Here is a 144,179-nt window from a genome sequence, read left to right on the forward strand (position 1 = left end):
TCCCCTCACCTCCCAGTCTGTACAGTGAAATTTGTGCTTGATTATCATGAAATATTATTGTTCCAGAAAGCGTTCAGAGATCTGCCTGCTTTTGGACAGTATGTTGTCCACTCTTCGAAGAGATCACATATGATCTCTTCAGACATGCCATTCTTTACATTTTCTTCAATGTTGTCAAACAAGATAAACAGATCTGTTTTTATCACATAGCGCTTTTGGGAACTAGTGCAGACATGATGGATCAAATGGTGGTCTCTGTAGTGTAAAATTCACTGATTTTTGACAGATGCTGATCACAGTTCCTTGGGGAATGAACAGTCAGTGGACCTGAAATCTTAACATCTCCCTTGTAATACAGGAAACTTAAAACCATGCCCCTTTTCCATGCAGTTAATTGACATATTCTGAGGTTTGAAAATTCGACAACCACTTTGACAGCTCATGTGAAAGGGTATGTATGGTGCCAAGTGTATAGGATGTCAGGTGGGTAGGTGCCAGGCAAGAAATGGAGTGTTTAGTGGATCTTGGGATGACAAAGTCTACTATATCCGTTAGCAGATATTGTGTACTGTTGGGTCTGAAGATTAGGAGAGGGTTGGGTTGTGGGTGTCGGGTTTAGAAGTGGGAGAAAGGGGTGTGGTGCCCCAGTGAGGAGGGGAGAGGAAATGTCAGATCACATTGATGGGAAGGGATATCAGTTTCAGTGGCACAGAACATTTTATCTTGGGAGGGAATGGGAAGGTGTCTGGACTAATGGGGGCATGGGATGGTGTCAGGTCGTTGGGGGAGGAAGTTGATTGTTCTGGGTGAGAAGTGGCTGTCAGGGCCAGAGGCAGGGGGGAGGCGTTGGGTCCAGTGCCAGGGGTTTTGCAGATCTGGTGACAGAGATGGAGTTTAGGGCCTGGGAAAGGAGAGGCATCATTGTGCTCAAGGGCTGAGGGCTGTGAGGCCATAGTGAACAGGGGATTTTCCTATCATGTGCAAAGGTGGAAAGTTGTCAGGTCACAGTTGGACATAACAATTCTGACAGAGCTGTAGACTGGGGAATGAATGGTGGTCAGTGATGGAGTCAGTTTAACAGTAATCTCGGAGTTTGACTAGGTTTTTAATCCTTTAACATTTTCTGGATAACTGTTAAGTGCGGTCAAACCTCTGATTTCTGGGATTTAAATGGATACTTTTGGAATTGGCCATTGGAATCTACAAATCTGTTCCTTCAGAGTTTCTACAGGGGCACTCCCATCTATGGAAATAATTGTCCATCTATCAGAAAATCTAGGCCAATGATTCAAGGACTCTTTCCTAAGCATTAGGAAGAAAAAGTAGACACCCAATTTTTTGAAGGAAGTAACAACTGAAGGTCATTATTGCTCACTTAATCCACACATACTAAAGAGAACCTTGTTTGGAGCTGAAGGAGAGTTGGAATGTTGGTACGTAGAAGATCATGATTGTTTCCTGGAGCAAAGTGTAATTCATCAGAGCAATTCCCTCTCTGTCTACCTTTATCATCTGCCTATGAAGATCAGGCAGGAAAGTGGAATTAAAAGCCACAGTCAGATCAGACGTGACCTTGTTGAATGGTGATGAAGGCTGAAAAGGAAAACTTACCTAATCCTGCTCCTATTTCTGATGTTCAAATGTCAGCTATAATGTTCGGTATTCCATATAGACTACAATACAGACAACTATTCCTCCAAGGATATACAAATCTGGGCAATGAACTAGATCTTGCAATGTGTTTTCTATGTACAAGAAAATGCATTAGTACACAACATGACCATGCGATTGCTCTGAAAAAAAAATTCAAATGGCAACAGGCTCCTGTTTAAAAATTGAGAATCAGAGGTATGAATAGAAGTCAGGTGAAACTTTATTACTGAAGGGGGATTGGAAGTGCCAATTAAAGAGGCATCATAAACGGATTCTTGAGGAATTGGCTACATCTTGAAAGAACTGTCCAGTACTATGAGATGGCAGACTAGATATAGAGTTTCAGACTCACAGCTTGGAAGTTGACCGTTTGGTCCAACTTGTCCATCCTGACCAGGATTCACTATTCCCATTTTCCTGTATTTGGCCCGTATCCCTTCAGAGTTTTCCTGTATCTGTCCAATTGTGTTTTTAATGGTAAGTTGTAACAGATAGCAATTCACATGTTGGGCCAGACATTCCTCGTTACTGCATGGTAACAATTCATTCTCTGAGCAGCATTTGATATAGGAAAACATAAGCAGAGAGAACTGTATGCATTTAATAGGATTTTCCACTTCGTTCTCTGTCTGATCAATGCTTTATGTTCAAAAACTATGAGGGCAGCCTGCCCTGTTGATGCATTCTTTTCCTAAACATTTTGATTTTGTCATATATGATAAGATAGACCTCAATAGCCTGAAGCTCAAGTTAATTAATACTTTGTCATTCAATTTACTACTGGAATAATATTTGTTCATAACATCCTCCCAACACATTTTTCTTTTGTGATTCTCTTTGTTTTTATTTATGTACAAAAGTGTTGCATGGTCATTCTCAAAAATGTTGTAACTCATACTTTTTTTATTTGCAATTGATAAATCTCTTGCTGTTCTTTCTCTCATCCCAGAACATTTGTCAACCATTATTTTTAGATGTTGGCTTGTGACCCTTCAATTTCGCAGTCATGGCACAAAACAATGTTCTGTATTTTTATTGTTGATTTGTAAATAATTCTCAATTAATTGGAATCTATCTTTACCCTTACCCATAATTTGATTTGACAATAACCAACAAGAAGACATACATAGTATTTATTTTTAATTTTTATATGCTGTCCTTCATCATGAGTGCAACTGCTTACATTCTGTCCAGACACTTCGCATGCAGCTTCCGGCAATAGCAGACAGTGTTGAAAAATCGGCAGTGGCAGAAGGCACAAGGATTGCAACATGGTGGAGATGGTGGAAGACACATTCCCCAGAGTTGCACACAATGACCGTTCTCTGGTTTTAGCTTCTTCACCTTATGAGGCGTTGCAATCCCATTGTTCTGTATTTAAGGAGACAAAAATTAAAGATGAGAAGATTATAGTACAATTACTGTAACAAATATCCTTAAAATTTTATCAAATCTATAACCCATTACTGATATGCATTGTCTTCATAAAGAATGGTAGAACCAAGGTGAAAGGACAAAGGTCCCAAATTCAAGATAACATCAAAGTGTAAAGAGGATGGGATAAAAAAATTAAAGGAAATCAAAACACAGGGAGGTTGGTAGCATCAAGCTTGTGTTTTAAATAATTATACAATTATGAAAATGAAGATTGAAGAAGGAAAAGAGTTCTATGTCTCCTAGGAAGGAATGCATACAATTTAGAGACTGTGAAGAATTTCAATTAGACAAAGACTAGAGGAAGAAAGACTATATAGAACTGTGTATCTGGGTGTTTGGGGAAGAGGAGTAAACTAGTATTGATAAATAGAGGAAGAAGCAATTAATATTTCAATGGAATTCATTACTATTTTCTTGCTCCTTTTTCTTCACTACTTTGAACATCATAAGCTATTAATTTGGTCTACAGGGAAAATGACATGCATAATAATGCACTGTGAATACCAACTTCATGTGTGTCAGTTGGGAAATTAGCTGACATTAACTCTAAAAGGTGATTCTCACTTCTGTAGTCCTAATCTGTGTAAAACTGCTTCTTCCCATAGGAACAAAACGGAGATCAGAATCAAAGACACTGTTCCTTCTTGCCACTCTGTAGCAGAACTGTTTGGTATTCCAAAGTGCTGAAATGCAGAAGGTGGGGAAAAGCTTTGATACCAAGATACATGAAAACATTCTCGGTGATGATCTTCACTATTCTTTGCCTTTACTGTCATTCTTAAGGAATAGCATTCATGATCAGAAAGTACTGTTGGAGAACACACCCCCATCTACGTCTAAGGTTGAGAGATTGCCCACCAGTTAATTAAACCTGTCCTGGACTTCCTACGTGGATGCAACAGTCAAGAAGGCACAAAAGCCTCTTCTTCCTCAGGCATTCAGGAAATTTGCCATGTCCATAGATCCCTCACCAACTTTTTCATATATGCCATTGAAAGCATACTGTCCGCATGCATATGGCCTGGTAGGCAACAGATGTTGTGCACAGCCCAGACCATCAGGGAAGGCAACATCCTATCCATGGACTCCATTTACACGGCTTTCTGCTGGAGAAAGGCTGCCAGCATCGTCAAAAACCCATTGGACCCCGGTAATGATCTCCTACAACCTCTTCCATCAGGCAGAAGATACAGAAGTCTGAACACATGCATAAGCAGATTCAGGAACAGCTTCTTCTTGGCCATTATTGGACTAATGAAAGATTTCTTTAGCCTCAAGTAATGCTGATTTTGCTAACATTGATCTCACCTAGCCCACACCCTATGTAATGTAACCTGTATGCCTCTAAGTCTTTTTGATCTGTATATCCTTTGCTTACTATAATCTGCCTGTGCCATTCATAAACGAAGCTTTTCACTGTATTTCAGCACACAAGACAGTAAATCAATCAGTCAATCACTGATTGAGGCACTAAATGTTTGCTTTGAGTCCTTACTGATTTTCAGTAAGATAGTGCTTGTTTAAAGTTATCCAGTCAAATGCTTCCTCCAAGGTACTTAGGAACTCTTAATTCTTACTTTTAAGAATTTGTTTGGTTCTTTGATGGGACAGACATTCTGTTTGTCACAAAGACAGTCAATTTTCTGCGTAGGTGTACTGCACTGAATCATGGAATGTGGAGACAGTAAACACGCAGTAGATCCCCGAGACTATGTCAGGCTGTCTCTGGAGTAGTCAAGAAGAACAAAAATCTTTAGGAATAGTTTTAAATCATGGCAATTTATTCCAAGAGACCAGAAGATCTGTTCAATAGCTGTTCGGGGATTTCAGTTGCAGCTTTGCAACAAAATAGTTTGGACCAGAAACAGGTGTGCATAATATACAGCATTACTACTATGTAAGTGAGAGGAATAAACTTGCTGATATTTTCTCATTCTATTTGTGTGTGTGTAATTGTCCTATCCTCTTGTAGGCTTGTCTGAGTTCTAGCCACTCTGGTATTGTTTTTACAGTTGGTTTGTGAATATATTTTTCAAGATGGCAGCCAGTGACTAGTGGACTGCCACAGAAGTCAATGTTGGGACCACAACTCTTCAGGTTATGCATCATCAATCTGAACAAAGGAACTGAAGGCATTGTTAGATTGCAGATGACACAATGATTGGAAGAGGGACAGGTAATGATGAGAAAGCGGGGAAAACATAAAATCATAGAATCCGAACAGTGCAGAAGGAGCCTGTTCAGCCCATCAAGTTGCACTGAGCCTCTGAAGAGCATTCCCCCAAAATCTAGCCTCAACACTGTCCCTGTAATCTGCATTTATAATGACTAATCCATCTAGCCTGCTCATCACAGGGAAATTTAGCGTAGCCAATCCACCTGACTAGCACATGTTTGTACTATGTGAAGAAAATGGAACACAAAGAACAAAAAATAATACAGCGCAGGAACAGGCCCTTCGGCCCTCCAAGCCTGCCCCGACACATTTTGCCCTTCCATACTAAAACTGTTTTCACTTACAGGATCTGTATTCCTCTAGCCCCTGCCTATTCATGTGTTAGTCCAGGTGCATCTTGGATGCTGCTATTCTGGCTGCTATTTCCACCTCCTCTAGCAAAACATTACAGGTACTGACCACCCTTTATGTGAAAAACATGCCTTGCACATCCCTTTAAAACATGCCCCCACTACCCCCCACCCCTCACACCTTGAACCTGTGTACCCTAGATTCCTCCACCCTGAGAAAAGTATCATATTTTCCCACTCTATCCATGCCATTCACAATCTTATAAACTTCTTTATAAGTAGGTTACCCCTCAACCTCCTGTGTCCCAGTGAAAACAAACCCAGTCTATTCAATCTATCTTCATAGGTAAAATCCCCCTCAGCAGGCAACATCCTGTCAAACCTCCAAAGCATCCACATCCTTCCGGCAGTGTGGTGATCAGAACTGTATGCAGTATTCCAAGTGTGGACTCACTAAAGTTCCATAGAGCTGCAGCATAACTCACCTATTCTTACACTCAGTGCCCCTTCCAATGAAGGCAAGCATGCCATAAACCTTTTATACTATCTTATCTACCTGTGCTGCCATCTTCAGTGATCTGTGGACCTGCACATCTAAATCTGTCTGCGTATCAATGCTCCTAAGGGTTCTGCCATTCACTGTATAATTTCTATCTGTGCTCGATCTTGTAAATCATAGAATCCCTACACTGTGGCAACAGGCCATTTGGCCCAACAAGTCCACACCAACACTCCGAAGAACATCCCACCAAAACTCACCCCACTATCCTGTTTTTCCCATGGCTAATCCTCCTAACCTACACATCCCTGGACACTATGGGCAATTTTCCATGGCCAAATCACTAACCTGCACATCTTTGGACTGTGGGAGGAAGCCAGAGCACCCAAAGGAAACCCATGCAACCATGGGTACTGTATGCAAACTCTATACAGACAGTCACCTGACCTTCCTAAATGTATCACCTCACATTTGTCTGGATTAAACTCCATCTGCCATTTTTCTGCCCATGCCTCCAACTGATCTAAATCCTGCTGTATCCTTCAACTATCCTCAACTCCACCAATCTTTGTATCATCCACAAACTTACTAATTAGACCAACTATATTTCTCCAAATCATTTATGTAGACTATGAACGGCAGAGGTTCCTGCACTGATCCCTGTGGAACACCACTAATCACAACTCCATTCTGAAAAGCATCTTTCCACCACTACCCCCTGTCTCCTATGTCTAAGCCAGTTCTGTATCCATCTTGCCAGCTCATTCCTGATAACATGTTACTTCACCTTTTGTACCAGTCTGCCATGGCTTTACTGAAGTCATGTAGACGACCTCAGCTGCTTTTCCCTCAGCAATCATAGAACACTACAGGGCCTTCAGCCCTTGATGTCGTACTGACCTGTTATCCTACTAACATCAAACTACCCTCCATACCCTACATTATACTATCATCCATAAATCATCTTAGTTACTTCCTCAAAAAACTTGATCAAGTTAGTGAGGCACGATCTTAACCTCACAAAGCCATGCTGTATATCGCTAATAACACCCAGAGGAAACCCACACAAACCCATAAAGAACGTGACAGATGGCCACCAAGGCTGGAATCAAACCCCAGACCCTAGTGCTCTGAGGCAGAAGGACTTGAACAGGCAAACAGAGTGGGCAAAAAAATGGCAGATGCAATACAAAGTGGGAAAGTGTGAGGTTATGCACTTTGGTAGGAAGGGTGGAGTCACGGATTATTTTCTAAATGGGAAAGGCTTCAGAAATCTGAACAACAGGGGGACTTGCAAGACCTAGTTAAGCATTCTCTTAGGGTTAATATGCAGGGTCATTTGGCAGTTGGGAAGGCAAAGGTAATGTTAGAATTCATTCTGAGAGGACTAGAATATGAGGACCATGTAAGATTCTGATCAGACTGCATTTGGAATATTGTGAGCAGTTTTTGGCTCCGTATCTAAGGAAGGATATGCTGTCATTGGAGGAGGTCTAGTGGAGGTTTCCAAGAATGATCCTGGGATTGAAAGGCTTGTCATGTTTGGATTGGTTGAGGACTCTGCATCTGTATTCAATGGTGTTTAGAAGGGTGAGGGGGGATTGATTGAAATTTACAGAATATTGAGAAGCCTAGATAGAGTGGACATGGAGAAGATGTTTCCACTGGCAGGAGAGACTAGGACCAGAGAGCACAGCCTCAGAGTGAAGGTACAACCGTTCAGAACTTAGATGAGGAATTTCTTCGGCCACAGGGTGGTGAATCTGTAGAACTCATTGCCACAGAATGCTGTGGAGGCCAAGATGTTGAGTGTTTTTAAGGGAGAGATGTGATCAGGGGTTATGGGGACAAGGTAGGAGAATGGAGCTGAGAATCCTATCAGATGGAGCAGATTCGATAAGCCAAGCAGTCTAATCCTGCTCCTATATCTGATGGTTTAAGCCAAATGCAAAAAGTGCAGGTAGAATGGTAACATTGGTTCCTGTTGTTATTATTATTAATGTAAATACAGATCTCGGAAATGTGAAAGGGGTGGGTATTCTAGTATGTATGTGCTGGATGTGTGGGAGCAATTTCCCTGCAAGCTGTGCCATGTGGCACTGCCTCATCCAACAAGCCGTATACCAGTTGGAAACTGACTGCAGAAACTCTGCTGTGGAAAGAGGCAAAAAGGAAAGAAAGCGAGAAGAACCCTAGCTTGATACTCCCTTTCTCAGGGTATCCTCTGCTAAAGGTCAGTGGTTCCACAATTAACCTGGCAGTTAACCGAGGACATACAAACCACAAAGCCTGGCAAATGTCATCCTCATGTTGGGGGACCAATGACTGATTGGCGAGAATAGGCCTGCCTCTGTCATGAGCACACTCCTCAAAAGGTAGGGGCAAAGATTTTAGGACAGTTAGCAGACAGAAGGATGAATCTGATGTGTGCTATACTGCTGAATCTATTAGTATGTCTGGGTTACTCCTGACCAGCTGTTAGTTGTTGTGTCTTGTAAGTAATCTGGATGCCCTTATAGCTTCAAACACTTACAGAAAGGTCCTATTCCCTCACCTTTGGGAACTCAGTTAATCTCTGATTTACTTAAAAGTAACAATTTATGTTAAATCATAGTTCTGATATCACCTATTTACCAGTATCTTGCTTAACCAGATATAAACGTTCTCGAAAGCAAAATAAAAAATATCATTATCTGAACTCTGTTTCTGTCCACAAATGTTACCTGAAATGCTGAGTATTTTTAACATTTTCTGTTTTCATTACAAATATTAATAGGGAATTCAACCATAGGTCATGTTTTCTGGCACTGTCAAATTCTACCCTCGACTGACATATATATTTGCATTCCGACAGGAATTGCAATGGCAATCAGAAGTCAGAACCCAGGTAGCCTGAATTTTACCTCTTTAGTCCAAGGACCCCATTGTCAGAGATTATGGATATTCATCTGTAGTTCCAGTGAAATATTTCAGGTCAATAATTAAAATTGTGAATTCTATAGATGTGCGACTCCTTGTCACATTGGTAAATTTACTGCCTAATCTAGTTACTTGGAAGGCAAAAATGCTTTAAATCTGATGGACGTAACTGCAAAGACAAATTTATAAAAAGCTGCCTGATATTACTTACTTTTTTAGGTGCACTGGGGCTCATTCTTCTACCATCTCTTCTGAAATTTATTTTTCTACTATTTGGCAGTTCTGTAAGGAAAATGTGAGAGGTTGGGAAACTGAGGAGTCAAATCTGAAGTGCAGTGTTAACTGCTGTGGTAGACCAGGAACTAAAACTTCGGAAATGTAACAATAACTTAATTGTACTGAGGAGTCTAATCATGTTGTTTCCTTGACGATCTCATCTACCGAGTTTCTGTTATAAACATAGGTTGTAAACAATGTTGGGTAAGTTTTCATGAACTCCAGACTTACAGTGACGTCACGAAGACCATTAGAGCTGAAGAGCATTCAGGTGTCAACAATCCTGCACTTGCAATATCTGCTCACCTTCATGCAGTACTCTTTCTTGTATGGTAGTTGAATTCAGTCAACAGACATTTAAACACTCCCATTTAAACTGAGGTAAGTGCTGCTATCTGTTTTTGGACAGAAAGACATCTTTCAGAGTGCAATATCAGCTTGGTTAGCTGGATGAACTTTAGGCACCATAACTCACTGCAAGCATAGGTAAGGATAGAACATTAAGAGGTTCAGTACAATTTCTGGTTTTCCAAATAGGAGCACACAGATTTGAGCTCATATAACGGACTGTTTAGGCCATATCTATGAAAACTATTTTCAGTGCTGTACTATAGCAAAGTACACTAAATGTAAAGAGTATGTGTTGAGTAGCTGTTTAGATGGACTTAAAATATATTCATAAGGCCAAGGATCTCTACATGCCTTCTTTTTATATGCAGCTTTATCAAATTGTCCTACTATGTTCAATGTTCTGTGAATGATATGGTGTGGTTTGTATTCTTAAATCCAAAATGAATCACATCATGCTTTGTTGCATTAAATTTCACCAGCCATGTGTCTCCCTGTTTTAATTGTCTGTCCACACCCTCTTGATCTTTTACGCTCCTCACTGTTGTTCAGTACATTTCCAATTTTGTGTTATCTTTAAAACTATGTTCCCATACTCAAGTCTAGTTTATCAATAAATATCAAAAGAAGTAGTTGTCTATTACCAATTCCCAATGGACCACAGCATGTACTTCCTTTCCAATTTGAAAAAAAAACAACCATTACTTTTTGCATTCTGTCACAGCTAATTTTAAGTAAGCTTATTTGGGCACATTATTATGTACAAGTACCCTACTTGGTCATCACATCATACGGTTTGACTTGAACCTAGACTGTTGAACTCAGAGGCACAGACACTGCCACTACGCCGCAAGATGTCATTCTCAATTATATTTTTTGCACTACCGCTGCCCCATAAGTACAATGAGTTTCTGTTTTCTGACAAGCCCATAACACAGCCTGTTTTAAAATTCTGTCTGAAAGTTTGTACATGCATCTCCCGATTTATCTTCATTAACCCTTTCGGCTATTTAAAAGAATTCTGCAAATTTAGTCCAATATGATTTACGTTTTAAAACTTGTTTACTTTTATTTTATTCTTTCATGGATGAGGACATTGATGGCTATTGCTGGCATTTATTGCCCATCGCAGAGGGCAATTCTGAGTCAATCACATTGCTATAGGTCTGGAGTCACATGCTGGCCAGACCAGTTCAGGATGGTAGTTTCCTTCCCAAAAGGACGTTAGTGAACCAGGTGGGTTTTTCCAACTTTTGAAAGTGGATTTGTGATCATTAAAATCTTAATTCCAGATTTTTATTAAATTCAGATTCCATCATCTGCCATGGCAGGATTCAAACCCACGTCCTCAGAACGTTATCTGGGTCTTTGAATTAACAGTCCAGCGATAATATTGCGAGGCCATCTGTTCCCCTATTGCCAATTATTAACCTCTGATTAATTTCATTATCCAAATGCTCCCTATTTTTAATTATCGATATGAAGAGATCAAAGTTTCTGGGGTCAGAGTGGGTGGAGAATGAGCATTTCAACAACAGGTGGGATTATTAAAATCGAGTAAAAACCTGAGTGATCATTTAACTCTAAGAATGTACTTTGTACTTTATAAGAATTTTTAATAACTGACAGAATCATACTCTCCATCTGTTCATATGTTCTTGGCCACTAGTCATACAGTTGCAGACTTTACAACTAATCCAGCCTTACAGGTGACCACTCAAACTATTTAAATAATCCTGTACATTTAGCTTACAGTACACAAGGGCTGATGGGAATGTTACTCTGTTGTACTTTACTGCCTCGAATGAAGCTTCCCAGAAATTGTCTCCTAAGTCTTGCGAATAACTGATATTAGAATGATTTATGCTCTTAAAGCTAAATATTCAGAGTTGAAATTTAATTCGACAATATGTGAAGCAAATTGGAATAATTGTTTGAACATCAAGCTAGCAGTATGCATGCTAGCGCAGGAATAGCATATCAGTTAATTTCAATAATCAGGCCAAAAACTTAATTTTTCTTAACTGAAGTGATTTTCAATACTTTTCTCTTGACCCTCAGTATTGATGCAAAACAACTAATTTAAAGTGCAAGATAATAGGAACTGCAGATGCTGGAGAATCTGAGATAACAAGGTGTAGAGCTGGATGAACATAGCAGGCCAAGCAGCATCATAGGATCAGGAAGGCTGACATTTCAAGCCTAGACCCTTCATCAGATTTCCGGTGAAGGGTCTATGCCTGAAATGTCAGCCTTCCTGATCCTATGATGCTGCTTGGCCTGCTGTGTTCATCCAGCTCTACACCTTGTTATCTCTTATAACTAATTTAAAGTACTTTCTTCTCGCTTCCACTTACCACCATCTACTCAGGTATTATCCCCAAAAATCTCATGACTAACCTACAATGGAGATGCCAGTATACTTCGATTCTTGCTCAGGTTGGAGACCAGAAATAATCTTGTTTTGTGGAGTTTCTGGGTCTTTTTCTTCAATCGCCAGATGTGAATACACAAGGAGGCAGCAGGTATATTGGAGAATCCAGCAAAAGTACACAGTACGAGCCATCTTGAATGTTGGAGAACTAAAGTCTAGGCAAAATAAATAGATGATTACTTTTGCATTTACAAGGATAATATCATCATTTTCTATGATAATAAATAACTTGTAGTTATATAGTGGTTTTTAGATCCTGAATGTAGCCGTAACCACTTTACAGCTGATAATATATTTTGACATGTAATCACTTTTGATATGTAGGTGAATGTTCCAGTTGATTTGGGCAGGGGTAGATATTATAACTACAGATGAATAAATGGTAAGTTTAGCTTTTGCATTGGTAATGTCTGCAGCTGGTCAAAGATGAAATGTCCCAGCCACTGGCACTCAGAGGATTGCTGGAGACCTGGCACCTATTTACCTCCAAGTCGGAAAGGACCTCATGGTATGAGAATCTGGGAGTTTATAAACACTGTAAGCAGCCATGGAAGCAACAGGTTTGTTAGGTATACTGGTCAGTTGTACACAATGAATGAGTAAGTGCAGCAACACCATAAGGACTCTGCTGTCTCAGCTTGTGATCATCTGGCTGCCTCCATGGACTTGTTTGCATCTTTGTGTAGTAGCAAATGCAACCACCTACCTGTATGCCTAGACAGTGTCCTATGGACCAAGGTGTGAAGTCAGCAATTGTCCTCCATCTGCATGCACTGTGAATTGCAGGTGCCTGTGACTTTGGCAACCAAGCTCCTCCTTCCCAGGTACACTGACATTGCTGTTGCATCACAGTTTTAGAGATGGTTCAACTGTTAGCCTGCATGCAAAGGCCATGAGTACTAAGTGAAAAAGTTGGACTGCACACAGCAGACTAATGACAAGGGTTACAAGGAATCATGAGATCGCATGTACATTTCATCCTCACAGCATGGGTGTGTGTCTACTGAAGTTCCCTTTGAAGGGTTCAACATATCTAAATCATGCAGAGCCCTCTCTCATTGAATGAAGCAAATACCCCACCCATTCCAGGTGAAGCCCCAACCCTTTTCATTTCCCTTGAACACTTGTGATTAATGAAAGGCAACGGCCATTCCTCAAACCATGAGATGTCAGCTCAGCCTCTCCATATAGAGGAACACTGACACATCAAAATCCCCTATCTGATAGCTGAACCCATCAACTTAATATAGGTATCACTTAGCAACCTGTCTGAGCCTGGATCCGCCCATCTTACCCCACCAGTCTTGACTATATGAGTGAATTTCCCAGATTTTGTAATTTAATGTTCCTATCCTGGCAGGCAGGAGGCTGCTTACAATTGACAACCTTCCTTCCCTCTTGCTTTCCCTTCTATACTCTAATCTTTCCTCCCACCCTTATATATAGAGTGTTCCCCTTGACTTCTGTAAACTCATCTCCATCCAAGCATTCTGCTTGCCCTCCAGTAAATTCCCAACCACCCTCCCATGTGCCAGCACCCTGAAATCCCGTCCCCTCCTTGATGTTTCATAGATGAATACTGCACTGACTATGACCCATTCCCAGAAGCAACTTAGCCCCAAACAATGATTGACCACCCCCCTGACTGATACTTGTATGACTTAACAACTGTGTTCTCATAACTTCTCAGATTGCTGCATAGGCCCATGAAGCTGACAGTGACCACTTCCTATACTATACTTCTATCGAACCCCTTACCAGATGCCTGACTGTTCTCAAGTCCCTGGACTGATGTTGGAAACTGCCCTTGACTTACTGTGCCAGGAAGCTCTGACTCACAAGTGCTCCCCACCCCAGTGGACGTCGGCATGAACCATGGCTGACACATTGAAATGAAGTAGAAATGAAGTGTACTGCATGATGTTCACTTCCTTGACTGATGACAGCTAACAGCCATAACAAGCTCCCTTTCTTTTTATTCACATGTGGGACATGAGCATCACTGCCTGCCCTGCATTTATCACTCTTTCCTAGTTACCCTTGTGAAGGTGGTGGTGAGCTGTCTTCTAGAAATGCTGCAATGTTGCAATGTGCTTTGGGTAACCCACAATGCCATTAGGGAGGGAATTCCAGGATTTTGATCCAGTGACAGTGAAAGAACAGCAATATAATTCCAAGTCAGGATGGTGAGTGGCTTGGAGGGGAACTTGTAGGTCGTGGTCTTCCCATGTATTTACTGCCCTTGTCTTTCTAGATGGAAATGGTCATGGGTTTGCAAGGTGCTGTTTGATGATCTTTGGTGAACTTCTGTGGTGCATTTTGTACACAGAGAGCAGCACTACGTTGGTGCTGGAGGGATTGGATGCTTGTGGATGTGGTGAGTAGCCCAGCTCGTCCCTGCCTCCCTAACCTGTCCTTCCTCCCACCTATCCCCTCCTCCCACCTCAAGTCCCACCCCCATTTCCTACCTACTAACCTCATCCTGCCTGCTTGACCTGTCCGTCCTCCCTAGACTGACCTATCTCCTCCCTACCTCCCCACCTACACTCACCTTTACTGGCTCCATCCCCGCCTCTTTGATCTGTCTGTCTCCTCTCCACCTATCTTCTCCTCTATCCATCTTCTATCCGCCTCTCTTTTTATTTATTTCAAAACCCCATTCCTCTCCCCGATTTCTGAAGAAGGGTCTACGCCTGAAATGTCAGCTTTCCTGCTACTCTGCTGCTTGGCCTGCTGTGTTCATCCAGCTGTACACCTTATCTCATTTCCAACTGTAAATGGCCAATCCACCTAACCTGCACATCTTTGGCCTGTGGGAGGAAACCTGCACAGACACGGGGAGAACGTACAAACTCCACACAGATGGTCGCCCTAGGGTGGAATCAAATCTGGGACCCTGGCACTGTGAAGGCTCAGTGTTGCCTCAGTGAAGGTCATGTTTTATTGTGGGTTCATCTGTCTGTTCTTTAGATAAACTCAGGCCAAAGCTCAAGATTTGTATGCACACAGGATGGCATGCAGGAGGGATTTCTTTACTAATAATCTCACAGCATCTTATTTGAAACACCTTTTTGAAAAACTGTAGTTAAGATTATGGGTTACGTTTGAAGAATTTGAATGGAAGTATTCAGTAATGTCTTCTTGACTGGAGGCACCAGATGTCTCCAGTCTAGTGAAACCACAGTTTTAAGCTTTTTGTCAATACTATGTTAATTCCAGTTTCTACAAACTAAACTAGTCTTAGGTTGAGCTGTATAGGATTTTAGTCATACCTGAGGCACTGAGGCATTATTCATGAATAGTACCAGTGGACTCAATGAGCAAGAGATGAAGAACATCTCATTTGACTTTGTAGGAGTAGGAAAGGGAAAACGCACAACATAAAACAATGGTGTATTCATTTCCCTGTCATGTGCCCTCGTTTACTTTCAAAAATCAGTGTCCTGAAGTCTGTTCAGAGCTAATGGGAACTGCAGATGCTGGAGAATCCAAGATAACAAAGTGTGAAGCTGGATGAACACAGCAGGCCAAGCAGCATCTCAGGAGCACAAAAGCTGATGTTTCGGACCTTGGCCCTTCATCAGAGGGCTTTGCAGTGAGGTTAAAATTATGATCAGAGATAATGGGAACTGCAGATGCTGGAGAATCCAAGATAACAAAGTGTGAAGCTGGATGAACACAGCGGGCCAAGCAGCATCTCAGGAGCTCTGATGAAGGGTCTAGGCCCAAAACGTCAGCTTTTGTGCTTCTGAGATGCTGCTTGGCCTGCTGTGTTCATCCAGCTTTACACTTTGTTATCCTGAAGTCTGTTTACCATTTCACTACTATGATTCAGATTGTCAGCTTGAAAAGGATAAATTCAGAAGTTGTTATCATTTCTTTCCTGTATAAATTGTGGGTTCCCATTATTATTCTGTTGGTAATGTAAGAAAGCAGAGAGTGGTGGTCCCACTGTAAACGTGGAATCATTTTGAAACCATAATTTAACAAGTTAGAGCATTAAAGTGAAAGAAAGAATTTTAAAAATTACGAGAAATAAAAACATACTTGAAACAGAAATTACTGTAAAGCAGTCTGGATTTAGACCTGGATTAGGAACAAGAAAGAGTACAATGTTTAAAAATGAAACAACCTCCAATACATAATTGGAAGTAATGAAGAACATTCACATATGCTTCATAAGTTTGAAAGAAACTCGAATTGCATTTAATCACTAAAGGTTAATAGACATGTTGCTGAAATGTGACATTGATAATAAAAGATGTGATATTTATCCAGACCCTACATGGGGATGATAAAATGAACACCAGGCTGGAAAAGGGACAATCTAAATTGTTTTAAGTGAAGAGAATAGTCAGCCAAGACTGTGTACTGTTGTTACCAAATTATTCTGTCTGTACACAGAACAAATGAGGGTTAAATGTACTTCAGCACATGAATTTGCAGCATACTAACAAAACAGCATTATGTCAGAATTAGAAGAGGTCCTACAAAATATGTAAGTAAGTGAAATCAAGAAGTATAGACTATCATTCAAGAATGAGCCTCAAGAAGACAAAAACAAATTGCAGTTTGAAGTACTAAGACAGGAGAAGCTAGCATGAAAACTGAAGTAGATGGTGTCACACTAAAACAGTAAGATAAATGTGCCTATTCAGTGCAAACAATAACTGAAAATGACGGAATGGGATGCAAAATTAGGAGGAGGATAGAGATAGCCAGAAGTAATTTTACGAAGGTGAAGAATATTGACAAGAGAAAAGCTCAGGCTTGAAAATGGAAGAAAACTCATAAGATGCTGCATACTTTCCAATTTCCTTGACTGCCTCAGAAACCTAGAATGACCGGTTGATGCTGAGGTGTAAACTGAAGAAAGAAAAACACATGAAACGGAGAGTTGGGCAGATAAATGGCAGATGGAGTTCAATCCAGGCAAATGTGAGGTGATGCATTTTGGAAGATCAAATTCAAGGCCGAACTATACAGCAAATGGAAAAGCCCTAGGGAAAATTGATGAACAGAGAGATCTGGGTGTTCAGGTCCATTGTTCCCTGAAGGTGACAATGCAGGTCAATAGGGTGGTCAAAAAGGTATATGGCATGCTTTCCTTCATTGGGTGGGCTATTGAGTACGAGAGTTGGCAGGTCATGTTGCAGTTGTATAGGACTTTGGTTTGGCCACATTTGGAGTACTGTGTGCAGTTCTGGTCGCCACATTACCAAAAGGATGTGGATGCTTTGGAGAGGGTGCAGAGGAGACTCACCAGCATGTTGCCTGGTATCGAGGGTGCAAGCTATGAAGAGAGGTTGAGTTGATTAGGATTATTTTCATTAGAAAGATGGAGATTGAGGGGGGACCTGATTGAGGTCTACAAAATCATGAGGGGTATAGACAGGGTGGATAGCAAAAAGCTTTTTCCCAGAGTTGGGGACTCAATTACCAGGGGTCATGAGTTCAAAGTGAGAGGAGGAAAGTTCTTTACACAGAGGGTGGTGGGTGCCTGGAACGCATTGCCAGCGGAGCTGGTAGACGCAGACATGTTAGCGTCTTTTAAGATATATTGGAGAGATACATGGATGGGCAGGGAGCAAATGGACACAGACTGTTAGAAAATAGATGACAGGTTAGACAGAGGATCTTGATCGGCGCAGGCTTGGAGGGCCGAAGGGCCTGCTCCTGTGCTGTAGATTTCTTTGTTCTCTGAAAAGGCTAAAAAGTGCTTTAACAAAAAAGACATTCCAAAATATGTCATTTGATCTGAAGCTGAAAGCTGCACAGATCTCTTCAAGAGGATAACATGGAAAGTAACAGAAAGAGGGTTGACCTAAGTGTGGATGGATGATGGAGATCATGGAGCTGTTGCAGACAGGCTACAGCTGATGTGTAAGGATGGCACGATACAGATAAGAATGGTATACCATGACACAGATCTCCTGGCAGGAAGAATGAAAAGGAATAGTAGCATAATTTTTAATTCCTTTAATAATGCAATAGTTTAATCCACATTTGTGACTTAACCAAATTGCTTTTGCATGAAAATTGTTTAACACATCCAGCATAGTGAGGTAAACAAATTGTTCTCCGAGATGGGAGCAACATTGCAAATACTAACCTTCTGGTTTTTAATGCAAATGTTCTTAATGTGTAACTTTGATATTTTTGGATGTTTATCATTCTCTTCTGCAGCCTTGTCTAATTTTTAACTACCTGTGTTGTATCTTCTTAGTTGTATGCATAATATATTAAATTACTCAAGCTTGCTGAGATGTTAAAGCACCATGACCTGCACAATGAAAGTAAGTTAAATTTGCAAGTTGGTCTTTGTAATTTGGAACAGGAAAGTTAAATTTTAAAAACATCCTTGTTACTTTTCTTTGAGCCTTCTGCAAATGAACAAGATACTTTTGAAGGCTGAATGCAGAAAGGTGCACATAGTATTTGAATATGGCATAACTCAATAAAATGCCTTGGTTTTGCTTAAAGTAACTTGGCATTACCTGAAACTGAATAATTAGATTAACCTTTTTCAATCACAGCTTCATATTGATATGAAACTTCAGTGAAGAATCAATAGTTATATTTGGATCTGCTTCAGCTTTAAATTTATATTTTCTACTCACTAACAACTTGTATTTACATAATTCCTTTAATATTGTTAATCATCCTAAATTTCACAATAAAAGCGTTGTTTCGGACCTCTGATTGACTGACTCAAGTTTTGTTCCACATTCTGCGATTTGCCAAGACGCCATTGTTCTAAGGTTTTGAAAACTTACCAAAAAGTACTTGAATTTATACCAGCTATTTTAGAAAACAACAGCAATTTTTCATACATTTGGTATCAATTTAATATCTAGGCACAGAGAGTCATGGAACACATGCAGCATAAATAATCAACACCTCATCATTGATCCCAGCCTCCAACTCTTGAAAATGGTGGCTACTGCTGAACTAAATCTGCAATGGGCATGGATGATACTGCCAGTTGTTCCATGTGTGAAAGATGACAGACAACCCGAAGGGTTGTTGTGATTGTGGAACACATCACATTATTCTGCGCACTGAGATCTGCTGTAGGTAGTGAGATAATTCCACAGAGGCCAGAATCCGTCAGCAAGTCACCCTTTATTTACACATGTACAGTGCTTGGCTTAGGTACCTCACTCTGAATGAGGCATTACTAAATGTGAGTATCTCTGACACTTGTGTTTTTATATTGTCAGCTAGGGCTCCTTGATTGGACCAGATTAACAGCCCCAATGAGGGAACTCATATTCCATGATGTCTTCATTACAGTGTCTACAGGTGGCACCTCATTTCACTGCTTGTATCTTTAGAGGCCATGAAATGGATATTCAGACTGGATGGCTAATCATACACTTACTCTGTCATACAGAAATTCACAGAACAGTTACTTGAGAACAGTAAAAATGTGAAGTTAGCACTGTGAATTTGAGAAAGACAGAATCATTTTTATGAAAGACTAATACCTGTGGAAAGAAGCAGAGCGTCCATGTATGAAGAATACCAACAGCTTTTGGATAAGTAGAAAAACTAATAAAAAGACTAATGGAGTTTTGGCCTTTTCTTTAGTAGGATCACATCATTAAATTAGGGAAGTCATGTGTCATTTGTAGAGAGCTTTGAATTGGCTACCCTTGGAGCATTCTATCTTTGGCCAAACTTGATCACAATGATACAGAGACTCCCCAAAATTTTACAGGCATTCAAAGAATTCAAGCTTGAAAAATACCATAAACTTGGTTTGTAATCCCTTGAGTTTAGCTAACTGAAGGATGAATTGAGGTATTTGAAATGATAGAGCTATGGGTAAGGAGGTATATAGAATCAAAGAATGGTTACGTCAGCCATATTGAATGCATTAATTTGGTGCAGACTAGCTGTAGAAGCATTTTAGCTAATCCCACTATGTAACCTCTCACATTGTAAAGTAGATTTTCCTTGTGTTGTTGATAACAAAGTGTGGGGCTGGATGAACACAGGCCAAGCAGCATCTCAGGAGCACAAAAGCTGACGTTTCGGGCCTAGACCCTTCATCAGAAAAGGGGGATGGGGAGAGGATTCTGAAATAAATAAGGAGGGGGGAGGCGGACTGAAGATAGATAGAGGAGAAGACAGATGCAGAGGAGAGTATGGGAGGGGAGGTAGGGAGGGGATAGGTCAGTCCGGGGAGGATGAACCTCCATTTCCTACCTACTAAACTCATCCTGTCCCCTTGACCTGTCCGTCCTCCCTGGACTGACCTATCCCCTCCCTACCTCCCCACCCATACTCCCCTCTGCACCTATCTTCTCTATCTATGTTCAGTCCGTCTCCCGCTCTCTCCCTATTTATTTCAGAATCCTCTCCCCATCCCCCTTTTCTGGTGAAGGGTCTAGGCCCGAAACGTCAGCTTTTGTGCTCCTGAGATGCTGCTTGGCCTGCTGTGTTCATCCAACCCTACACTTTGTTATCTTGGATTCTCTAGCATCTGCAGTTCCCATTATTTCTTTTCCATGTGTTGTTTTTGCCAAGCAGTTTGATTCTGTATTCTCTGCTTTTCAATCTTCCTGCCAATGGGCATATATTTTCTCTATCTACTTTGACTACACCACTCATGATTTTGAACAGGTCTGTAACATTTCCTCTCAACGTTCACTTGTTTGAGGAAGAAACACGGGCCTTTTTCTAATTAGCAGAATGTGACAAGTGGATCCCACAGGAGTCTATGGTGAGCACTCAACTTCTTATAATTTATGTGAATGACTTTCCTGAGGAGATTGAAAGCGTGGTGGCTAGATTTGCCAATGACACAATGATAGGTTGGAACGTGAAAACGGCATAACAAGGATACAGAGTGATGTAGATAGGTTAAGTAAGTGGGCAAAGATCTGGTAGAACATAGAACATTACAGCATAGTACAGGCCCTTCGGCCCTGGATGTTGTGCCGACCTGTCATAGGCCATCTAACTTACACTATTCCACGTACGTCCATATGCTTTCCAATGACAATTTAAATGCACATAAAGTTGGTGAATCTACTACCATTGCAGGCAAAGCGTTCCATTCCTTTACTACTCTCTGAGTAAAGAAACCACCTCTGACATCTGTCCTATATCTTTCACCCCTCAATTTAAAGCTATGCCCCCTCGTGCTCGCCGTCACCATCCTGGGAAAAAGGCTCTCCCTATGCACCCTATCTAACCGTCTGATTATTTTATATGTTTCAATCAAGTCACCTCTCAACCTTCTTCTCTCTAATGAAAACAGGCTCAAGTCCCTCAGCCTTTCCTCGTAAGACCTTCCCTCCATACCAGGCAACATCCTAGTAAATCTCCTCTGCACCCTTTCCAAAGCTTCCACATCTTCCTTATAATGCGGTGACCAGAACTGTACGCATTACTCCAAGTGCAGCCGCACCAGCGTTTTGTACAGCTGCAGCACAACCTCTTGGCTCCGGAATTCAATCCCTTATTAGTAAAAGCTAAGACACTGTATGCCTTCTTAACAGCCCTGTCAACCTGGGTGGCAACTTTCAAGGATGAAGGTAGGTGAAATAATATGTGGGGAAATGTGAACTTGTTGAATAAAAATGCAGAGTATTACATAAATGGTGAATGAGTGCAGAGTTCTGAGATGCAGAGGAATCTAGGTATTCTAATGCATGAGTCATGAATGGTTATCATGCAGGTATAGCGCATAATCAGGAAAGCCAATGGGACAGAATCTCATAGTTGTGAGAGAAAATTAACACATAAGTAAGAAAATTATGCTTTAATTATACAGGACAATTATACAGACCACATCTAAAATACTGTGTATAGTTTTGATCTCCTTAGTCATAGAGGAATGTGACCATAGAAAGGATTTTTACTCTTTCGGTGAGACCAGAAATAAGGACACTGATTTACAGTCAGGAGTTACCCTTTTAAGGCAGAGATGAGATTTTGTTTTGTTAAGAGGGCTATGTGACTTTGGCACATTATGTCTCAAAAGGCAGTGGAGACACTGAACACTTTAAAGGCATAAGTAGATAAATTCCTGTTGGGAAAGGGTATCAGAAACTATTGGGGAAAGACGGGAATGTGGAATTTGAAACACAAACAGAGCAGCTATGATCTGATTGAATGGCAGAACATGCTTTAAAGGTGGTATGTTCCACTTCTGTTCCTAATTTGTATGTTTGCATATAACACTACCTTCTAAGCCTTCTCGCATGACCAAAGTTCCTCATCCTTGGAATAATTATTGTAACTGTTTACTGCTCAATCTTTAATACTTTAACATCTTTGTGAAGTGTGGTGCAGAGAATTGGACAGCTAAGGATCAGTCATTGTGTTATAAATATCATCATAATAATTCTTCACTCCAGTGGTTGTGAAATCACTTTTGGATTGATGCCCCTTTAAGAGGCTCAGCTGGCAAATGAGCGAAGTACCTGGATATTGTCATATGACTGCAGGCTATGAACTCTTCATACTCAAGATAAATCGGTGTTTGGAAGTTACTCTGTACTACAAGAATTAGTTTAGCTGTAAAGAAACCTACTAGAGATCTTTAAGTAAATAGACTCCATATGCCTCATTTATGTCACATTTAGATACCACATGACAATATCATTACATTCTCTGGAACTGGCATTTTTTGGAAAATTTCTCTTAAAAAACATAATAAGGAAGAAGCAAGCCTTACAAGGGCAAGGGTAGAAACAACAGTCAAGAAGTCCAGTTATAGAGAAAACAGAACAGAAAAAAAGATTGAAACAAAAACAAAGTTGCTGGCAAAGCTCAGCAGATCTGGCAGCATCTGTGAAGCAAAAAACAGAGTAATGTTTCGGATCTGGTGACCCTTCCTCAGAACAGTTCTGAGTTCTGAGGAAGGGTCACCGAACTCAAAACGTTAACTCTGTTTTTTCCTTCACAGTTGCTGCCAGACCTGCTGAGCTTTTTCGGCAACCTAGTTTTTGTTCCTGATTTACAGCATCCACAGTTCTTCCAGTTTTTATAGAAAAAAGATTATTTTGCAAGCCATGAACACCTTAAAAGCTAACCAGCTCTGTGGTGGTATCTAGCTTATTCATGCCAAAGGCTATTTCAAATTTGAAAGGAGTCAGCCCTGCACTGTACTAAGAAAACATATTCCTACATTCAAACAACAAAAAACGTGGCCCCTATTCAAGTACAGTGCTGAAAGCAGATGGATGGATTCCACATTCCCCACAATGCACTAGATAATAGAGGGTCTCCTGAGTCCAAACTCCTCAAAGAATGTAGTTAAATTTCATAGATCAAGCTGTTTCAGAACTGCTTGAATAAGCCATCTTATACTGATAGTAGTTGATAATGGCGCTTTCACTGAGACATACCTCAGGCTTATTTGAATAGAATTTGAAAAATTCTGTAAAGATTCATGGAAAATCCTGCAGATAACTGTTCCCCTTGTAGTGTGTGAGACTCTGATGTTTTGTTCTACTTATAGATAAGCAAATTCCATACCTGCATATTAATTGTATACTATCTTCAACCTGCCTTTTTGTCAAGAACCATATTCTGCATCATAGAAAATTTGAATATCAGTGGCTTGACAAGATCATGTTCGGTTGCCTTCTGACCATGATCCTTGCTGGTGTTGGCCATCCATATCCAGAGGTATGGCTTTGAAGTTTAACATGGCGACAGGAAAGACCTGTTTTGTCTTACATTTCAGGATAAGTGATTTGAAGGTGTTAGCCACTTGCTTGGCAAGGCTGCTTGATTTGGGGTAGTGTGGTGAGTATGTCACATGGTTCATGTCCCATTTAAAGCATATATCTTTTAAAAGATTTGCTTAAATACTAGTTCCCATTGTTGGAAATGATTTCCTGAGATGCAGTAAACAGACTGAATTTGGTACTTAATATTTATCTCACTGTCATGTTTTAAGCATTCTTTACCTGTCTGACAATTGGAAATTTCAAGAAATAATCAGTGACTAAGATGGTATCATCTCCGTTCACTGTAAAAAAATCAGTAGCATCTCATGTAGGTGTAGAGGGTTTTCTGTCGCTGTGGTAGCTCTGGAAAACTCACTGACTTTTCACAGTCACTGTTTAGCCTTGACTAACAAATGTAATACGGGCTAGTCATCTTATCTGTCATTTTGGTGTAGTTGTGACAGTACATCATGTTGGAAAGCTTCAGCATAAGCAATTGTTTTCATTTGAAGATACCAAAGATACACTTGAGATACTAAACTCATCTCTGTAAGGCTAAAAGCACCTGAGTTATCTGGTACCTTTTTTTAAACACCAGGCCACCTTTAATTATAATTTTCCACAGTGACTTCTGCTGTGGATCATTTGCTGTTTCCAGTTGAAGGCAGTCATGCTTATGCTGACCAAAATACAGTAGAGAAAACTTAAGCACATCTTCCACCTCGGTGTCCCTATTTGTCAATTTGTATTTCCAGTGGAAGTTTGTATCTTTAATCAAATTTGGTAGTCTGATCAGTGCATTTGAGGTGACTATTTTGGTACCAGTTTTGTAGTCAACACCAAATTCTTGCTCCAAATGCATTGTACCAGAAATCGTCTAGGTGGTTCATTTGGTATAGTGGTTTATTTAGAACAGTGGTTTGTCACAAGTCATTTTCAATGGTTTCTACTGCGATTTACAGGTGCATATCTTTCTTTAGGAGCTCTCTGAATGATGTTACTTTGTGGAAAATACATAATGTCAAGAAGTTGAAGAATTCAAGGTATCTCTGTAGATCTGCTTTGACTTGTGATGTAGGCATTTGTTTTACATCTTTGACTTGGACATGGTTTGGACAGATATAGAGCCAAAAAAATGTATTTGGACTTGCATTCACCTGGCACGTCTTGTTTTTAGAAGTGAACCCTTTGTGGTGACCCTACATTCTGATTATGCCCTTCTTTCACTTTGCCCGTGACAGCAATATCACCAGCAGTGTATATGCATTCAGGCACGCTTTCTGTACTCCTGTCCGTATGTTGTGGAACAGATTTTGACTGGCAGATAAAAATAAAATGAGTGTTGGGAACAATATCTTCCAAATGGGGCTCTGAATGTGTAGTGATTTCTGAGATTCTTGGTCAAGTGCACTGACTAATGATTGCGTATTTCTTTAGCATACATGTAATTGAACTACACACGCCTGTATGGTTGTCCACAAGGCAGACGATGTCATTTGTATTCCACGTAATCCTGCTCAAGCTTAAGCTTTCCTCATATGTGAACATTGCCCTTTCAGGGAGGGTCAATGACAGAGTTGCATCTTCGGTAATACGATACAGCATTGGCTTTGAAACTTTCCCTGGAACCAAATCTGCCCAGGTACGATGGTAGCACATTCTGGACTGATTCAGTCAAGAAGAGCATTCTTGGTCTCTTCTGCCATCATAAGTGCCTAAGTGATCTCATGTGACAGTCACACCTACTGGCCGTTCTGCCACTGTTCGTCCGTTTGTATCTACCAGGTGAAATATCTGTGGTTTTTATGCCAAATTCCCACAGCTGCATTGCATGTGCAACTGCTACAGCATTAATACATAGATTTAGTGACCCACTGAATGCAGTTCATTTATCAGTTATCGGTTGTACTATTGAATTCCAACTAGTAAATTTCTTCTGAAAGTATAGAGTAGAGGGAATGGAAGCTAGGGCAGTTGCATACTCCTTTTGCACCATGCGGGAGGTAAGTGTCACTGCTGAAGTGTCGGCACAACATTGTGGGCTGAAGGGCCTGGCCTGTTCTGTGCTGTACTGTTCTATGTTCTATGTTCCCTCTGACCTCACCCTCAAGAAGTGCACCTAACTCTAGCTCCTCACAAACCACGTTAGGGAACTGGAGCTGGAGCTGGATGAACTCTGGATCATTCGGGAAACTGAGGGGGTGATAGAGAGGAGTTATAAGGAGGTGGTTACACCCAAATACAGGAAAAATGTAGCTGGGTGACTGTCGGGAAGGGGAAAGGGAATAGGCAGTCAGTGCAGGGATCCCCTGTGGCTGTTCCCCTCAATAATAAGTATACCGTTTTGGATACTGTTGGGGCGACCACCTACCAGTGGAAGGCCATAGCAGACGGGTTCCTGACACTGAGCCTGACCCTGTGGCACACAAGGCAAGTGGGGAGAATAGGAAAGCAATTGTAGTGGGGGATTCAATAGTAAGAGGCACAGACAGGTGGTTCTGTAGATGCAAACGAGATGAACGGATGGTATGTTGCCTCCCGGGTGCCAGGGTCCATGATGTCTCGGATCATGTCTTCTAGATCCTTAAGGCAGGGGGGGTGAGCAACCAGCAGTCATGGTACGCATCGGTACCAATGACATAGGTAAAAAAAAGGGCTGAGAATGTGTAAAACTGGCACAGGGAGTTAGGTTGGAAGCTGAAGCCAAGGACAAACAGGGCCATTATCTCTGGATTACTACCAGTACCTCATGAAAACGAGGTAAGAAATAGGGAGAGAGTGCAGCTAAACACGTGGCTACAGGCCTGGTGTAGGAGGGAGGGCTTCCATTATGTGGACAATTGGAGCACATTCTGGGGAAGGTGGGACCTGTACAGTAAGGACGGGTTGCACCTGAACCGGAAGGGCACAAATATCCTGGGAAGGAGGTTTGCCCAAGCTATACGGGATGGTTTAAATGAGATTGGGAAGGGGTGGGGAACTGGATTTGAAATTTAGAGGACGAGGTATTCAGTCTTCCAACAGACACAACAGGGAGTGAGGTTGTTAATAAAGAATTGCGGTCGATGGGGTGTAATTGTGGACACACAGATGGTTTGTGCTGTGTATACTTCAATGCTAGAAGTATCAGAAATAAGGCGGATGAGCTTAGAACATCGGTCAGTACTTGAAACTACGATTTGTGGCCATTACAGAAACTTGGGTAACTCAGGGACAGGAATGGTTGTTGGAAGTTCTGGGATTTAGATGCTTTAAAGGAAATAGGGAGGGTGGAAAAAGAGGTGGGGGAGTGGCATTGCTAGTCAGGGCTAGTATAGCAGCTACAGAAAGGCAGTTTGAGAATGAAATGTCTACAGAATCAGTTTGGGTTGAGGTCAGGAACAAGAATGGAGCAGTCACTTTTTGGGTTTTTTTTTACGGACCCCGCAATAGTTGCAGAGAAGTGGAGGAGTGGATTGGGAGGCATATACTGGAAAGGTACAGAAGTCACAGGGTTGTAGTCATGGGTGACTTCAACTTTCCAAATATCGATCGGAAACTTTTTAGTTGCATTAGTTTAGATGGAGCAGATTTTGTCCTGTGTGTTCAGGAAGGATTCCTGACCACAGTAGGTAGATAGACCAACACGAGGAGACTACTTTGGATTTGTGCTTGGCAATGAACCGGGCCAAGTGTTAGACCTGTTGGTAGAATCTTGGTGGTAGTGATCATAACTCTGTTTCTTTTACAATAGTCATGGAAAAGGATAGGTACATACAGCAGAGTAAGGTTTATTATTGGGGGAAGGGTAATTACAATTCTCCTAGGCAAGAACTGGGTAACATAAAATGGGAACAAATGCTGTCAGGGAAGAGCACTATTGAAATGTGGAAATTGTTTAAAGAATGCATATTGCGTGCGCTGTTTATGTTTGTCCCTAGCAGGCAGGGAAGATGCGGTCGAGTGAGAGAGCCTTGGTTCTCAAGAGAGGTCGAACCACTGGTTAAGAAGAAGAAGGATGCCTTTCAGGTTTCGGAAACAAGGAACAGAAAAGGCTCTAGAAGGATACAAGTTATCCAGGAATGAGCTGAAGAAAGGGCTTAGGAGAGCTGGAAGGGGCCATGACAAATCTTTGGCAGATAGGATCAAGGAAAACTCCAAGGCTTTTCATATGTATGTGAGGAATAAGAGACTAACCAGAGAAAGGGTAGGGCCAGTCAAGGATTGTAAAGAGAATTTGTGCACGGAGCCTAAAGAGATAGGAGAGGCCCTGAATGAATACTTTTCTTTGGTATTCACAACTGAGAGGGACCTGGTTGTAGAGGAGGACAGTGTAAAACAGGCTGGTAGGCTAGAGAAGGCCAATGTTGGTAAGGAAAATGTACTAGGAATTTTGAGAAACTTGAAGATAGATAAATCCCCTGGGCCTGATGGGATTTATCCAAGGATTCTATGGGAAATGAGGAAAGAGATCGCAGGGCCTTTGGCGATGATCTTTTCATCCTCATTGTTCACAGCTATAGTGCTGAAAGATTGAAGAGAGGCAAACATCATTCCCTTGTTCAAAACAGGGAATAGGGATAACCAAGGAAATTACAGGCCAGTCTGTCTTATGTCAGTGGCGGGAAAATTTATTGGAAAGGGCTCTGACAGATAGGATTTATGATCACTTGGAAAGGCACAGGTTGATTCGTGATAGTCAGCATGGATTTGTGAGGGGTAGATCATGCTTCACAAACCTTATTGAATTCTTTGAAGAGATGATCAAACGTGGATGAAGGTAGAGCAGTGGATGTGGTTAACGTGGATTTAAGTAAGGCACTCGAAAAGGTTCCCCATGGGAGGCTCATGCAGAAGGTAAGGATAGGGGGAAATGCGGCAAATTGGATTCAGTGATAATGGGAATTGCAGATGCTGGAGAATCCAAGACAATAAAGTGTGAAGCTGGATGAACACAGCAGGCCAAGCAGCATCTCAGGAGCACAAAAGCTGACGTTTCGGGCCTAGACCCTTTATCAGAGAGGGGGATGGGGTGAGGGTTCTGGAATAAACAGGGAGAGATGGGAGAGGCGGACTGAAGATGGAGACGAGAAAAGATAGGTGGAGAGGAGAGTATAGGTGGGGAGGTAGGGAGGGGATAGGTCAGTCCAGGGAAGACGGACAGGTCAAGGAGGTGGGATGAGGTTAGTAGGTAGGAAATGGAGGTGCGGCATGGTGTGGGAGGAAGGGATGGGTGAGAGGAAGAACAGGTTAGGGAAGCAGAGACAGGCTGGGCTGGTTTTGGGATGCAGTGGGTGGAGGGGAAGAGCTGGGCTGGTTGTGTGGTGCAGTGGGGGGAGGGGATGAACTGGGCTGGTTTTGGGATGCGGTGGGGGAAGGGGAGATTTTAAAGCTGGTGAAGTCCACATTGATTCCATTAGGCTGCAGGGTTCGCAAACTGCTGAGTTGCTGTTCCTGCAACCTTCGGGTGGCATCATTGTGGCACTGCAGGAGGCCCATGATGGACATGTCATCTAAAGAATGGGAGGGGGAGTTGAAATGGTTTGCGACTGGGAGGTGCAGTTGTTTATTGCGAACCGAGCGGAGGTGTTCTGCAAAGCGGTCCCCAAGCCTCCGCTTGGTTTCCCCAATGTGGAGGAGGCCACACCGGGTACAAGGGATACAGTATACCACATTGGCAGATGTGCAGTTGAACCTCTGCTTAATATGGAAAGTCATCTTGGGGCCTGGGATAGGGGTGAGGGAGGAGGTGTGGGGGCAAGTGTAGCATTTCCTGTAGTTGCAGGGGAAGGTGCCGGGTGCGGTGGGGTTGGAGGGCAGTGTGGAGCCAACAAGGAGTCACGGAGAGAGTGGTCTCTCCGGAAAGCAGACAAGGGTAGGGATGGAAAAATGTCTTGGGTGGTGGGGTCGGATTGTAGGTGGCGGAAGTGTTGGAGGATGATGCGTTGTATCCGGAGGTTGGTGGGGTGGTGTATGAGAACGAGGGGGATCCTCTTTGGGCGGTTGTGGTGGGGGCGGGGTGTGAGGGATGTGTTGCGGGAAATGCGGGAGACGCGGTCAAGGGTGTTCTCGACCACTGCGGGGGGAAAGTTGCGGTCCTTGAAGAACTTGGACATCTGGGATGTGCGGGAGTGGAATGCCTCATCGTGGGAGCAGATGCAGCGGAGGTGGAGGAATTGGGAATAGGGGATGGAATTTTTGCAGGAAGGTGGGTGGGAGGAGGTGTATTGTAGGTAGCTGTGGGGGTCAGTGGGCTTGAAATGGACATCCGTTACAAGCTGGTTGCCTGTGGCGGAGACTGAGAGGTCCAGGAAGGGGAGGGATGTGCTGGAGATGGCCCAGGTGAACTGAAGGTTGGGGTGGAAGATGTTGGTGAAGTGGATGAACTGTTCGAGCTCCTCTGGGGAGCAAGAGGCGGCGCTGATACAGTCGTCAATGTAACGGAGGAAGAGGTGGCGTTTGGGGCCTGTGTAGGTGCGGAAGAGGGACTGTTCCACGTAACCTACAAAGAGGCAGGCATAGCAGAATTGGCTGACCCTTAGAAGACAAAGGGTGGCAGTGGATGGAAAATATTCAACATGGTGCTCAGTTACAAGTGGTGTACCACAAGGATCTGTTCTGGGTTCTCTTCAATTTGTGATTTTTGTAAATGATTTGAATGAAGGAGTGGAAGGGTGGATTAGTAAGTTTGTGATACGAAGGTGGGTCAAGTTGTGGATAGTGAGGAGGGCTGTTCTAGGTTACAAAGGGACATTGGTAGGATGCAGAGCTGGGCTGAGAAGTGGGAGATGGATTTTAACCCTGAAAAGTGTGCGGTGATTCATTCTGAAAAGACAAACGTGAAAGCAGAATACAAGGTTAACAGAAAGATTCTTGGCAGTGTGGAGGAGCAGAGGGGTCTTGGGGTTCATGTCCACATTTCCCTGAAAGCTGCCACCCAGGTTGGTAGAGTTGTTAAGAAGGCGTATGGTGTTTTAGCTTTATTGAATAGAGGGATTGAGTTCAAGAGCCATGAATTTCTGCTCCAGCTATACAAAAGCCTGGTTTGGTTATATCTCGAGTATTGTGTCCAGCTCTGGCCGCCTCATTACAGGAAGTTGTGGAAGTGTTGGAAGAGGTGCAGAGGAGATTTATCAGGATGTTGCCTGGAATGGAGGCAAGGTCTTACAAGGCAAGGTTGAGAGAGCTAGGGCTTTTCTCTTTAGAATGATGAAGGATGAAAGGTGACTTGACAGATGTGTACATAGAACACTACAGCACAGTACAGGCCCTTCAGCCCTCGATGTTGTGCCGACCTGTCATACCAATCTCAAGCCTATCTAACCTACACTATTCCATGTACGTCCATATGCTTATCCAATGACGACTTAAATGTACCTATAGTTGGCGAATCTACTACCATTGCAGGCAAAGCGTTCCATTCCCTTACTACTCTCTGAGTAAAGAAACCACCTCTGACATCTGTCCTATATCTTTCACCCCTCAATTTAAAGCTATGCCCCCTCGTGCTCGCTGTTACCATCCTAGGAAAAAGGCTCTCCCTATCCACCCTATCTAACCCTCTGATTATTTTATATGTTTCAATTAAGTCACCTCTCAACCTTCTTCTCTCTAATGAAAACAGGCTCAAGTCCCTCAGCCTTTCCTCGTAAGACCTTCCCTCCATACCAGGCAACATCCTAGTAAATCTCCTCTACACCCTTTCCAAAGCTTCCACATCCTTCTTATAATGCGGTGACCAGAACTGTATACAATACTCTAAGTGCGGCCACACCAGAGTTTTGTACAGCTTCACCATAACCTCTTGGTTCTGGAACTCGATCCCTCTATTAATAAAAGCTAAGACACTGTATGCCTTCTTAACAGCCCTGTCAACCTGGGTGGCAACTTTCAAGGATCTGTGTACATGGACACCGAGATCTCTCTGCTCATCTACGCTACTAAGAATCTTACCATTAGCCCAGTACTTTGCCTTCCGGTTACTCCTACCAAAGTGCATCACCTCACACTTGTCTGCATTAAACTCCATTTGCCACCTCTCAGCCCAGCTCTGCAGCTTATCTATGTCTCTCTGCAACCTATAGCATCCTTCGTCACTATCCACAACTCCACCAACCTTAGTGTTGTCTGCAAATTTACTAACCCATCCTTCTACGCCCTCATCCAGGTCATTTATAAAAATGACAAACAGCAGTGGACCCAACACCGACCCTTGCAGTACACCGCGAGTTAACTGATCTCCAGGATGAAATTTCCCATGAACTACCACCCTCTGTCTTCTTTCAGCAAGCCAATTTCCGATCCAAACTGCTATATCTCCCACAATCCCATTCCTCCGCATTTTGTACAATAGCCTACTGTGGGGATCCTTATCGAACGCCTTGCTGAAATCCATATACACCACATCAACCGGTTTACTCTCATCTACCTGTTTGGTTACCTTCTGAAAGAACTCAATAAGGTTTGTAAGGCACGACCTTTCCTTCACAAAACTGTGCTGACTATCCCTAAGCAATTTATTCTTTTCTAGATGATTATAAATCCTATCCCTTATAACCTTTTCCAACACTTTACCAACAACTGAGGTAAGGCTCACTGGTCTATAATTACCAGGTTTGTCTCTACTCCCCTTCTTGAACAGGGGAACCACATTTGCTGTCCTCCAGTCATCTGGCACTATTCCTGTAGACAATGACGAGCTAAAGATCAATGCCAAAGGCTCGGCAATCTCCTCCCTGGCTTCCCTGGGGATCCTAAGATAAATCCTATCCGGCCGAGGGGACTTATCTATCTTCACCCTCTGTAGGATTTCTAATACCTCTTCCTTGTAAACCTCAATCCCACCTAGTCTAGTAGCCTGTATCTCAGTATTCTCCTCGACAACATTGTCGTTTTCTAGGGTGAATACTGTTGAGAAATATTCATTTAGTGCTTCCCCTATCTCATCTGACTCCACACACAACTTCCCACTACTATCCTTGATTGGGCCTAATCTTACTTTTGTCATTCTTTTATTCCTTAAATACCTATAGAAGGCCTTAGGGTTTACCCTGATCCTATCCGCCAACAACTTCTCATGTCTCCTCCTGGCTCTTCTGAGCTCTCTCTTTAGTTCTTTCCTGGCTACCTCGTAGCCCTTAAGCACCCTAACTGAGCCTTCACATCTCATCCTAACATAAGCCTTATTGTTCCTCTTGACCATAGATTCCACCTCCTTTGCAAACCACGGCTCCCGCGCTCTGCAGCTTCTTCCCTGCCTGACAGGCATGTACTTATCTAGGACACACAGGAGCTTTTCCTTGAATAAGCTCCACATTTCTAATGTGCCCATCCCCTGCAGTTTCCTTCCCCATCCTATGCGCCCTAAATCTTGCCTAATCTCATCATAATTGCCTTTTCCCCAGCTATAACTCTTGCCCAGTGGTATACACCTATCCCTTTCCATCACTAATGTAAACATAACAGAATTGTGATCGCTATCACCAAAGTGCTCACCTACTTCCAAATCTAACACCTGGCTGGGCTCATTACCCAGTACCAAATCCAATGTGGTTTCGCCCCTTGTTGGCCTATCTACATACTGTGTCAGGAAGCCCTCCTGCACATATTGGACAAAAACTGACCCATCTATAGTACTCGAACTATAGTGTTCCCAGTCAATATTTGGAAAGTTGAAGTCCCCCATGACAACTACCCTGTCTCTCCCTCCTGTCGAGAATCATCTTTGCTATCCTTTCCTCTACATCTCTGGAACTATTCGGAGACCTACAGAAAACTCCCAACAGGGTGACCTCCTTTCCTGTTTCTAACCTCAGCCCATACTACCTCAGTTGACGAGTCCCCAAACATCCTTTCTGCAACTGTAATACTGTCCTTGACCAACAATACCACACCTCCCCCACTTTTACCATCTTCTCTGTTCTTACTGAAACATCTAAATCCTGGAACCTGCAACAACCATTCCTGTCCCTGCTCTATCCATGTCTCCGAAATGGCCACAATATTGAAGTCCCAGGTACTAACCCATGCTGCAAGATCACCCACCTTATTCCGGACGCTCCTTGCATTGAAGTAGACACACTTCAAACCAACTTGTTGCTTGCCGGTGCCATCTTGTGTCCCTGAAACTTTATTTCGGACCACCCTACTCTCAACCTTTTCTATACTCGAACAACAATTTTGGTTCCCATCCCCCTGCTGAATTAGTTTAAACCCACCCGAATAGCCTTAGGATGTACAAAATGATCAGACTTATAGATAGAGTGGACAGCCAGAGACTTTTTCCTGGGGTGAAGGTAGCGATTGCGAGGGGGCATAGCTTTAAAGTGAGTGGAGATAGATATAGGTGAGAGATAATAGGTAGGTTCTTTACTCAGAGGGTGGTTGGGACGTGGAATGCATTGCTGGAGAGGGTAGTGGAGTTGGCCTCATTAGGGGCATTTAAGCAGCAATTAGGTAGGCATATGGATGATAATATAAAGGTAGGAGTGGAGGTTAGATTGACTTTAGGATTAGGGTAAAAGTTTGGCACAATATTGTGGGCTGAAGGGCCTGTACTGTGCTGTACTGTTCTGTGTTCTAAATACTTTTCTCTCTTGTTGAAGATGGCCGTTGCTGGATATGTGTGTAGTGTGAATTTTACATGCCGTCATTAGCTCAAGCCTCAATTCGTCCAGGATGTGCTGCCTTTTGACATGGACTCCTTCAGTATCTGAGTGGTGATAAATAGTGCTGAAATCATTGGCAAACATCCCAGCTCTGACCAGTGGTGGACGCAAAGTCATTGGTGTAGCACGTGAAGAAACGGATGGACCTAAGTCACTACTCTGAGAAAATTTCTGCAGTTGTATCTTGTGGTTAAAACAACTGACCTCCAACAACTGTGTAAGGTTGCATCTCCATAATCTGGTCCTTGTTGGCCCACCCACCTCTGTAGTCTGGCAGGTTCTGCAGGCACTATCTGCAAGTATTCCAGTTTTTTGAAGATCTCTTAATCTTTCTGTTAGTACTGACTGATTAAGAGATTGCCTATAGTCTGTAAAATAACTGCTTTGCATTTCATTGTATGTTGCACAGCATTACTTAAGTTTAACAACTCCCACACTGACCCTGACAGGTGGTCTTCTGTAGCATGGCAAATTCTATGGTCTACCAAAGGCCCAGTCTTGAATATTAAGAAGATACCATCTTCTTTGTGCCAAATGTGACTTCAGTTCGAGTAGAGTCTACCAATTAATTCTAGTTTTTTTCAGGCTCCTTGGTGCCACATCAGTCAAAGGTAGCCTTGATGTCAGAAGGTGTCACCTTCATTCACCTCCCTTCTTCAGTTCAGCTCTTTTGCTTGTGTCTTATTTTACTTATGCTCTTTTTTATTTTAGTTCCATCCATGACTTAGATACATCAGTATCCCTTGAACCACTATCTAACTATACCCTAAATCCACATCAACAGTAAGTGCTATGAAGATATGCATACTGTCTTCAGCAGGATCAATTCACTCTATCTCAATGGTCGTTTTATAGTTTTACTTCATTCTTTACTTCATTCCAAGTTTTAAGACTTTTTAAAGTATGAAGGATTACAAGCTGGAGCAACTCATCAGATTCAACAGTCCTCTGAATACCTTCTCCTTCACTTCCCTCTGACCCATCCCTTCTTTGAATCTTAACCTCTGTCATCTGTTCATAAAACCTTATGACTGTCCCCTCTCTGATTCTAAACAATTTGTCTTTAGTGTAGACCTCAACTTCATCCCATCAGGACGAAGCTCATGGAAGCGATGATGAACAATGCTGAGCATTCTGCTCAGTGATAATGGGAACTGCAGATGCTGGAGAATCCAAGATAATGAAATGTGAGGCTGGATGAACACAGCAGGCCCAGCAGCATCTCAGGAGCACAAAAGCTGACGTTTCGGGCCTAGACCCTTCATCAGAGAGGATGAGCATTCTGCTGTTGCCTTCTGCAAGTTTACTTCCTTGTCCAGGACCCCTTCCATCACTCAGCAAGCTCTTTTACCTACCTCCAGTACTTTCCCTCCATCTAGACATCTCCTTCTGATCACTTACTATCTGAAAATCTTTTATTTGAGAACGGCTGGTATGACATCAACCATCTCATTTACAATGGTCTCATAGCTTATCTTCCGCCAGCTCTCTTAAGTCTATGATTTTTACCAGCATATTTGATGACAGTGTCACTATTATTGCCAAACGTACTGATCTCTAACTAGCAGAAATTGAAAGCCATTCACTTGACACTTTCTCTTATGCCTCACTGGGCCATATTACTGTCACCAAAAATCACATCAAATCTGGGACCATCATTAACCTCATTTCTTCTTGATCACTTTTTGTCAGCGTCCAATTTATTAATCCTTTAACCCAACAGCCTGCTTTTACCTTAAATAAAACCAGATATGCTGGACCAACAGAACAAGTCAAAGAACAAGGAACAAAGAAAATTACAGCACAGGAACAGGCCCTTCAGCCTTCCAAGCCTGCACTGATCCAGATCTTCTATCTAAACCTGTTGCCTATTTTCAAGGACAGTAGGAGCTGCAGATGCTGGAGAATCAGAGGTAACAAGGTGTAGAGCTGGACGAACACAGCAGGCCAAGCAGCATCAGAATAGCTGGAAAGCTGACGTTTCAGGCCTAGACCATTCTGCAGAAATGGGGGAGGGGAAGGGAATTCTGAAATAAACAGAGGGGGGAGGCGGAGAGAAGATGGATAAAGGAGAAGATAGGTGGAGAGGAGACAAGTCAAACAGGTGGGGATGGAGCCAGTAAAGGTGAGTGTAGGTGGGGAGTTAGGGAGGAGATAGGTCAGTCCAGGGAGGATGGACAGGTCAAGGGGGCGAGTTGAAGCTAGTAGGTAGGAAATGGGGGTGGGGCTTGAGGTGAGAGGAGGGGATAGGTGGGAGGTTAGGGAGGCAGGGACAAGCTGGGCTAGTTTTGGGATGCGGTAGGGGGAGGGGAGACTTTAAAACTTATGAAGACCACATTGATACCATTGGGCTGCAGGGTTCCCAAGCGGAATATGAGGTGCTGTTCCTGCAAACTTCGGGTCACGTCGTTGTGGCACTGCAGGAGGCCCAGGATGGACATGTCATCTGAGGAATGGGCTGGGGGAGGTCAGTTGAAATAGTTTGCAACTGGGAGGTATACTTGTTTGTTGTGAACTGAGCGTGGGTGTTACTGGGCACTTTTCCCTGCAACTGCAGGAAGTGCTACACCTGCCCCTACACCTCCCCCCCTCACCCCCTTCCCAGGCCCCAGGAAGACTTCCCACATCAAGCAGATGTTCACCTGCTAATGTGGTATGCTGTATCTGTTGTTCCCATTGTGGCCTCCTCTACATCAGGGAAACCAAGCGGAAGCATGGGGACTGCTCTGCACAACACCTACGCTCGGTTCGCTCAGAACCCTGCAGCCCAATGGTATCAATGTGGACTTCACAAGTTTCAAAGTCTCCCCTCCCCCTACCGCATCCCAAAACTAGCACAGCTTGTGCCCGCCTCCCTAACCTGTCCCTCCTCACACCTATCCTCTCCTCCCACCTCAAGCCCCACTCCCATCTCCTACCTACTAACCTCATCCCGCCCCCTTGACCTGTCCATCCATGCTGGACTGACCTAACTCCTCTCTAACTCCCCACCTACACTCACCTTTATTGGCTCCATCCCTGCTTCTTTGACCTGTCTGTCTCCTCTCCACCTATCTTCTCTATCCATCTTCTATCTGCCTCCCCCTCTCTCCCTATTTATTTCGTACCCTCTTACCCTCCCCCATTTCTGAAGAAGGGTGTAGGCCCGAAATGCCAGCTTTCCTGCTCCTGTGATGCTGCTTGGCCTGTTGTGTTCATCCAGCTATACACCTTGTTATCTCTGTTGCCTATTTTGCAAGGATCTGTATCCCTCTGCTCCCTGCCCATTCATGTATCTGTTTACATACACCTTAAATGACGCTATCATGCCCGCCTCTACCAGCTCCACTGGCAACGTGTTCCAGGCACCCACCACCCTCTGCATAAAGAACCTTCCACGCATATCTTCCTTAAGCTTTTCCCCTCTCACCTTGAAATCGTGACCCCTAGTAATTGTGTACCCCACTCTGGGAAAAAGCTTCTTGTTATCCACCCTGTCGATACCTCATAATTTTGCCGACCTCATTCAGGTCCCCCCTCAACCTCAGTCTTTCTAATGTAAATAATCCTAATCTAGTCAACCTCTCTTCATAGCAGGCAACATCCTGGAGAATCTCTTCTGCACCCTCTCCAAAGCATCCACATCCTTTCGGTAATTTGGTGACCAGAACTGTACGCAGTATCCCAATGTGATCGAACCAAAGTTCTATACAACTGTAACATGACCTGCCATCTCTTGTACTGTATACTCCGTCCGATGAATGAAAGCGTTCTGTCTGCCTTCTTGACCATTCTATCAACCTGCGTTGCCACCTTCAGGGTACAATAGACCTGAACACCCAGATCTCTCTGTGCATCAATTTTCCCCAGGGCTTTTCCATTTACCGTATTGTTCGCTCTTGAATTGGATCATCCAAAATGCATTACCTCGCATTTGCCTAGTTGGAACTCCATCTGCCATTTCTCGACACAACTCTCCAATCCATCTATATTATGCTACATTCCCCGACAGTCCCCTTCACTATCTGCTACTACACCAATCTTAGTGTCACCTGCAAACTTGCTAATCAGACCATCTATGCCTTCTTCCAGATCATTTATGTTTATGACAAACAACAGTGCCCCCAACACAGGTCCCTGTGGAACACCATTGGTCACAGTTCTCCATTTTGAGAAACTCCCTCCCACTACAACTCTCTGTCTCCTGTTGCCCAGCCAGTTCTGTATCCATCTAGCTCGTACATCCTGGACCCCATGCGACTTCACCTTCTCCATCAGCCTACCATGGAGAACCTTATCAAACCTCTTACTGAAGTCCATGTATTTGACATCTTACAGCCCTTCCCTCATCTGTCAACTTTGTCACTTCCTCAAAGAATTAGGTCTGGCAATACCTCAGAGAGAAAGCAGACTTAATGTGTTGCATCTATCAACCATTTTTAAAAATGTTTCTTTTCTCCACAGATGCTGCCAGATGTCCGGAGTTTCTCCAGCAATTTCTGGTTTTGTTTCAGATTTCCACAATTTTTAAAATTTTTGTTTAGCCTGTTTTTACTACTTCCTGCAGTCCACAAACTGAACTTCCTGCCTTTTGTTTCAGTCTGGTTAACTTAATTTTTTTTTCTACCCTATGTCTCTTCCTACTGCCATCTGTGACTTTTAAGATTCCATCTGTTAGTTTGCAGTTTCCTATTTCCTGGCCCTAGCCATCTTCATTAATTGGGAACCCACTGCACCCTCATTTCCAACCAGGATAATCACAGAATCACAAAATTGTTATGATGCAGAACAAGTCTTTTCGGCCTGTTGCGTCCCCATAGGCTTTCTGAGAATTTTTTCCCTGAGACCCTGCATGTTGTTTCTATTTAAATAATCAACGAATGCCCTCTTGAATGCCTCAAATGAACCTGAAATGACCATGTTTCTAGGCAATGCATTCTAAACCCCTGTAACTCACTGTATCAAAAAGTTTTTTTCACCTTGCATTTGCTTCTTTTGCTGACCACCTTCAAATGGGTGGTCTCGGTTATGAGTGAAAATAGTTTCTCCCTATCCATTTTGTTCAGAACCTTTGTGATTTTTCAAATCTTCTATCAAATTTCCTCTTCTTCTGTTTAAGAGAAATAGTACCAATGTCTCTAATGTTTCCTCATAATGAAAGTGTCTCATCCCTGGAACTGTTCCTACAAACCTCATATATGATATTCCGGTATATTCGTATCCTTCCAATAGCCACACATGATACTCCGGCTGAGTCCTGATGAAGGGTCCAAACTTGAAATGTTGACTTTCCTGCTCCTCTGATGCTGCCTGATCTGTTGAGTTCCTTCAGCTCCACACTGTATCAACTCTGGCTCCAGCATCTGCAGTACTTGTTATCTCTAAGGTCTAACCAATCTTGTATATAACTTCATCATAACCTCCCTGCTGTTGTATTCTGTGCTTCTATTCATGAAACCTAGAATACTGTATGCTTTATTAACTGCTCTGTTTACTTGTTCCATTATCATTAATGACTTACGCACACATACACACTGGTTCCTCTGCAACTGCACCCATTGGAATAGTATCCTTTTATTTTAAAGCATCCCTGCCTTCGTGCCAAAGTGCATCACTTCACACTTCTCAGCCCTGATTTTCATCTGCCACCTATTTGCCCAATTTGCCAACTTGACAATGTCCTCTTTGAAGTTCTACACTGTCCTCCTCACAGTTTATAGTTCTTCCAAGTTTTGGGTCATTCACAAAAATTGAAATTGTCACCTACATATGAGAGGAGCTACGGACATGGTTGTCAAGGACATTTGACTTCTTTCTGAACTCTCACATGTCAAAAGGAGGAGCATACCACTGCACTAACTGCCATTACTACCACTCTAGTAACTGTTGGGTTAAAAGTAAAGGAAAAACCTTACCTTGCTGCTCACCCTCTTCAGTAAAGACTGACAATCACCAAAGCCCGCATTTTGACCTATCAGGCTACTCTCCAGAATGGCTGTTCCTGCTAGATCTTACCTCACTTTTATATTCTGCTGGTAAAAAGGAATAGCTTAATTTCCTGGATAATAAAATGTGAGGCTGGATGAACACAGCAGGCCAAGCAGCATCTCAGGAGCACAAAAGCTAAATTTCCTACCTGGTCCCTGCCTTTTTAAATAAAACACTTCTTCCTGTTAAGCATATGTTTATCAGTTTCAAGTAGCCCACACACTCTTTATCAACTTCTTTATTCCAACATTATTCTGGAAATGATTTGTGCTGATTTTGATATCAGTAGTGAGTATCTTTCCTTATTTCTTTTTTGTGTTATTACATGCATCTTACCTTTTCCCATTGTCAGGATATGCACTGTTTTTATATTTTTTCATGCATTTTCTTTTTCAGTTTCACACTGTCTTCATTTCATCCCTAATCCTAACCCATATCTGACATTTTTGATAAATACAGAGCTTGCCCCAAGGAATTAACTAGTTCTATGTCATATCAAGATACCTCCCACTGAACTTCTGTCATGTTGCCCATTAACGAATTTGCCTGGTTTGTAATCTCCTTTTGTAATCTCCTTCTCAGCTGTGATGAGCGATCAAACTTCTCCTAGAATTCCCCTCAGTCCTTTCAGTCCTTTCTCACTACTGCTGTCTGTTACTGAGTAATGAATATGAGCCACGATTAATTAGACTGCAAAATTGTGCATGATTCAATAGTGATCAAAAGATAATTTTATTTCAAAGAGTGTTTGAAAAGTAGAAACGTGAAACATTCTGCTTTGCAGTCAGGCTGACTTCAACAGAATAGGAAAAATTTGTTCGTAGTAAATGGGGCAGGTTTGTTAATGGGCAACATGACAGAAGCTCATTGGGAGGTATTTTGATATGACACAGAACTAGTTAATTCCTTGGGGCAAGCTCTGTATTTATCAAAAAATGTCAGATATGGGTTAGGATTAGGGATGAAGTGAAGGCAGTGTGAAACTGAAAAAGAAAATGCATGAAAAAACATACAAACAGTGCACATCCTGACAATGGGAAAAGGTACAATATACATAATAACTTAAAAAAGAAATAAGGAAAGATACTTACTACTGATATCAAAATCAGCACAAATCATTCCCAGAATTATGTTGGAATAAAGAAGTTGATAAAGAGTGTGTGGGCTACTTGAAAACTGATAAACATATGTTATTAATAACAAGAAAATAACAGACATGCTGTGTGATATCCCTTATATTTGCTACTTGTAGTGGCTGTATTTTTGTGTTCAATAATAAACAGTGCTCCTCTCCCGTTGAGCTTCCTGAGGCATTACATGCTGAACAATTACTTTCCATCACTGATGACAGATGTTAATTGGACAATGAGGACAATATTCAAAACATCCCAAGAAAACTAATATTGAATCAGAGTTAATGACTCTCCAAAATTAGCATAAGCAAAATATCATTAATAAAGGAAAAAATGGCACTTCAGAAGGAGCCAGCTGTCACCTTTCACCATGATATCACCTCCCCAGGACCTGATGGATCCTACAATTTTATAGGAAGAATATTGCAAACAGCTTCACTATAACCTTCCAAATCTGACTTCATTTAGAAACTTATTTTGGAAAACTCCTCATGTCACATTGTTATTTAAGAAGGAGGAAAGAGAAAACCAGGGAATTATAGGCCAGTTAGTTTAATGTATGTTTTTCGGAAATTGAAGTCTATAATTGAAGAAAGCATAACAATGCACTTTGAAAACTTCCAAATGATCAAACACCAGCAACTGTTTGTAAACAGCAGATCATGCCTGACAAACCTGATGTAACTTCTTGACAAAGTGGCTAAAGTAAGAGTTAGAAGAATGTCCAGGATATTTGACATTCAAGGAATTGTTGGCAAATTATTGATTTGTTTTAGAAATTTGGTGAGCAGCAGGAGACAAGAATAGGGAGAATCCACAGAATGTGATTAGTTTTGTAACACAGATATCTGCTTTGGAGGCTCAGTTATTCATCATATTTAGAAAAGGTTCAGGTAATGGAATAGAAAGTTCCAGACTCACGCGTGGATGAAAAAAGAAGTGTTTTAGGCAATGTAAGTGAAAGTTTAATTTTATGAAGTAACTAAGTTAAACTAAATGAATGGACAAGCTGGAAAATGGATTTCAGTGTAGTCAATGTGAGGTCATTTGCTTGGACTCAAAAAGGACGGAACAGGATGTGCTCTAAATAACGTAAAGCTCAAAAACAATGGTGGGCCAATAAGTCACAGATGTCCAGGTGCATAGAGCATGAAAATGCCATGGGTAGAAAATAAAGAAAAGCAAATAGAATACTGATGCTTATTTCTGTACGAGTACAGTGCAAAAGGGTAAAATCATGGAATAGAAATTATTTGGGGAGGGGTTTGAGAACAGCTTGTTCTGTACCTACCCAGAAGAAAAATCCCTCAGCCACAAAGCACTGTGGACAGGCTCAACAAGTCCTAGTGGGACTTCTGGCTCTCGCTGGAAGGATATGTCATCCTCTGGACCTGGCGGCTAATCTGATTGGGGTGGATGAGAGGATTGTGGGCCACCCGCCCAAAGCGTATCTGGTTGGGGCATATAATCTCCAGCTCAGTGTGTCAGCTGCACAGTGCCTTGGTTAGAACAACTAGGGTAGACAATGGCCTAGTGGTATTATTGCTAGACTAGTAATCCAGTGGCCCCTCATAATGTTTTGGGGATCTGGGTTCAATTTGAAATTAATAAGAAGAGTCTAATGTTGACCATGAAACAACTGCTGATGGTTATGAAAGTCTCAGCTGGTTCACTAATGTCCCCTAGAGAAGGAAACTGCAATCCTTACCTGGTCTGACCTACATGTGACTCCAGAGGCACAGCAACATGGTTGACTCTTAACTGTTCTCTTGGCAATAAATCCTAGTCCAGCCTGTGATGTCCACATCCCATGAATGAATTTTAAAACAAGTTCTGGCATACAGCGAGCACATCTTTGGTGCTGGATCTAAGCAAGGGTATGGTAGCTAAGTAGGCTTGTTACCAGAATGATATACAGACTCTCAGAATTAAATGATCAGGAGGACTTGTACGATCTGTGAATTTTATTTCCTGGAATTAGAAGGTGGCTTGACTGAATTTTGAAAAATATTGAGGGGAGCAGATAGGTTGGATTGATATTGTTTTGCTTGTTGGTGAATCTCAGAACTGAAGACGGTTTGAATTAGAGCAACAATTATGCTCAACTATCTTCAGCTGTTTCATCAATGACCTTCCCTCCATCATAAGGTCAGAAGTGGGGATGTTCGCCGATGATTTCACAACGTTCAGCACCATTCATGCACAACTAGGGTAGACAATGGCCTTCAGATAGTGAAGCAGTCCGTGTGTAAATGCAACTGAATCTGGAGAATATCCAGGCTCAGGCTGACAAGTGGTAAGTAACATTTGTGCCACAAAAATGCCAAGCAAAGACCATCTTCAGTAAGACACGATCTAACTACTGCCCCTTCACATTCAATGGCATTATCAACACAATCTCCCACTGCCGATATCCTGTCGTTACCATTGACAAGAAACTTAACAGGACTGCCATACAAGTACAGCGGCCTCAAGAGCAGGTCAAAGGCTAGGAATCCTGCAGCAAGTAACTCACCACCTGACCCTCCAAAGACTGTCGACCATCTACAAGCACAAGTCAGGAGTATGATTGAATACACCCCACTTGCCTGGATGTGTGCAGCTCCAACAACACTCAATAAGCTTGACAACATCCAGGATAAAGCAGCCTACTTGATTGGCACCCCTTACTACTGGTTATGTCACTGGACTGTTAATCAGAGATTCAGGTAATGTTCTGGAGACCTGGGTTCAAATCCCGCCACGGCAGATGGTGAAATTTGAATTCAATAAAAATATCTGGAATAAAGAATCTTAACGATGACCATGAATCCATTGCCGATTGTGGGAAAAACCCATCTGATTCAATAATGTCCTTGAGGGAAGGAAACTGCCATCCTTACCTGGTCTGGACTACATGTGACTCCAGACCCACAGCAATGTGGCTGACTCTGAACTGCCCTCTGGGCAATTAGGGATGGGCAGGAAATGTTGCCTAACCAGTGATGCCCTCATCCCATTAATAAATGTTTAAAAATCTGTAAGCATCCACTTGTTTCACTAACCGATGATCAGTAGCATCAGTGAGTACTATCTACATTGTGTACTGCAGGAATTCAAAGATTCTTAGACAGAACTTCCAAACCTATAAATCACTTCTATCTAGAAGGACAAGAGCAGCACATAGATGGGAATATTACTACCTGCAAGTTACCCTCCAAGCCACTCACCACCCTGACTTGAAAACATATTGCGTGTCCTTCACGGTCACAGAGTCAAAGTCCTGGAATTCCCTTTCTAACAGCATTATAGGTCAACTTATTGCACATGGACTGCGGCGGTTCAAGAAGGCAGCTCACCACTTACTTCAGCAGTATTTATTGGACATTGTTAATTGCCTTTGACAAGTGGTAGTGAGCTATCTTCTCGACCCATCACAAGAAATCAAGGTGTCTCTGGCTTTGAAGGCACCTGCTTCTAGGAATGTTGGGAGAGGATGTGGGTTTGGTAAGTTCTATCAAAGGAGGTTTGGTGAGCTGTTGTCATGTCATTTGTAAATGGTACTTACTCCTGCAATTGTGTACCAGTGGTGGAGAGAGTAAATGTTTAAGCAGTGGATGCAGTGTCAGTTAAGGGAGATGCTTTGATCTGGATGGTGTCAACTTAGTACATGTGTCATTGAACTGTTATTTGATCTGCAATCAGCCAAGTGGAGAGCATTCTAACATTACTTGTGACTTGTGCCACACAGAGGGTAGACAGGCTTTGGAGAATCGGATGGTGAGCTACTTTCTGCAGAATAGCACACGTAGACACAGAAATTAAACAGAAATTGCTGGAGAAACTTAGCAGGTCTGGCAGCATAAATGGAGAGAAAAACAGAGTTAACATTTCGGCTAATAAAGTGTGAAGCTGGATGAACACAGCAGGCCAAGCAGCATCTCAGGAGCACAAAAGCTGAAATTTCGGGCCTAGACCCTTCATCAGAGAGGGAGATGGGGAGAGGGTTCTGGAATAAATAGGGAGAGAGGGGGAGGCGGACCGAAGATGGAGAGAAAAGAAGATAGGTGGAGAGGAGAGTATAGGTGGGGAGGTAGGGAGGGGATAGGTCAGTCCAGGGAAGACGGATAGGTCAAGGAGGTGCGATGAGGTTAGTAGGTAGGAAATGGAGGTGCACTTGAGGTGGGAGGAAGGGATGGGTGAGAGGAAGAACAGGTTAGGGAGGTGGAGACAGGCTGGGCTGGTTTTGGGATGCAGTGGGGGGAGGGGAAGAGCTGGGCTGGTTGTGTGATGCAGTGAGGGGAGGGGACGAACTGGGCTGGTTTTGGGATGCGGTGGGGGAAGGGGAGATTTTGAAGTTGGTGAAGTCCACATTGATACCATTGGGCTGCAGGGTTCCCAAGCGGAATATGAGTTGCTGTTCCTGCAACCTTCGGGTGGCATCATTGTGGCACTGCAGGAGGCCCATGATGGACATGTCGTCTAAAGAATGGGAGGGGGGAGTTAAAATGGTTCGCGACTGGGAGGTACAGTTGTTTATTGCAACCGAGTGGAGGTGTTCTGCAAAGCGGTCCTCAAGCCTCCGCTTGGTTTCCCCAATGTAGAGGAAGCCACACCGGGTACAATGGATACAGTATACCACATTGGCAGATGTGCAGGTGAACATCTGCTTAATATGGAAAGTCATCTTGGGGCCTGGGATAGGGGTGAGGGAGGAGGTGTGGGGGCAACTGTAGCACTTCCTGCGGTTGCAGGGGAAGGTGCCGGGTGTGGTGGAATTGGAGGGGAGTGTGGAGCGAACAAGGGAGTCACGGCGAGAGTGGTCGCTCCAGAAGGCAGATAAGGGTGGGGATGGAAAAATCTCTTGGGTGGTGGGGTCGGATTGTAGATGGCGGAAGTGTCGGAGGATGATGCGTTGTATCTGGAGGTTGGTGGGGTGGTGTGTGAGAATGAGGGGGATCCTCTTGGGGCGGTTGTGGCAGGAGTGGGGTGTGAGGGATGTGTTGCGGGAAATGTGGGAGATGCGGTCAAGGGCGTTCTCGACCACTGTGGGGGGAAAGTTGCGGTCCTTGAAAACCTTGGACATCTGGGATGTGCGGGAGTGGAATGCCTCATTGTGGGATCAGATGCAGCAGAGGCGGAGGAATTGGGAATAGGGGATGGAATTTTTGCAGGAAGGTGGGTGGGAGGAGATGTATTCCATGTAGCTGTGGGATTCGGTGGGCTTAAAATGGACATCAGTTTGTAAGTGGTTGCCTGAGATGGAGACAGAAAGGTCCAGGAAGGTGAGGGATGTGTTGGGGATGGTCCAAGTGAACTTGAGGTTGGGGTGAAAGGTATTGGTGAAATGGATGAACTGTTCGAGCTCCTCTTGGGATCATGAGGCGGCACCGATACAGTCAGCAATGTAACGGAGGAAGAGGTGGGGTTTGGGGCCTGTGTAGGTGTGGAAGAGGGACTGTTCCACGTAACCTACAAAGAGGCAGACATAGCTTGGGCCCGTGCGGGTACCCATGGCCACCCCCTTTGTCTGTAGGAAGTGGGAGGAATCGAAAGAGAAGTTGTTGAGGGTGAGGACGAGTTTGGCTAGGCTGATGAGGGTGTCGGTGGAGGTGGACTGGTTGGGCCTGCGGGACAGGAAGAAGCGGAGGGCCTTGAGGCCATCTGCATGAGGAATGCAGGTGTACAGGGACTGGACGACCATGGTGAAAATGAGGTGCTGGGGGCCAGGGAATTTGATGTTCTGGAGGTGGTGGTGTCACGGACATAGGTAGGGAGTTCCTGGAGCAAAGGGGAGAAAATGGAGTCCAGATAGGTGGAGATGAGTTCAGTGGGGCAGGAACAGGCTGAGACGATGGGTCGGCCAGGGCAGGCAGGTTTGTGGATTTTGGGAAGGAGATAGAAGCGGGCCGTGCGGGGTTGGGGAATAATGACGCTGGAGGCTGTGGGCGGGAGTTTCCCTGAGGTCATGAGGTCATGGATGGTATTGGAGATGATGGTTTGATGCTCGGGGATAGGGTCATGATCAAGGGGGCGGTAGGAGGAGGTGTCGGAGAGGTGGTGTTTAGCTTCGGCGATGTAGAGGTCAGTGCGCTATACTACCACTATGCCTCTCTTGTCTGCGGGTTTCCCTCACACCCCGCCCCTGCCACAACAACCCCAAGAGGATCCCCCTCGTTCTCACACACCACCCCACCAACCTCTGGATACAACGCATCATCCTCCAACACTTCCGCCATCTGCAATCCGACCCCACCACCCAAGACATTTTTCCATCCCCACCCTTGTCTGCCTTCCGGAGAGACCACTCTCGCCGTCACTCCCTTGTTCGCTCCACACTGCCCTCCAACCCCACCACACCCGGCACCTTCCCCTGCAACCGCAGGAAGTGCTACACTTGCCCCCACACCTCCTCCGTCACCCCCATCCCAGGCCCCAAGATGACTTTTCATATTAAGCAGAGGTTCACCTGCACATCTGCCAATGTGATATACTGTATCCATTGTACCCGGTGTGGCTTCCTCTACATTGGGGAAACCAAGTGGAGGCTTGGGGACCGCTTTGCAGAACACCTCCACTTGGTTTGCAATAAACAACAGCACCTCCCAGTCGCGAACCATTTCCACTCCCCCTCCCATTCTTTCAACGACATGTCCATCATGGGCCTCCTGTAGTGCCACAATGATGCCATCCGAAGGTTGCAGGAACAGCAACTCATATTCGACTTGGGAACCCTGCAGCCCAATGGTATCAATGTGGACTTCACCAGCTTCAAAATTTCCTCTTCCCCCACCACATCCCAAAACCAGCCCAGCTCATCCCCTCCCCCCACTGCATCCCACAACCAGCCCAGCTCATCCCCACCCCCACTGCATCCCAAAACCAGCCCACCCTGTCTCTGCCTCCCTAACCTGTTCTCACCCATCCCTTCCTCCCACCTCAAGCGCACCTCCATTTCCTACCTACTACCCTCATCCCACCTCCTTGACCTGTCCGTCTTCCCTGGACTGACCTATCCCCTTCCTACCTCCCCACCTATACTCTCCTCTCTATCTATCATCTTTTCTCCATCTTCGGTCCGCCTCCCCCTCTCTCCCTATATTTTCCAGAACCCTCCCCCCGTCCCCCTCTCGGATGAAGGGTCTAGGCCCGAAACGTCAGCTTTTGTGCTCCTGAGATGCTGCTTGGCCTGCTGTGTTCATCCAGCTTCACACTTTATTATCTTGGATTCTCCACCATCTGCAGTTCCCATTATCTCTTAACATTTCGGCTGTCATGACCCTTCTGCAGATCTCTGCCTTTTCTCTGCAGATTCTGCTAGAACTGCCAAAGTTTCTCTGGCAATTTCTTATTTTGTTTCAGACTTCCAGCATCTTTGTTTTATTATAGCCACAGAATGTATATGGTTAGTGGAGTCGAGCTTCTGACCAATGGTACTCCTCAGAATGTTGATGCTGGGAAAGGGTTCTGTGGTAGTAATGCTGGTGTCAAGAAGAGATAGTTAAATACTCTCTTGTTGAAAATTGTTAACCTCTTGTGTGGCATGAATGCTACTTGTCACATACAGCCCAAGACTGAGATGTTCAGGTCTTTTTATGTACGACATGGCCCGCTTCTATATCAAGAGGTTGTGAAAGGCACTGAACATAGCAATGTTTATCAAACATCCCCATTTGTATGATGGAGGACACGGCATTGATGAAGCAGCTGTAGGTAGTTGCACCTATCCCTGTATCCCGAGATGAATGGTCTACCCCAGACACAACACGCTCTCCTGTGCTAGCTGTGATTCCATAATGAAGTCTGATGCTCGTGATTTCAGCTTTGCTGGAGTTCTTTGATGCCACAATAAGTCAGATCCTGCTGTTGTAGAGCTGAGTGCTCCTGGTATAACCCAAACTGAGCAGTTAATTGACCACTGCTACATTGCCATCACAGACGCCTACCACTCTATAACCCATTTGCACTTTGGAAAATCAGATCACAGTGCGGCATTCCTCCTCCCAGCTTACAAGCAGAAATTGAAACAAGAGGAACCTTCACAGAAAGTAGTGCAATGCTGATTTGACGCAGCTGAAGAACTTCTCCGGCACTGCTTGAAATTGGTTGACTGGACCATATTCAGGAATTAAGCAGCCAATCTATACGAGTACACCACCTCCATCACGGACTTCATAGGTAAGTGCATACAGGACTGCTTGCCAAAGGAGTCAATCTGTGCATTCCCCAACCGGAAATCTCAGATGAATGGAAAATCCACTGCCTGTGAAAAACCAGGCATGTGGCATTCAACGAAACAATCCAGACCTATACAGGAAATCCAGACATGACCTTTGCAAAACCATTAGAGATACCAAGAGGTTGTATCAGACCAAATTAGAGGCCTAAACTAATCACATAGACACTCGCCACCTGTGGCAATGCCTACACAACACAACAGGATGCAAAATGAAGCTGAACAAAATAGCAGATAAAAACACATCCCTCCCTGATGCACTTAATGCATTCCATGCTCAGTTCGAACAGAATGCTGGTGGCATGTTGACACCTGCCCTGACAACACCAGACACACCTGTTCCCTCTGTAAATGCTGCTGATGTCAGATCAGTCTTCCTGAGACTAAACACAAGGAAAGCAACGGGCCCAGATAGAGTCCCTGGCTGTGCACTTAAATCTTGTGTGGACAGCTGGCGGAGATATTGACACTCATCTTCAACCTTTCCTTGCTACAATCTGAAGTCCCCACTTGCTTCAAGAACATCGCTCTCACCCCAGTCCCAGAGAAAACACATGCAATGAGCCTTAATGACTATCACCCAGTGGCTCTGACTTCCATAATCATGAAGTGCTTTGAGAGCTTGGTCATGGTTCATATGAAGTCTGGCCTCCCAGCCTCCTTCAATCCCCTGCAATTTGCTTACTGGCAAAACAGGTCTACAGTGGATTGCATTTCCCTATCCCTACACTCATCCCTGGAACATCTGGATAACAAGGACAGAGTAAATCAAATCAAAATAAAATCCCAAAACGAGCTGCATTTGGAAATCTTCCCTTTTTCATAGGAAAAGCATAGGTTTTTTTTCAAAGTGCACAGGAACATAGGAGCAGTGGTAGGTCACTTAGCCCCTCAAGTATACTGCACCATTCTAGATCTTATCTGACCATCTGCTTTAGTAACATTTTCCTGTGCTATCCCCATATCCCTGATATCATTACAATAAACAAATTTATTGATCTGTACTCAATAACTGTTTCCACATCCCTCTGGTGTAGCGAGTTCCAAAAATTCACTACAGTTTGAGTAAATAAGTTCCTCTTATCAGTCGTTCAGTCTTAAATTGCTTGCCCTTATTCTGTGGCAGGAGAAATATCCTTTATGTATCCATGAACATCTCTTTATACTTTAATGAGATCATCCTTCATTTTTCTAAACTTTGGAGAACACAAGTTCAGTGTATTAAATTTCTCCTCAGAGGACAAGCCTGCCTTCCCAAGAATGAGATTGGGGAACCCTTACTGAATTCTCTCCATGAGCAGTATATCCTTCCTAAAGTAAGGGAACCAAAACTACATACAATAATTAGCAGAAATTGCCGGAAAAGCTCAGCAAGTCTGGCAGCATCTATGGACAGAAATTATAGTTAACATTTCAGGTCAAGTGACCCTTCCTCAGTTGGGTCTGTGCTTTTCCTATGCTTAAGGGATCTTTACTTTTCTTAGGGAAAGTACAGACTTATGTATGCAGCTATTTTGGGGATTTGACTTGGATGTGATTCATTGTAGTCACATGTAGCTAGGTACAGTGAAAAGTTTTGTTTTGCCAGCAGTACAGGCATATCATAACAAACAAGGACAGACAGATCACAGGGTGCTTAGATGGAATAAGGCATAAAAGATTAAAAGATGGTAGTCCCTGAAATTGAGTAACTAACTGTAGGAAGAAGAGGCTTCATCTTGTCCACCTCCTGATGTCCCCAGTAGCACAGCTCCCAGTTTTCAGCTAATTTGATTCACACTGGGAAAGAGCTGAAGGTGCTAGAAAATTCACTACTCTGATAACATTCCATCTCTAATCATGACAACATATGTTGTAGAACCAGCAGTGCCTTTACCGTTTTATGGTGTATTTGCAATACTGGCCTCTAGTCAACAATGTGGATAATTGCCAAACTTGAATGAGAAGGTGATAAAGTTGATTGATTAGGGCAGGGTGGTTGTCTATGTTGACTTTAACAAGACCTTTGACATAGCAGGCTGATACAAAAGGTGAAGTCACAGGGGTTCCATGGTGAGCAGGTTAGATGGGATATAGATCTGGCTTTGTTACAGGAGGCAGAGAATAGAGGTGGAAAGGTGTTTTTCTAACTAGAGATCTGTGACCAGTGGTGTTACTCTGAGGAACGGTTATTCAACCTGAAATGTTAACTTTGATTTCTCTTCAAGGAGGGACCTGCTGAGCTTTTCCAGCAATTTCTGAATTGTTCAGTTTTTGTTTCTGATTTACAGCTTCCACAGTTCTTTTGACTTTTATACTGTACTTGAGGTTCTATACAACTAAAGCAACACATTTCAAGTTAGCAGCAGAGTAGGACTCTTAAGCTCCTCATGCTCCATACGTTTCTTTCCTTTTTATTTCTCTTTCTTCTTGGTAATGTCTTGAACTCCCAGCCTCAGCTTGGACTCCCGGTTTCAGTGTGGACCTGGTGTTGTGGTCTTTCAGTGGCTTGGCATGGTGATCTTTCGGCCTGGTGTGGCCTCAGCATGGACTTCTGGTCTCACGATGATTTCACAGCAGTACCCCAGCCTCAGGAGCCTCAAGGTGAAACCTGACGCAGCCTGGCGTCAAGTCCCAGTATGGCCTAGAAGCTTGGTGCTGGTGTGGACTGGCTTGATAGGGTAGTTGTTCTGAACTTCTTATTTATTTATTTTTCTAATTTATTTCTGTGATCTGTAATGCTGAACTTTTTATTTCTTTATATTGCTCATCTTTCCTCTAAAGAATTAGTACTGAAGAAGGTGTACCTAGGCATCTTTGTACCTAAGATGATACCATAAGTTATGACTTGTAAACTTTTCACTGTGCTCATTTGAGTATGTGACAATAAAGCTAATTCCAAATTAATTCTATAGTTTTAATCCTGTACTCAAATCTCTTGTGATAAAGCATATCATTTGCCTTCCTAATTATTTGCTGGTGGTACATGGTAGTTTTGAGTGACCCCTTGTAGGAAAGGAAAGGAAACCTAGGTTCCTTTGGGAATTTCTGATGTCCAGTCTCTCACTATTTAACATTCCGCACATCCATTCTTCCTACCAGAATGGACAGTCTCAAGCTTATCCACATTATATTCAATTTGTCATGTTCTTGCCCAGTCATTAGCCTTTGCAAATTCTATGAAACCTCTTTGTATCTTCCTCACAACTTCTGTTACCACCTAATTTTATGTCATCCAAACACTTGAAAATGTTATATCTGTTCCCCATGTCTAAATCATTGATATTGAGTTTGGCAATAGCTGGAGTGATCCTTGTAGTACCTGAACTGAAATAATCCATTTATTTCTACTGTGTTTACTTTCCGATAAACTATTCTCAATCCATGCCAGTATATTACCCCCATCCCAGGTGCTCTAATTCTTCAGGTAAAGACGCTCTCACTGTGCCATAAGAGCCCCATAAACTTCAAATTTATCACCCTACTAATCAGCCACAATTACAGGCCTTATGTACAGGTGTATTCATAAGTTAACCAACCACATAACCTCAGAATCTTTAACGTAATCATCCATTTCCATATCTTGAAAGTGGATCAAACATTGTTAAACTCATTAAACCATTGGTTTACGATTAAAGCCCTATTATCCAATTAGAAAGATGCCACAAGCAATGTCTTAATTCATTTAGGTTCCAGGCTTATAACCACCTAACATCATTAATTATTTGGACCACTGACCCCTTAACGGCGCAGCAGTTGTTGTGCCAAAAAAAGATGCAGTGCAGTGAAAATAGTGCATCAGCAAACATCCCTATTTCCTATGATAACAAAAAGATCTGCTGTGAAATGGGTAACGATGGCTTGCCCAAGTATACTACCCCGAGGAACTCCTTAGCAATGTCCCTGGACTGGATTGATTAACTGCACCAATCACAGCCATATTTCTTTGTGTTCAATATGACTCCAACCAGTGGGGACCCTTGCCCCAATTCCCATTGACTTCCGTTTTGCTCACACAACTTGAGAAGCCAGACTTAGTTAAATGCTGCCTTGATGTCAAGGCTAGCTACTCTCACCTTACCTCTGAAGCCTTTGGCTTCCTGAGGAAAAAGGTGTTTGAGGACAACATCAGATCTGACACCAAACTCATGGTTACAGAGCTGTGGTACTTCCTGCCCTCCTGTATGGCTGTGAGATATGAACTGTCCAAAGCAGACACCGCAAGGCACTGGAGCAGTATCACCAGCGCTGCCTGTCTAAGATCCTGCGAATCTGCTGGGAAGAAAGACATACCAACACCAGCTTCCTCAAACAGGCCAACATCCCCAGCATCAAGGACCTGGCTACCCTTGATTGAGCTGAGCACCCCTCCCGAATGATTGACCCAAGATACCCGAGCAAGTGCTCAATTCCCATCTTTGAAATGGCAGGTGAGCCCCAGGTGGACAGAATAAATGCATCAGTGATATCCTCAAGGTCTCACTGGTGAAGTGCAGCATTCCCACTAACACCTGGGAATCACTGGCCCAAGACCATCCAAAGAGAAGGAGGAACATCTGGGAAGGCATCGAGCATCTCAAGACTTGCCATCAGGATAAAGTAGAAACCAGGCGAAAACAGCAAAAGGAGTGTGCTGCCACACCAATGCCCCACCTACTCCTTCCTGTGATTACCACCTGCCCAAGTATGACAGAGCCTGTGGTGGATGCTTTGGTCTGTACAGCCACATACAGACTCACTATGAGAGTAGAAGAAAGTCATCCTCGTCTCTGAGGAACTGCTAATCAATGATTAAATGAACTCCGAAGCTCAACTCTTCTTTCCATGTTTGGATCAAGAGCTGAATGGCCCGGGCAGAATTCAAACTGAGCATCAGTGGGCGGTATATGCTGTTCGCACAGATACCTGCTAGAGATTAGTCATGTGCAATATAACTTCTCAGATCATAATTGTTCTTAACAGCCTTGCACCTATGCCTCCTTACACAGCCAGCAATTCATGTAGTAAATGTATGAAATTTCTGCACACTCATATTGTGCATTGAAACTGAAACCAGCGTTAAATGATGATTCACAATAATCTATTATACAAATGCAAAGTTTGTATTTCGTTTCCAATCTTATAAATTTATGAAATGTGACTCATGTTAAATGCAAGGTTTTTCCACTGGCAGTTTAGTAATTTAATAGTACAGAATTTGAATATTGCTAAAAGACTTACAATCAAAGCTTTTCAAGAACAAAATAAAACACAAAACACAAAGAGAATAGCAATTTATACTGCAAAAGAAAAGGGTCCTGATTGATTGGTTAGTAGACTGTAATTGGTAAAAGCAATTCCATGCTGAATGAACCAGGAATCAGTTCACTGCCAAGCTTTTATTTAAATTGCAACTGCATAAGTTGATTTTGATCAGTTAAGGTTTACCGCAGAAAATGCGCCAGGTAATAGTTGGCACCTAAACTTTTGTATATTTTGAGAAAAGATGTAAATTGTGGACACTTTTTCTCTGTCTGCAAAGTACAGGACCCTGCATTTGAATATATCTAGCATGTGTATGTGAGCCACACCGTGATAACCTTAAATCCATTTCTAGTCCATTTCCTAGCACAAACGGGATTGGTTCGCGAATGTTATCCAATCATGGAAATGCATATAATGTTGAACAATGTGGTAAGTCAATTTTTAAAAATTCACTCATGGGATGAGGATATCACTGGCTAGGCCAGCATTTATTGCCCATCCCTATCTGCCCAGAGGGCAATTCAAAGTCTACCACATTGCTGTGGGTCTGGACTCGCATGTAGGCCAGACCGGGCAAGGATGGCAGTTTCCTTCCCTAAAAAGACATTATTGAACCAGTTGGGTTTTTTCCTGATAATCAGCAATGGATTCATGGTCATCATTAGACTCTTAATTCCACATATTTATTGAATTCACATTCCACATCTGCATTGGCAGTATTCAAACCCAGGTGCCCGGAACATTACCTGGGTCTCTGGATTAACAATCCAGCAATAATACCACTAGGCCATTGCCCAAGCTCGTGAATAATTGAAAATTACCCAATATCTCTAATATATATCATTGGCCATAATATTTCAGTCTTCCCTGGACTCTGAGGGAGTGCTAGAAGATTGGAGAATTGCCAATATTATGGCTTTGCTCAAGAAATGTTGTAAAGCTAATCCTGGCAATTAGTAGGAAAACTTTTGAAACATTTATTCAGGATAGAATTAGTCCTCACATGGAAAAAGGTAAGTTGATTAGGAAGAGTCAGCACGAGTTTCTAAAGAGGAATCTTTCAACTAAATTGTTGGAGCTTTTTGAAGTGGTAATGGAAAGGATTAATTGGGGTAATGCTTTTGGCCAGTCCATAGGACCAGCAGTAGGTTTAAGACTTTTTGTCATCCTTCTAATATTCTAATAAATGTCCCTGGGCAGCTATGTCAGTCTACATTCCATATACAAGACAGTTACCTCATCTAATACACCATTATCTATCTCCTGACTGTTTTGAGCCTGGAGGAGCTGAGTTTTCCTCCAAGGACAAGAGATCAGGAAAACTGGCCCCTTAGTCTGATAATATACTAGTCCCATTTTTTTTTTTGTAATTGTATTGTCCATTGTACAATCCAACCACACAAACCAGGGTAGGCTCTGGGTTTGCTCTAAACCATTTCATCGGTAGGAGCTCGGGAATTAGTTTCTGTTCCCCTTTGACTAGTTGGAGAATGATCAAAGAGGACTCACTCCCATTTGAAATCCATTAACCACAGCTGATAGATATTGGGTGTACAGATGTTGGGAGTGGATAAGGTCACCTGGGGTTATGAATTTTCTTTAAATCATGAGCATTAAAGCTCATCTCTGATGCATGTTGGTTGGGCAAACTGCTGGAGAATGGCTGGCCGTAATGAAGTCCCACATTCAGCAAGCATTAGGAACAAAAAATACTGGGACAATATTTTCATATTTAAAATCTGTGTTTTTCTATAAATACATGTTTTTGATTTTCTCCACTGACCGTTCCTTTTCTGGAGAGGAATTTGTCCTGTAATACTTTGTCCAAGTGTCCATGAGTCACACAGAACCATGGAATGATGCAGAATAAGGGAAGGCATTTCAATCTTTTGGTTGAGCTATTCAATAAGTCCCACTCTCCTGGACTTTCCCAAAGTCCTATACTTTTAAAATTTAATTATTACCTAAATTCCTTTAGATATCACTGTTGAATATGTTTCCACTCCTTTCAGATACCACATTCCAGATTTCAACAATTTGCCAATTATAAAAGCGTTTCCTCATGACTCCACTGGTTCTGTTGCTAATCATCTTAAATGCCATAAGTTTGATTTATAAACATAAACTCAAAGGGTTTATAAAATCATTTTGGGCTATTATAAAGTGAATGGCAAAGGTGTTTTTGCTAAGGTGGGGGAAGTTCAAAAATGGGGGGGCATATTTTTAAGGTGAAATGAAAAAATTTTTGAAAGGACATGAGGGGCAACTTTTTTTTACATAGAGTGGTTCATGTGTGGAATGAACTGCCAGAGGAGTGGTGGATGCAGGCACAGTTACAAGGTTTAAAAGACATTTGAATAAGTTCATGAATAGGAAAGGTTTGGAAGGATATGAGCCAAATGCAGGCAGGTTGGACTAGCTTAGTTTGGGTACATGGTCAGCGTGGACTAGCTTAACCAAAAGGCCTGTTTCTATGCTGTATGACTGAATGAATCTATTACCCTATCAAGGTCATAAGCTCTGAAATTTCATTTCACGCTTTCCCCTTTTAAGATGTTTCTTAAAAACTATGTCTTTGACAAAGCTTTTATGTATCTGCGCACATATGCTTTCTGTAGCTTGACATTGAAATTTGTTTCATTACACTTCTGTGAAATTCCTGGCTGTATAAATAGTTAAATACTCCCACATTTTTCATTTTAGAAAGGAAACGGTTGCATTCATTCCCTGCTTCCTTCAGCTAGTTCCATAGATAATTGGTCTAAACATGCCTCACCAAAGGTAAGTCTTGAACTATTTTGATGGATCTGGGGAAGCACAAAAATAGTCTTGGCTGTAGTCACCCTAGGATCACCAGACTTCAGATTCATAATCTCCTGTCCTGCCCTGCGAATAAGGATGTAACAATGGACAACTTTGAAAATAATTAATTGGCTATAAAGTGCTTTGAGAGATTGTTCATAAATAGGTGGTAGCAAATAGCTCCATTAGATCGGAAAATTGAACATCACAATTTTAAAAACCTGAGTTAGGGAAACCAGGGAATGATCAACATTTTAGCATCTGATGTTGGGTAATTCCTGGAACCAATAATTAAAGGTAGGTAACTAATATCTGAAAACTGTTCATTGATCAGGAAGAGAGAGCATAAAGAATTGTAATAATTGGCCACTCCTGATGAAGCTGATAAAAGTTTTTTTGAAGAAGTGATTAATGTACAGTGGCATGTCTATGTAATTTGTATTGAATTTCAGAATGTATTATGTAAGGATGTGTAATCTAATGTTTATCATTACCAAACTAAAGTTGAAGCTCACTGAATTGAAAAATTGTCTAAGTGACAGGAGACAGAATAATACACTCTAGTTTACTGGATATGCCCAGCACCATCCCATAAGTATCTTAGTTGGGCTCTCAAATATTGATCATATTCACCAATAACACACATGAGAATGCAGAAAACCTGAAATCCAAGTTTGCTGATGTGCTGAAAGTGAGGTAGATTGTAAGCAGTGCACATGGAAGCCTAAATCATAGTTAAAACTGCCAAATAGATTTCAACATGGACAAATCAGGTCATCCACTTGGAACATTTCAGGATACACTCTCAATTGTGAAATGCCAGAAGCAGTGAAGGTCTAAAGAGGCCAGGCAGGGGGTGGAGAGGTCTATATACATCAGTTATCATAAATGGGTACGGAAAATACTGGTTGTTGACTTGCTCACTGAGCTGGCTTGTTTTCAGAAATTTCGTCACTATGCTAGGGAACGTCATCAACGAGGCTTCTGATGAAGTAACCAAGTGTGGAGCTGGATGAACACAGCAGGCCGAGCAGCATCTTAGGAGCACAAAAGCAGATGTTTCGGGCCTAGCCCCTTCGTCAGAAAGGGGGATGGGGAGAGGATTCTGAAATAAATAGGGAGAGAGGGGGAGGTGGACCGAAGATGGATAGAGGAGAAGATAGGTGGAGAGGAGAGTATAGGTGGGGAGGTAGTGAGGGGATAGCTCAGTCCGGGGAGGACAGACAGGTCAAGGGGGGGGATGAAGTTAGTAGGTAGGAAATGAAGGTTCAGCTTGAGGTGGGAGGAGGGGATAGGTGAGAGGAAGAACAGATTAGGGAGGCAGGGACGAGCTGGGCTGGTTTTGGGATGCGGTGGGGGGAGGGGATGAGCTGGGCTGGTTTTGGGATGCAGTGGGGGGAGGGGAAATTTTGAAGCTTGTGAAGTCCGCATTGATACCATTGGGCTGCAGGGTTCCCAAGCGGAATATGAGTTGCTGTTCCTGCAGCCGGTGGGTGGCATCATTATGACACTGCAGGAGGCCCAGGAGGGACAACTCTCCTCTCCCCTATCTTCTCCTCAATCTATCTTCGGTCCACCTCCCCCTCTCTCTCTATTTATTTCAGAATCCTCTCCCCATCCCCCTCTCTGATGAAGAGACTAGGCCCGAAACGTCAGCTTTTGTGCTCCTAAGATGCTGCTCGGCTTGGAATTTAATTTGTTCGGTCCATTATGGTGAGTTGTGTCATTTCCGATTTTGTTGTGTATGGTTTTGTATATGGGGTCCAATTCTATATGTTTGAAAATACTCCAAAAGCTAATGGAATGCTTGGCTTTATGCCTCAGGGTTAAATCTCTCCTGTAATATTTAGAGACATTCTGGGCTCCAAACTTTGAGAAGGATATATTGGCCTTTGACGAATTGCAGCATGGATTTATCAGTGATACCAGGACTCCAAGACAGAATCTTCCTATATTTTCACTAAGCTATAGGGAGAGGCTGAATAGGCTGGGGCTGAGGGGTGAGCTAGTGGAGCTTTATAAAATCGTGAAGGGCATGGAAAGGGTGAACTGCCAAGGTCTTCTCCCAGTTGAGGGAGCCCAAAATAGATGGCATTGGTTTAACGTGAGAGGGGGAAAATATTAAGAGACCTAAGGAGCAACTTTTTCACACACAGGCAGTGCATGTATGGAATAGCTGGCAGAAGAAGTAGGAGCTGGTACAATTACAATATTTAAAAAGCATCTGGGTGGGTATATGAATAGGAGGGGTTTGGACGGATATGGGCCAAATGCTGGCAAAAGGGATTAGACTACTTTAGGATGTCTGGTCAGCATGGATGAGTTGGACTGAAGGGTCTGTTCCTGTGCTGTACTTTTCTTTGATTCCATGTGTCATTTTCAGGGTGTTTTATGAGGAGTATCCCACAGTGGCTCATGGTAATTTTCTCATGCAGTCTCTGATCCTCACTGCGCTAATTATGCAACCAGGCTCCCTAGTGCCTTTCTCCTTGAATCATATGGTCATAGGAACCATAAGTGTTTGCCTCCATCAGGCCCGCACACAGTGCCAGCACACAAGATGCAACACCAGCCTGTTTACCATTGGCCTTCCCATCATTCAGGGCCCTAATGGGCAATGGTTTAGTGGTATTACACAGGACTGTTAATCAGGAGACCCAGATAACTTTCTCGGGACTTGGGTTTGAATTTACGTTTCGAGTTCGGTGACCCTTCCTCAGCACTCGGAACTGTACTGAGGAAGGGTCACCGGACCTGAAACATTAACTCTGTTTCTTCCTTCACAGATGCTGCCAGACCTGCTGAGCTTTTCCAGCAACTTTGTTTTTGTTCCTGGTTTTGGAACAATTTCGAAGCATAAGTGTCCATTTAAGCCTGTGTATCGGGAATATTGTGGTGGTGATTTCTGCACAATATTTACGAGGCGGAATAAATCACAAACACAGTTGTGCATCTGTGGGTGCGCTGAGCACTTTTACGGAAAGCCATCTTAAATACCACCTACATTCAACACAGATACCCAGTTCAAAATTAAACCACGTTCTTCCTACAAAACACGAGTCGATATTGGAGTTTCCATCCCTCCAGCTGAATGGCACACACGTATCCGTGTTTGTTTCCAAGTTACTTTGCTCCTAGTATTTTCTTTCTCCTTGTCCGCAACATTTAAAAACTGTTTTCCCCTAATGTCGGTCGTTCAACCCCACAGATTTTAAATGGAATATAATTTAAAATGTGAGTTTGATTTCGCCATTCTTAACATATTGAGCGTTCTCTCTGATGTGAAATCATGAGCTGCAGTTCCGCCAAAGCCGGGAGTGCAAGTTCCGAGTTAAACATCACTTGCCATGGAGACATCACAGGGAAGAATAACCGCCATACCCTACACAACACAATTCTTACCGCCAACAGAACTATGGATGCTGGAAGTCAGTATCAAAAATCAGAAATTGATGGGAAAACTCAACATTTGTTGAGAGAAAGCAGAGTTAACGTTCTGAGCCTAGTGATCCTTCTTCAGAACGTACCGTTTTGTTTCTGATTTCCAACATGTGGAGTTTTTTGGTTTTTATAGGAGAGATCATCAGTTGAGCAGAGAGTGTAATGGGTAAAGGTCAGCCTGGGAGAATGCATGCTGTTAATGGGCAGCATTTGTGGCTGTTAATCGGCCATTTATTGTAGCAGCCCATGTGATGACAAGGCCTGACGTGTGGGTGCCTGCCATTTCAACACATCCCTATGTTTCCTGGCCAACATCTCTGTCTCGGGTTAGCTGCAATGTGTCAGCGAAACTCAGCACAATCTGGAAGAGCACCTTATTTTCCGCTTGGGAACTCTGCAGCCTTCTGGACCCAAAAATTTTGAAGAATTAGCATCTTTTCCCATGTCCTTACCCTAGCCTCCACACACTCGTACCACCACAACCCATTGTCAGCCACTAACGGTCTCCATTAGCAGCTATTCAATCTCCCAGGCTAATATTTATCCTCAAAAAAAAGAACTGCGGATGCTGTAAATCAGGAACAAAAACAAAGTGCTGGGAAAGCTCAGCAGGTCTGGCAACATCTGTGGAGGAGAAAACAGAGTTAACATTTCTGGTCCACTGACCCATCCTCAGAAGAGTCCGTTCCTTTGTTCAAATCTTGTTTTCTCTCTCTCTACCAAACGTTTACTCCCCACTCAATCCCATCTTCAGCATAAACACAAATCTTCTCCCCGCTACAATCAGTTCTCAAGAAGAGTCCCTGGACCCGAAATACTAACTCTGCTTTCTCCCCACAAATGCTGCCAGACCTGCTGACGTTTCCAGAAATTGTTGTTTTTGATCCAGTCTTACCTTTTGGCTCAAACAGGGATATCGCTGTCTGGTCTGAAGATCGGTATATACTACTATACATACATATTACATGAAGAGAGCTTTGCACTCTGATATAACTGCTGTTTTATGAATGCATTTATAACCGAAATAATGTCTATGACAGTCAAATACAACGGGCTATTTAAGTCTCGAGCATGGTATTTAATTTTGCTAAGTTGTGACAGAGTTTGAAACCGGGTTTCCAAAATATAAACGTACAAGATCTTCAACAGAAGTTGATTCCACAATGAGCTGCTTTTAAGCAGCTATCGGTGTGAAAATGTTACACAAACGAACTGACTCACAACGCTTTGCTTGGCGCCGTCTGCAGTATAACAGCCATGAGTTTCATAAATTGGATTTTCTTCTAACTCCTCAAATGTTAGATGGCTTAAATGTTGAAAGAGAAAGCAAAAGCAAGAGGGGTCCTCTCTGGAACTATCCGAACCTATTCATTTTTATCGCCACGACCGGAGCTCTGTACCTATAATGCATGCGCCTTTAGGCCACAGGCTTATTCATCGTGTCAAAAACCTAGGGAATGTAAGAGTTCCTCATCCTTACGAGTACAGCTGCAACCTGACAGAGCGGAAAGAAAGGTTTGCACGCTGTGGCTGAGAATCAGTTGCATTTTCTGCGATTTTGTCTCTACATTCGTCACTTCATCCTCGACTAGGGTTGTTGGGGGAGGAGGGGAGGATTGAACGGCTCCATTGCACACTGTACATATTTCAATACTATAATTACCTCGGCATTATTATTTAACAAAAAAAAATCCTGCCTGTCATCAATCGCAGGCTAGTAAAACATTCGAAGCTGTGACAATGCAATTGTGTAAACTATGAAGAAACGTACCTGGTCTTTCTCTATTTATAGATTAAAAAACAGTTTCACATTCAGGTTTTGCAAATGGATGAATGTAATTATTTCCATATACATTACTCGGCCAGAATCGCCCTCGATTTCTCAGACATGTTCCCAAACATCAGTCTGGTTGTTTTCCAGTGTCACTTCGCTCAGTTAGAAGTCTGTGCGAATTTATTGCTAGGATATGTAAATTGCACACCTTTTCCTGAAGCCGGTACAGTTCCGGTGTTAGGATTCTCGTCACATTTTAATACAGTGTGATCACTGGGTCTCAGCGACTTCAGCTGCAATCTCTGGTGAAGATATGCAGATCCCATTACCCATTTATAGAATGCAATCCCCAAAGTCCCTCGAAAATGGCTCAAATCGCCTGAGCTGTAATCTTCCCCGGCTCTGCAATCTCCTCATTCTCTGCCTCTTTGATATACAGGCCTTGAATCGCTCCACTATTTGTGGTCCTGCCTTCAGATGGCGGAGCGTAGACTTCGGGCTCCCTCCTTAAACCTTCCCCCTTTCAAACTCTTTTTTTACAACCTACCTCTGAAAATAACTGTTGTTTATCTAAAATTGCAAGTGGCTGTCTGTCGAATGGAACATTCGAATATTTCTCCCTTGAAGTATTCGGAGCTAGCCTACCTGTGTTAAGGGCGCTGTCTAAATTCAACTTTGTGGCTAATTCCATTTAGCTTGCCGTGATTGTTGACAATGAGGTAGAAAACCAGCAGGCATTTTGTGAACAGACAATTTCCGCAAAAAGCAGCCGTCAATGGAGTGCTCTTTGAAGCTTTGGAAGAGGAAAATATGTCCCTGAATTTCTTACTTACCCGGAGTCATCAAGCAATACCAGGTCCTGATTTAACGTTGTATTTAGTCTGTGACATACACAATGCTGCAGCGTCCTCAAAATCGCAGAGATCCCGAAATACTTGCCTAGACGTTAGTTATTACACTTAAGTTATCGACTAATTTTACCAACTTCTGAGGGAGAACGGTCCAAACAGGACAAAAAGGAAAACACGGACCTCATTCTGTGCAAACGCTTGCTATAGAGGCAAAGGACTAAGAAGGGCGGATGGCGCCCACTCAAAAACTAGACTAGCCTCTGTAACGTTGGCCCATTCTCAACTCCAAACCCAGGATATTTCTTCATCACCGGCCGCACGCTTCACTTTGTCGCGTGTTCTCCAAAACGGAGTGAACACTCCACTTTTCATAGTGACCGCTTGTCCAGCTTAAAATTTCGCTGTGGTTACAACTGGGTCAGGGTAATGATCCCTCCAAAATAACTACTTACTTTTAAAGTTCACATTGTATTTAGTGCCAAAATATTTACTTTATGTCCCACATTAAAGGCAATTTTAATGTATTTCACACCTTGTAGTATCTCGGACTTTTTAACGAGGGATATCTGGCAGGTCGTAAGTTAAACAAGATGGAATGCAAAGTTTCGGTTATCCAAATTGGGTAGTTGTACGCACGGTTCAAGGGAAGGGGTTAAAATGCGTTAATGGAATTAGTAGCGTAACATTGACAAAGCAACAGGATCACATGCTAAAATGAAAGCTCTTCTGCAACGAAGCGAATTTGTATTAAAATTTATTATTTTAGACTGTTCGCCAGAATTGAGGATAACTTTCTTTTACTCCAGTGTTGTGGGGACTGATCAATCCAATGCTACCTCCGCAAATGCAGTCCCCAAAACATAAAGATGTGTATTTCCGGCTGCTACGTATTCTTATTTTTTAAAATCTTTTCGCTGGCTAAAGACCGCAGCTGACCTGTATAGTCCTAAAAACTCAATGTTGAACGAGTTTAAGAAAACAGTAAACGTGTGGCCATTATTTCACTCAAATCACATATACCACCGAACTAGTTCCTTGTTTTGAAACTGCGATTTTGACGTTTTCATGTCCGGACGAATTCGCTAAAATAAAGTCAATCGGGACGGACCCCATTCTGTTCGCCCCACCGCCCACTAAAATATTTTCGTTTCACGACCTTTGCATGAAATCATAAGGTTTTTGCGAGGAGCACCGGGGGGGGGGGGGAAGCCTCTGCAAATTAGGATTTAAAAGTTCAGAAAGCTGTTAACATAGGAATCAAAACCACTCATGGGAACCACCAGATCACACACATTCACACATATACCCTATCAGTCCATTCTTACGTAGAAAGAAGCTAACCATTGTTTTAAAGAACAATGTTTTGTCGAATTTAACTCACGTCCCCAGTGGCAAATTAAAGTGGAAACAAATCAGACGCTTGTATGGTGAGTGAAGGCGTTCACCTACCGGTTCACACTGCCTCGCTGTTCAGTCTTTCTGCAAGTGTACAACTCAGCCATCTGGGAACGACTTAAATAAACACTTTTTTCTCTCTCTCTCAGTCTCTCCCCTCCCGCCCTGAAAATAACCTGGAGGCAGTAAATTGTTTCCCTTCATTCCCTGCCTTCTTCCACCCCCTCCTTCAGGGTCTCGGGGCGGGGGAAGGGAAAATGACACATCTCGTGTCACATAAGACAAACATTTGGGAACAGGCCGGTTAAAGATTTGGAGTCAAAGATAGTTTTCCCTTTAAAGATAAACTAGTCACTGAAATGGAGAAAACAAATGTTAGTGTTTAGAGTTCACAATGGCGTAAATTTAAACAATTTCAAAAATATTTGGGTTTGTTTTGTAAACACAAATAATTATTGAAGGAGGTGGCCATTTAACAATTCATGACTGATCTGTTAGAAGGTGTATTGGAGATCGCCAGTATTCTTTCTAACTGACTTGGGTAGTTCATCAAGTAAATGAATCAATATAGGTTTGTTTTAAAAGACTCGTGTAGTGTTTTGTAAACATACGGTGAGTTCATTTTACAAGCGTCCAGAAACCATGCGGTTGTTCGAGATCTGCTAATGATCTACTTGATGTTCTTCTCTCCCACTTTACGCTACAATGTTTCATTTGACACTACCTTTCAATAACCCTCCGACCTGTGCAATTATATATGTACAACCAGGACACGGACGCGCACCACGAACAGTCGCCATGTACACATTGATTTGACGTGATATTAGAAGCTATGCTTACATTAAACGAACGCGCCTTTGCTTTGATTATTTCTGTTGGATTCCACGACTATAAACAGATCCCAGTGAGAAATGGAATTAAATGCTGCATTTTTTTATCGAATGCAACGCAAAATGTAAGCTTGGACAGATAGACTATAAATTGATTTGAATTCAATACGTCGCAATTTTCATTTAGAAAACAAAATCGAGAAAATTCAGCAATGCTCTCCGCAAAAAGTGAGTCAAAGTTTGCGCAACAACTTTAAAAATAAAACGGCTGCAAATATGTCCTTAAATTTACAAATTGTAATTTAAATGATGAAAATATTAGCAGTTACTGAAATAGTCAACGCTTTACCCGTTGAAAACATTAAGCGTCCTTTCAAAACCAAAGTAAAACATTAAACATAAATTTAAATAAATCTCCGATTTTTCTCCCTTTTTCATACAGCTGAACCACAACTGTTGTTCAAGCGGTTCCACTCCCAAAGGTTTCTTCCAATTAACGAAGTAGACTTTCACTAGTTGGGAAAGGTTTTACGCCAATATTTTATTTATATTTAACTAACACTCTAAACAGGATTTCCGTGCAGTATTTGAGAAACAGGATTGTGAACACGCATGTCTGTGTGTCATGAATATGTTTTATTTTTTTTCAGATTTATATTCGTTTTAAGCTAATTTAGTACTAGACTGCTTCCTGAACAAGATTAAAACCATTTTGAGCCTGAACTTTATCGTCTATAAATAAATAACCACGAAAGACAAAGTAATTCATTATGTATTGTTTTTAACCACTTCTGCTTTGTTATATCAAAAAAGGTTGCTTTTTAAGAAAACATACGATTACAAACGAAAACGTCGCCGCAATTTTAAAACTAATTCGATATTCACATCCCTCATTGAGGTGAATTAGAAAGGGTTGGACATTTGCAGCAGATTTATTTTGAAATAACCGAAATTAAAAAGTTTGGCTGAAGTTCATACTCTTTAAATTTTTCAGCTGCAATTTTTCGAAATGCATTTAAGCCAATTACTTCGAAAAAGAAATTACTCAATACGGAGCTGACCAAGAACGTGTTAATTTTTAACAGGGGGGAAAAAAACATTTGTTTGAGGATTTGTAGGTCGAAGAATTTATTTTATACTCGACAAAATAAAGTTCGATACAGTTTTAGATAAACTTGGAAAACGGACGTAGAGTGAGATATCTTAAACTTCAGTCGTTAACTAGGGACATAGAATCATAGTCGTGTAGCATGGATACAGACGCTTCGGTCCAGCATGCCAAACATAATTCCAAACTAAGCTAGTCCCACCTGCTTGCACCTGGCCCAAATCCCTCCAAACCTTTCCTATTCATATAGCCATCCAAATGTTGTTTTTAAATGTTGTAATTCTCCAGGAAGTTCATTCCACAAGGGAACCAGCCTCTGTGTAAGAGAGATAATCGGAACTGCAGATGTTGGAGAATCCGAGAGAACAAAGTGTAGAGCTGGATGAACGCAGCAGGCCAAGGAGCATCTGAGGAGCACAAAAGCTATTTCGGGCCTAGACCCTTCATCAGAAATTCTGTCAACTACTGTGGGGTAAAGAACAGACTAATTTATACCTGCACTGCCATGGGCTGCAATTCGTTGCCAAAGAGTGTAATGGGGACATGTTCCCCTGAGCCATTCAGTAAGGAAGGACAATGCAGCCAGAATGCAGGGGCAGGCGAATGCACCTTCAGAGAATCAGCAATGACATGAAGGGCCAAAGGGAGATAGAACATAGAACATAGAACATAGAACAGTACAGCACAGAACAGGCCCTTCAGCCCACAATGTTGTGCCGACCATTGATCCTCATGGATGCACCCTCAAATTTCTGTGACTATATGCATGTCCAGCAGTCTCTTAAATGACCCCAATGACCTTGCTTCCACAACTGCTGCTGGCAACGCATTCCATGCTCTCACAACTCTCTGCGTAAAGAACCTGCCTCTGACATCCCCTCTATACTTTCCACCAACCAGCTTAAAACTATGACCCCTCGTGCTAGCCATTTCTGCCCTGGGAAATAGTCTCTGGCTATCGACTCTATCTATGCCTCTCATTATCTTGTATACCTCAATTAGGTCCCCTCTCCTCCTCCTTTTCTCCAATGAAAAGAGACCGAGCTCAGTCAACCTCTCTTCATAAGATAAGCCCTCCAGTCCAGGCAGCATCCTGGTAAACCTCCTCTGAACCCTCTCCAAAGCATCCACATCTTTCCTATAATAGGGCGCCCAGAACTGGACGCAGTATTCCAAGTGCGGTCTAACCAAAGTTTTATAGAGCTGCAACAAGATCTCACGACTCTTAAACTCAATCCCCCTGTTAATGAAAGCCAAAACACCATATGCTTTCTTAACAACCCTGTCCACTTGGGTGGCCATTTTAAGGGATCTATGTATCTGCACACCAAGATCCCTCTGTTCCTCCACGCTGCCAAGAATCCTATCCTTAATCCTGTACTCAGCTTTCAAATTCGACCTTCCAAAATGCATCACCTCGCATTTATCCAGGTTGAACTCCATCTGCCACCTCTCAGCCCATCTCTGCATCCTGTCAATGTCCCGCTGCAGCCTACAACAGCCCTCTACACTGTCAACGACACCTCCGACCTTTGTGTCGTCTGCAAACTTGCTGACCCATCCTTCAATTCCCTCGTCCAAGTCATTAATAAAAATTACAAACAGTAGAGGCCCAAGGACAGAGCCCTGTGGAACCCCACTCACCACTGACTTCCAGGCAGAATATTTTCCTTCTACTACCACTCGCTGTCTTCTGTTGGCCAGCCAATTCTGTATCCAAGCAGCTAAGTTCCCCTGTATCCCATTCCTCCTGACCTTCTGAATGAGCCTTCCATGGGGAACCTTATCAAATGCCTTACTGAAGTCCATATACACCACATCCACAGCTCGACCCTCATCAACCTTACTAGTCACATCCTCAAAAAACTCGATAAGGTTTGTAAGGCATGACCTACCCCTCACAAAGCCGTGTTGACTGTATTTGATCAAGCCATGCTCTTCCAGATGGTCATAAATCTTATCCCTCAGAATCCTTTCTAACACCTTGCAGACAACAGACGTGAGACTTACCGGTCTATAATTGCCGGGGATTTCCCTATTTCCTTTCTTGAAGAGAGGAATTACATTTGCCTCTCTCCAGTCCTCAGGTACGACTCCAGTGGAGAGCGAGGATGCAAAGATCTTCGCAAGTGGCGAAGCAATTGCATTTCTCGCTTCCCAAAGCAGCCGAGGACAAATCTGATCCGGGCCTGGCGACTTGTCAATCTTAATGTTTGACAAAATTTTCAGTACATCAGCTTCCTCTATCTCTATCCATTCCAGCATGCACACCTGCTCTTCAAAGGTTTCATTCACTACACAGGTCGTTTCTTTCGTAAAGACAGAAGCAAAAAACTCATTTAGGGCTTCCCCTACCTCCTCAGGCTCCACACACAAGTTCCCTATGCTATCCCTGATCGGCCCTACTCTTTCTTTGACCATTCTCTTATTCCTCACGTAAGTGTAAAATGCCTTTGTGTTTTCCCGGATTCCTTCTGCCAAGCCTTTCTCGTGCCCCCTCCTGGCTCTCCTCAGACCATTTTTGAGCTCCTTCCTTGCCTGCATGTAATCCTCTCTAGCTGAACTTGACCCTAGCTTCCTCCACCTTATGTAAGCTACCTTCTTCCTTTTCACTAGAAGCTCCACCGCTCTCGTCATCCAAGGTTCCTTTATCTTACCCCGTCTTGCCTGTCTCAGAGGGACATATTTACTCATCACTCCCAACAACTGTTCCTTAAACCATCTCCACATGTCTATAGTTCCCTTACCATGGAACAACTGCTCCCAGTCCATGCTTCCTAACTCGTGTCTAATCGCATCATAGTTTCCTCTTCCCCAATTAAATATCCTCCCATTCTGCCTAATCCTCTCCTTATAGTAGGAAGTGCAGATGCTGGAGAATCCAAGATAACAAGGTGTAGAGCTGGATGAACACAGCAGGCCAAGCAGCATCTTAGGAGCACAAAAGCTGACATTTCGGGCCTAGCCCCTTCAGAAAAAAAAGGGATGAAGGGTCTAGGCCCGAAACATCAGCTTTTGTGCTCTTGAGATACTGCTTGGCCTGCTGTGTTCATCCAGCCCCACACTTTGTTATCTCAACCTCTGTGTAATATGTCTTTTCAAAATCTCTCTCCTTTCACCTTAAAAACGTGCTCACTAGTTTTGAAATTCCCCATCTTAGGGAAAAGACAATTACCACCACCTCTATCCAGACCTCTCATTATTTTATAAACTTCTATCAGGTCACCTCTCAACCTCATGCACTCTAGTGAAAAAATGTCCCAGCCTGTCCAGCCTTTCCTTGAAACTCAAACCTTCCATTCCCGGCAATATACTGGTAAATCTCTTCTAAATCCTCTCCAGTTTGATAATATCCTTCGTATAACTGGGTGACCAGAACTGGACAGAGTGTTCCAGAAGAGGCCTCACCAATGTCTGTACATCTTCAATATAATGTCTCAACTTCTGCACTCAAAGGACTGAGCAATGAAGGTAAATGTGCCAAATTCCTTGTTACCCATCCTGTCTATATGTGACACAAACTTTAAAGAATTATGTACCAGCACCTCTAGGTCTCTCTGTTATACAACACTACCCAAGGCCCTACCCTTAATTGTATAAGCTCCATCGTTATTTTTTGCACCAAAATGAAATATCTCGCATTTATCCAGATTGAACTGCTGCTGCTGTTTTCCTGCCCATTGATCCATTTGATCAGGATCCCCTTGCAATCTTAGAAAACCTTCTTCACTGTCTACAATGCCACCAATTTTGATGTCAGCTGCAAACTCACTAACTATGCCCTTCTATATTCTCATCCAAATCATTTATATAAATAACAAACAAAACAGGCCCAGAACCAATCCCTGTGGAACATCGCTGGTCGTAGGCCTTCAGTCTGAAAAACAAACCTCCATCCATGCAGACCCATGGAGAAGGTACAAACTACACACACAGTCGCCTGAGGGTGGAACCAAAGCAAGGTGCTGTGAGGTAGCGATGCTAACCACTGTGCCACCCCTAATGCCTCTGAATTTTTATCATCACACTCTTGCATGCCTCCCTGTTGTCAGACGTCCTTTTACTGCAGTCTATTCCAATCAATTTTTGAAAGTTCTTGTCTCATACCATTAAAATTGCCCTACTCCAATTAAAAAAAAAACTTTTATGGAAGGCTTATCCTTTTCCAAAGACTTTCTGAAGAAACGTCCCGAAAAGTCAGTTTTTCTTTTCCTCTGATGCTGCCTGGCTTGCTGTATTCCTCCAGCTCCACACTGTGTTATCGCAAACTCAGTGTCGGCAGTTATTACTCTCTCTTATCCCTTTCCATAACCATTTTTAAATTAATAGAAGTATGATCACTAGACCCAAAGTGTACCCCACTTTTACTTTAGTCACTTGCCCTGCTTTGTTGCCCAAAAGAAGGTCTAATTTTACTCCTCTATTTGGAGCACCACATATTGATAAAGAAAATTTTGAGCACATTTGACCATCCAAACTTTTAACACTATTGTAGTCCCAGTCAATGTTTGGAAAATTAAAATCCCCCATTATTACAATGGATTATGCTTACATGTATCTGAGATTCCCCCTACATATTTGTTTCTCAACTTCTCTCTTACTATGAGGGGGGGCATTAGTAATCCCATAAAAGTGATCTTTTCTCTATTATTTGTAATTTCTACCCATATATTTTCACTGGACGATTTTTCAGAAATTTCTTCCCTGGTTACAGCAGTAATGTATTCCTTAATCAGGTCGGCACAACATTGAGGGCTGAAGGGCCTGTACTGTGCTGTAATGTTCTATGTTCTATGTTAATCAAAAACACCACACCTTTTTGCCTCATTTTCTATGCTTTCTATAGCATCTAACGAAGAACATTTAGCTGCCAGTCTTGTCCGTTTTTCAGCCAGGTTTCTGTAATAGCTGTGGCATCCCAATTCCATGTTCTTAAACATGCCCTGAGCTCATCAGCCTTACCTGTAAGACCCCTTGCATTGAAATAAATGCAGTTTAGTTCTTCAAAGTTACTGCATACTCTGATTCTCACTTGTCTTTCTTTTCTAATTGATGCACTCTCTTCAGAATCTACCCCATCAATCCTTCCATTTGCCCTTCTATTTAGAATTCCTCCACTCACCTTCTCTATCTGTATGAAGTTTCCCTTAACAGACTGAGCAAATCTCCATGCTAAGATGTTGGTCCCTTCCCACGTTAGGCTACTAACACCAATCGTACTACTTATAAAAGAGGTAAAATAGAGAACGTTATGCCTATTAATCCTTTACATGTGTGATTTCCTAACAGTTGGCTTTTCATGTAACCAGCCAAACATGTTAAAGTTCTGAGGTGTAACTCAGAAAATTGGTAAAACAGGGAGTGGCAATAAAACAAACTGTTAATATCCACGATGGTCTAGTATTCATTGCAACTGTAATGCAGAAGATGGCAACTGCGTAGTTATTCCATTTGGTATAAAGTGATGTTTAATACACTCCAGGTAAGAAATGAAGGATGTTTAACACACACATGATGAAGTGAAATTAAGCAGATTTACACAATTTTTTGTAGTTTTTACTTTACAAATTTTAATGTCTTTGCTTATTTAGTCTAATTTAATTCACAGTGTAATGTAATATTCATTATGTCATTTTAATGTAACATTTATTGTACTATGTGATCAAATATTTATTTTACTCACTAATACAATCAGAATGAAGTACTTAGGAATAGAAGTAAGCGATTCGGCCCTTCGAACCAGCTGTGCCATTGAATACGGTCATGGCTGATCTGGTTATGGCCTCAACTCACTGTACCTTCCTGTCCATTCCCTTTCCCCTCCATTCCCTCATTAATCAAAGAAAATGTCTAACGCAGCCTTGACTAAATTTAATGATACCGGATTGCTCTATTGTCTCGAAAAGGGAGTTTTACAGATTAATGACCATCCACCAACTGCACCCCACCTTCTGAAAAAAATCATCTCCATCTTAGAAGGGACATATCTTATTATTAAACTCTGACCTCTAGTTCTAGTCTCTCCCACAAGGAAAACATTCACCCACTAGCTAATGTCAGATCCCCTCAGGGTTTTGTTTGTTTCATCAAGATCACTTCTCCTTCTTAGGAACACCATTGGTTATAGTTCCAACCTGTTCCAACTTTCTTCATAGGAACAGTCATGCATTCCAGGAATGAATTGACTGAACTTTCTCTGAACTGCTTCTAAGAAAGTTGTATCCTTTCTAATACATGGAGGTCAAAACAGTACACAATACACAATTGTACATAGATGTTACCTCAGCAAGGTAGTAAAACTTTCCTACTTTTATATTCCACTCCCATTGGAATAAATGATAATATTCCATTTGTCTTCCCGATAACTTGCTGTACCAATATAGTAACCTGTTGAGATTTATGTGCTAGGGCACCCAGATGTTCTGCATCACAAATTACTCCAATCTCTCTTGACTTCAGAAATGTATTGTTTTTGTATTCTTCCTGTCACACTGGTGAGTTCATATTTTCCAAATTGGTTGTCCATCACTTGAATTATTTACTTTTGCTTGTAGACTCTTTACCTGCTTTTGACAACTTACATTCTAACCTATCTTAGTGCTATCAGGAACCCCAGCTATGACACATTTGTTCTTTTCATTCAAATCATTTGCATAGATTGTAAGTAGTTGATGCCCTAACACTGATCCCTGTGGCTTTCTATGAGTTACAGCTTGCCAACTTGAATAGTATCAATTTATGCCCACTCAGTACTTCCTGTTAGCCAACCAATCCTCTGTCTTTGCTGATATGTTCTTCACTACACCATGTGCCCTTGTCTTTTGCAACAATTGATGTAGCACCCATATCACACACCTTTTGGAAATCCAAGCACAGAACATCTACAAATTTTCTTTTAACCGTCTGACTGTTATTTTCTTAAAGAACACTTCAGTATTTCAACACAATTCCCCATTCATGAAACTATGTGGATTCTGGTTGATTGCATTATGATTTTTCAAAACCTCTTACTATAACCTACTTAATGACGTATTCTTTCAATTTGAGTATTTATATTAGCTAACAGGATGATGCACACAGATTTTGGAATAACAGTTACACAGAGTATTGTGGAATATATAATTTACTGCAATCTCAGCTCTGTACAGTGTGGTGTCATTGTATTTTGTGTAATCAGGTACAAAGTACTTGTTTCACAGGATTCAGGTATCATTGACTGGGCTGCTGGTGATTGCCACCCTTAATTGCCTTTGCGAAGGTGGTGGAAAGCCACTTTCTTGAATAGCTGCAGTTTTTAAATGATTGCAAAATTTATGGTACAATAGAAAGTGGTACATTTGTTTATCAAATCAAATGTGATTTTGCAAAGCGTTGGCTTAAAGAAAACAACAGGGAGCTGCAGGTTCTCCCCATGCTTCCCTGATTCAAAAATGGTACAAGGTCTGAATTTATTCCTTTTGTTTGCAGAGAATGGATCGTGCACGTTGTAAACATACCTCATAAACGTCATTTATCCAACTGTTTACAACAGGCAGAGAGCAGACTGTTCTCAACCAGCACCCGTTCCTTGTTCTATATTCTATATGGCTTAAAATAATTAAATATCAAAATGTTGCAAGAGGTGTATTTAGGTTTCCAAAGGCCAGAGTGCATTGGTTACAGATAACTTCTACAAACTTTGGAAAGCAGCATACTAGACTAACTGCTGACTGACTGAGAGCAGCAGTAGGGGTGGCAGCACGGTGGCTCAGTGGTTAGCACTGCGGCCTCACAGCACCAGGGACCTGGGCTTAATTCCACCCTTGGGCAAAGTTCTTTGTGGAGTTTGCATATTCACCCCGTATCTGTGTGGGCTTCTTCTGGGTGCTCTGGTTTCCTTTCACAGTCAAAAGATGTACAGGTCAGGTGGATTGGCCATGTAAAATTGCCCATAGTGTCCAGGAATGTGCAGACTATGTGGATTAGCCATGGGAAATGCAGGATTACAGGGATGGGGTGGTTTGGGTGGGATGTTCTTTGGAGGGTCAACATGGACTCAATGGACCGAATGACCTGCTTCTGTAGTGCAGGGATTTTATTCCTCGGTATGGATTAAAATAAACAAAGAGTAATCTGTGTCAAAGGAATAGAGGGGTTTATGACAATGTTGACTTGGAGGAAATCAGTGGGATGAATTGGGATGGGGTGACAGAAGAACTTTAGGATGAAAATATTCCATCCAGGTCTTGAACAGTACTTGGATCTTAGAAAAGAGCTCATGAGGCAAGAAATTGTTGTCATAAGAGTAACTAAGGAGTGAATAGTGCCCCTTAAAGATAAGCAAGGTTACCTATGCGTGGAACAGGAGGAAACGGAGGAGATTCTAAACAAGTATTTTGTATGAGTGTTTACAGTGCAGGAGGGTATGGAAGTTAGAGAATGTGGGAAAATAAATGGCAACATCTTGAAAAATGTCCATATTACAGACAAGGTAGTGCTGGACGTCATAAAATGCATAAAGGTGGATAAATTCCTGGAACTCTGATTAGGTGTACTTCTGTGGGAAGCTAGGGAAGTGATTGCTGGGCCCTTACTGAGTTATTTGTATTGTTGATAGCCAGAAGACAGGAGGTTAGCTAAAGTGGTGCTGCTATTTAAGAGAGGTGGCCAGGAAAAGCCAGGGAACTATAGACTGATAAGCCTGATATCGGTAGTGGGCAAGTTGTTGGAGGGAACCATGAGGGACATGTATTTGGAAAGGCAAAGACTGATTAGGGACAGTCAACATGGCTTCATGCATGGGAAATCATGAATCAAGAACTTAATTTGGTTTTTTGAAGAAGTAATGAAGAGGATTGATGAGGCAGAATATTGGACATGAGCTATATGGCTTTCAGTAAGGCATTCAACAATGTTCCTTATGGTTGACTGGTTAACAAGTTTAGAACATATGGAATAGGGAGAAGGATCACTGGACCGGAAACATTAACTCTGTTTTCTCCTCAACAGATGCTGCCAGACCTGCTGAGCTTTTCCAGCAACTTTGTTTTTGTTCATGGACTAGGGAGAACTAGCCATTTAGGTACAGAACTGGCATGAAGGTAGAAGAAGAGGGTGGTGGTGGTGTTTTTCAGACTGGAGGCCTGTGATCAGTGGTGTGCCACAATGATCGGTGCTGGGTCCACTGTTTTTCATCATTTGTGCGAATAATTTAGATGTGAACGTGGGAGGTATGGCTAGTAACTTTGCAGATGACACCAAAACTGGAGGTGTAGTGGACAGCAAAGAAGGTTGCCTCTCAGTGCAATGGGCTCTTGAACAGATAGGCCAGTGGGCTGAGGAGTAGCAGAAGGAGTTTAATTTAGATAAATGTGAGGTGCTGCAGTTTGGAAAGGTAAATCAGGGCAGGACTTATACATTCAAAGTAAGGTCCTGGGGAGTGTTGGTGAACAAAGAGACCTTGGAGTGCAGGTTCATAGTTCCATGAAAGTGGAGTCTTGCAGACAGATAGGTGTATAGGTATGCTTGCCTTTATTGGTCATTGCATTGATTATAGGAGTTAGGAGGTCATGTTGTGGCAGTTCGGGACATTGATTAGGCCACCTTTGGAATACTGTGTACTATAGGAATGATGTGAAACTTGAAAGGGTTCAAAAAAGATTTAGAAGGACGTTGCCAAGTTTAGAGAGTTTGAGCTATAGGGAGAGGCTGTATAGGCGGGGGCTATTTTCCTTGGAAAATCAGAGGCTGAGGGGTGATCTTATAGAGGTTTATAAAATCATGAGAAGCGTGGATAGGGTAAATAGACAAGATCTTTTCCTTGGGGTGGGGGAGTCCAAAACTAAAGGGCATAGGTTTAAGGTGAGAGGGGAAAGATTTAAAAGGATCTTAAGGGGAAAATGTTTCATGCTGAGGGTGGTGCGTGTATGGAATGAGCTTCCAGAGGAAGTGGTGGAGGCTGGTACAATTACAACATCTAAAAAGGCATCTGGAATGGTATGTGAGTATGAAGGGTTTAGAGGGATATGGGCCAAATGCTGGAAACTGTGACTAGATTAATTTAGGATACCTGGTCGGCATGAATGAGTTGGACCAAAGAGTCTGTTTCTATGCTGTATGTCTCTATGACCCTATGAAACTAATTCTTTGGTTACAGGACTTAATTCGAATTCCTGTTACAAGTGAGGAAAGGATGGAAGGGTTGAATTATCAGACTGACATTAGTCAAGAATTACAGAAAACATTGTTGGGCTGGGGGATCATTCCTCATCAGTGAAATTAAAGGAAACACAAATTTAGAGATTGCATAGTGACCGATTTTGTGAAGCTGAGAACATACGATTCTATATGATTTATGATTTTTCAGCACTAAATACAGCAAATAAATTCTTAACAGGATTAATAGATGATGAATCCTAATGTGATAATTTTATGAGTAAACGTCCAATATCAGCAGCATGAGAGGGTGGGGAAGAAAGTCAGAAACAGATGGTATTGTGAAGGGAGAAGAAAGCAGTTTCTATAATAGGAGTGTGACACAAACTCAGTCAGGACTATTCAGCCAGTAAAGGACCACACCAAGCCTACGTGGCAACCAACAAGGTTAAGGGAAGCATGGTCAGAGCTCAGTATTTACAGTCAAGAGCCAAAGTCAAACCAGAGATAGCAAGAATTGCAGATGCTGCAGAGAGCAGGAGATTCAATGTTTCGGGGTTGGCCTGGGGGAAGGTAGATGGGATAGCGATAAGTGGATGTAAATAAGGGTCATGGGGATTGATCAGTAGGAAGGGTGGGTTGGAAACATGGGAAAGAAGATGCTAAATGTCAGGTCAAGTAGGCGGGGATAAGAAGGAAGGTTGGACATGGGATAAGGGTGGGGCTGGGTATATTTTAAAACTAGTGAATTCTATGTTCAGGCCATCTGGCTGTGGGATCCCAAGGTAGAATATGGGCTGTTGCATGTGGTGTTTTTGTGACACTGGAGGAGGCCCAGGATGGGCATGTCATCCAGGGAGTGGGAGGATGAGTTAAAATGGTTGGTGGCCGGAAGACTTTGTTGATTATAGTGTACAGAGCGCAGATGCTCCATGAATCAGTCACTGAGTCTGTGCTTGGTCTTATCGATGTAGAGGAGGCCATATCAGGAGCAATAGAATCAGCAGTCTAGTTTGGAGGATGTATAGGTAAAACCCTGTCAGGTTTAGAAGGTTTGCCTTGGGCTTTGGATGGAGGTGAGAGGGGAGATGCCGGGGCAGGTGTAGCACCGCCTGTGGTTGCAGTGAAAGGAGTTGGGTGTGGTGGGGTTAATAGGGTGTGGAGCAGATGAGGGAGTTGTGGAGTGAGCAGTCCCTAAGAAAGCAATTAGGGGTGGGGAGGGAAGTATCTCTTTGGTGTTGGGTTGGATTGTAGGTGGCAGAGAATGATGCGCTGGACGCGGAGCTTGGTGGGATGGTATTTGAGGACCAGGGGGATTCTGTCCTTATTTTTGTTGGGGGAGGGGCTTTGAGGGCAGAAATGTGGGAAATTCAAGAGATGTGGTTGAGGTCATTTTCAATCAACAGAGATGGGAAGTTGTGGCTTTTGAAGTGGGAGGACATCTGGCATGTGCAGGAGTGGAACGCTCTGTCTTGGGAGCAGATGCGGCGGAGCTGGAGAAATTGTGAGTAACGGATCGCATTCTTGCAGGATGGTGAGTGAGAGGAGGTGTAGTCAAGGTGTAGACTATGAGAGTCGGTAGGCTTGAAATCGATGTTGGTGCTGAGACGGTTATTGGATACAGAGAAAGAGAGGTCCAGGAAGGGGAGGGAGGTATTGGAGGTGGCCCAGGTCAATTTGAGGTTGGGGTGAAAGATGTTAGTAAAGTTGATGAACTGTTTAAGCTCCTCATGGGAGCATGAGGCAGCATTGATACAGTCATCGATGTAACAGAGGAAGAAGTAGGGAATGGTGTCAATGTAACAGCGGAAAGGTGACTGTTCCATATGTCCTACAAAGAGGCAGGAAAAATTAAACCTTTCATTTTACTGCTAGAGTAACAGCTGACACTAAACTTGAACTTAAAAGGTTTGTGTACTGTTAGAAGGATAGAAAGGGGGACTAGTGAATTTTCATCAGTTTTTTGCAATCAGACAGAATTAATTTGAACAAGATGTATTGTAGTAAGTTTCAATTTCAGGGTCCAGAATGAAACATTGCATGGTAGTCCAGAGATTAAATGGGAGCGAAAATTTATAGTGTGTAAAGCGCTGTCGTTTTCTTGTTACACATTGCCTCAGGATCGAAAATAACTTGATTCCCCTCTAGTATGCTGGATTCTGAAATGGTTGCTGAGTCCAATGGACAATTTGTAGATGCTACCACATGCACAGCAGATGCTACTGGAAGGTAGGATAGATAAATTATTTGGAGACTTGTGCTCTCTCTGAGACAACTCAGGCTTGCCCTGATACCATCCCAGAGGGAATTACATGACGTACTTAGTACTTTCGCACATGAGCATCCTCTGTTTGGTCAAACGCAAGCCAGAGTCTCCCATGAATCAGCCTGTATGTTCAATCTCTTCACAACTTTAAGATGCTCAATTATTTCAGGAGTTTGATGTCGGGGGTATGTGTCGCTCGGTGTAGCTTGTTTTGATACCAATCAAGTTAGTTTGAGAGAAGACATTGCTGTTGGATGGTCTTTCTTGGCATTGGATTTACCTGGCAGGAAGTTGGCTGTGGTTGTTGGAAGTCAGTCATCTCAGCTCCAGGACATCTCTGCAGGAGCTCCTCAGGGTAGTGTCCTAAGCCCAACCATCTTCAGCTGCATTATCAATGGCTTTCCCTCTGTCATTAGGTCAAAAATGAGGAGGTTCACCGGTGATTGCACAATGTTCAGCAATATTTGCAATTCCTTAGATACTCAAGAAGTCTGTGTCCAAATGCAACAAAATCTAGAGAATATCCAGGCTCTGGCTAAAAAGTGAAAAGTAATATTTGTGCTGCACAAATGCCAGGCATTGATTATCACCAGTAAGACACAATCTGACCCCTGCCCTTTGACATGCATTGGTGTTAGCATCACAGAATCTCCAACTGTCATCATCCTGGGGGTTACCATTGACCAGAAACTGGGCTGGGCTCACCACTTAAACACATGGCTACTAGATCAAGCCAGACACTCAGAATACTGCAATGAGTAACTCATCTCCTGACCCCCAAAGCCTGTCCACTATCTAAAAGGCACAAGTCAAGAATGTGATGGAAAACTCACCACTTCCCTGGATGTGTGCAGCTCCAACAACACTCAAGAAGCTAAACACTATCCAGAACAAAGCAACCAGCTTGATTGGCACCAGACCCACAAGCATCCATTCCCTCCAGCACTGACACTCAGTAGCAGCTGTGTGCGCTATCAATAAGACGCATTGCAGAAATTCAGCAGAATCCTTAGATAACACCTTCCAAACCCCCATGACAACTTTTGTCTCTAAGGTCAAGGTCGGCTTGTACATTGGACCACCATCACCTGCAAATTCCCCTCCAAGGCACTCACCATCATGACTTGGAAATATATCACTGTTCCTTCAGTGTTGCTGGGTCAAAATCCTGGAATTCCGTCCATAACAGCATTATGTAGTCTACCACTCTCCACCACCTCTCAAGGGCAACTAGGGATGGTCAATAAATACTGGCCCAGCCAGCAACACCCACATCTTCTGAGTGAATAAAAGAATGGTACTAATGGTGTACTTATCCACTGCTTTGTGGTTTCTGCTTTAAGTGGTCCTAGTTTCTGAAGCCTGCAGAAACACGGGAATCATTGATGCCCAATAAACTGTGACCTTAGTCTCGGATTTGAACTCCCGGTCCTCAAATAATTGAAATGGGGTACAACCTAGATCTTCACTTTGCAGCAAATAGTCAGTTCAAGGAATTACACCAACCTCTGTACGTGGCATTTTCTGACTTTAAAACAGTCTTTGATTCTCAAGCGCGAATGCTGTCTTCAGAAATTTGCCACCATCCTCCATCGACTTCTTAGCAACACTCAAGTCATTATACTCATGAAAGGAACTGCTACAGATTCCATCTCAGTGCCAGATGGGGTCAAACAAGGTTGTGTTGTTTTACATACTCTTCTTCATTTTCTCTGTTGCACCCCACCTCCAGCAATTACGCAAAGGCTGCAATATTCTACAGGATAGATGGTAAACAACTGGTCCTTTAAACCAAAATGAAATTACACTCCATACACTCCATCCTGTCATTGGGCTCTAGTGTGCAGATGGCACAGGTAGGAACTCACCCGGAAGCTGAACTTTAAACCATTATTCAAAGACAGAAGCTTCTGTAAAAGCTCAGCAGGTCTGGTAGCATCTGTGAAGAAAAAAATCAAAGTTAATTTTTCAGGTCCAGTGAATCTTGCTCAGAATAGGTACCTGCTGAGCTTTCTCAGTAACTTCTGTTTTCATTCCTGATTTACAGCATCCGCAGTTCTTTCTGTTTTTAAACCATTGTTGACTCCTTCACAGAAGTGTATGAGAAAATGGGCCCCTCATGAGAAACCCATAAAGCTAAGTCCTCTATTACCTAGCTTCCAGAGTACAACTCCTTCCTCAGTGATTAAGATCAATTATGGCCCATTTTCCAAGTACTGGGAACCTTCTCTTGATGAAGACAGATATCAATTATGAAATTCATCATCACCTCCAATAAGCCAGCTCAACCAGTGGTCAAACAAGGGAAAGAATGTAAAAACTACAGTCACGTTGATAAAAGAGTGAAAGAACAGGGAAAATTGCTACAGAAAGTGGGAGGTTGTAGGCTGTAAGTTAGAGAAGAATTGTCTCAAGAGCCTTCTTATTAGGTGTTCATGGAACGTGGCAATCACGTATAAAGCCAGCTTTAATTGCCGTCAATAAAAGGTGATGGGGAGCTGTAAACACATGCCCAGTAGCCCAGGTTATTAGACTGGCACTATGCCACCACTTTCCCCAAATGGTACACACTGCAGCTGTGGCATCTCAGTGTGGATGGAGCAAATGTTCAAAATGCCGGAAGCATTGCCAATCAAATGGATAGTTTTGTCCTGAACAGTGTCTCAACAAGGGATTTTGAAGCTGCACTCACCTTTTAATTGACTCCTGAGCATGCCTGGTGGATAGTGAAAAGGATCTAGGGAACCAGGAGTTGAGTCAGTCACTTGTGAATGCCCAGCCTCTAACTTGCTCCAAGGCACCAATATTAAAGTTAGCCTTTCTGTTGTTGGAGAGGTGTGGTCTAATATTGCCTCATGTTCAGCCTACGACCAGCAATTGACCAAATCTCACTGCACACTGGCACACAATTCGTAGTCTGAGGAGGGCTGAATAAAATTGAATCGCCAGCAAATATACCTCCATCTGACCTTACACTGGAGGGAAGGCCAGCGATGAACCAGCTGTAGATTGTTGGACCTTGGGCACTGGCCTGAGGAAAACTGGAGCAATGTTTTCTTTAATTCCTGTCTGGGAATGTGAAACACATTCTCCGCTGTGAAAAATGCTATTGTTCAGGATGGGAAGCAGGTAATCAGAATCAGTTTGGAATAATAAGCTGCAGATCGTAGGAATTAATTTACTTTTCCCTGGAACTAATTATTTTTTTAAACAAAAGTGGCTTTGCATTAATTCTTTTGGAATAAGATTTGAAAATTCCATCTATATACCCAAAGGCAATTTTTATTCAGGATGCTTATTGCATGATTGGCTCAGAAAACAATTCTTAATGCACTTGTGAGAGCTGGTTTTGTATAATTAATTGGGGATTTCCATTTAGATTTGTTTTTCCAGCTGTAGCCTATTTGTACTTCTTGCCTTAACCTCAATCTATATCAGGGGTCTGTGGTGCAGTGTTAGTGTCTCTACTCTGGACTGTAATGCCCAGATTCAAGACCCACCTACTGCAGTGATGTGTAATAACATCCCTGAGCTGGTTCATTAGCAAAATAAGTTAAATAAAAGTAAAAACAGTCTCCATTTTTATAAGGGCTTTCTTGTGGTGCCATTATAATACCCTTACCCTGGACCAGGAGGCCTGGGTTCAAATCCCCCATACTCCAGAGAACTATCACAGCAGGTCTGAACAGGTTAATTAAAATGCCTTTTTTTAAAAGAACCCTTAAGTAAAACAACTAAACTCACTGAAATTAATCAATTCTCATTCCAGATATTTGGGCATACCATTCAGATTGAGTTCTGAGAGAGTTCTACACTGTTGGATGTGCTGATTTCTGGGTAGGATTTCGTCCAGGCTGTATGTGACCATTTGGGTAAGTGGACAATATACAAAGAAGAGAATATTTATTGCTTTGTTTCATTGGTGTGTGAGAGAGCGAGAGAGCAACCTTTTGCCCTTGAACAGTGTTATCAACTGTCATAATATGATACCTTGCTATCCAGACTCTGAAGGAAGCCATTGACTTTTTCTATTATTATGTATTAATTGCAATAATCAGGCAGATAAGGCATTTGTTTAAGTATATTCGTGTAAAAGACATTGGCTATCTTGGTTCTCTGGTTCTTGCCTCCATCCAAATAGAGTCATTGTGCCATTAAGATGTACAACTCGTCCTTGCTGATCGGATACTCTAGTACCATTGGCCAACATTATGCCCATATCTCTCTAAATGATTTCTATTCATATGCCCACCCAGATGCCTTTTAAATGTTGTAATAATACCAGCCTCCAACACCTCCTCTGGCAGCTCATTCCATACATGCACTACCCTCTGTGTGAAAATGTTCCCCTTGGGTCCTTTTTAAGTCTAACCCCTCTCACCTTAAACCTATGCACTCTAGTTTTGGACCCCCACCACCCCGGGGAAAAGACATTGGGTATTCACCCTATGCTTCAAACTGTTCACTTTTTTTCGTAAGTCTCATCCTGTATACCTTAACAAAACATACCCTTTATTCTTCTGTCATTTATGCTTAATTTGGGGAAATGTGAGGCCAATGTTCACCACCTTCCCCAGTTCCTTTCTCCAAACCTTCCTGCAAAGCCCCATGATGATGTATTGACTATTTAGTGGACTAGTAAGAACATCGTGGATAGACTTCAACCTGCATGCTTATGGTGCGGTGATAATGCCCCATCTCTGAATTAGAAAGTCTGCATTCAAGTCCCACTTGAACCAGAACTGTGTGATAATATCCCTGAACAGGTTGATTAAAATAATTGTACTTGACCATAACATGTAGGAACAGAAGTAAGCCATTCTACCCACTGAGCCTACTCTGCTATTCAATGAAATGGCAGTTGATTTGGTAATCCTCAATTCCACTTTCCTGCCTTTTCTCCATAAGTTTTGATTCCTTACTGATTAAAAATCTGTCTGCCTTGGTCTTGAACATACATAACGACTCAACCTCAATAGCACTCTGCTGTAAAGAATTCCACAGATTCACTACTCTACTTCTACCTTGTAGTTGAGAAGAGTTAGGGCAGAAGTAAAAGATGGCGTGACTGTTTGCATAGGTAAATACGACGTGACACAGACAGTTCCCATCACATTGAAATCATTGAAATACAATGACAAACCCGTTAAAGTAAGGATAAGGCAGTATGCCGTGCAGTGATCAGTTAAGAGAGGTTTTCTCCCTGTATTATAATCCTCACTAACTTGCACATAATTTTTAAAAATACATCACCAGCAAGGCCAACATTTGTTGCCCATCTCGAATTGCCTTTGAACTTGCTGGACCACTCCAGGGTCAGTTAGAAGTCAGCAACATTGCTGTGGATGTGGAGTCTCAAGTAAGCCTGACCAGGTAAGGACAGCAGATTTCCCTTCCTAAAAGATATTGAAGACTCAGACGGGATTTTACACCAGTCAGTGACCGATCAGTCACCTTTCTGGAAACAAAGTTGGAGGTGAGCCAGCAAATGTCCTGCACCCATAATGCACTGCATGATGGGGACCCAGATGTGTGCAGAGTGGGAACTCCAGCCCGTTGTAATAGGAAGACTCAGCCTCTGGAACTGCTATCCAGACTGATTGCCAAACAGCTCCAAAAGCCCTGGAGGCATCAAGCTCTCCACCAGGATTGCAGGCAGACCGATAAAGGAGGCTCCATATGTGAGAACTAAGTAAGGCTGGATGTAGGCAGGGAACTTTGGGAAAAGGGGTGGTTTGACACCTAAAGGAACGGGATAAAAGGGTTGGAGATGTTTCAGGTAGGAAGGAAGTGGGGTTCTATTGTAGTGGAGATGGACCAAGAGGCAGAGAACACTCTGCAAAGGTAATACACCCCATTCCCTTTCCACTATTTAATAACAGGCTGCCAAATTACACCCTTCTGCCCATGCCAACCGTGTATTGATATGGTCAGGATAATGTTGGGCTTAACTAAGAAGGTTGCCCATTAGTGGAAGCATCTTTTCAACATCTACCTCGTCAAGCCTCCCAGATGCATTGATTTGTTAAAAACTTTGTCCCTCATGATAGAAAACTGTTGCAAGACCATTCCTCTTATTAGCAACTTATTTATCAGTTATCTCTAAGATGTGTATAGTATTCTCCACTGCAAGCACTGATGAAAAATATTAGTTTAAAGTAACTGCCATTTCCTTGTACTCCGGTATCAATACACCAGTTGTATCTCCCAGGCGTTCCATACACTTCAGCTCCTCTCTCTCTTTTAATACATTAGTAGAAGCTCCCTTTTTCTGCTGAAGGGTCTAGGCCCAAAACGTCAGCTTTTGTGCTCCTGGGATGCTGCTTGGCCTGCTGTGTTCATCCAGCTCCACACTTTGTTATTTCTAGTAGAAGCTCCTGCTTTGTTTTTGTATTTCTTGTAATTTTATTTTCATAAGCAATTTTCTTCGCTATTATGAGCTTTTTAGTTACATACTGTTGATTTCTAAAATACTCCCAAACGTCTTGTCTACCACTATAATTCACAATTTTGTATTCCTTAGTTTTGGGTTGGACATTCTCCTTGAACAGCTTTGTTAATCACAGTTCATCCTTCTCACTGAGTCCTTCTTTTTGACTTGAATACATTTGCCTGAGCATTATGAAGCACCTTCCTCAATGTCTGCCACTGCCTATTGACTGACCTTCGTGTAGTCTATTTTTCCATCATATTTTAGATAACTTTTTCTTCAAGCTTTTGTAATTGCCCTTATTCAAGTTGAGAAATTCATGTGAAACCCAAGTTGCTCACCCTCAAACAGAATTTGAAATTTGACTATTGTATCAGAGATAATGGGAACTGCAGACGCTGGAGAATCCAAGATAACAAAGTGTGAAGCTGGATCAACACAGCAGGCCCAGCAGCATCTCAGGAGCACAAAAGCTGATGTTTTGGGCCTAGACCCTTCATCAGAGAGGGGGATGGGGTGAGGGTTCTGGAATAAATGGGGAGAGAGGGGGAGGCGGACCGAAGATGAGGAGAAAAGAAGATACGTGGAGAGGAGAGTAGAGGTAGGGAGGGGATAGGTCAGTCCAGGGAAGACGGACAGGTTAAGGAGGTGGGATGAGGTTAGTAGGTAGGAAATGGAGGTGCGGCTTGAGGTGGGAGGAAGGGATGGGTGAGAGGAAGAACAGGTTAGGGAGGCAGAGACAGGCTGGACTGGTTTTGGGATGCAGTGGGTGAGGGGATGAGCTGGGCTGGTTGTGGGATGCAGTAGGGGGAGGGGACGAACTGGGCTGGTTTTGGGATGTGGTGGGGGAAGGGGAGATTTTGAAGCTTGTGAAGTCCACATTGATACCATTGGGCTGCAGGGTTCCCAAGCGGAATATGAGTTGCTGTTCCTGCAACCTTCGGGTGGCATCATTGTAGCACTGCAGGAGGTCCATGTTGGACATGTCATATAAAGAATGGGAGGGGGAGTTGAAATGGTTCGCGACTGGGAGGTGCAGTTGTTTATTGCGAACCGAGCGGAGGTGTTCTGCAAAGCGATCCCCAAGCCTCTGCTTTGTTTCCCCAGTGTAGAGTAAGCCACACCGGGTACAATGGATACAGTATACCACATTGGCAGATGTGCAGGTGAACCTCTGCTTAATATGGAAAGTCATCTTGGGGCCTGGGATGGTGGTGAGGGAGGAGGTGTGGGGGCAAGTGTAGCACTTCCTGCAGTTGCAGGGCAAGGTGCCGGGTGTGGTGGGGTTGAAGGGCAGTGTGGAGCGAACAAGGGAGTCATGGAGACAGTGGTCTCTCTGGAAAGCAGACAAGGAAGAGGATGGAAAAACGTCTTGGGTGGTGGGGTTGGATTGTAGATGGCAGATGTGTCGGAGGATGATGCATTGTATCCGGAGGTTGGTGGGGTGGTGTGTGAGAACGAGGGGGGTTCTCTTTGGGCGGTTGTGGCTGGGGTGGGGTGTGAGGGATGTGCTGAGGGAAATGCGGGAGATGCGGTCAAGGGCGTTCTCGACCACTGGGGGGGGAAAGTTGCGATCCTTGAAGAACTTGGACATCTGGATGTGCGGGAGTGGAAACCCTCATCCTGGGAGCAGATGCGGCGGAGGCGGAGGAATTGGGAATAGGGGATGGAATTTTTGCAGGAGGGTGGGTGGGAGGAGGTGTATTCTAGGTCGCTGTGGGAGTCGGTGGGCTTGAAATGGACATCAGTTACAAGCTGGTTGCCTGAGATGGAGACTGAGAGGCCCAGGAAGGTGAGGGATGTGTTGGAGATGGCCCAGGTGAACTTGAGGTGGGGGTGGAAGGTGTTGGTGAAGTGGATGAACTGTTCGAGCTCCTCTGGGGAGCAGGAGGCGGCGCCAATACAGACATCAATGTAACGGAGGAAGAGGTGGGGTTTGCGGCCTGTGTAAGTGCGGAAGAGGGACTGTTCCACGTAACCTACAAAGAGGCAGGCATAGCTGGGGCCCATGTGGGTGCCCATGGCCACCCCCTTTGTCTGTAGGAAGTGGGAGGAATCGAAAGAGAAGTTGTTGAGGGTGAGGACGAGTTCGGCTAGGTGGATGAGAGTGTCAGTGGAGGGGGACTGGTCAGGCCTGCAGGACAGGAAGAAGCGGAGGGCCCTGAGGCCATCTGCATGCAGAATGCAGGTGTATAGGGACTGTACGTCCATGGTGAATGTGAGGTGTTGGGGGCCAGGGAATTGGAAGTTCTGGAGGAGGTGGTGGTCGTGGGTGGTGTCACAGATGTAGGTAGGGAGTTCCTGGAGCAAAGGGGAGAAAATGGAGTCCAGATAGGTGGAGAAGAGTTCGGTGGGGCAGGAACAGGCTGAGACAATAGGTCGAGCAGGGCAGACACCTCCCCTCGGTTCTCATATTCCGCTTGGGAACCCTGCAGCCCAATGGTTTCATTGTGGACTTCACCAGCTTCAAAATCTCCCCTTCCCCCACTGCATCCCAAAACCAGCCCAGTTCGTCCCCCCCCCCCCCCCCCCCCCCCCCCCCCCCCCCCCCCCCCCCCCCCCGCCCACTGCATCCGACAACCAGCCCAGCTCATCCCCTCCTCCCACTGCATCCCAAAACCAGCCCAGCCTGTCTCTGTGATAATGGGAACTGCAGATGCTGGAGAATCCAAGATGATAAAGTGTGAAGCTGGATGAACACAGCAGGCCAAGCAGCATCTCAGGAGTAGAAAGATAGGCCAGACAGTGGCAGATGGAGTTTAATTTAGATAAATGTGAGGTACTGCATTTTGGAAAGGAAAATCAGGGCAGGACTTATATACTTAATGATAAGCTCCTGGGGAATGTGGCTGAACAAAGAGACCATAGAGTGCAGGTTCATAGTTCCTTGTAAGTGGAGCCACTGGTAGATTGGATAGAGAATAAGGTGTTTGGTATGCTTGCCTTTATTGGTCAGTGCATTGATTATAGGAGTTGGAAAGTCATGTTGTGGCTGTTCAGGACATTAGTTTGGCCACGTTTGGAGTACAGTGTGCAATTCTGGTCTCTCCCCTTTCGGAAGGATGTTATGAAACTGGAAAGGGTTCAGAAAAGATTTATGAGGATGTTGTCAGGGTTAGAGGGTTTAAGTTATAGGGAGAAGCTGAATAGGCTGGAGCTATTTTCCCTGGAGTGTCAGAAGCTGAGGGGTGACTTTATAGAGGTTTATAAAATCATGGGGGGCAAGGATAGGGTGAATAGCCAAGGTCTTTTCCCCTGGGTGGGGCAGTCCAAAACTAGAGGGCATAGGTTTTCAGATGCGAGGGGACAGATATAAAAGGGACCTAAGGGACAGTTTTTTCACACAGGATGGTGTGTGTATGGAATGAGCTGCAAGAGGAAGTAGTGAAGGCTGGTACGATTACAACACTTAATAGGCATTTGGATAGCTATATGAATAGGAAGAGTTTAGAAAGATATGGGCCAAATGATGGCAAATAGGACCAAATTTATTTTGGATATCTGGTCGACATGGATGAGTTGAACCAAAGGGTCTGTTTCTGTGCTGTATATCTCTATGACTGTATGATTCTATAACGGTCTACTTCCTCTTCCATGTCACTCTCATAATCTCCGTCATCTTCCATTGCTTTAATCAACTGACAACATTTGAGGAAATATGTCATCAAGAGCCTTGGCAAAGTCAAGATCAATAGGAGTTGGGGAGAGTTCTGTACAATAGTGTGACTGTAAGGTTTAATATTCAGAACTATTTGAATAATGCTTACTATAATGATGATGTAGGAAACTCAATGGTAGAGAGACCTGAAGGGAGTTTGATCTTACCTTCAACAAAATTTGGCAAATTTCCATAAACCTACACATGTATAATTAATCTGTTACTTTGTGAATTGTATATCCCCTCAGCCATATCTCCAAAGTGTGACTAACTGTGTGTGCCGGGGCGGCACTGTGGCTCAGTGGTTAGCACTGCAGCCTCACAGCGCCAGGGACCTGGGTTCAATTCCCCCCTCGGGCAACTTTCTGTGTGGAGTTTGCACATTCCCCCCGTGTCTGCGTGGGTTTCTTCCAGGTGCTCCAGTTTCCTCCCACAGTCCAAAGATGTGCAGGCTAGGTGGATTAGCCATTCTAAACTGCCCATAGTGTTCAGGGGTGTGTGGGTTATAGGTGAATGGGTCTGGGTGGGATACTCCAAGGGGCGGTGTGGATTTGTTGGGCCAAAGGGTCTGTTTCCACACTGTAGAGAATCTAATCTAATCTAACTGATGTGCAATGCAGTGGCAACTGCAAGGACCCCAATAAACTTTACATTCACGCACCAAGAAGACTGAGAGTGAAATCTGAAATTATGATCCTAAACTGCAGAATCTGAAAAGATCAGTGAGTGGAGAAACACCAGAATTACTTCATTGTCAAAAAGGAGCCAGAGAGATTGAGAAAATGAATTGCAGTAATCACAGCCTTCAAGATGGACAGCCAAGAAAGGAATCGGGGAGCAACGAAATTGATTTAGTGGCACATTTGGCAGCACTGGAAGATCCAATTCCTCAAAGGCACGCTAAAATAAAAAAAACATTTGTGAAGCCGCAATCAAATGTTGGTGGTCTGGTGATCAAGAGGTAGAAAGGAAAAGTGAAATGCAAAAGTAACTAAAAGCATTTAATAGTCGAGGAACAGGGAGGAAGTGATTGCTCATGTAAACAAATATCAGGCTGTTTGCAGCAGGGCATTAACTAGGGAAAGATGGTGACCACATGGGAATCACTATCAGCCTGAAGAAGCATGAGAAAGCTTCCAGTTGTTGAAGGAAGATTTGAAACCAAGTAAACTAACTAGAAAAGCCATGAGTTCTAAATTTAAATTGAAGGCAGGAAACACTTTATTTTTGTGGATGATTTGCCGATACATGACAAGAGGTTGTTGTTCTGGTCTCATGTTGGACACAGACCTTGGAGAAATTTCACCAAAGTAGCATGAGTATCCCGAAATGTTCAGGATTGGCTTCTGTGTACCAGGAATATTGAGATTCATATAAGGGTAATTTCTTGATATCTGCCATGCAGAGTGCACTGGCCAGAACAAAGGGAATGTCTTATCTCAATTCAGTTCCCACCCAGACCAGTAGAATGTCTGAGTATACTTATTCATGATTAATGGCAAGTCCTACCCATTTTGCATTAATTATTTTTCTGACTGGATTATGTTTAAATGACTATGCAGTATGGCCACTGAGACTCTTCTGTCAAACACAGCAAGAGTCATGTTAGACTTGAATTGTCATCTCTGTCTCTGTCTCTACAAAAGGAGATTTTTAAAAAATCAATCTCTCAGCTTCCTAAATGAAAAAAACCACTGCTTGTTCACTCTCAAAACTTCCTAGTGTAAACAAATTCCCTGTTCTAAAAAAAATTATGATGGGTACAAAAATAGCTGCAAATTAATCTTTGAACTGCTTTAGATACCCAGAATACCCAAATGTCACAAGTTCACAATTCAAAAATCCAAAGGAAGTGATGTTAACATATATATAAATCACATGCTTTACTGATATCCTCTAAGGAGTTTTTAAATTCACTTGAGAGATATCAGCAGCTCTGCTGGGTCAACATTTATTGCCTGCCCTAGTTTCCCTTCAGAAGGTGGTGGTGATGAGCTGCTTTCTTGAACTGATGCAACCGTGTGCTGTACGTAGAGGCACAATGTTGAGGGAACTCAAGGATTTTGACCAAGCAACACTGAAGGAACGGTGATATCTTTCCAAATCAGGATGGTGAGTGGCTTGGAGAGGAACTTGTAGGTAGTGGTGTTGCAATGTATCCCCAGTCTTTGTTGTTCTGGATAGAAATGTTTACAGTTTTGGAAGGTACTGTTTCAGGAACCATAGTGATTTCTGCTGTGCATCTCATAGATGGTACACCCTGCTAATACGTTGGTGGAAGAAGTGGATGCTCTTGGATGGTGCCCAACTTCTTGAATGTTGTTTGAGCTTCGCCCATCCAGACAAGAGGGGACTATTCCATCACACGTCTGACAGGCTTTGGAGAGTGAATCTCCATGTAAGGTTAGTGGAAAAAGGAATTGGTATGTTGGTATGATTTGGAAAGTACTGTCTGAAAGAATTGTGGAAGCAGATTCAATAGTTACTTTCAAAAGGAAATTGGGAAAGTACTTTAAAGTGAGAAATGCAGCACTGTGAAGAAAGCTAGCTCTGTAGTGTCTTTCAAAATGTCAACACAGGAACAAAGAACCAAATGGTTTCTAGCGTGACTTGATTTTAGAATACCTAACATTCAGTACCTTCCTTTAAGAATCAATTGTTAGACCACTATATAACTTTAAAAGTGGATAATCAGAACTCTGTTTTCGACCTATTTTAGACAGGAGTCCTTGGCAAACTTTTTTGTTGCATTTTTGTATTCCTTCGCAGGAAGTGAGTGTCTTTAGTGTTTATTGCCTATCCTTAAATGCTGATGTGAATGTTCCAGGTCGAGTTCAGAGGAAGGTCTCTCGACCCAAAACATTAACTTTGATTTATCGCAACAGACGCTGCCAGACCTGCTGAGCTTTTCCAGCAATTTGTTTCCTCTAGATTATTAGTCCTGGTTTCTTGATTCCCAGCAGTAATCTCGATCCTATTAATCTGTATACCCATGCCAATATGAACAAGACATCTAATTCCATTTGAAATGGCCTGCACAATGTATTCCTGGTGTCCACAAACTGTGTAACAACCCCTCCAAAGTGAATCATTGCCTTTTTTTGCAGAGTATAAGGTAGATATGAGGACCAATTTCAAATGATTGCCATTTTATCATTGTATCCCAGCAATTCTTTATAATTTCTGCTGTTATTTTGTCAGTTGTGGGCCTCCAGCAGTCTTCCTCTATGGCTTATTTGACTTCTTTTAAGTGCCAAATTGTTGGTTCTTCTATCTCAACTTATCCTAGGTATGTGCAAACAGAATTGTGTCCTTTTTATTGCATTTTTAAAAACTTCAGTCATGAGTATAAAATGAACACAAGATGTTGCTGTAAATCAATCTTAGTTCCTGTTTCATTGTTAAACAGTCGATGCCAGGCTGATGGAAGGTAGAATGAAGCATAGTATGTCTGGTTTATGACCTTTAGGCCTCAATATGAAGAACCGTAAGTCTGGTTTATAACCTTTTACCCTCAATAAACTTCAATAACTTGGATTACACTGCCTTGCTACACCAAGTTTGATGCTATTCCAGGAGTTATGTAAAGCAGGAAAGCACAGAATATTAATAAGAATAGACATAGAAACATATAGGGACCAGAGTAGGCCATTCAGCGCCTCATGCCTGTTCTGTCATTAATAAGTTCATGGCTGATCTGTGGCCTAACTCCATATAACTGCTTTTGGCCCCTGTCCCTTACTATCATTGCTTTATGAAAAAGTTGTCAATCTCAAATTTAAAATTAACAACTGATCCAGCATTCACTGCCATTTGTGGAAGAGAATTCCAAATCATATTGGATTTGGTGCTTGGCAATGAACCAGGCCAGGTGTCAGATCTCTTGGTGGGAGAGCATTTTGGTGATAATGCTCACAGCTCCCCGACCTTTACAGTAGTCATGGAGAGGGATAGGAGCAGACAGTATGGGAAAGTAGTTTTTTGGGGCAGGGGCAATTACGATGGTATTAGGCATGCACTACGGAGCTTAAATTGGGATCAGATGTTCTTAGAAAAATGCACAACAGAAATGTGCAGGTTGTTTAGGGAACAGTTGCTACGAATACTGGATAGGTTTGTCCCACGGAGGCGAGGAAAGGATGGTCAGGTGAAGAAACCTTAGATGACAAGACATGTGGAACACCTAGTCAAGAGGAAGAAGGAAGCTTACTTAAGGTTGAGGAAGCAAGGATCAGATAGGGATCTAGAGGTTTGCAAGGTAGCCAGGAAGGAACTGAAGAATGGACTCAGAAGAGCAAGAAGAGATTATGAGAAAACCTTGACGGTTTGGATCAAGGAAAACCCCATGGGGTTCTATGCTTATGTGAGGAGCAAGAGGATGGCCAGCGTGAGAGTAGGGCCAATCAGGGATAGTGGAAGAAACTTGTGCGTGGAGTCAGAGGGGGTAGGGGAGGTCCTTAATGAATACTTTGCTTCAGTGTTCACCAGTGAGAGGGACCTTGATGTTTGTGAGGACAGCATGAAACAAGCAGATATGCTTGAACATGTTGATGTTAAGAAGGAAGATGTGCTAGAAATTTTGAAAAACATGAGGATAGGTAAGTCCCCCAGGCCAGAGGGGATATACCCAAGGATATACACCTTCTATGGGAAGCGAAGGAAGAGATTGCTGCCCCTTTGGCAATAACCTTTGTGTCCTCACTGTCCACTGGAGACATACCAGAAGATTGGAAGGTGGCAAATGTCATTCCCTTGTTCAGGAAAGGGAATAGAGATAATCCTGGAAATTACAGACTGGTCAGTCTTACTTCTGTGGTGGGCAGATTATTGGAAAGGATTCTGAGAGATAGTATTTTTGATTATTAGGAAAAACACAGTTTGATTAGAAATAATGGCTTTGTGAAGGGCAGGTTATGCCTCACATGCCTTATGGAATTCTTTGAGGATGTGACAAAACACATTGATAAAGGTAGAGCAGTGGATGTGCTGTATATGGATTTTAGCAAGGCATTTGATATGGTTCCTCATGGTGGGCTCATTCAGAAAGTAAGGAGGCATGGGATTCAGGGAAATTTGGTAGTCTGGATACAAAACTGGCTGTCCCATACAAGACATAGAATGATAGTAGACGAAAAGTATTTGGCTGGAGCTTGGTGACCAGTGCTGTTCCACAGACATCTGTTCTGGGACCTCTGCTTTTTGTGATCTTTGTAAATGATTTGGATGAGGAAGTAGAAAGGTGGGTTAGTAAATGTGCTAATTACACAAAGGCTGAAGGGGTTTTGGACAGCATGGAGCGCTGTTGTAAGCTTCAACGGGACATTGACAGGATGCAGAGCTGGGCAAAGAAGTGGCAGATGGAAATCAACCCAGAAAAGTGTGAAGTGATTTGTTTTGGCAGGTCAAATTTGAATGCAGTATACAGGGTTAATGACAGTATTCTCAGCAGTGTGGAGGAACTGAGTGATCTTGCGGTCCACATCCATAGATCTGTCAAAGTTGCCACCCAAGTTGATAGGTTTGTAAAGAAGGCGTATGGTGTGTTGGCTCTCATTGGCGGGGGAATTCAGTTTAAGAGCCGCAAGGTAATGCTGCAGCTCTATAAAACTCTGGTTAGACCACACTTGGAACATTGTGTTCAGTTCTGGCCACCTCATTATAGGAAAGATGTGGAACCTTTAGAGAGGTTGCAGAGGAGATTTACCAGGATGCTGCCTGGACTAGAGGACAGGTCTTGTGAGGAAAGGTTGAGGAAGCTATGGCTTTTTTCATTGGAGCAAAGAAGGATGAGAGGTGACTTGATAGAGGTGTACAAGATGATGAGAGGCATAGATAGGGTGGATAGCCAGAGACTTTTCCCCAGGGTGGAAATGATTATTATGAGGGGGCATAATTTTAAAGTGATAGGAGGAAGGTGGAGGGGAAATGTCAGAGGTCTGTTCTTTACACAGTGATAGGCATGTGGAATGCACTGCTGGCAGTGGTAGTGGGGTCAGATACTTCAGAGACTTTGAAGCGACTCTTGGATACGCATACAGAGGATGAATGTAGGGTATGCAGGATAGATCACTCTTAGTAGGATAATAAGTTGGCACAACATTGTGGGGCGAAGCGCCTGTATTGTGATGTACTGTTCTAAATTTGAAGTTCTATAAATCTCTACCACTGTTTGTGTGTAGAAGTGCTTCCTAACATCTCTCCTGACTAGCCTGGCCCTAATTCTCAGACAATGCCCCCTAGTTCTAGAATCCCCAATCAGTGGAAATAATTTATCTAAGTTCACTCTGTCTTTTCCTGTTAATACCTTGAAGTCTTCAAGCAGATCATCCCTTAACCATTTGATTTCTGGAGAAAATAAGCCTAATTTGTATAATTTCTCCTTGTAATGTCTGAAGTCCAGGTATCATTTTTGTAACACTACTCCCAAGGCCAGTATATCCTTCTTTATGTATGATGCCCAGATCTGCTCTCAATACTCCAAATGAGGTCTAACCAGGATTTTGTATAACTACAGCATAACTTCTGCATTCTTACATTCCCGTCCTCTGGAAACAAAACTAAATCCCATCTTTTCAATTTACATTCTGCACGACATGCTTTGAGTTATTTGACAGTGATAATTTACTTTTATAAATTAAATATTATTATTTATGAAAAAACACTTTAAGCTGAAAGACACCCAGTCCAGGTCTGCATTGTGACTCCATGTATTGCAATGGTAGAGGCGAAATCCGAGAGGAAATTCACTACCCATTTATATTCCAAAAAAAATGGGGGAATTAAGTAGAAATGTGTGAAAATTTGTACCTAGTTGATAGTTTAGTAAGCAAATGTAATTGCAAACGTAATCATATCTAAAGTTGATACTTAGATATCCAAAATTTATTCTCCATGAGAACTTTAAGCTTAGTACAGCTAATTTGGTGTGAAAACAATTTTATTTAAATGTGACTAAGTGCAGGGAACTGTTTTTGCAAAGCACTAACACAAATAGAGCTGCCTGAATAAGTAAAACAAAACATTTCATAGATCATGGAAATCTATACAGGAATCATGCTAAACACTCAGCAATCAGCCAGGATCTGCTGAAAGAATAGACAAGTGGAATGTTTCAGGCAAGGATCCCTAATCAGAATGACCAGACTTGAGAAGGGTCCACACTGAAAACATTAATGTATGTTTATTCACAAGCATTGGGAAGATTCATATAGGGGTTTGAGAGGCATGGGCTATGACAAAGCATACAGCAGAATCAGGGGAGAAGTCCGGCAAGACCCGAATCAAAATCATGTCTTTTACTCGACACATTTGCAAGATGAGATTCTTGCCAAGCAACAGTGAGTTATCAATTGACGGGATTAGTGCTTGTTAAGCTCCTTGTTGTCAGCCCAACTCACTTGTATTACTATTTCAGGTTCTGATTCTTGTTAAACTTGCCCAACACACCACATGCTGGGTAAACCCTGAAATTGGAATCAGAATGGATACATGGCAGATTTAGCTTGCTCCAAACAACCCCTATATTGGACACCATCACCAACATCTCAAGACACACTCTCTGGACCCCAGCCACAAGCATTTCACATTCATGGACATTGGCATCCAACACATGCCAACTAATAAGAACCCTTATGGCACATCTCCGATCCACCAGCAAAAAACTTCAGCATTTCAATGCTGCACCAGTAACTCTCATTGTAATGCTACAGCACGGACACTGTGCTCAGGGACACACAGACAGGTTTTACACTGGACCAGACCATATCTCTACCTCTTCACTCACTCTCATAGTGCTCACTCATTCTGAATCCGCCTGGAATCTCACAGCATCCCTGTCTTACATTGCATTGCCTTTCTGCACTTTAACCCCTCAGTCATAGACATCAGAATCATATTAGTGTTGTCTCACCATGCCATTTAGCACAGACGCTAAGCTAGGAACCTTGTCATCATTGTCAGCAGGCCACTGCCCAGTCTGAAAGTATAGCCTTTGCTCAGGGTGTCCCATTGCAGCAAATCAAGGACAGCCTCCCATACCACTCTATCCCTGCTGGGCTGCCCCGAGTCAGAATACTCTCCTCATAAGTGGTTGAGGAATCAATTGATGGTCAGCCCAGCCACTTGTCTTCACTGTTTCCACCCGAATATGGACTGTTTTCTTGAAATACGAGACAGGCAGTGCAGCATGGTGCCTCAGTGGCTAACACTGCAACTTGGTGTCAGGGATCCCGGTTTGATTCCATCTTTGGCGGACTATCTGTATGGAGTTTACAAGTTCTCCCTGAGAATGTGTGAGTTTCCTCCAAGTCCTCCGGTTTCCTCCCACAGTCCAAAGACATGAGGCTAGGTCGACTGACCTTGCTAAATTGCCCATAGTGTCCAGGAATGTACAGACTAAGTGGTTAGCCATGCTAAGTATGGGGTGATGGGGATATGGTGCAGGGGTGGAATGCTGTTTGGAGGGTCAATGCAGACCCAATAGGCTGAATGATCTCTATGTGCACAGTAGGGATTCTGTGATTACAGAAGATGAAAGTGGGTGGCACAGCTGTTACCTATGGCTTAGGAACTGAGGTGTCCCGAGCAACTGAAAAGGGTGCGCAGAGGTGGTTAGTGTCATCAGGGGTTCGGGTGGGTGACAGTGAGAGAGAAAAGATCTTGCAGCCGGTATTGAGAATGGTCGAGCTTGAGCCTTATTGGGAGGTGGGTACAGCAGCAGAGATAGATTGAGTGTGAGATATCGCAGAGAAGAAGGTGACATGTGTGATAGTGGAGTGGAGAGGATCATTGACCTCTTTCTTACAGTACTGTGCATTCCTCTGACTTGAGATTGGTTTGAACTGAGTGGTAACCTCAGAGCAGCTTGACATGATCTTATTATCACTTACTGCTGGTCCTGTTTGGAAGAGGAAGTCCTGTGTTGGCACTGCTCTGACCAGTAAGCTCTACATGACCCTGTATAGCAGGGTGCTGATTTTCCCTCTTGACTGCCATGTGAGCGACAAATGTTAGGACCAATACAGGGCAGCTCCAGACTGATAATGGTTTGCTGGATGCACAATGGACCACTAAAATAACAAGGGATGCTGGTGAATTCAGAATATCCTCTGTATGGTAGCTTGTTCCAGGAATGCTGAGTGGTAAGATGGGATAGAATTGATACACCACAGAGGTATGGTAGACAATTAAAGAGGTGAGTTTGGGATGGTACGACGAGAATTCCTCCACACAACTTGCATTTAGTCTAAATATGTTAGAAATTGACCCATTGTTACTGACAGTCCACTGAACATTCCCAGAATATTTTTTATTATTGTTACGTATGAATTATATTTGAATGTACTGGGTTGTACACTTTGCTGAAAAATTTTTAAGAATATTTATTCATGGTCTCTAGAAGCCACTGGGTAGACCAGCATTTATTGTCCGTCACTAATCCCAACAACCAACAATGAGATATGCAGAAAATGCCTCAATAATTTTCAGAGGGAGGTATGAATGTGCATTGTTCATAATAAAAGTCAATGAAAATGGCCAAGGGACATTCCTTTGAATTTTCCCTCTTTCTCTCTTAGCTATTAGAATACATAAGGCCAAGCAATAAGCACAAATGATGAATATCGCTTGTTTTACTGTAGTTCATCCATTAACAGTGAACCTTAAGTTTCACCATTGCATTATTCAACAGTTTTTAAATGGTAAATTATTGTTCCTCCCTTCACTACCTTACCCTGGAACTTGGTCACTCTCAGCATAAAGGCTGAAGAATTGTTGGTTAAAGAACAAGAACAAAGAACAAAGAACAATATGGCACAGGAACAGGCCTTTTGACCCTCCAAGCCTGCCCCGACACATTTTGCCCTTCCATACTAAAACTGTCTTCACTTACAGGACCTGTATCCCTCTGTTCCTTTCCTGTTCATGTATTAGTCCAGGTATTTCGTGAATGCTACTATTGTGTCCACTTCCACCAAGTCCTCTGGCAGCATGTTCCAGGCACCCACCACCCTTTGTGTGAAAATGTGCCTCACACGTCTATTTAAACTTTCCTGCTTCACACCTTGAACCTGTGTCTCCTCGTAATTGAGCCTTTCAACCCTGGGAAAAAGTCTCATACTTTCCACTCTATCCATGCCATTCATAATCTTATAAATTTCTATCAGGTTGCCCCTTAACCTCCTACATTCCTGTGAAAACTACTCCAGTCTATCCAACCTTTCTTCATAGCTAAAATCCCCCATACCAGGCTGGTAAACCTTTTCTGTACCCTTTCCAAAGCATTCACATCCATCTGGTAGTGAGGTGACCAGAACTGTATGCAACATTACAAGTGTAGCCTATCTAAAGTTCTATAAAACTGCAGCATAACTTGTCTATCCTGATCCTCAATGCCCCTTCCAATGAAGGCAAGCATGCCATAAGCTTTTTCTCCATGATCTTATTTACCTGTCCTGCCACCTTCAGTGCTATGGGGAACTGCACACCCAGATCCTTCTGCATATCAATATTCCTAAGGGTTCTGCCATTCACTGTATAATTTCTACCTGTATTTGACCTTCCAAAATGCATCACATCACATGTGTCTGGATTAATCTCCATCTGTCATCTTTCTGCCCATGCCTCCAACTGACCTTTGCCCAGTAACTTCTGATTTAGTTTTATTGCACTGAACATTGTCATTTAGTTTTTGATTTGAATATATTTTGGACTTCATCTTTTCTGCTTTTTAAAAATATAAACATTTCTATAGTCTTATGATCTATATCCTGCTGTGTCCTCTGACAATGCTCCTCACTATCTGCAACTCCTCTGTCTTTGTGTCATCCACAAACTTACTAATTAGACCAGCTATGTTTTCCTCCAAATCAGAAGCTGAAGAGATGGGTGCACATTTTCCTCAGTTTCAATTTTGATAAATTGCCCTTAAACATGATCGCATCATTTGCTATACAGCCTTCCTCCCTGAAAGGCTGTGGATGCAAATACAAGCATGGACAAAAGCATTGACTTCCAATGGCCTGGATGGGTGCAGCTCCAACAACATTAAAGAAACTTGACACCATTCAGGACAAAGCAGTCCACCTGATTGTCACCACATCCACAAATATTCAATCTCTCCAGTATCGAGGCTCAGTGCCCTCTTCTAAATGGTAGATGTGTACCATCTACAAAAAGTGTTGCAAAAATTCAACAAGGTTCTTTGGACAGCTAATCCAATGATCACTTCCATCTAGAAGGACATGGATAGCAGATACATGGGAACACTACCACTTGCAGGTTTCCTCCAATCCACTCACCAACCTGATTTGGAAATATATCACCATTTTTCACAGATGCTGGATCAAACTTCTGGAACTCCCTTCATAATATGGTGGGTGTATTTGCATCAAAAGAAGGTCAGTGGTTCAAGAAAGCTGCTCACCACCAACTTCTCAAGGACAGCTAGAGACAGTGTCATCCAAATCCTCTGAATGAATTAAGTGCAAATGGAACTTTCCCAATTGCGATCAGTCAATATTGGTCAGTTAAGGAATTTGGAGCAAAGAACAGATGACTCATGATGTAAGAAATTTGTGGATCAAATCCAAGGGGCTGTGTTGCCTACTGTTACAATGTTCTTATGTTTGTAATAACGTTAATTCTATCTAATTGAGTTTAATGCAGAATGGGTGCCAGTAGCATATTGCCACAGATTGATTTCTTTGATATTCCTAAGTCTCTTTGAATGAAAAGTAAATCAAGGACAGCTTTTAACATACATGTTTTAACATATATTAAAGTTCCATTTGTGGTTCAGAGTTCCCGTTGTGAAAAAACAAGGGCTTCCTCCAGTCCAGGAGCAAGTACAATGACCAAGTATCAATTATTTTAAAAGGCAAAGGAAACAACTGCAGGAGGGATGTTCTCCCGCTTACACTGATATGTTGTTCAGTGCTGTAGGGAAGGGCTCAGCCTCAGGGCGGGCTTACTTAATACCCCCCACATGAGGACCTAGGGTAAACAATTCGCAATGAGTAAACATAAAACCAACTTTCAATGTGGAGGCTTAGAGTATCAAGGTGACTGGCACGTTTTAAACAATCTTACTTAGTTCATTCTTTCACGCTGAATATAGATATCCATGTTACTGTGGCAGGTGACTTCAAGGCTGAATGTAACAATAACTTGTATTTACATATGACTTTAAATATAAAACAACAACCAAGGCACTTGACAGAGATTTCATGTTTGGTCAATCAGATTCAACTTGCCTAGTTTAAAATTTAAACTTAGTGGGTAACTGGCAGACAACATTATCTGGTGCCTTCCCCATCAATACTTCCACCAGTGAAAACCAAAAGAACTGCGGATGCTGTAAATTGTGAACAAAAACAAAGTTGCTGGGAAAGCTCAGCAGGTCTCTCAGCACCTGGGGAGGAGAAAACAGAGTTAATGTTTCGGGTCTGGTGACCCTTCCTCAGATGTGATGGTGGCTGGGAAAACGTCAGTGTATATGCAGAAAATAGGGAGCTGGTTGGGTTAGGGAGTTTTGTTATACCTCTACCAGTATCCACTTGCCAACCAATCAGCATTCTCCTCTAATGCAATGACGTTTTCCCTTTGCTTTGGTGTTCTTATAAATCATCAATGATGTGGGTAAGATGAGTAGCTTCAATAAAATGTGTCTTTTCTTAACAATATTTTTGGAGAAGTAATTCCAGAGACTGGGACTTACATAATTAAAGGTGCACCTCTTGTAATGGTTGCACTTGCTAGGAATATAACTTACAGGATGAATTTGAGACTGTACTGTTATGTAAGGCATCCCTGGTGGTGGAAGATTAGAACCAGTGGAAGATTGTGAATGGGTTTTGAAGGTGGTGGTGGAAAGAGATGAGCAGGTAGGTGGAGATGAACCCAGAGAGAGAGAGAGATAAGAAAGAGGAAGGTAAACAAAGGGATTATGAATGGCAGGCCAGGATGGAAGATAAGATGAATAAATGATCATGAGAGCCGATGATAGTAGAAAATGGGTAGTATATACTGAAAGCAAACCGTATAATGTGAGGATATGTCTGACAGTGTGTGCAAAAGGGTTGGCTGTACTAAAAGCAGCCTATTTCATGTCAAGACTGTGTGTGAGATGGGTAAAAAACATGGAAGGACAGAATTAAGTGCTAAAATTATTGAACTCAATACAAAGTCCTGAAGGCTGCAGAGACCCCAAGCAGAAAATGAGATATTGTTCTTCCAGTTTACATTTGAATGTGGACTGCTTCAGCATCTGATGAATCGTGAATGGTGCTAAACATTGTGTAATCATCGGTGAATGTACCCGGTTCTGACCTGATTAAGGCCACTGATGAAGTATCTGAAGATGGTTGGGCCGTAGACACTACCTGACTGACTTTCAGTAACCATGACCATTACTTTTACGCTACCTTGAGAACGCTAACTAGTGGAGAATTTTCCCCTGATTCCTGTTGATTCCAGTTTTGGTAGGGCTCCTTGATGTCACACTTGACTTGAACATGGTTTTGATGTCAGAGGCTGTCACTCTTGCCTCATCTCTGGAATCCAGCTCTTTTGTACACATTTGAACCAAGGCTGTAATGAGATCAGGAGCTGACTGGCCCTGGCGGATCCTAAACTGAGCATCACTGAGCAGGTTATTGCTGAGCAGGTGCTGCTTGATAGCGCTGTTACTGACACCTTCCATCACTTTACTGATGATGCAGCATAAACTGACGGGCGGTAAATGATGGGCTGGATTTGACCTGTATTTTGTGTACGGGACACTCCAGGCCAATTTTCTACATTGTCACATAAAGTAAATTCTGGAGCACCAATGTGAAAGTACTGTGGCTTTAAGAGGTATATTTTGTCTGTTTTTTTTTGAAGACAAGTTTTAAATCAAAGGTGCTGAGCTATGCCAGCCTATAAAGTAAACAGCTTGTGAGGCCTAGGTTTTGTTTAAAGTAGAACAATAGAAGGAGCCTCAATGGGTGTGGTCAAGCTCTCTCAGAACAGCATTTTAGTTTAGTTTTTTCAACTGTGGTTTTAAAGAAGTGGAAGCTATTTCTTCCTTTGACAAAAGCAGAAGTTGCTGGAAAAGCTCAGCAGGTGTGGCAGCATCTGTGAAGAGAAATCAGAGTTAACATTTTGGGTCCAGTGACCCATCCTCAGAACACCTTTTCTTTCTCAGATGATAAGATGTGAGGCTGGATGAACACAGCAGGGCCAGCAGCATCTCAGGAGCACAAAAGCTGCTGTTTCGGGCCTAGACCCTTCATCAGAGAGGGGGATGGGGTGAGGGTTCTGGAATAAATAGGGAGCGAGGGGGAGGCGGACTGAAGATGGAGAGAAAAGAAGATAAGTGGAGAGGAGAGTATAGGTGGGGAGGTAGGGAGGGGATAGGTCAGCCCTGGGAAGACGGACAGGTCAAGGAGGTGGGATGAGGTTAGTAGGTAGGAGATGGAGGTGCGGCTTGGGGTGGGAGGAAGGGATGGGTGAGAGGAAGAACAGGTTAGGGAGGCAGAGACAGGCTGGACTGGTTTTGGGATGCAATGGGTGGAGGGGAAGAGCTGGGCTGGTTGTGTGGTGCAGTGGGGATAGGGGACAAACTGGGCTGGTTTTGGGATGCGGTGGGGGAAGGGGAGATTTTGAAGCTGGTGAAGTCTACATTGATACCATTGGGCTGCAGGGTTCCCAAGCGGAATATGAGTTGCTGTTCCTGCAACCTTCGGGTGGCATCATTGTGGCAGTGCAGGAGGCCCATGATGGACATGTCATCTAAAGAATGGGAGGGGGAGTGGAAATGGTTTGCGACTGGGAGGTGCAGTTGTTTATTTCGAACCGAGTGGAGGTGTTCTGCAAAGCGGTCTCCAAGCCTCCGCTTGGTTTCCCCAATGTAGAGGAAGCCACACCGGGTACAGTGGATACATTATACCACATTGGCAGATGTGCAGGTGAACCTCTGCTTAATATGGAAAGTCATCTTGGGGCCTGGGATAGGGGTGAGGGAGGAGGTGTGGGGGCAAGTGTAGCATTTCCTGTAGTTGCAGGGGAAGGTGCCGGGTGTGGTGGGGTTGGAGGGCAGTGTGGAGCGAACAAGGGAGTCACGGAGAGAGTGGTCTCTCCGGAAAGCAGACAAGGGTGGGGATGGAAAAATGTCTTGGGTGGTGGGGTCAGATTGTAGATGGCGGATGTGTTGGAGGATGATGCGTTGTATCCGGAGGTTGGTGGGATGGTGTGTGAGAACGAGGGGGATCCTCTTTGTGCGGTTTTTGGCGGGGGCAGGGTGTGAGGGATGTGTTGCGGGAAATGCGGGAGACACGGTCAAGGGCGTTCTTGACCACTGTGGGGGGAAAGTTGCGGTCCTTGAAGAACTTGAACATATGGGATTAGCGGGAGTGGAATGCCTCATTTGGGAGCAGATGCGGCGGAGGCGGAGGAATTGGGAATAGGGGATGGAATTTTTGCAGGAGGGTGGGTGGGAGGAGGTGTATTCTAGGTCGTTGTGGGAGTCGGTGGGCTTGAAATGGACATCAGTTACAAGCTGGTTGACTGAGATGGAGACTGAGAGGTCCAAGAAGGTGAGAGATGTGCTGGAGATGGCCCAGGTGAACTGAAGGTTGGGGTGGAAGGTGTTGAAGTGGATGAACTGTTCGAGCTCCTCTGGGGAGCAAGAGGCGGCGCCGATACAGTCATCAATGTAACGGAAGAAGAGGTGGGGTTTGGGGCCTGTGTAGGTGCGGAAGAGGGACTGTTCCACGTAACCTACAAAGAGGCAGGCATAGATGGGGCCCATGCGGGTACCCATGGCCACCCGCTTTGTCTGTAGGAAGTGGGAGGAATCGAAAGAGAAGTTGTTGAGGGTGAGGACGAGTTCGGCTAGGCGAATGAGAGTGTCGGTGGAGGGGGACTGGTCGGGCCTGCGGGACAGGAAGAAGCGGAGGGCCTTGAGGCCATCTGCATGCGGAATATAGGTGTATAGGGACTGTACGTCCATGGTGAAAATGAGGTGTTGGGGGCCAGGGAATTGCAAGTCCTAGAGGAGGTGGAGGTTGTGGGTGGTGTCACAGACATAGGTAGGGAGTTCCTGGAGCAAAGGGGAGAAAATGGAGTCCAGATAGGTGGAGATGAGTTCGGTGGGGCAGGAACAGGCTGAGACAATGGGTCGACCAGGGCAGGCAGGTTCGTGGCGTTTGGGAAGGAGATAGAAACGGGCCGTGCGGGGTTGGGGAACAATGAGGTTGGAGGCTGTGGGTGGGAGGTCCCTTGAGGTGATGAGGTCATGAATGGTGTTGGAGATGATGGTTTGGTGCTCGGGGGTGGGGTCATGATCGAGGGGGCGGTAGGAGGTGGTGTCGGAGAGTTGGCGTTTGGTCTCGGCGAAGTAGAGGTCAGTGCACCATAATACCACTGCGCCATCCTTGTCTGCGCGTTTGATGGTGAGGTTGGGGTTGGAGCAGAGGGAGCGGAGGGCTGCCCGTTCTGTGGGGGAGAAGTTGGAATGGGTGAGGGGTGGAGAGGTTGAGGCGGTTAATGTCTCGACGGCAGTTGGAGATGAAGAGGTCGAGGGAAGGTAGGAGGCTTCGGAGTGGTGTCCAGGAGGAGGACTTGTGTTGGAAGCGGGCGAAGGGGTCACTGGAGGGAGGGCTAGGTTCCCGGTTGAAGAAGTAAGCGTGGAGGCGAAGGCGGCGGAAAAACTGCTCTATGTCCAACCGTGACTATTCCTCCGCCTCCGCCGCATCTGCTCCCACGATGAGGCATTCCACTCCCACACATCCCAGATGTCCAAGTTCTTCGAGGACCGCAACTTCCCCCCACAGTGGTCAAGAACGCCCTTGACCGCGTTTCCCGCAACACATCCCTCACACCCCGCCCCCGCCACAACCGCCCAAAGAGGATCCCCCTCGCTCTCACACACCACCCCACCAACCTCCGGATACAACGCATCATCCTCCGACACTTCCGCCATCTACAATCCGACCCCACCACCCAAGACATTTTTCCATCCCCACCCTTGTCTGCTTTCCGGAGAGACCACTCTCTCCGTGACTCCCTTGTTCGCTCCACACTGCCCTCCAACCCCACCACACCCGGCACCTTCCCCTGCAACCGCAGATAATGCTACACTTGCCCCCACACCTCCTCCCTCACCCCTACCCCAGGCCCCAAGATGACTTTCCACATTAAGCAGAGGTTCACCTGCACATCTGCCAATGTGGTATACTGTATCCATTGTACCTGGTGTGGCTTCCTCTACATTGGGGAAACCAAGCGGAGGCTTGGGGACCGCTTTGCAGAACACCTCCGCTCAGTTTGCAATAAACAACTGCACCTCCCAGTCGCAAACCATTTCCACTCCCCCTCCCATTCTTTAGATGACATGTCCATCATGGGCCTCCTGCAGTGCCACAATGATGCCACCCGAAGGTTGCAGGAACAGCAACTCGTATTCTGCTTGGGAACCCTGCAGCCTAATGGTATCTATGTTGACTTAACCAGCTTCAAAATCTCCCCTTCCCCCACCGCATCCCAAAACCAGCCCAGTTCATCCCCTCCCCCCACTGCACCACACAACCAGCCCAGCTCTTCCCCTCCACCCACTGCATCCCCAAACCAGTCCAACCTGTCTCTGCCTCCCTAACCTGTTCTTCCTCTCACCCATCCCTTCCTCCCACCCCAAGCCGCACCTCCATCTCCTACCTACTAACCTCATCCCACCTCCTTGACCTGTCCGTCTTCCCAGGGCTGACCTATCCCCTCCCTACCTCCCCACCTATACTCTCCCTCCACCTATCTTCTTTTCTCTCCATCTTCAGTCCGCCTCCCCCTCGCTCCCTATTTATTCCAGAACCCTCACCCCATCCCCCTCTCTGATGAAGGGTCTAGGCCCGAAACATCAGCTTTTGTGCTCCTGAGATGCTGCTGGGCCTGCTGTGTTCATCCAGCCTCACATTTTATTATCTTGGATTCTCCAGCATCTGCAGTTCCCATTATCACCTTTCCTTTCTCTCTTGCTTACAGTTAAAAGCTGTGGGGGTGGGGGTAGGGTTGTTGGTAATGGGCTCTCTTCCTGTTACTGAAGTTGCATGCGAGCCGATCTGTTTGCATTTGTCAAGGGTGTGCTTATAGGATTTTACTATATTGGAACAGTTACTGTTTAGTAGTTAAATAGTCTATTATTCTGTTACATTTTGCAGTAAAGTTAACTTATTTCAATTTTTTTTGTATTTTAGCAATGATGCATGAATAAAGCGTAGTTTGCTACAAATCTGGTCGTTTAACCAACTGAATTGCATCTGGAATAAGATGCCTGGCACTTGCCTTTAAAATGAGAAAAGGTTAGGATCTAGTCTATCCTCTTAATATGTTTTGAAGGTATCTGGTCTGGTCCATAATACATGTCTTCAGTATTATTGCTGGAATGTTGTCCGGGCCCAAAGATTTTGCAGTTGTCCAGGTCCTCGAACCATTTATTGATATCATGTGGAGTTAATCAAATTGGCTCATGACTAATAGCACTAGAGAAGGTTGGGATTGATCATCTCCTTCGCATTCTGGTTGAAGATTGAGGAAAATGTTTCAGCCTTATCTTTTGCACTGGTGTATCAGGTTCTTCTGTCATCGAGGATGGTTATTTGTGAAGCCGTCTCCTCCAGTGAATTATTTAATTGTCCACCACCATTCACAACTGGATCTGGCAGGACTGCAGTGCTTAGATTTGATTTATTGATGTGGAATAGCTTAGCTCTGTCTATCACTTGCTGCTTATGCTGTTTGGCATGCAAGTAATCCTATCTGATAGCTTCACCAGGTTGCCATCTCATTTTTAGGTATGCTTGGTGCTGTTCCTGATATGCCCTCCTGCACTCTCCACTGAACCAAGGTTCATCCCCTGGCTTGATGGTAATGGTTGAGTGGGAGATATGTCAGGCCATGAGGTTACAGATTGTGTTGGAGTGCAATTCTGCTGCTGTGGATGGCCCACAGTACCTTTGTCCAAGAAATGTTGAACATGGATTCATCAGCTGACAAGTTGAATGGTTGAATGATAATCAGCAGGAGGTTTCCCTGCCTGTGTTTGACCGTATGCAATAAGACTTCATGGGATTTAGAGTCAATGTCAGGGGAGCTGATGGCCTAGTGGTGTTATTGCTCAAGTATTACTGCAGAAACTCAGGAACTGTGATAGAATCCCACTATGGCAAATGGTGGAATTTGAAATCAATAACAAGTCTGAAATGAAGAGTTTAATGCTGACCATGAAACCCTTGTTAATTATTGGGGGGAAAAATATCAATCTTGTTCATTAATGACCTTTAATGAAAAGAAACTGCTTTATTTACCTGGTTTTGCCTACGTGTGACTCCAGATGTCCTCATGCAATTAGGGATGGCCAGTAAATGCCAGCCAATACTGTTCTCATCCTGTGAATGAATAAAATAAAACTCTTGGTACAATTCCTTTCATGAGCCGACGGGTTTTTACAACAATTGCCAATGGAATCATGGTCCGTGTTGCACCTTTGATTCCAAATTATTTTTTAAACCTTGAATTCAAAATTTGCCATTCCATCTCGCGATTTATAGGTGGGCCTCCATTGCATTATGTAGGTTTCCAGATTGCATGTCCAGCAGCAATAACATTCCCACCATTTGTTAGGACTTGCTTGGGAAATTGCACCAATTCTCAAGCTGCAGAACTCTCAGGATTGCGACAAATATTAATGATTTACTCAAAGCACACAAGCTCCCCAATTTACCTATCTGTTAGAAATAAATTAAAAGAAACATTGACTGCGTTCCTGTACTTAATTTAAAAATAAATGCATTCTAATCATGACTAAACAGCTATGAATTATTAACATACAGTTCTACTAGGAAAAACTCTAATCCACTTTTAAAACCTCTATACACAGACAAATACAGACAATTAAAAACAAACCTCAGTTTTAGAATAGGAAAAGTGGGAGATGCTGATCAATAGCTTTGTCCACAGGGTCCATTGAGATGTTTCTTCTGCTCCCAAGACTTTATGTTTTTGAATCTCCTTTCTCCAGGTGATTTTACCCGTGCAAAGAAGGCACAGGATGATTGGTACAATATTAGCACAGTTTTTTAGTCACTGGTTGCTTACAGCAGCCAATAGTAAAAAGTAACTGACTTTATTCAGGCTTCATGTGTTTTTACAGTAGAGCGAGAAAGAGGCATGTACACACACACACGTGTACACACACACACACACACACACACACACACACATCACCTGTTCTTCCTGCAGCTTAAAATTTCTTACTAAATTGTCCGCAGGAACCAAAGAGGAAGTTATCATCATGCTAACAACCTTTGCACATGACTAGTCGCTATTGCACAAACCAATCAGCCATCCAAATCATACTACACACATGCCCCATCTGCTGGGCTGATGACAAACATCTTTCTCCATTGTTCAATGTGATGATTCTATCACTTTAAAAAAAGTTCATTCTTTTCCTGGATCTAGGCCCGAAACGTCAGCTTTTGTGCTCCTAAGATGCTGCTTGGCCTGCTGTGTTCATCCAGCTTCACACTTTGTTATATTGGATTCCCCAGCATCTGCAGTTCCCATCATCTCTGATTATTCTTTTCCTGGGTTTTTTGAAGAGAGGTTGTAAAGGCTGAGGTGTCAAAGAGTCTACTGGCCCCAGTCAACGTCAATAATTTGAGAAGTCTTTAAGTTTGTTTAAAACAGATACAACAATGGAAGGGGGTGGGCAGTTCTCCCAGATCAGGCATTCTAGGTTTTTTAGCTATGGCAATGAGAAGCTGCTAACTGTGACTTTCTCTGAAATCTCTCTTGAAGTTGAACGGCATGTAAGAATCTCTGCCTGAATGTACCTTTTAGCCAAGCAGAGTGTTTATGGGATATTATTACATTAGATCGGTTAATCAGTAATAGGACTGAGGGTGTAAGTGGAGAGGATGTCTCCTCGAATGGAGCCACACAGTTGATCAGCACAGAAGCAGATACTTCAGTCCAACATGCCCTTGCCAACTAGATATCCTAAATTAATCCAGTCCAATTTGCCAGTATTTGGCCTATATTCCTCTAAACTGTTCTTATTCTTGTATCAGACATAATGGGAACTGCAGATGCTGGAGAATCCAAGATAACAAAGTGTGGAGCTGGATGAACACAGCAGGCCAAGCAGCATCTCAGGAGCACAAAAGCTGATGTTTCGGGCCTAGACCCTTCATCAGAGAGGGGCATGGGGAGAGGGTTCTGGAATAAATAGGGAGAGAGGGGGAGGCAGACCGAAGATGGAGGGAAAAAAATATAGGTGGAGGGGAGTTATAGGTGGGGAGGTAGGGAGGGGATAGGTCAGACCAGGGAAGACAGACAGGTCAAGGAGATGGGATGAGGTAGTACATTTTTCCATCCCCACCCTAGTCTGCCTTCCGGAGAGACCACTCTCTCCGTGACTCCATTGTTCGCTCCACACTCCCCTCCAATCCCACCACACCCGGCATCTTCCCCTGCAACCGCAGGAAGTGCTACACTTGCCCCCAGAAATGAGAAATGAGGAGAAATTTTTTTCTGTGTGTTGTGAGTATTTGGAACTCTCTTCTTGAAAAGGTGGTGGAGACAGAGTCCCTGAATATTTTTAAGGCAGAGGTGGAGAGATTCTTGCTAAAGAAAGGAGTGAAATATTATTAGGGGTAAACAGGAATGTGGAGTAATTACATCAGCCATAATATTGAATGACAGAGCAGGCTTGAGAGACTGAATAGCCCACTATCCCTCTTTATCCTTAGGTTCACATGTTTTTGTTTGGAATTCTCCTCCCAAGAAGGTATTAAAATCTGTGTCTTCAATCTTTCTTTTCATGGATGAGTTACATAGGTTTTTGATGGTCAAAGGAGTTAACACAGCCATGTTATTGACTCTGAACTGGGCTGTGGGCATTTAGGGATGGACAATAAATGCTGCCTAGCCAGTGGCATCATCATCCCATGAATGAATAAAGAAAAACAAAAATTCTAACCTATCTTGCGTTGCTATGACAAAAAAAGAATAATTATTAGCACATGTGCATCCTCAAATGGTATTTCATAGGCGCTGGAAACATTCCACATTCTTCCCTTCCTGCTACAATCTGCAAGCTTTTTGTGATTTCGCCCTTGCCCGATTCCTCCTCTTTCACCCTACGCTACTTCTTCACCTGGCTTTCCTTAAGGAGGGTTCCCAGTGATCCCATGCAAAGAAGTGGAATCAGTTCCTCATCCACAGTACACAGGGGCAACTACAGCTGTGCTTTTATTTAGTTTGATCATAAACTCACAAGACATCCTGGAATTTAGAGAAAATTTAGAAAATCGCTACCACTTGCTCTTGACATTCTCCATATTCTGCAGCTGCCAGAAAGATTTATTGTACCATGAATGTCTTCCTGCTGATGGATCAAATAAATGTATTTAATAGAAACAACCAGATCCTAAAACATTCAAACAAATTGATATGTTCAGGCTTAACATAATTCCTCAAACTTTAAAGTTCAATAGTATTCTTTCTTCTTTTGGACTCCTTCAGATGTGATCCAGTTATTTGTTCAGATACCCATTCCCTGAACACATATTGCTCTTTCTTTGATCTGAAATCTAACAATGAAAGTAAATTAGCTTCTCTCTCCTTATTGTTTACTTTTGTCAAGCTTTGTTTTAATTACACTATATAATTCATCCTCTGAAGCAAAGGCTTTCTTCTTTTAACCACCAGAAGCTTTGGCCCCAGAGTTGGAGGTGGCGACCTTTTAACAAATACTCCTCTGGTATTGCTACTCTGTTGCATATTGCACAGAAACAAGGGACTGAATCCTATGGAAAATCAGCTGCATGTTAATTTTGATGAGTTTTCTGGTGGATTTCTCTGTGATGCCGAGTGGGTTTTCTCACTCTCTTCTCACAAGCTTACCTCATTAGCTAAAGGATCTCCCACAATAAAATTGTTAAAGGCCCCCTTCCCTTTGCACAAGACCATCTCTCAGAAAGGCTGTTCCCCAGCTGCGGCATTATTCGGCAGCGGAATGGGGCTCCTGAGCCCAGGGCTTGGACTCTCCATCCACTTTTCTTTACATTTATTTCTTCTTCTCTTTTCTTTTTCTTCCTTTTGTTTATAAGACCATAAGACATAGGAGTGGAAATAAGGCCATTTGGCCCATCAAGTCCACTCTGCCATTTAATCATGGCTGATGGGCATTTTAACTCCACTTCCCTGCACTCTCCCCATAGCCCTTGATTCCTTGTGAGATCAAGAATTTATCAATCTCTGCCTTGAAGACATTTAACATCCCGGCCTCCACTGCGCTCTGTGGCAATGAATCCCACAGGCCCACCACTCTCTGGCTGAGGAAATGCCTCCTCATTTCCGTTTTAAATTTAGCCCCTCTAATTCTAAGGCTGTGCCCATGGGTCCTAGTCTCCCTGCCTAACAGAAACAACTTCCCAGCATCCACCCTTTCTAAGCCATATATTATCTTGTTATGTCTTTTAGATGGGCTTGGTCATGGCCACAGCATTAATGATGACAAATGAAACCAGAGAGGACTTGAAGTGGGTCCAGTGTGGACTTGTGGTCATCAGTGAGTGGGGCCACTGTGGACTCGAAGTGGTTCCAGCGCTTATGTAATGGTGAGGCAGTCCCAGTGCTGACTGATGCCTACTGTAGCAGAGTTGAGTCTGGTTCTCATCTGTGTCTGCATCTAGCACACATTCATGGGAGTGGTGGTGGAGGCGGGTTTGGGCTAATTCGCGACCAGTCGGCATTGACATTGGCTGCATTGGCAAAGTGGGCCCGAAGCAGACTCATGGCAGTGGCAGAGTTGAGTTTGGGCTGGTGCAGTACTTGACAGCATCGCTGGCATCTGCACGAACAAGGCCCAGCGGGGACTCAGAGTAAAAACAGAAGGAGCTGCTTGTTGGTGCTATAAATCAGAAACAGAAATTTCTGGAAAAGCTCAGCAGATCTGGCATCATCTGTGGAAAGAAATCAGAACCCTTCCTCGGTTATGAAGAAGGATCACTGGACCTGAAACAATAACTCTGATTTCTCTCCACAGATACTGCCAGATCAGCTGAGGACTCAGAGTGGTAGGGGTATTGGTGGAGGCAAGATGGTGCTGAAGTGACTCCTGTTCCATCAGCAGAGGTGCAGTGAAGGTCATCAGGCCCATGGTGGAGAAATTAACAAGGAAGACTGTAAAATTGAACACATTTTCTTTCTATATTTTTCTGCCTTTGTTTTCATTTATTGTATGTTTTCATTTATTTTTCTGTCTTGTAAGATAGTACTGGAGAGTGGTGACACTATGCTACACATTTTGCTGTATTTATGTTACAGCATACACATGGTAATGAATAAATGCATGCATACACACATACATAAGTAAGTTTGTTCCTCAGTGTACTAGCTTTAAAAAATCTTCTACAGACTCCAGGAATTTATCAGCCATGGTGTTATCGCTAGTGTGGTTTGCCCAGTTGTTTCTAATTATTTGTCAGGAGTGATGGAAGAGTAGGTCAGAGTGATTTGGAGGAACAGTCCATGGAAAGGGTGAGGAAGGGTGAGATGCGTTTGGTGTTGACATCCTGCTGGAGGTGGTAGTAATGGCAGAGGATGATCCTTTGAATAGAGACTGATGGAGTGGCAAGGGAGGACGAAGGGATGTTCTGGGAGGGAGGAGAAGAGTTGAGTGAATAGAGCAGGGATGGAGTCAGTCCCAATCCCATAAATCTTTTCAGCATTCTCTATAAGACCTTCACATCTGTTCTGAAGTGGGTATTGAAAAGTAGACACAGCACTCCGGTCGAGCTGAGCCAGTGTTTTATTAAGATTCATTGTAGTATACTTGATTATGTGCCCTACCTCAACTTTGATAAATTCTAGGATTCCATATTTTTAACCACTTTTTCAATCTGTCCTGTCACCTTCAATAATGTTAATTTGGGCACATAAAATCTCCAGGTTCCACTGGTCGTCCACCTTCCTTGGATGTCTATATTTTGTTTCATATTGCCTCTCCTTGTCCCTTCTTCTAAAATGTAACCTCACACTTGCCTGCATTAAATTGTATCTGCCACATGTCTGGCTACTCATTAGCTTTTATGTAGAGTCATAGAGCCATACAGCATGGACACAGACCCTTTGGTCTAACTTGTCCATGCCAACCAAATTTCCCCAACCAAAACGGTCCCATTTTTCTGCATTTAGCTCACATGCTTCTAAACCTTTCCTGTTCATGTACCTATTGAAACATCTTTTGGGGCAGCCCGGTGGCTCAGTGGTTAGCACTGCAGCCTCACAGCACCAGGCATCTAAGTTCAATTCCAGCCTCAGGCACCTGTCTGTGCAGAGTTTGCACATTCTCCCCATGGCTGCATGGGTTTCCTCTGGGTGCTTCGGTTTCCTCCCACAGTCCAAAGATGTGCAGGTTAGGTGGATTGGCCATGCTAAATTGCCTGTAGTGTTCAGGGGTGTGTGGGTTAAAGGGGAATGGGTCTGGATGGGATGCTCCAAGAGGCAGTGTGGACTTGTTGGGCCAAAGAGCCTGTTTCCACACTGTAGGGAATCTAATCTAAATGTTGTAACTGTAGCTGCATCTACCACATCTTCTAGCAGTTCATTCCACACATGAGCCACCCTCTGTGTGAAAAATTTGCCCCTCAGGTTCTTTAAAATCTTTCTCCGCTCACCTGAAAATTATGCCCTCTAGTTTTGAACTCACCCACCCTATGGAAAAGACCTTTGCTATTCATCTTATCTATGTCGCTCATGATGTTATTAACCTCTATTAGGTCACCCCTCAAACTCCTATGTTCCAGTGAAAAAGGTCCCGGCTTATCCAGCCTATTATAATTCAAACCCTTCGATCCTGGCAACATGCTGGTAAATCTTTTCCGAACCCGCTCTAATTTAATATTATCCTTCTTTTAGCAGGGCGACCAGAAGTGTATACAGTACTCCCAAAGTGACCTTACCAATGTCAGGTACAACCTCAACATGATGTCCCAGCGCATACACTCAGTGGTCTGAGCAGTGAAGGTAAGCATGCTAAACACCTTCTTAACCACCCTGTCTACCTGTGATGCAAATTTCATTGAAATATGTACCCAAAACCCTAGGCCTCTCTGTTTGACAACACTACCCAGGGACTAGCCATTAACTGTATCAGTCCTTCTTTGTTTGTTTTACCAAAATGCAATACCTCACACTTATCCAACCTAAAGTCTATCTGCCTGCTCAGCCCATTGGCTCAATTTACCAAGATCCCTTTGTCGTCCGAGATAACCTTCTCCGCTATACCACAAATCTTGGTGTCATCTGCAATCTTACTGACAATGCCTCCTAAATTCTCATCTAAATCATTTATATGTCCGCTTCAAGTCATTTACTATCCTCTCATTGTTCACAATAGTTCCAAGTTGTGTTTCAACCAAACGTTTTGAGGGTTTGCCCTGTACTCTCAAGTCTCTATAATGAATACGCATCAATGAAAGCTGAGGTCGCATCCTAATTCCTGAGTACCCCACTGTGAACATTTTTCCAATCTGTGCTGTCTGTTTTCTGCCCTTGTTATGATTCTAACAGGAATGCACTGGTAATCAAGTTCCACTAACTGATGAACTATATCAAAAGTGTAAATGTTGTTTAATCACAAAAATGACTTATTTTGTCTAACTACCGGGAATAAAAGAAATGTTCATCAGGCTACCATCATTGCCTAAAAAAAGTGTTTATTCGAAGCAAAACAAATTCTTACAATTAGTGGTAAAACTGGTGTATCAGTTCTTCTAGTTGCAATAAAGTAGGTCAATCAAGAAATACTTGACTCGTTTAGTGTTCAACTCCAGGGAGCAGGAGTTATACAAATGAAAATTTGATATGACTCATTAGTTCTTCTTCAGATCTGAAGAAGAGTCATATTGGACCAGAAAAGTTAACTCTTTCTCTTTCCAGGGATACTGCCAGACCTGCTCACTTTCTCTCAGTCTCTGTGTTGGTTTAACATTCTTTCATGACTTAAAGGATGATTCACAGAGTGCAAATGAAAACTGGGAGGGGACAAACCCTCAACCACCTGTGAGGGAAGTAAGAACGTTAGTGAAAGCGCCACAAAGTTTATCCCACAGAACACAGATTTTGGAGAGGAAATTTTAAAAGTATTTTTAAGAATTTAACTATGGTACAAAGATAATGATTTTGGGGAGATGTAAAAGGTAAAATCTTAAACATGTAATTAATAAGGTATGTCAGTAATGATGAAAAAAGATCAAGACGTTATGGAGAAACTGTGAAGTGAAATACATGAGTGTAGAACTCATACTAAGAGTTCAGAGTATATAGTTAGAACATGGAATAGTTACTAAAAGGACTACAGTAACCTCCTCCTAGCTCGTCCCAAGATAATGTGGGATAATATCAACTCATCCAACTCTCCCCAAAATCATTATCTTTGTACCATTGTTAAATTCTTAAAAATTGACTTGAGACAAGAAGTGTGCACACTTTATAAGCCCCTATCTTGGGGCAGCACGGTGGCATAGTGATTAGCACTGCTGAGTCACAATGCAGGGTCCAGCATTCAATTCCACTCTTGGGTGACTGTCTGTGTGGAGTTTGCACATTCTCTCCAGTTTCCTCTCACAGTCCAAAGACGTGCAGGCTAGGTGGATTGGCCATGTTAAATTGTCTGTAGTGTCCGTGGATGAGCAGGTTATGTGGATTGGCCATGGTTAATGCAGAATAACAGAGGTTGGGTCTGGGTGGGATGCTCTTCAGAGGGCCAGTGCAGATTTGATGGGATTCTATGAATTTTCTCTATCTTCCTCTTTTGCCCAAGTTTAAATAAACATGTCTAAGCTCACCTACTGTGCGTTGACATCAATTTCTCATTGAAAAAAACAAGAGGTGTTTCTCCATGTTAAAGGTACTTTGTGAATGCAGATGTTACAGTACAATGCTGCGGAATAGCAAGCCTTTGCCCATTCTGTGTTCAGAAATTGTGAACATGAAATTAAACAGAGTTAGCTAGGGATCACATACTACAGAACATGATGGCTGTCATAAAATAAAACAAAGAACTGTGGAATGCTGAAAATCTGAAACAAAATTATAAAATTGCTGGAGAAAATCAGCAGGTCTGATAGCATCTGTAGAGACAAAGCAGAGTTCCCATGTTGCTGAAGGGACCAGTGGAATTGAGGTTCAAAGAAGGCTACAGTGTTCTGAAGGAGGGTCACTGGACCCGAAATGCTAACTCTGTTTTTTCTTAGCTTCTGCTAGACCTGCCGAGTTTCAGTACACAAGGCAGTGCGTAAGGTATTTGGTATGCTTGCCTTTATTGATCAGTGCATTGAGTATAGGAGTTGGGAGGGTCATGTTGCAGCTGTACAGGACATTGGTTAGGCCACTTTTGGAATACTGCATTCAATTCTAGTATTCGTATGGGAAAGATGTTGTGAAAATTGAAAACATTCAGCAAAGATTTACAAGGATTTTGCCAGGGTTGGAGGGTTTGAGCTATAGTGAGGTGTTGAATAGGCTGGAGCTATTTCCCTGGACTTTTGGAGGCTGAGGGGTGACTTTATAGAGGAGTATAAAATCATGAAGGGCATGAATAAGGTAATAGACAAGGTCTTTTTCTCAAGGTAGGGGAGTCTAAACCTAGAGTGCTTAGGAATAAAGTAACTGAGAGGGAGAACATTTAAAAGACACCTGAGTGGTTAAGCTGCCAGAGGAAGTGGTGGATGTGGTTACAATTACAAAATTTATAAGGCATCTGGATGGTTATACGAATAGGAAGCGTTAAGAGGGGTATAGGCGAAATGCTGGCAAATGGCGCTAGATTAATTTAGAATATCTGGTCGGCATGGATGAGTTGGACCCAAGGCTTTGTTTCCATGCTGTAGATCTCTGTGACTCTATGACTCAACTCCTGATTTTGTTTCTGATTTCCAGCATCTGCAGTTCTTTGGTTTTTTTTTGTTGGTTGATTGTGCTATCCCTGCACAGGGTATATGTCTAGTTGGAATCATAAAGACAGATTGGCTGATTTTTGTGACATAGAATGTCCAGGGATGTAAAGGCAGGCAGATGTAGCTGCTCTCACTGAGTAGTGGAACACATTTGCAGAGCTGGATAGTCTGTCCCTGTTTCTAAGATGACAAATGGTCTGGAAGTTTACTGATGATAAAATGTGAGGCTGGATGAACACAGCAGGCCAAGCAGCATCTCAGGAGCACAAAAGCTGACGTTTCGGGCCTAGACCCTTCATCAGAGAGGGGGATGGGGAGAGGGAACTGGAATAAATAGGGAGAGGGGGTAGGCGGACCGAGGATGGAGAGAAAAGAAGATAGGTGGAGAGAGTATAGGTGGGGAGGTAGGGAGGGGATAGGTCAGTCCAGGGAAGATGGACAGGTCAAGGAGGTGGGATGAGGTTAGTAGGTAGACTCTGACACTTCCGCCATTTACAATCCGACCCCACCACCCAAGACATTTTTCCATCCCCACCCCTGTCTGCTTTCCGGAGAGACCACTCTCTCCGTGACTCCCTTGTTCGCTCCACACTGCCCTCCAACCCCACCACACCCGGCACCTTCCCCTGCAACCACAGGAAATGCTACACTTGCCCCAACACCTCCTCCCTCACCCCTATCCCAGGCCCCAAGATGACATTCCACATTAAGCAGAGGTTCACCTGCACATCTGCCAATGTGGTATACTGCATCCACTGTACCCGGTGTGGCTTCCTCTACATTGGGGAAACCAAGCGGAGGCTTGGAGACCGCTTTGCAGAACACCTCCGCTCAGTTCGCAACAAACAACTGCACCTCCCAGTCGCAAACCATTTCCACTCCCCCTCCCATTCTCTAGATGACATGTCCATCATGGGCCTCCTGCAGTGCCACAATGATGCCACCCGAAGGTTGCAGGAACAGCAACTCATATTCCGCCTGGGAACCCTGCAGCCTAATGGTATCAATGTGGACTTCACCAGTTTCAAAATCTCCCCTTCCCCTACAGCATCCCTAAACCAGCCCAGTTCGTCCCCTCCCCCCACTGCACCACACAACCAGCCCAGCTCTTCCCCCCCCACCCACTGCATCCCAAAACCAGTCCAACCTGTCTCCGCCTCCCTAACCCGTTCTTCCTCTCACCCATCCCTGCCTCCCACCCCAAGCCGCACCTCCATCTCCTACCTACTAACCTCATCCCACCTCTTTGACCTGTCCGTCTTCCCTGGACTGACCTATCCCCTCCCTACCTCCCCACCTATACTCTCCTCTCCACCTATCTTCTTTTCTCTCCATCTTCAGTCCGCCTCCCCCTCTCTCCCTATTTATTCCAGTTCCCTCTCCCCATCCCCCTCTCTGATGAAGGGTCTAGGCCCGAAACGTCAGCTTTTGTGCTCCTGAGATGCTGCTTGGCCTGCTGTGTTCATCCAGCCTCACATTTTATCATCTTGGAATTCTCCAGCATCTGCAGTTCCCATTATCTCTGGAAGTTTACTGAATTCCATTTGCAAATAAAAGATTCTGGTTAAAATCTTCCAGTCTTGAACGAGGTGAGACGAAAGGTGAACGGGGAAAGTTAATGTGCAGGTGGCCAAAATTCAGAATCCTGACGATGGGATAAACATTTGCAATTAAAAGGCAGATTGATAGTCCCAGCTGCAAGGTATGAAGGGTCTGTTCCGGCATTTTTGTATCTCATTAAAAGGCCAACCCATCAGAATTAAGTACTTCTTCCCAATTAAGTTTTTCCCAGTGGAAGAAATATTTGTGTACAGATACCCAGGCTTAAGTAAGAGGCAAAATAAAGATGCAATCACGATCATAAGAGTATTGTAATAAAGAATGATACAAAAACAGAAATTGCTGGAAAATCTGAGAAGGTCTGGCAGCATCTGTGGAGAGAAATCAGAGTCTAGTGACCTTCTTCAGAACTGTAGCTAGGGAAAGAATGGTTTTTACAGAAGATGAGGTGGGGGGAGGGGGAGTGGAGAGCAAATGATAGGTGTGGATAGTGCCCAGAGAGAGAGAAACACAGTTAGACAGACAGGAGTAGTTAATGAAGTAGCAGACAATGAGTTGTGTTTGGTAGCAGCCCATGTGTTGACAAGGCCGGGTGTGTAGGGGTGGGGAAAAGCATGGGAAAGGTGCTCAAGTCTTAAAATTGTTTAACATTATATATTTTTTCCTTCCGTATAGGTGATCGCAAAGTCTTTTAAAAATGGACAAACACTAGATGGTGGGGTGACGCTAGATGGTGTTCTGTGACCGAGTCCTTTTAAAACAATTGGACAATAACATTACAATATTATTGTGTAACTGTAAAAGAAATTAACTCGTATACTTCTAGTATATTTTTGACTCTGCTGCTTTAGTACTCAGATAGAATTGGCCAGAGTAAGTTAACAGCAGAAGAGTTATTATTTGTGGACAATATTTACCAATCCAGTCTGTAGTAACTTATCATTTTGCTTGAGTATGCAATCCATAAATCCTGTCATTACTAATCATTTTTGACTTATTTTACTGACAAATTATAGCTCGTATGCCAGGGCTGCATTCATGTTTAGGGAAATATGTGTGTGATGTGGCATGAAAACAGAAAACATGTTCGATGACTGAATAAGTCTAATTCAGTTCTCTTTTCAATGCTTGTGGTCTTGGAATGCATTCTGCAATTTTGTCATTTTTCTTTAAGAAACAAGCAACAGATGATTCAAAAAATGAGTTTTTTAAAGTGCTGGCCACTTTCATGATTTAATATTAACACTATTTTGCAAGAATGTTGATTATTTTATTGACTATTGGTTACATTATGTACAATGTGATGCATTATATTTAAAGTGAAACCAGCAATTTTAAAACACACCACCAAAGTTCTACAAACTTACTTCCTGTCTCTCAACATTTACAGCAGAATTGCAATATGACATAATACCAAGGCCCATCTGTTAGCTTCCTGGGAGCCGCATGATATATTGATCGTGGGGTTTCTGCTGAAGCCCTTTTAGTGTTGAGCAAACAAGCAATATGCAACTAGTCACAGTCATGGATGGGCAGGTTCAAACGTTTTTAGTGTGCATATCCACTTTTTAAATTTCTTTCAATAACTTATGTGACATGAGCATTCCTGGCTGGGCCAGAACTTGTTGTCCATCTCTAGTTACCCCGAGAAGGTGTTGGTGAGCTGCCTACTCAAATGCTGCAATCCATATACTGTAGGTAGACCCACAATGCCCTTAGGGAGGGCATTCCTGGATTTTGACCTAACGACAATGAAGGAGTGACTAGTTTTCAAGTCAGGATGGTGCCTGCCTTTGATGGGAACCTGCAGGTCATGGCTTTCCCATGAGTCTGCTGCCCTTCTCCTTCTAATTGGAAGTGGACAAGGTCAAAAACCACACATCACCAGGTTATAGTCCAACACTACACCTGAGGAAGGAGCAGTGCTCTGAAAACTAGCATTTTCAAATAAATCTGTTGGACTGTAACCTGGTATTGTGTGATTTTTGACCTTGTCCAGCTCCGACCAACACCAGCACCTCCATATCATAGATGGAAGTAATCATGCGCTGCTACTGACCATTGGCAGTGGAGTTACTGAGTGTTTATGGATGTGGTACCAATCAAGCAGGCTGCTTTGGCCTGGATGGTCTGAAGCTTTTTGAGTGTTCTTGGAGTTGCACTCATCCAGGCAAGTGACAAGTATTCCATCTCATTCTTGACTTCTGCCTTGTAGATGGTGAGCAGGCTTTCGGGTGTTAGAACATGAATTATTAGCTGCAGTATTCCTATCTTCTCACCTGCTGTTGTAGCCACTGTCCAGTTCAGTTTCTTGTCTAAGAGTGATGGTGGGTGATTCATTGTTGATCGTGCCACTGAATGCCGAAGTGGTGACAGTAAGAATATCACTTATTGGAGATATTTATTGCCTAGAATTTTTGTGGCATGACTGTTGCTAGCCACTTTTCAGCCAAATCCCAGGTCTTGTTGCATTTGAACATGGATGCTTCAGTATCTGAGGAGTCAGGAATTAGCAATGTACAATCACCGGTGAACATTCCCATTTCTGACCTTTTGATGGAGGGAAAATCATTGATGACGCAGTTGAAGATAGCTGTGCCAATGATACCTCCCAGAGGAACTCCTGCAGAGATGCCCTGGAGCTGAGATGATTGAACTACAGTTACTACAATCATCTTCCTATGTGCTGGGTGTGACTCCCAACCAGCAGTGAGTTTGACATCTGATACCCATTGATTACAGTTTTGCCAAGTCTCCTGATGTCACATTCAGTTGAATGCAGCCTTAAATAAGGGTTTTATCTCACCTCTAGAATTCAGCTCTTTTTCCATGTTTGAACCAAGACTATAATTAGGTCAGGCTGCAACCTCCAGGTCTCTCCCACTGTGTCATTAATGTCTGGGGACAATTTCTGAAGTATCTTTGTGATACGTCTTGATCGCATTTGTTATTTCACCTGATGAAGGAACAGTGCTCTGAATGATTAGAAATAAACCCATTGGACTATAACTGTGTATCATATAACTAACCCAATCGCAAGAAAGTCCTTAATCAGATTGTAACATAACTTGTGACCTTATCCAGGATCATAACCAAATGTTATTTGTGTGGTTGGGGGTTGTAACAAATTGCCAATGATTTGAAGCCCTGAGATGCTTCATTACGTTAAAATCACTAATTAAGATGTTCTTCTTACTGGGTGCTTTCCAACAGGATCTGACAAGGTGCAAGCTTTTATGGACCAGACCAGACCTCCTCAAAATATTTTAAGAAGGTAGTCTAGGCCCTAATGTTTTCTTATTTTAATGGTAAATGTAATGTGCTTTGTTCCAGATGCAATTTGACTGGTCAAACTACTCATTGTTGCGTTTGAACACAATTCATTCGAACACTAATATTGAAATGCAACAAAAGAAAGAAGAATTTAGAATAACTTAACTCTATCAGAAAACTTAACTGAATAATAGATACAATAACCATTACTAATTAACTGTTCCAATAAAGTCACATCCCATAAACTCACCTTCTCACATATAATTCAACACTAGAGAGAAAGAAAAAATGTCAAGTGAGAACTCAGACAGAGTATCAGTTAGGAGACCTTCAGTGCAGCTTCCAACCCTGTTGTGACTCCAGTAGCAACTAATGTTGAATCTCAAAGCTAAAATACTAAAAACTAGAAATCCTGGTCTATGAGAGCCGGCCACATCCAGCCAAGCTGCTTCTACTGTACTAGCATTTTTTTAAAAACCCCAAGGCTTCACACGCTGTTTACCTTACTAGCTTTCTGACTAGACAGCTTGGTACCTCTGTCTTAAAACCTCTCTTTTGAACAAAAAGGACAAAATAAATTCTTAAAGCCACAGCATCGTCACAAAGGAAAACAATTATCTTTGGTAAAAAGGGATTATTCTGTCAAATTTGGTGCATTGTGGCCATACCATGGTTGGAAACTCGCCAGCTCTTCTTCCAAACAGTGTTATTCATGGGATCTTTTATATCCTGTAAACATTCAGGACCTTAGTTTAATGTCTCATTAGAATGATGGCTCCTCTAAACGGTGCAATATCTCAGTACTACATGGGAATGTTAGCCTAGATTACATACGATCATTTCTTAAATGGTGTTTAAACCCACAGCAAAGCCTTTAAATGCAGAAGTAATAGTGCCAATTAGTTTGTTATATATCCATACCTGACAGTCTGGCTCCATGACAAAATGATGGAGGATAAGGCAAGATTAAGAACAGTGTTCAGGCTTATAGTTCTTTGGAAGTCTGTTTATTATAAAATCGTAAATACAACTGTACGTGATATTCAGAGATAAACCAGACTGTAATCTTACTGCTCCACTATTAGGACAATATTCCCTGCATGCTCTGCTCACTGCAGTCTGACAAACTCCACCCACACTGTACTATTTATGCTGAAGGGGAGCAGATTTGTGACAGCCTTGAAGGGTTGTTACAGGATCCTAATACCCTTACACAACTCTACTCATTGAGCCATAGCTACAACGGTCATGATTGTTTTTCCCTGCATTTAGAATGAACAGGTTTCTGGATGTTTTTGGAAGAATTCCCTGATTCTTTTTTTCCTAAATTTAGTTTGTTTTGAATACATGAAGGACAAGAAATGGTAACAATTAGATTAGAGGAGCTGGCAGGATTGCAGGTGACATTTAATTGCTTGAAAGCTGGTTTTAATCAATAGCAAAAAATACACTCGGAATGAGGTCTGATGTTCAGAGGGCCTGTCGCCAGCAGAACTTCTCTGCTTTGAGGAGTCAAAAAAGAACAGCAACAACAGTAAATAAAACAAACTCTCAAAGGAATTGTATTATTTTAAAAGGCATTTCTCATCCACCATGATTTTATTAATGGCGGAACAAGAATGGTGGGCGAAATGGCCTAGGTTTTGTGTTACCCTAGCACCTGTGTGTTAAAAGAAACATCAAGCATCTCAAACTCTTTTAGAATGTTTGCCATCATGCCAAGATCTCAGAAAACAGCACCCTGTATTCTACAGTCCCAATTCACAAATAGAGCAGGAAATTAGATGGCATTGGGCTGAATTTTCCTGTTTATGCCAGTGTCAGAATGCTATAACATTATGTGATTCCTAGGCCACAAGGTCACAATGTGCCTGCTAGTTGCCTGCCAGAACAGTTTAAAGTGGGCAAACACCCAACAGTGTCTCACAGGTAACAAAGTGTGGAGCTGGATAAACACAGCAGGCCAAGCAGCATCTCCTGAGATGCTGCTTGGCCTGCTGTGTTCACCCAGCTCCATACTTTGATATCTTGGATTCTCCAGCATCTGCAGTTCCCATTATCAGTGTCCCACAGGTATTGGTTCTGTGTCCACTTTTGTTTGTTATTTATATAAACAATTTAGAGGAGAGTTCAGGAGGCATGCTTAGTAAGTTTGAGGAAAACACCAAAATTGATGGTGTAATGGACAGTGAAGAAGGATATCTGAGATTACAAAGGGATCTTGATCAGTTGGATCATTGGCTACGGCATGGCAGATGGATTTTAATTTGGATGAATGCAAGGTATTGCATTTTGGTAAAACAAACAAAGGCAGGAGTTATACAATTTAAAAATAGGGCCTTGAGTAGTGCTGTAGAACAGAGAGATCTACAGCTTCATTACATAATTCTTTGAAGTTTGTGGCACATGTAGACTGGGTGGTAAAGAAAGCATTTTGACACCCTTGGCTTCATTGCTCAGAGATAATGTGAACTGCAGATGCTGGAGAATCCGAGATAACAAAATATGGAGCTGGATGAACACAGCAGGCCAAGCAGCTTGGCCTGCTGTGATTACAGGACATGGGATGTCATTGTTGGGATTGTACAAGACATTTATGAGGCCTCTTCTGGAGTACTGTATCTAGTTCTGGTCACTGTGCTACATGAAGGATATTATTAAACTGGAGACGGTTCAGAAGAAATTTACCAGGATGTTGCTGGAATTAGAGGGTTTGAGTTGCAAGGAAAAGCTGGATAGGCTGTTTTTTTTCAATGGAGCACAGGAGGTTGAGAGGTGACCTTGTAGAGTTTTATAAAATCATGAGGGATATAGATAAGGTGATAGCCAAAGTGTCTTTCCCAAGGTGTTGATTTGAGGAGTAAGGGGGCATATTTTTAAGGTAAGAGAAGGATTTAGAAAGGTAAAGGGGCAGCCTTTTTATACACAGAGTGGTTCATTTGTGGTGTGAAGTTCCAGAGGCAGTGGTGCATATGGGTACGGTTAGATTGCTTCAATAATATTTGGATAAGTACATCAGCAAGAAAGATTTGGAGGAATATGGCCAACCGCAGGCAGGTGGGATTAGTTTAGTTTGGGATTATGCTCGACTTGCGCCGAAGAGTCGGTTTCTGTTCTCATGATTCTATGTCTTTCCTCCAGCCAATTGGGCATTGAGTGAGGAATGGCCTTACTTCCACTCCTATGTCTTATGGTCTTAGGAAGGTGGGCACGATCACACTGGGAGGGGCCGTAGCACTGGATGGCAGTAGGTCCACTGAGAGGGGTAGCTGTTGCTCAGGCAGAGAGTGTGATATTACTCAACCTAGAGGTATTCCAAGATGTCTGCTGAACCTGGATTTAGAAAGGCCCACCTGTTCACAGCCTGGAAGCTCATCAGTAGATCTTTGAGAGAGCCTCCTCTGATGGTACTCCTACAACCTGCCTCTTCTGTGAAGTTTACAGGCTCCAGGTACATAGTAGTAGGGGATGTTGTGGCCTCTGGCCCAGGTAAAGATCTGGTATTGGCATAAAGTATTGGTAAAGTCCAAAACAGAGCTGGTCATATTTCAGGCACCCTTTGTCAAAGATCCTTCTTTTTTACTTGCATGACAAAAAATAAATCCCCGTCTTTTCCATTGTGTTGATACAAAGGTACAAAAATCCTTCTGGATAGGGAGAGGTGAATGAAGTGGACATGGCTAAGGACAGTGTCCACAATTCTGTGTTTGTTTTGGTGCTGTTCCAATAAGAAAGGAAGTTTCATGAGAGGACGAGACTTCGTCTGCCTGGTTTCATTATCCCTCCTATTCACCAGAGACCTGTTGCATGATCACTAGGCTTTGTGATATTAGTTTTGGCTTGTTCCATAACCTCTGCCTGTGATTTCTGTTTTCAAAGACATGTTGTGTAATTTGCCTTCCTGTTCTTTTAAAGTGTGGATTTCATTCTTGCTTTACAAATATGTTATGCTCAAAATCTCTTCCTTTCTTGGAAACTTTCACTTCCTGAATGTCCCCTGTCCAAGTTACACAAAGTATACGGAATATTATTGTTTATTAAAATACTGCATTAGGCACAGAAGATATAGGAGCAGAAGGACACTGGAATCATTGAGTTTCTTCCACCATTTAATGAGTTCATGGCTAATCTGATAATCCTCAACACAATCTTCCTGTCCTAAACCGAGAACCTCTGATTCCCCTTAGTGATTAAAATCCTGTCTATCTCAGCCTCAGATATACTGAACAACACAGTCTCAACAGTACGCTGTGATAAAGAATTCTGCAGATTCATTACCCTCTGAGAAAGAAATTCCTCCTCATCTCTATCTTAATTGTGCAACTCCTTATTCTAAGATTATGCCCTCTGGTCCTAGACACTTCCCCAAGGGGAAACAGCCTCGCTAGTGCAATGAATATTGACTCCTCTAAGGCCATGCATTCTTGCTATGCTTTTAAACACTAATATTCTTGTTCAGATAATTAATCTGCCACAACATTTGAGACCGAGACTTAGACTTTCGGCCATATGTTCCTGTTTAGAGAAAATGGAGAAAAAAGGGCTAAAGAAGGCATGATAATTCTCTTGCGGTCAAAAAGACTGTTATAATTCACCTTTTCCAAAGTTTCAACTGTCTGTGGCTTCAAATAGGATTTTGGTAACAGTAATGACATTCAACATTGAATTATTCTCTCTTCCTTCCTGTTTCCTTCAAGGTAGTCAAGACACGTGAAATAACTCCACAGAGCCTGGTGTCCCATCACTAACTCACCCTTTATTTACATGTGGAAAATCCTTGACACTGATCCAGCTCCCTCAGAGCCAGCTCTCAGAATGAACAGGACGTCTAACACTCCTTATCTATCACGCGGAGCTCCCTGATTGGACTAGATTAACAACGCCAATCAGGGAATTCATATTCTATGAGGTCTACCTGACTGATGCCGTTACAATCACTACAGCATGAAAGAGGCATTGCTGATTATTCAGCAGCATTGAGTATGCTCAGGTATTGTCAAAGTTCACCTTTTTAAAGATATTCCACCTGACTGACCTTGATAGTATGTCTTTCATTTATTCCAGTTTGTGAGTGGTGTTGGCATTGCTGCTGGCACTGCAGTTATTTGAAAGCACAACCCTGAAGCTCAGGGCACAACGCTACCTCTGTTAGACAGCCTTCCAACCAATAAGGCAACAATTATTGATCAAGTATCCAGTATTAAGCATTGCTTGGTGTAGCTCAGAACCTGTACCTTGTCTTGGCAGGCTCTGCAGAGGAAGACTCTGAACTGAGAAAATCCTCCACTCATTGGCCTCTCATTTCTCTTGGCAACCTTAATGCCCAGAGGTAGTACAATCCAGTGATTACCACTTTGTCGTTAGTGCCAATGCCCACCGTGTTCATGTCTCACTTGTAGATGTCCTTTCAACAGTTGTTTTTGTTTCTGTTTATGCTGGGGTGGGCATCACTGGCTTGGCCAGTATTCATGGGCAATCTCTACTTGCTCCACTTTTCAAAAGCAAACTACCGACAATTAATGTAACTGCAGTTTACACTGTTGTTTGTTCAACATGTGGGGCAGGTTTCATTGCAGACAAACTGGTATCAGAGAGTTTGTACAAAGTGAGATTTGACAAGTAATAAATAATTGATTGGTTTGTGGATTGATGACCAGCTGTCGATGACAAAAGCCATCAGCAATGTGATTGGCTCCAATGTAGTTGAACAGTTTGAGAATATAACAATGTAGGCTAGAAGACTTGGGACCTCCAGAAAGGGATGTGGCGGTGAAGAACTACTCTACCCTTTACTATCTGCAGTTAAAAAAAACACACACACAAAGCCTGAATGAAGTCTGTTTATTTTGCTTCATCAGTTACTGTAAGCTGTGACCTTCAAGCAGTAATGAAGAGACTTTATAAACTGTGAATCAGTCACTGAGTGTCTCCTGATAGCATGAGAAAAGTACCTGCAGAAGGAAGATCAAGGAATGGCAAGTGCTGACAAGTAAAAGGGTCATCTCAGGAAACTATGTGTAAAGGCACCATTGAATAGCCTTCCCAGTTTTTCTCATTGCCGATAGCACCAATTTCTTTGTGTCTGGCTGCATGTCCCTGAATGTATGTATAGGGGAGTTTAAAATGAGTCTAGAGTGTTAACAGTTGTTTACCTGTAGTTAAAATGTATTTATTTGTAAAAATAGTAATTCATGTTAAGTACAAAAACATGGTCTGTCCTTTCTGTCAATCAGTGTCTAAATGACAGGCAGATTGGAGAATTTTGTGTACTTTAATAAAATCTTCAACTTCTGACACAACTCCACGAATAGCTGAACTTCATTTGCAGCATGTTTCCCCAGTGTGGGCTGACAGCTTTTAGTGAGGAATTTCCAGGATTTTGATCCAGTGACAGTGAAGGAACGGTGACATATTTCCAATTCAGGATAGTTTGAAGAGGATCTTGCAGTTGGTGGTGTTCCCAAGTATCTGCTTCCCTTGTCCTTCTAGATTTTAGGATTTGCACACTTGGAAGGTGCAGTTGAAACAGTATTAATGAGTAGCTTCAGTGAACATTGTGAAGGCCATACAGTCCTGCTGCTGGTGATAAAGTGTCCTTGTGGTGCCAGTCAAATGGGCTCCTTTCTCCTGGATGGCGTTGAACCTCTTGTTTGTTGTTGGAGCTACACATATCCCAGCAAGTGGGGTGTCGAATATAACTCTTCTACAGAACTGAAAGGGATTGAGAAAAAAAATGGTTTTCATGCTGTCAACACTGGAGGTAAGGGGATGCATGGAACAGATTGTGAAAATAGAGGATGAATTGAAAAAAGAATGGAAAGACTTCCATTTAAGTAACACTTTCAATGACCATTACATATTTCAAAGTACTTTACAGGCAATTAGAAACCTTTTGAAGTAAATTATTGCAGGGAAAATGGCAGCAGCAAATTTGGGTGCAAACAGCAATGTTGTAAAACCAAATAATCTGAATTGAATTTTGCTGGTTACTGGCAGGTCCCACCGCCAGAGCGAAAAGTGCCTGGTGACCTTGCATTGGTGGTGGATGAGACTCAGGATAGTATAGTGCCAGCAGTAGCCCCTTAAGAGATTGCCACCAAAACCATTATCCAATTAAGGGCAGTGTTCCAAAGATAAGACCTACCGGTCTAAATCGGCCTCACTGCTGGCAAAGGCATTACTCATGCTGCATACCCAGAAAGAGAGTATATCAATGGCAGACACACTCAAAGATAGGTAAATTATGGTTGGGTGAGGTTAGGGATTCTTCAAAATGGGGAAAAGAAATTTGTTACATCTATCTGAGTAAACAGTCAGGATCACACCAAAGCCAGCAGCCCCAGAAACGTCACACTTGTCAAAGTGCCAGCCTTGATCTTCATCTTCAGGGTCTTGAATGAGACCAGAACCCAAAACTGATTTAGAGTCAATTGTGTGACCAATTGAGCTACAGCTGACAGGAGCACATTCAAAATGAGGAACGAGGGACCTGGAAGATGTTAATATGACAGAAAACATTCAATTGAATAGGATTTATTTAGTGCAACTGAAGATCTGTTAACATGGGGTCTTGGAGGAACTGGCAAACGATATACTACAAAGCAAGAATGAAGACTCTCAAGGCAGTTCTGATTCGACACACTCTACATAAACACTGAAAAAGCAGAAGAGAGCTGGTTGTAATCTGCCGGTGCAGTGTCAAGCCATGCACCATGATTTATTACAGGGTGGATGGCATGACAAATTAAAAAGGCAAGTTAGCTAGAGAATTGTTGGTACAAGTCCTCTTCCAGAGATATAAACAAAAAATCTAGGCTGACATTTTAATTCCAGTTTGAAGCAATTTGGCTCGATTGAGCTTGCTTCCCACATGAACGGAGATCTTCTCTGCTCTCCACATCCCCACCCCCAGGCAGTATTAAAAGAGTCTATAGAATTTTATTGAAGTGCTGAGTATTTTCCCCAATGTCTGGTCAGTATTTATTATTGTGTGCAAATAGGCTGCTGTGTTTCCTACAAAACATCTCTACTTAAGGGTCTCAGCCCATTACCATTCTAAGATAGATGGTAGCCTTCCTAACTTTACAACGAAGTGTCCTGTTTCCTTGCTTGGGGGTGAAAGGAGGGGAGAGGTGCCACTTGTTTCTGTAGGAAACTGGGGTACAGGGCAGTGGCCAAAGCTAATCGGTCCCTGATCTTAACTGTTCTTAATTAACTCACAAAGTGTTACTGTCCCTAGTTGTCTTTGAGAAGGTGGTGGGGAGTTGCGTTCTTGAACTGCTGTCATCCATTTGCTATAGGGACACACACAATGCCACTAGGGAGGAAATTCCAGCATTTTGACCGAGTGACAGTGAAGGAATGGTGATATATTTCCAAGTTAGGGTGGTGAGCGGCTCGAGGGGAACTTGCAGGAGGTAATGTTCCCATGTATCCACTGTTCTTAATAGGTTGGCACAATATTGTGGGCCGAAGGGCCTGTACTGTGCTATACTGTTCTATGTTCTATGCTCTTGTAACTTGTAGTGGTAGTGGTTTGAAAGGCGATGTCTAAGGATCTTTGGTGAATTTTTGCGGTGCATCTTGGAGAAGGCAGGTACTTCTGCCATTGAATGTCAGGAGTGGAGGGAGTGAATGTTTGTGGGTGGTACCAATCAAGAGGGCTTCTTGCCCTGGATGGCATTAAGCATCTTGAGTGTTGATGGAGCCGAACCCATCCAGGCAAGTGGGGAGTATTCCATCACACTCCTGACTTGTGCCTTATAGATGGTGGACAGGCTTTGAGGAGTCAGCGGGTGAGTTAATCACTGCAGGATTCCTTGCCTCTGAACTTCTTTTATAGCCACTATATTTATATGGCAAGTATAGTTCAGTTCCTGGTCAATGTGCAGAATTTTGATAGTGGGGGTAATTCAGTGATGTAACACCACTGAATGTATTGTAGTGATAGTTAGATTGTCTCCTTTTGAAATGGGCAGTGTCTGGCACTTGTGTTTTGTGAATGTCATTTGCCACTTGGCAGCCCAAACCTGAATATTGTCCAAGTCTTGCTGTATTTGGTCGACTACTTCAAGAGTTGAGGAGTCATGAATGTGCTGAACTTAACTCTCTGACTCCTCTCTCATGGCAAACCCTCACCATTAAAGTATCACTTAGGTCCCACGGTCCCTGGTCTTCAGCTGTTCTGCTGTGCATTCAGCAATTTGAGCCTTTGAAGAAGCTCCGTTCCTGACAGTGGCAGCTTTAGGCAGGGTATCACTATTTAATATGATAACTAGTACAGGTAGTTCTCCCATAACGTGATAGTTGCATTCTTGTGTGACCTCGCACTGTAGAAAATCACCATAGAAAAACATGTTATAGAGAAATCGATATATAAAATTGCCAAACCAGTCCAGCAGAAAGTTTGCGTTATCCAAACAGTGTCCACTGTTCATCAATCAAGTAACAGCTAATTTGTGTAAACAAAACATGCATTGTAGCAGAACTACCTGTACCTGGCAAAGGTAACATTACCACGAGATAAGTTCCACTCATCAGGATATAAAGGACTATTTCTGAGAGGAGTTAATTAGTTTACTTTCAGTCTCTGAGCTGTGTTGGAATACCAGTTGCCGGTGTGATGATTAAAATAGCAGCAGGCAGTGGGTACTTTACTCTTCATGAAACCTGAGCTCTCAAAAGAGATTAACTCTAATGTAACCAGTAATAAATACCATGCAACAGACCTTTAATGTTTATTAATATAAAGTCTTGAGTTTCTCCTGCCAACAACTTCAAGTAGGCTTCCTTCCCCATGCGGTGTCAGTAACTGAAGCTGGTACCAATAACAAGGACTAACCAGTGTGAATCTAACCAATGTCACTCCAATGGTTCCAGTGATAATATCACTGCCTAAAAGGGTGGTAGTAGCAGAAGCCCTCAAGTCATTTGAGAAATATGACAATGAGCAATTGAAATGCCATAGCATAGAAGGCCAAATACTGGAAAATGGGATTAGAACAGCTGAAGAAGGATCCTGACCCGAAAAGTCAACTTTCCTGCTCCTCTGATGCTGCCTGGCCTGCTGTGTCCCCCCGGCTCCACACTGTGTCATCTCTGACTCCAGCATCGGCAGTTCTTACTATCTCTGAGTGAGGCTAATGGTGTTCACTCTCAAGTACAATTCAGGCAGCAACATCAGGAGATTGCATGAGTAGTGTTAATTATGGAACTGTGCAAGATGGTAATTTGCATGCTTTGAAAATCATAAAGTTCCTGGATTCACATGATATATATTTTCTAAGCTTGTGACAGAAAGTTGGGCTGAAATGATAAAAAGAAACTGAACTGACCAGTCGAATGAATAACAAGTCATAAAAAATTGCCAAAATTCTTGCAGGCATTGAATACATACTTTTACAGAAATAGAATCTCATTACATTTTTTAAACATATTACATTTGTTTTACTTCTATTTTCTACTCTCTTTTAATCCAAAGGGTTGAATTTAATGGTCGGATCAGTGCTGGGAATTCACAACAATCTGGTCCATATTGCGCCTTTATTGAACTGTCTACAAAATTGATATCTCTAGCCAGTACCTCATAGTAAGCCCAATCAGGAGGTAACAAAGTGTGAAGCTGGATGAACACAGCAGGCCAAGCAGCATCCCAGGAGCACAAAAGCTGACGTTTCTGGCCTAGACCCTTCATCAGAGAGGGGGATGGGGAAAGGGTTCTGAAATAAATAGGGAGAGAGGGGAGGCAGACAGAAGATGGATAGAGAAGATAGGTGGAGAGGAGAGAATAGGTGGGAGGTGGGGAGGGGATAGGTCAGTCTGGGGTGGACGGACAGGTCAAGGAGGAAGGATGAGGTTAGGTGGGAAATGGAGGTGTAGCTTGAGGTGGGAGGAGGGCATAGGTGAGAGGAAGAACATGTTAGGGAGGCAGGGACAAACTGGGCTGGTTTTGGGATGCAGTGGGGGAAGGGGAGACTTTGAAGCTTGTGAAGTCCACATTGATACCATTGGGCTGCAGGGTTCCCAAGCGGAATATGAGTTGCTGTTCCTGCAACCTTCGGGTGGCATCATTGTGGCACTGCAGGAGGCCCATGATGGACATGTCGTCTAAGGAACATTTTAACTCCAACAACTACACCTCCCAGTCGCAAACCGTTTCCACTTCCCCTCCCATTCTTTAGATGACATGTCCATCATGGGCCTCCTGCAGTGCCACAATGATGCCACCCGAAGGTTGCAGGAACAGCAACTCATATTCCGCTTGGGAAGCCTGCAGCCCAATGGTATCAATGTGGACTTCACAAGCTTCAAAATCTCCCCTTCCCCCACTGCATCCCAAAACCAGCCCAGCTCGTCCCCGCCTTCCTAACCTGTTCTTCCTCTCACCTATCCCCTCCTCCCACCTCAAGCCGCACTTCCATTTCCTACCTACTAACCTCATCCCACCTCCTTGACCTGTCCGTCTTCCCTGGACTGACCTATGCCCTCCCCACCTATACTCTCCTCTCCACCTATCTTCTCCTCTATCCATCTTTGGTCCGCCTCCCCTCTCTCCCTATTTATTCCAGTTCCCTCTCCCCATTCCCCTCTCTGATGATAGGTCCAGGCCCGAAACGTCAGCTTTTGTGCTCCTAAGATGCTGCTGGGCCTGCTGTGTTCATCCAGCTCCACACTTTGTTATCTTGGATTCTCCAGCATCTGCAGTCCCCATTATCACTGATCAAAATAACCATTGCCCTCTTTGCCCACCTCCATTGTTAGATTTCATTACTCCTAGGCACAAAACTTATATTTTTCCAATCATTGTTCTGATGATAGGTACTAGAAAGCTCTATTGCAACAGTTCAATGAAACTTAGTGATCTTGATAATCCTTGTGACCTTTATCATGTATTACTTGTGTTTATTTATTAGAAACTAGTTATACTTGCAGAGTGAAAGCTACTGCTGTAAGAGCAGTTACACATAAGATCTCTTGCTACACGGAAATACTAGAAACATTCAGCTTTAAAGGAAACCAAATTTGCAGCAATTAGCAATTTATTACTCTAACATGCACATGCATTGCACCCATAGTCTTTAAATTGCACTGGCCTATTAATGGTATGCATGTGCACTGTTGTTGGCGGTTGCTGGCAGGTGTTATACCCACTCTGGGAGTGCCATTCTCTTTTACTTTGTTGTGGCAGTGGCCACTCCTATAGTTGGAGTACAGTGAACCTAATGGTTGATCTATGGTCTGCGCATTTGGTGAATTCATGTCTTCCTGATTCATTGCTGTCAGTAGAAGAGCTTCTTCAACTGTGTGTCTGTAGCTTTGGTGGTGATGGTATCTCTGGTTGTTTATTTTCACTGTGTACATTCACTGTGTTAATTGCTCTATGCATGTCCCATGTTGCCTTTGGCATGATTGCTATTGACGGCGTTGGACTACTTCCCATGCCATCAGTCAATGTGTTTCCCTGCTCAAGGACTACTTTGTATATATCTGTGTAGTATTTGTTCAATAGTGGTAATTTCCACTACCACCTCAGCCTTTCCATTTGACTGGGGACAGTATGGTGATGATGTGTAGTGTTGAATTCCACAATCGTTCATGAAGTGAATTCTTGGGAACGAAGGGTTATGAGAGGAATGCTATAATACCTGCAGTGCACTGTCAGGTATTTTACAATCTCACTGACAATCATTGAAGTCAGCTGAACTACCTCACAGAGATCAGAATAATAGGACAAAATAACCAGATCTTGACATTAGAGTGAAGAGATCTACTCCCAGCTTCACCCATGGCCTGTCTGGGATGTCAGGTATCATCAGCGAATTTCTAGCTTGCTTAGCTTTGTCCTCATTATGCACTGCCTGATGTGACTTTGTTGCTCATTCTGTGATGGGCATAGCTCATCTCTTGTCTTCCTTGGACTTGTCTCAGCTCCTTGGCAGCCGGCATGGACGTCTTTTAGCATCTCCCTTCCCACCTCCTGTAGCAGAATAATTAATTTCTTCTTTATAAAATGTAACACCTTGGGCTGTCAATTCATCTCCATATGTTCCACGTACTCTTATAGGATTAGGAGTGTCCTTGATGTATTTAGGGAGGAGAACTGGAACCAGAATTATTTACAATACATATTGATGACTCGGTTGAAGAAAGGACAAGTAGCTTTCGTTTGGTGTCTATGCTTTGGGATGTCAAATCTTCATCTTGATCATTGCACTGAGCTCACAAAAAAAATCTGTCTTCTCAGCATATGTATGGTGCCACCATTTACCTCAACCTTACTATTAAGGGTTTTGTTTCCTCAATTGCTATATTGAACCCTTTTGCACTGGTCATGTAAAGACAATGATGTTTCTTGATGTACCAGTGTCTAACACATTATGAAAATCTGTTGCTCTGCTGCTGCCATCATCATTCTAACATTCCTAAGCTATTTGACACCAAATGACCTGACTGACTCAAACTGTTATAATGGTCTGCAGCAATTTGTCAGATTGATTACTCTTCAGCTGATAACTCTCTAGTGTTCTTCTAAACGTAAAGTTCTTAGCTTACGTAAGGTGGAGGAAGCAAGGGTCTGGCACAGCTTTCGAGGATTACAGGCTTGCTTGGAAGGAGCTCAAAAGTGGACTGAGGAGGGCCAGGAGGGAGCACAAGAAAGGCTTGGCAGGAAGGATTAGGGGGAACCCGAAGGCATTTTACTCATACGTGAGGAATAAGAGGGTGATCAGGGAGAAGGTAGGGCTCATCAGGGATAGTGTAGGGAACTTGTGCGTGGAGTCTGAGCAGATAGGGGAAGCCCTAAATGAGTTTTTTGCTTCGGTTTTCACTAAGGAAAGGGACTTTGTTGTGAATGAGAACTTTGAGGAGCAGGAAAACAGGCTTGAACAGATTGAGATTGAGGAAGTTGATGTGCTGGAAATTTTAGCGAACATTAAGATTGATAAGTCCTCAGGGCCAGACCAGATTTATTCTAGGTTGCTCCGGGAAGCAAGAAAGGAGGTTGCTAAGCCGCTGGCGAAGATCTTTGCTTCCTCACTCTCCACGGGAGTCGTACCGGAAGATTGGAGGGAGGCAAATGTTGTTCCTCTTCAAGAAAGGGAATAGGGAAATCCCTGGAAGTTACAGACCAGTCAGTCTTATGTCTGTGGTCAGCAAGGTTTTGGAAAGAATTCTGAGGGATAGGATTTATGACTATTTGGAAAAGCATAGCGTGATTAAAGGGAGTCAGCATGGCTTTGTGAGGGCAGGTCATGCCTCACAAATCATATTGAGTTCTTTGAGAAGGTCATGAAACAGGTTGACGAGGGTCGAGCAGTGGATGTGGTGTACATGGACTTTACCAAGGCATTTGATAAGGTTCCCCCTGGCAGGCTCATTCATAAAGTCAGGAGGTATGGGATACAGGGTGATTTGGCTGCCTGTATTCAGAATTGGTTGGCTGACAGGAAGCAGAGAGTGGTTGTAGATGGTAAGTATTCTGCCTGGAGGTCAGTGCTGATTGGTGTCCCGCAGGGCTCTGTTCTTGGGCCTCTGCTCTTTGTAGTTTTTATAAATGACTCGGATGAGGAGGTTGAGGGGTGGGTTAGTATGTTTGCTGATGACACAAAGGTTGGAGGTGCCGTTGATAGTATCGAGGGCTATTGCAGGCTTCAGCGAGACATTGACAGAATGCAGAGCTGGGCTGAGAAATGGCAGATGGAGTTCAACCTGGGTAAATGCGAGGTGATGCATTTTGGAAGGTCGAACTTAAATGCTGAATATAGGATTAAAGGCAGGATTCTCAGCAGTGTTGAGGAACAGCGGGATCTTGGTGTTCAAGTGCATAGCTCCTTCAAAGTTGCCACCCAAGTGGATAAGGTTGTTAAGATAGCATATGGTGTTTTGGCTTTCATTAACAGGGGGATCGAGTTTAAGAGCCGCGAGGTTATGCTGCAGTTCTACAAAACCCTGGTGAGACCACACTTGGAATATTGTGTCCAGTTCTGGTCGCCTTTATTATAGGAAAGGTGTGGAGGCTTTGGAGAGGGTGCAAAGGATGTTTACCAGGATGCTGCCTGGACTGGCGGGCTTGTCTTATGAGGAGAGGTTGACTGAGCTCGGACTTTTCTCTCTGGAGAGAAGGAGGAAGAGAGGTGACCTGATCAAGGTATACAAGGTAATGAGAGGCATGGATAGAGTTGATAGCCAGAGACTTTTCCCCAGGGCAGGATTGACTGCCACGAGGGGTCATAGTTTTAAGGTGTTAGGAGGAAGGTATAGAGGAGACGTCAGAGGGAGATTCTTCACCCAGAGAATTATGAGCGACATTTAAGCGACTGCTGGACATGCACATGGACAGCAGTGAATTGAGGGGAATGTAGGTTGGTTTATTTTATTTTTGGATTAGGATTATTCCATGGCACAACATTGTGTGCCGAAGGGCCTGTACTGTGCTGTACTTTTCTATGTTCTACGTTCTAAACAAATGAATGAATGATTTATCATGAATATACAGTGAAAAATGTTTTGTCATCACAGTCCAGTGCCATTTTGAGTTACAATAAAGATAAAAAGAAATTACTTCAATGAGAGTTCATCTTGTGGTCAAATTGGGTTCTTCAAGCATGGCTTTGGACCTCCTGCAAGATCTCTGCAGTGCTCAAGGAGTTCTGCAACAAAGGGCTGATGCCCCAAGAGACACTGACTCTGTTGGTGCTGCCGCCACTGTGCTGCCAAGAGCTCAGTCTCTGGATCAGCAGTCTCCAGTCTCAGCACTGCCACCTCCAAGAGTCCAGGCTCTGGATCTGCTCACAACAGGAGTCCAGGCTGTGGGTCTACTGCCATCAGGAGTCCAGGCTCCAGGCCCTATACTGCCAGGAGGCCAGGCTCTGGGCCTCTGGCTGCCAGGAGTCCGTACTGCAGGCCTTGTACCCGTAGCTCCATTCCTACTGTTGCCAGGAGTCCAGTCTTTGTGCACTGCCACTGCTGCCACAGTCTCAATCCACACCAACACTGCAGCCACCACTCCTCTGACACCACTGTGGCTTTGAAGAAGAAGAAGAAGAAAGATGGAAAGTACATAGAGTAAACAATGCTGCCAGCCTGAAATGGATGGGCTCTGACAAACCCAAGCACTATCTGTCATACCGGCGCCCCCTTGTGTTTCCTCCCTGCTGTATAAACGTTCTGAGTGCAAACGTTCAGTTCTTATATTGAGAATATTGCTTACCTTAACTGGACATGCTTTCCTTTCCTTTCCTTTGTGTGATGTCCTCCTGTGTATTCACACTCTTCCCTTCCATGTGTCAGCTAGCATTCTCCCGTTTAAACCTGGGGCAGAATGCAAGGTTCACCCTATTCTGCCACAAAGGTGCTGTAGCTGCTGCTTTACGACCTCAGTACGTCTGCACTTATTGGTCAATTTTTTGACCTCTTTTCACTTGTGGGTGAGTCCAGAAGTAGGAGGCACTTTTTGGCAATTAGCAGCCACCCTTTCCGGACAAAGGTTGTGTAACCTTGGAACTCTCTGTCTCAGAAGGTGCTGGAGGTAGTTTCATTGAATGTTTTAAAGGCTGAGTCAGGTTCTTGTCACAGAAGAGAATCAAGCTCTAGAGGGAAGATAGCAAATTGGAATATGAACGACAAGAAGAGGTGGAGCTGGTCAAAGCAGTAGGTCTGCTCCTGCTTAGTCAATATGCTCCTAAGTTCCTCCTCTGTCATTGAGATTTTCTCACTGCAGGTGCTCTTCTGCCTAACACCATCCTGCCATTTATTAGATTGCCTTCTGATTTTTCAAATTCACAAGATTCTGCAAGCTAATTAATGAACTAGTGACATTTCCACACTCAGGCAACAGTCTGCCTCGAGTTTGCACCTTCCCCCGCCTTATCTGCATAGGCTTACTCTGGATGTTCCAGTTTCCTCCCACAGTCCAAAGATATTCGGGTTAGGTGGGTTGGCCGTCTAAATTACCCTTAGTGTCCAGGGATATGTGGGCTAGCTGGATTAGCTGGAGAAATGCAGGGTTACAGCGATAGGGTGGGTCTGGGTGGGATGCTCTTCAGAGGGTCAGTGTGGACTCAATGGGCCAAGTGGCCTGCTTCCATATTGTACAGATTCTATGATTCTAAATCACGTACTGATCAATCTTTTACACCTTGTGTCCCAATATTTAATACCATTCATAAGTTACTTACATTTGAGGTTCAAGGTATGCTTTCAAGGCTTTCAAAATCTCTGCAACCTTTTTATTGATTTTTTTTTTATTAATCTTTTAAGACATCCCCCAACAATGATAAGAGTGTAGCTATGTAGCTAAGATATGTAGCTATACTGGCTTGCTCAATAGATCTGTTACAATTTCACCACTTGACACTGTGCTGAAAGGCCAAATCTGCCAGTCCTGTTCTATATCAGTTTTCATTTTGATCAGTACTGGAAGAAAATTTGCAGAGATTATGTCTTCTCCAGTATATCAGCTGTAACTTGCTTCTTTCTTCCTTTTCAGTGGCTTCCTGTGGCAGCTTTCACAGCTCTGAGCTTTCCTGTGTTGCTCTGTGTCCCTGGAGTAGCTATGCTTCTATAAACTCTTCGAAAATATCAGTAACTATGCCATTTAGTTCTCTAACCCCTACTACTCCCAACCCAACTTATTATCACTGGTTCTTACATGCTCATAGCGTGGGTCCTCACATCCTCAAAAGGAATATTTTGCCCCTGGCAGCACCAGTCCACAGGTTGGATCAAACTCATGAACATTAAGACGGTAAGAAAAGGGAACAGGAATGAGCCATTTGGCCCTTTGACCCTAATTTGCCATTCAGTAGAATTGTTAATGATCTGACAATCTGACTAATCTCAGCCTTAAAAAAAATAGATTCTGCTCCCACAGCTCTCACTGGCAAGGAGTTCCAAAAACTCATGACCTATTGAGAGAAGAAATTCCTCCTCAACTCAGCCTTAAATTGGCAGCCCTTACCTCTGAGACTATGCCCTCTCATCCCACACTCTCCCATGAGGAGAAACCTCCTGTCAGCATTTACCCTGTCAAGCCCCTTAAGGGTGTTTCAACAAGAACACTTCTCATTCTTCTAAACCCCAGGGAGTAGAGTTCCAACCTGTTTAACATTTGCTCATAAGACAATCCCTCCATTCCAGGGATCATCCTAATGAACCTTCTTTGAATTGCTTTTCAATGAAATAATATCTTTTCTTAAATAAGTGGATCAAAACTGCTCACAGTACTCCAGATGTGGTCTCACCAGCATCTTGAACAGTTACAGTAAGACTTCCCTACTACTATACTCCAATCCCTTTAAAATAAGTACCAGCATTTCATTAGTCTTCCCTGATTACTTGCTGTACCTGTAAATTAGCTTTCTGAGTTTTGTGCACAAGTTCCCCCAAATCTCAATGTGTTGCAACTTTCAGCAGTACCTCTCCATTTAACTAATATTCTGTGCTTTTGTTCTCTTTTGTAAAATTAATAACGTCACATTTTCCCATATTATACCTCACTTATGAACTTTTATGCCCACTGAATTAACCCTAACAAATTTCTCAGTATACTGTTTGTGTCTTGTATCATGCCTTTCCACGTTTTCTATTATTCACTCGTGGGACATGAGCATCTCTGGCTGGCCACCATTTATTGCCGGTCCCTAGCTGACTTTGAACTGAATAGCTTGCTGGGTCATTTCAGAGGGCAGATGAGAGTCAACCACATTGCTGTGGGTCTGGAGTCAAATGTAGACCATTGGGTGAGGATGGCAGATTTCCCTCCCTGAAGGACATGAGTAAACCAAACAGGATTTTCTGACAATTGACAATGATTTTGTTGTCATCAGTAGATTCTTAATTCCAGGTTATTATTGAATTCAAATTCCACCATTCTGCTGTGGCAAGGTTTAACACCTCCCCAGAACATGACTTGAGTTTCTAGATTAATAGTTACATGATAATACCACTAGGTCATTACCTCCCCTAGTCTTCTGTGATCTGCAAATTTGGCGACAGTACATTCATTTCCTTCCTCCAAGTCATTATTTATGTTGTAAGCAATTGTGATCCCAGCATTCATCCCTGTGGAACCCTTATCCCTAGTTGCTATTTCCCACCCATTGGCCATTTCTGTATCCATGCCTCTATATTACAGCCAATGCCATAAGCTCTTATCTTTTTACTTAACCTTTCATGAGATACCTTGTCAAAACCTTCTGGAAATCTAAATATAACATATCAACTGATTCCCCTCTATCCATTCTAGTTGAGACTTCCATGAAAAACTTTAATAAAATAGGTAGCCACTATCTCCTTTCTTGAAGTCATGTTGAGTCTGGTTGATTAGGTAATGATTTTCCAAATGTTCCGTTATTACTTCCTTAATGATTGATGCCAATACTTTTCACACAATGGATGTTGGGCTAATTGGCTGATAGCTACCTGCTTTGTGCCTCTCTCCATTTTTGAAAGGGGTGTCACATTGCAGTTTTCCAAACCTCTGGTACTTCTCTAGAATTCAAGGATTTTTGGAAAATTACAACCAGTTCAGTCACTATCTCTGTAGCTACTTCTTTTAAGATCCTACAATGCAAGCCATCAGGGCAGGGGGCTTATCTACCTTTAGCCTCGTTAGTTTGCCTAATACCATTTCTTAAGTGCTGGTGATGTACCTGCCACTGTAATGACTGATATAAAATATCTCTTTAACTCCTCTGCCATTTTCTTAGTTCTTATAACTATCTATCAAGATTCATTTTTTCAGGGGCCTGGTTCACTTTGACCTCATTCTCTCTTTTTACGGATTTAAAGAAGCTCTTATTGTCAGTATTAATACTGCTTGCTGGTTATCAAGTCATAGAGTCATACAGCATGCAAACAGACCCTTCGGTCTATCTTGTCCATACCGACTATTATCTTAAACTGAATTAGTCCCATTTGCCAGCATTTGGCCCATACCCCTCCGAATCCTTCCTATTCATGTAACCATCCAGATGCCTTTCAAATGTTGCAATTGTACCTGTCACTGCCACTTCCTCTGGCAGTTTGTTCAATATGCACACCACCCTCTGTGAACAAGTTGGCCCTCAGGCCCCTTTAAATGTTTTCTCTCTCACCTTAAATCTCTACCCTCCAGTTTTGAACACCCCTACCCTTGGGAAAATACCTTGTCTATTCACCTTACTTATGTCCTTCATGATTTTTTAAACCTCTATAAAATCACTCCTCAACCTTCTACACTTCAAGGGAAAACGTCCCAGCCTATCCATCCTCTCCTTATAACTGATGCCCACCAGTCCCCGTAATATCATTTTTTTGTACCGTTTCTAGTTATCCTTCCTGTGGCAGTTTGCCTTTGTAGTGTGTTTTCCCTGTGTTAACTACCTTGTTAATCCTCTTTTGCTGGATTTTGAATATATCCCAATCTTACTGAATATCACTGACTTTTGCCTCCTTATATGCTCTTTCCTTCAACTTAATACTGTCCTTAGCTTCCTTGGTTCGCCACAGTTGGTATATCATTCTCTTAGAGTCTTTCCTTGTTACTGGGATGTATTTTACAGAGAATCATGAATTACCTCCCTAAATATCTACCACTTATCATTCCTGGTAATCTATCTGCCAGTTCACTTCAGCTAACTCTGTCCTCATTTCATTGAAATTCCCTTTAAGTTAAACACATTCGTTCCTGACCCAATTTTCTCACTCTCA

The 144,179-nt window shown here is 43.1% G+C and overlaps 1 protein-coding gene and 1 long non-coding RNA gene across 8 annotated transcripts; one reads left to right on the top strand and one right to left on the bottom strand.

Annotated features, from left to right (window-relative positions):
- Positions 1–2,470: 2,470 nt before the first annotated feature.
- On the bottom strand, positions 2,471–109,883 carry asip1 (agouti signaling protein 1). 7 transcript variants are annotated; one of them, XM_059652717.1, is made up of 6 exons: positions 109,594–109,883; positions 108,996–109,076; positions 81,439–81,509; positions 12,059–12,247; positions 9,246–9,316; positions 2,471–3,024 (listed from the first exon to the last, which is right to left on the bottom strand). In XM_059652717.1, the coding sequence occupies exons 4-6, from the start codon at positions 12,222–12,224 to the stop codon at positions 2,833–2,835; spliced, it is 429 nt and encodes a 142-aa protein (XP_059508700.1). In that variant the 5' UTR covers positions 12,225–12,247; positions 81,439–81,509; positions 108,996–109,076; positions 109,594–109,883; the 3' UTR covers positions 2,471–2,832. The 7 variants fall into 7 exon arrangements, with proteins under 7 accessions (XP_059508700.1, XP_048405917.1, XP_048405923.1 ...); XM_048549960.2 differs by lacking the exons at positions 81,439–81,509; positions 108,996–109,076; positions 109,594–109,883 and adding an exon at positions 65,287–65,447; XM_048549966.2 differs by lacking the exons at positions 81,439–81,509; positions 108,996–109,076; positions 109,594–109,883 and adding an exon at positions 65,219–65,266.
- On the top strand, positions 83,337–107,990 carry LOC125461324 (uncharacterized). The gene is made up of 3 exons (XR_007249474.2): positions 83,337–83,442; positions 91,909–92,061; positions 107,886–107,990. It is a non-coding gene; the product is annotated as an uncharacterized LOC125461324 (long non-coding RNA).
- Positions 109,884–144,179: the final 34,296 nt, after the last annotated feature.

This window comes from Stegostoma tigrinum, chromosome 19 (genome assembly GCF_030684315.1).
Source record: "Stegostoma tigrinum isolate sSteTig4 chromosome 19, sSteTig4.hap1, whole genome shotgun sequence".
Classification (NCBI taxonomy): domain Eukaryota; kingdom Metazoa; phylum Chordata; class Chondrichthyes; order Orectolobiformes; family Stegostomatidae; genus Stegostoma; species Stegostoma tigrinum.

Excerpts from the sequence above, each read along its gene's own strand:
- asip1 (XM_048549959.2), bottom strand. Across the intron at positions 9,317-12,058 it reads TACTGGCATCTCCATTGTAG|AACTGCCAAATAGTAGAAAA; the intron begins GTTAGTCATGAG and ends TTTTCCTTACAG. Across the intron at positions 3,025-9,245 it reads GCCCCAGTGCACCTAAAAAA|AACAATGGGATTGCAACGCC; the intron begins GTAAGTAATATC and ends CCTTAAATACAG.